The sequence below is a fragment of the Mya arenaria genome, chromosome 3 (assembly GCF_026914265.1).
Source record: "Mya arenaria isolate MELC-2E11 chromosome 3, ASM2691426v1".
In the NCBI taxonomy this organism is placed as follows: Eukaryota; Metazoa; Mollusca; class Bivalvia; order Myida; family Myidae; genus Mya; species Mya arenaria.
In genome coordinates this window covers 52,194,088-52,338,266 of record NC_069124.1, presented here as the reverse complement: position 1 = coordinate 52,338,266, position 144,179 = coordinate 52,194,088, and the positions used below count along the sequence as shown (strand labels likewise).

At 35.7% G+C, this 144,179-nt stretch overlaps 5 protein-coding genes across 11 annotated transcripts in view; 2 read left to right on the top strand and 3 right to left on the bottom strand.

Moving 5' to 3' along the window:
* LOC128226836 (uncharacterized) overlaps positions 1-14,721 on the top strand; it is a 53,185-nt gene extending 38,464 nt beyond the window's left edge. Inside the window, exons 16-23 of one of the 2 annotated variants that reach the window (XM_052936911.1) lie at positions 552-669; positions 1,349-1,464; positions 1,862-2,058; positions 2,778-2,883; positions 4,056-4,082; positions 8,322-8,378; positions 9,546-9,635; positions 13,407-14,721. In XM_052936911.1, coding sequence (XP_052792871.1) covers positions 552-669; positions 1,349-1,464; positions 1,862-2,058; positions 2,778-2,883; positions 4,056-4,082; positions 8,322-8,378; positions 9,546-9,635; positions 13,407-13,541 — 846 coding nt within the window. In that variant the 3' untranslated portion in view covers positions 13,542-14,721. The remainder of the gene's footprint in view (positions 1-551; positions 670-1,348; positions 1,465-1,861; positions 2,059-2,777; positions 2,884-4,055; positions 4,083-8,321; positions 8,379-9,545; positions 9,636-13,406) is intronic. The other variant, XM_052936912.1, reaches the window with a different exon arrangement.
* A 742-nt stretch (positions 14,722-15,463) lies between these two features.
* LOC128227514 (heat shock 70 kDa protein 12A-like) lies at positions 15,464-26,876 on the bottom strand. 3 transcript variants are annotated; one of them, XM_052938139.1, is made up of 6 exons: positions 26,769-26,876; positions 20,324-20,461; positions 18,779-18,959; positions 17,551-17,775; positions 17,096-17,252; positions 15,464-16,799 (listed from the first exon to the last, which is right to left on the bottom strand). In XM_052938139.1, exons 2-6 carry the CDS (start codon positions 20,437-20,439, stop codon positions 15,736-15,738), a joined length of 1,743 nt encoding a protein of 580 aa, XP_052794099.1. In that variant the 5' UTR covers positions 20,440-20,461; positions 26,769-26,876; the 3' UTR covers positions 15,464-15,735. The 3 variants fall into 3 exon arrangements, with proteins under 3 accessions (XP_052794099.1, XP_052794100.1, XP_052794098.1); XM_052938140.1 differs by having other exon boundaries at positions 26,720-26,808; XM_052938138.1 differs by lacking the exon at positions 26,769-26,876 and adding an exon at positions 25,745-25,900.
* Positions 26,811-35,046, top strand: LOC128227515 (heat shock 70 kDa protein 12B-like). The gene is made up of 5 exons (XM_052938141.1): positions 26,811-26,915; positions 29,682-30,001; positions 30,787-31,005; positions 31,492-31,648; positions 32,045-35,046. Exons 2-5 carry the CDS (start codon positions 29,696-29,698, stop codon positions 33,103-33,105), a joined length of 1,743 nt encoding a protein of 580 aa, XP_052794101.1. The 5' UTR covers positions 26,811-26,915; positions 29,682-29,695; the 3' UTR covers positions 33,106-35,046.
* Positions 35,047-59,271: 24,225 nt separating this feature from the next.
* Positions 59,272-66,284, bottom strand: LOC128228247 (uncharacterized). 3 transcript variants are annotated; one of them, XM_052939430.1, is made up of 6 exons: positions 65,539-66,284; positions 61,086-61,291; positions 60,792-60,892; positions 60,404-60,574; positions 60,056-60,265; positions 59,272-59,877 (listed from the first exon to the last, which is right to left on the bottom strand). In XM_052939430.1, exons 1-6 carry the CDS (start codon positions 65,722-65,724, stop codon positions 59,465-59,467), a joined length of 1,287 nt encoding a protein of 428 aa, XP_052795390.1. In that variant the 5' UTR covers positions 65,725-66,284; the 3' UTR covers positions 59,272-59,464. The 3 variants fall into 3 exon arrangements, with proteins under 3 accessions (XP_052795390.1, XP_052795389.1, XP_052795388.1); XM_052939429.1 differs by lacking the exon at positions 65,539-66,284 and adding an exon at positions 61,785-62,373; XM_052939428.1 differs by lacking the exons at positions 59,272-59,877; positions 60,056-60,265; positions 60,404-60,574; positions 60,792-60,892; positions 61,086-61,291 and adding exons at positions 62,630-63,322; positions 63,564-63,803; positions 64,036-64,170; positions 64,464-64,546; positions 64,742-64,947 and having other exon boundaries at positions 65,539-66,044.
* A 10,271-nt stretch (positions 66,285-76,555) lies between these two features.
* Positions 76,556-115,932, bottom strand: LOC128228884 (pancreas/duodenum homeobox protein 1-like). 2 transcript variants are annotated; one of them, XM_052940427.1, is made up of 3 exons: positions 115,077-115,932; positions 76,748-76,805; positions 76,556-76,609 (listed from the first exon to the last, which is right to left on the bottom strand). In XM_052940427.1, exons 1-3 carry the CDS (start codon positions 115,591-115,593, stop codon positions 76,582-76,584), a joined length of 603 nt encoding a protein of 200 aa, XP_052796387.1. In that variant the 5' UTR covers positions 115,594-115,932; the 3' UTR covers positions 76,556-76,581. The 2 variants fall into 2 exon arrangements, with proteins under 2 accessions (XP_052796387.1, XP_052796386.1); XM_052940426.1 differs by lacking the exons at positions 76,556-76,609; positions 76,748-76,805 and adding an exon at positions 90,261-90,815.
* Between the last annotated feature and the right edge of the window lie 28,247 nt (positions 115,933-144,179).

The following is a 144,179-nucleotide window of genomic DNA, read 5'->3' as shown; positions in this document are numbered from 1 at the left end:
CTATATAATACCCTAGGCAAATCAACTGTAAAAAATCTCGTACTCATGAATAATTAACAAGGTGAAATCCAGCCACTTGATTGGTCGCATGAGACACACCTCATGTGGTGCGGAAATGGCCGAGAAAGTACGGATGTAATCTCGGTTTGAAATAATCCAATGAGATCACGGCTTACAAATCGTTTTTGGCAGGACATCAACTATAGGTAACGATACACTGTGGTGCCAAGGTTGTTTTTTTTGTCATTGGATATGTTTGTATGAGGTTGTTGTGAGGATAAGGAAAATAGCACATCCTTAAGATCAAGTCTTAATTTGTAAAATGGTTTAATCTATTATCTTGTTGCATAGTGAAAATGAGATTCAAATCACAATATCATTTTCGTATTAACGTCTAATATGTGTATTTAATATTCATTAAACTCTGCTGTGTAACATCTTCGCAACGTATGATTACAATTAGTTTTATTAATTCACTTTGTAACGGTTGGTTGTTCAAATTCATTTCATGGACAAGAATTAATTAACATGTCTTTCTTTTTTCATTACAGCTTATACGTTTTCCCCGGACGTCTGTGATCAACTTTAAGAGCCACGACGGGTCCCAAACGGAGCTCTCGCCCCATGTTTCGGAATCTACGGCAGTGGATGAGGACCTTAACGGGCATGGTGCGCCTATCTATCACTTGACATTGAATATCAAGATAGCTGTCAAACAGACTGACAGACAATATTGTTTATTGTTGTAGACATGTTAATAACAGTTTCTTGGCAAAACATGATATGCATTAGAAAATATTTAAAAATGGTCGCAACGATAGATGTCATACTACAAGGAAACAATTAAAAACAAAGAGGAAAAATGTTTCAAAATACAAATGATAAATATCAAAATCAAAACGTAAATGGTACATATCTGAATTAAAAGAATACTAGGAATTTAGAAGGTCTATATCATATACTATTTTAAAGTCTAAATCATATTATAAATCATAGAATTTCTTGTTTCAAAAAGAAATGCTTGGTTTATATATTAAAACTTTCTTGTCATGGCGTTGTTTTGCAATGTCAACTTTTCAATATCAAACGTCTTATTAATATATTTGCATACAGACCCTTTAAGTAAACAATTGTAATTATGTATATGCTTGTTGGATAATCTGTCTTCTTAAACAGCACACAACGATAGGTAAATACACGCGACTAGAAAATGGAAGTAACATACATCACAAGACGATCTTGTTGACATGACTCTCTGAACTTATCTCTTTTAAATGTTTTGAATGCTATAAATATAATGCGTAACCCGTAGAAAAATTGCTGACCACCGTATCATTCATTTATTCAGTACACGAAACAAATGGCGAAGCTACACATCCAAATCCTGGGAAGTTAGAAAACATAAAAGAAGACCCAGAAAATGTAAGCAGTACCGGAAGTGCTGTCACAGACAAATCCAAACACGTAAGTTAAAACAATCCCGCCCCTTTTTAACGTTCAGTCATTATGGTGGTGATATTGCTAAAACAAGTCAAAAGATTAGGGCAATGATCATGATTCTAAATAAGTTTATATAGCTGGTGAGTTGAACAACAAACATCACAATACTCACCTTATATCTTATATCTTTTTATACGCACTCCTTCACACACAATACAAAATTATACTATAATAAGCATCGAGTTCAGTTCACTTTTGTTATGCGAAATCTCTTTTAAACTACAAATAGTGAAACACTTTCATGTAACAAGCTGGTCATTTTGCTTGCGTTTGATCTTACAGTCACTCACCAAGATCATAGACAAACTTTGACGACTCGGTTTGTTTATGAAGTTCCTATTGCATTTTTGCAATGTTTCAGTTAAAGACCCCACATACCCCTAAGCTAGTTATAACTGCACCTACGCTGAAGCCCTCCTCACCCAAGAAAGGTCAGCCATACAGCCCCAACTCCCGGCGGAGCTCAGTGTCCTTCCTGCCGGCCATCAGTAGTAACCGCCGAGATGGCAACAGCAGGCGCAATAGCGACATTGTCCCACATGGAACATACCTGACTAGGTAAATGGTTTACGTCTATATAGTTTACTTATAAAATGTCATAGCCATATATTTATTATATATAAAGTTGTTGGGAAAAGGTTTTAAATACATAATGAAAGGTAGTGACATTCTGCAAATTCTAATTCTAAGGTTATATCGACATCAAACAAAGGGACGCAATCATCTCATACAATATTGTATACGCGTGCGCCAGTAATGGGCATATTGAACCAATTCGGATTAGACTACTTAATCTTACATGACTGGCAGTGAATCAAAGCATGGCTATACCTTATAGGTTTTGAAGCTTTATGAGTTGTGATTTCAAAAACAGGCTGAATATGCTTGATTTACTTGATGTACGTTTTTGTTTACATTTTTACATTATAGAAACGTAACTATTTCTAACATTGTTTAATTATTAGAACACAATTGGATCTTTTCCCATATTCGCTGTTGTGGTCGCGTGCAAATTGATCAATTTGCTATAGAGTATATAGGACATTTAATTCGTGGTCTGTGATCTTTATAACGACGTTCGCATGATAATGTCTTTATAACAACGGTTTTTTTTAAGTATTTTAAAGACTATTCAACAACTTAAAACTAAAAAAAAATAAGTACGCGTGGTATCCCTCAGACACCACACACTATAACAAGCTCAACTGCGTTCATACCCCCATTATGAAACCAATCACGCAGTTCATTCCTTAAATAATAATTGTGAATTATTACAGGGAACAGACCGAGTTTGACCCAGTTTACAAAAAGAGGTCCAAGAAAGACGTAGTACAGCGCGAAACACACTTGCAACTTGATCTTCTCAAACCAGGGGATATCTTTGTGAGTTATCTATCTTTGTGTGCCCCTTATGTGTGCAGTGAATATATAGCTAGACACACCAATATAACCTGAAAGCTTCTTACTGTTAATGTTCCAATCATGTTTCATACCATACTTTGTATTGAATAAAGGAGTCCGTTTCAAAATCTAAATCGTAAAAAAATCTAAGTCGTAAATGGAAATTATCTATTAGGGGCGTGGTTTTATTATTTTACTATATATTTGTACTAATTGAGCTTTAGTCAAAATTGAAATTGAACACGGCGTTTGGAAATTAATTATACACATTCGACGTATTGCCATTTGAGACGTTTATTTACGTTTAAAGGGACTGTTTCACAGACTGGCACCAAAAATTTTTTTTTTTCTGTAACGAATCTCAGGACAATTATTTAATAGAATATGTTACGCTTTGATATCATAATTGTAAAAAAGTACCAAAATGTAAAAAAGAAATTGTGTCGAAGACTGGGTTCGAATCCGCGTCGCTAAAATTGAAGTCCAGCGTCTTACTCACTGAGCTACAAAGGCTTATACTAATCGGGTGACATAGTAAAGCTATAGACCTACCTCGGTAATAATATCACGTGATAACACCGACTAGCCAATCACGCATAAGGAATGAATTCTACCTGGTAGACATACCCAGTAATCCTTTTTAACGGAAAAATACGAAATAACTGCTAAACTTAAATAAATTGTAAACTATGTGGTACTTCAGTTAGTAAGTTCCAATGCATTGTACACATCGATGCCAAGTTTATGTCAGTTTTCGACAATTTTCTTTTTTTCCCGCTATTTTATCATATGTGAGACAGCCCCTTTAAGATAATTGAAGTGTTACAACTAAAATCATCCTTTATTGAACCATAGTCGTATTCATGAAACAAATAGTATCAAACCATAGGTAGCGATGTCCGGTTGGATGGTGAATTCATTTTTATATAATTATGAATATCAACTATTATATATGATGTATACTTATACCATTTTTTCATCATCCTGCCATATATGTATCAAACATTTGCTTAGCCAAATATTGTATTGCTTAATTAAATGAAATATTCAATAGGCATATAAACGTTATTTACTTTATGCTATTTTCCCTATTTCACAACATAGATGGAACCTTTAAAAAGTAAACTCATGTGTATGTTTTAAATATTACTAAGGTTGGACAGGCTTATCTATGGGCAAAGGTACCCTTTCTGATTCTAGGTTGAGGTGCTTTACATACATGTAAAAGTTGTTTTTAATATAGCAACTAGTATATGTTAAATGTTAATATAGCATGGGTTTAGTCTTGTGTAGATCAATTAGTGGTGTAGTACCATTCATGCAATCATAATTTGTTGTTGTTTTATCATTTGAACTGTTAACAATACTTCTAATGAAATTAATATGTTAACTATTGTTCGAGGATACAAAACGTTATGTAATATGGTGAATAACATTCACTCAACAATAGATATACGGACTCGTTTTGTTTTAACACTATTTGCAATCAATCGAAACACCTTGGTCATTATCCCGAAGCTTGACGGAATTGGCCGAGTTGATCCGATTAGTTTGCAATGTAACTAGTCATTGTCTTAAAGCGTTAAAGTGGTTGGCCCTTGTTATATGATATGGCACTGATATATTTGGCTCCAAATAACATTTTAAATGCTTTATCTCACCCTCGAAAGCACAATTTTAAACTGTGACTATGAAAAAGTAACCAATACCTAATGCTTGAAGAAAGATATGACTTTCATGCATATTTTCGCTCGGTTGGTATGGAAATAACACAACCACTTGAAATTTATTGACTGTTAACTTGTCAAATAACAGGATAATGCCTTTCTAAGACCGAGTATCTAAGTAAGAATGGTTTATAACTCCATTCGGAAACCTTAACTCTATATCTAATATCATTTACCGTTTTTTCCACCATCTCCTCCAAGTCAGTATTCCACCATCTCATTCACGTTAGCATTTCACCATATCCAAGGTGTCAGCATTCCAACATATCTTTGGCGTCAGCATTCCAACATATCCTTCGCGTCAGCATTCCAACATATCCTTGACGTCAGCAGTCCAACGTATCCTTGGCGTCAGCATTCCAACGTATCCTTGGCGTCAGCATTCCAACGTATCCTTGGCGTCAGCATTCCAACATATCCTTGGCGTCAGCATTCCAACATATCCTTGGCGTCAGCATTCCAACGTATCCTTGGCGTCAGCATTCCAACGTATCCTTGGCGTCAGCATTCCACCATATCCCTGACGTTAGCATTCCACCATAGCCCTGACGTTAGCATTCCAATATCTCCTTTACGTCTGCATTCGATCATCGTCCTCACGTCAGCATTCCACCATCACCTTCACGTCTGCATTTCAACATCTCCGTCGCGTCAGCATTCCACCATCTCCTTTGCGTCAGCATTCCATCATATTCCTCACGTCAGTGTTCCACCATTTCATTCAAGTCAGCATTCAAACATCTCCTACATGTCAGCATTAAACCATCTGCTACACGACAGCATTACACCATTTCCTACAGGTTTACATTCCACCATATCATATGTGTCAAAATGCCATCTCCTTCACATCAGCATTCCAACATCTCCTTCACGTCAGCATTCAATCATCTCCTTGGCGTCAGCATTCCAACATCACCTTCACGTTAGCATTCCGCCATCTCCTTGGCGTAAGCATTCCAACATCTCATTCACGTCAGCATTTCACCATATTCTGTACGTCAACATTCCACCATTTCTTTCCTGTCATCATTCCACCATTTCCTTCACGTCAACATTTCAACATTACCTCCAAGTACACAATCCACTATACCACCGTCTCCTACACGTCAGCATTTCACCATTTCCTACACGTCAACATTTTACCATGTCATTCACGTCTGCATTCCAGCATCTTATCCACGTCAGCATTACACCATCTCCTTCACGTCAGCATTACACCATCTCCTTCACGTCAGCATTACACCATCTCCATAACGTCAGCCTTCCATTATCTCCTTCGCGTCAGCATTCCACCATCCCTTTCAAGCCAGCAATTTGATTTACAGTCTAAGATGATAATAAATGACAGCACATGTACAGTGTATATAAGATATACTACTTTCAAATTGCTTAGTAAAATTGGGAATTAATGTATGAAGTTTCATTTAAATAGAACTTAAAGTACTCTCGAGTTTGTTTACAAGTTAACAATTTAAATCTGTTTCATGATACTTCGGGATATCACACTTTATGTTCTATTTTGAGGAAACCCATATCTGTTTTTATTTCATTACTGTTAACTTTTCGTCTAGAGTATTGCATGAAGCAAATATAGAATATGGCAACAGGAAAAAAGTCTGTTCATTATGCATCAGTCAATTGTAACCACGGTCCCCCCAGGTCCGGGGAATAGCGGGGACTTTGACTTTCGGTCCATCCAACCCCGGGTAAAATCCCGCCCTGCGGGAATGAACTGATGGTAAAATCCCCGCAAAATGCCCCCGAACCCCAGGGACCCAACGTTAGGCCCATTCACCGCTGTATTTTGCGTGAAGACAAAACTACGGCATTCACCCGGCACTGCGGGGCCACCTGATAGGTAAAAACACGGCGCTTTTCCCCGTTATCCCTGGTATACCCCCGGACCTGGCGGGGGGCGTGGTTACAATTGACTGGTGCATTTTGTTTTCTGACTCCGTATCACTTGCTTGCGTAAAGATACAGTCCACTCAACCTTCGGTCTCGTGAGATATGGACTTAAGGGAAGCAACTCGAGAGATACAGCCCCACAGATCAACCGACCAACATATTACAATACATATATCCTAATGAAAGCACTAAAATAGTTGAAAGGCTTAAGGTTCGACAAGCGTGTTTTACTTTTTACAATTCTGATCACAAGTAATAACTCATCAATCCAAAACAACTTTTGAGTGGCCCAAAACTCTAGCTGGTAAGTGCATGTCATCACTTAAGCATAGGTAATATTAAATTATATTTTTTAAACATATACCTAGTTTCATAACAGTAAGTGATAAAAGTAATAAACTGAAACCCGATATTGGCTAAGGACGTTTTGACTATTTGTAATGGATAAAGTAAGGCAGGGTCTTTTAGGCAACGCATTTCCATTTTCTGCGTTATTGTCTATTTACCTCGTTTCCTCGCTAAGATTTAATTAAGATTCTTCGGCTTGCTTTCAAATTCACATAAACGTTGCAATCGTATCTAAATAAAATGGTCTTTTAATTCGAACTATTTTCAACCGTCCCATTTTGTCACCCCGGCGCAATAATTCTTTTAACTTGTTTGGTAAAACAAAATCTGACAATACCTGATTTTGATTTGGGATTCTAAAGTCTGTAGGCTTGGAGCTTCAACCTAACACAGTAGTTTAGCTTTTTTCCTGTTTCTTTAGACACATTAAACGGATTTTTTTTGCTCCTTTGATTTAGACTTCAAACATAACCTAGTAATGTTCTCTATTCTTATCATATCTTTCAATATTGGTTTCCTCGCTATCTTTATTGTCATTTTCTGTTCATTTTGCACCGTTATATTCTAACATGTATTAACAACTTCACTAACATACCGCCGATTCAGGGTTTAGCAGGCGTGTCGGCAATGTTTCGTACTATGTACCCATTAAGAGACAGACACGGTGTAAGTGGTTTCATTGTAGGAATGTTTCACTCCCAAATTGTTACCGTACCTTTGCTTGCACACGTGGTCCTACATAGCTTACAGCTGCACTCTCAAATATTGACAGTTTTAACATTTTTGTAGAGTTTGTTTCGGTCATATAAGATAGCTCACAATGGAACAGATCTCAATTGTAAAAAAAAATTTTTTTCAGCAGTCTTGTATCACTAATTTTCAGACATTTACACAAAAATTGGCTCATTCCAAGACAAAAAATAAAAAGATATAAACGGTCAATTCGTGAGAGTGCTGCTTTAAATTCCAAATTCATGTATTCATGTATTATTAAAAGAAAGCGTATGCGTTTCAGATACGAAAAGGCATGCCAATGTAAAAACAAAGATGTACATTTGCTCTCTCATATAGTATTACATTTGCACGTGTATTTTGCACACAACTCTTTATACACACTGCACGGGCTTCTTATTTCGTAAAAATGCATTTACAAGCATTTTAGAAATAACTTATTATCTGGATACTCATGCGAACAGTTTCCGAATTTAAGTAATTTTTTATTTTACTTTTTACACACAAAGGATTATTAATCACAACATTTTAACGTGGCTAAAAGTGTTCTATATTATTGAGAAAACAGCTTGGTATTAGGATAAATATTGCTGGCGAGTTACTATGTTGAAAATATCAGTGTAATGTTTCATGATATAAATATAGTCATAATAATGTTGGTTCAGGTTTAATTCGCAGGGCTAACTATAGTTTTGTCATCAACAGGGTTTGGAGCACATGGAGCCCCAGGCCCTAGCATCCGAAGCCCATGGAGTGTCTTTGGTAAGTAGCTCACTTCCTGTTTGTCAGAACATGGTCAAATATGGGTTTGTGCATAATACATGTTTTACAATTTTATAAATCATAGGTCAAGCCATATGTGCACGCTTTCTACATTGTTAGTGTTTAAAGGGACTCGCTCGTGATTTAATTACGAAATCTAGTGTCGCACATCATTCGGAAGTCTGAAATTAAGATACCAAAAGCTGGAACTCTTCAGCAAATGTTGATTTTAGTTCAAATATCATCTTTGAAGACCACAATTTTCATTAGCGTTAAAGGCGGCTTTTTTGTTGCGTGATTGGTTGATTGGTATTATCTCGTGGTGTTATCAATGTATTGTTAAACGGTCACAATATCCATTACATTTGGCTTTGTGACCTAGTGGTAAAGGCGTCGGTTTATCTTTTTTTCTTAACTATACTGGCGTAGGTTCGTACCCCTTAAAAACAAAATAACTTTTTATACTATTATTAGATTCTTTCTGTAATTTCGATATCATAGAGTATAATGATTATAAACTAAATGTTTTCAGATGCATTTACGGGGAAATTCATTTTTGGTCCAAAACATGAGCGAGTTCCTTTAATATACAACAATAGCTATAGCCTTTTCTATAAACAAACCATTCACTGTCACAAAATACAACTTAATACTTTTAAAATGTACGTCAACTGAATTACAGTCACAAATTTATAACAATGTGCGTTTGTTGTGTGTATGAAGCAAAGCTGTATATACTATGTAGGGTGTTTTTGTTGGCAAAAAACTAGTTTTGGTTTTATACTGGATTCACGAACTGGGTATTTGTTGTTTCAATCTCAAATAAAATAAAAACCAGTGTTATCGCTGAAAAAACACACACAACAACATGGCGGACAGTGATCCAAGACCTGTGTTGAAAAACAACTTAGGTAAAACAGGCATGCGACCATCTGCTGTATCATTGGGTTGAATAAATTAAGAAATAACGGCTAAATGCAGAGGCTCCATCATGTTGTTGAAGCTGTACACAAAACCATGCATGTGTTACTTCGAGCAAAACTTTCGAATTAGGTTACCAAAACTGCACCTAGTTTGGCATCAACATAAACGCCCTGAGTATGTTTTAAAACACAAACACACGGGATTTGGGGGTGGTATTTATATTTGGATATCGATATTTTTCAGATAAGCGATGGTGCTGAAATCATCAAAATCAGCAAACGGTTCTTTCTACAGCATGCGAAAAACAACACGATGTTGAAAGTAGAGACAATGGTATGAGGCAGTAATAAACATAGCGAAACCCCGAAAACCACGGAAAACCCGAAAAACCCGTTTAAAAATGAAAGGTGTTACGGCATACAATCCACGAAAACAATGAAGTATTAAATCCAGGCGAACTAACCACCCCGAATACTCTATTGTATGTAATAATGAACATTTACGGGTTTTTAGGGGTGTCCGTGATTTTCAGGTTTTCTGTGATTCAACCGACCGAGTAATAACCATGTTTTAGTGTATGCTTTATGTTATGAGGATTTGACTCAGATATGCATTAGGAGTTGTATCCCTTTCATTGCATAAAAATTATAGCTTCGTATTGATTTCGCCAAAAATATGTTGAATTAGTTATTGTTATACAACCTTAACTAAATAACTTATGTACTTACTAATCACAATAATTATGTTTGTGAGTGTTACTTAGAAAAAGCAATGGTTCTAATACTAATCTCGTTATATTAAGAGCCTGGCGCCGGTATAACTTAGTTCTTCCCACGTAACTTTACAACTTGCACTCGTGAATAAGGATAGTGTCCTTGTATGTTTAACATTAGCATACGAAGTATTAAATGTTTCCTCTTGCTTCAAGATGTGCCGTTACGATATGTAAACCACAGTGGCTTGATGACAAAGGCTCATTAAAGTCATAATGAATCAGTTCAACTAGCCAAAGTTATATTTACACATTATATACCTGGCTCATAGATGCAGTGGCCGGACGGGAACCACCAGAACACTCAACCTTTTCCGATGGTTCCCGTTCTACGGCCGCTTTCGCTTATCGATGAAGGCGATCCGGGTACTACGTCATTTTGACAGAACAATGCCTAGGAAGCGGTTGTAATAATTCGCATTTTGAAGCCGTTTACTGATTCTCTCGACAAGGATACTGGTGTTAACATGTAAATAACCGGCCACTGCATCTATGAGCCTGGTATAATGTTTGTATCTTACGAAGAAGTTATAATTTTCAGCGAGAATTGGTCTTTGTTTACATTTTCGCCGGGCAAACATTTTATACTTGTTTCATATTACAGTATAGGGAACTTTTAAAATTTGTCAAATCTCATTTTATGTTTAATGCAATGTACTACATTGATGATATACATGTTCAAGTATGTGTAAAATATAATTTTGGCTAGTTGAACTGATTTATTATAACTTTAATGAGCCTTTGTCATTAAGCAACTGTGTTGTAAACATCCTGAAGCAACATTTGTCAGTGCAACACACATTCAACGAATCAAACACACGTCCAGTATTTGGGCGTAGTGTCAGTGCTACACAAATGTAGCAAACCCCTCATACGTCCAGTATTTGGGCATATTGTCAGTGCTACACAAATATAGTAAATCCCACACACGTCCAGTATTTGGGCATATTGTCAGTGCTACACAAATGTAGCAAACCCCTCATACGTCCAGTATTTGGGCATATTGTCAGTGCTACACAAATGTAGCAAATCCCACACACGACCAGTATTTGGGCATATTGTCAGTGCTACACAAATGTAGCAAATCCCACACACGACCAGTATTTGGGCATATTGTCAGTGCAAAACAAATGTAGCAAATCCTACACACGTCCTGACTTTTGGGCATATTGTCAGTGCTTCACAAATGTAGCAAATCCCACACACGACCAGTATTTGGGCATATTGTCAGTGCAAAACAAATGTAGCAAATCCTACACACGTCCTGACTTATTGGCATATTGTCAGTGCTACACAAATGTAGCAAATACCACACATGTCCTGACTTTTGGGCATATTGTCAGTGCAAAACAAATGTAGCAAATCCTACACACGTCCTGACTTTTGGGCATATTGTCAGTGCAAAACAAATGTAGCAAATCCTACACACGTCCTAACTTTTGGGCATATTGTCAGTGCAAAACGAATGTAGCAAATCCTACACACGTCCTGACTTTTGGGCATATTGTCAGTGCAAAACAAATGTAGCAAATCCTACACACGTCCTGACTTTTGGGCATATTGTCAGTGCTTCACAAATGTAGCAAATACCACACACGTCCTGACTTATTGGCATATTGTCAGTGCTACACAAATGTAGCAAATACCACACACGTCCTGACTTATTGGCATATTGTCAGTGCTACACAAATGTAGCAAATCACACACACGTCCTGACTTTTGGGCATATTGTCAGTGCTTCACAAATGTAGCAAATCACACTCACGTCCTGACTTTTGGGCATATTGTCAGTGCATCACAAATGTAGCAAATCACACACACGTCCTAACTTTTTGGCATATTGTCAGTGCTTCACAAATGTAGCAAATCACACACACGTCCTGACTTTTGAGATAGTGTCAGTGCTACACAAATGTAGCAAATACCACACACGTCCTGACTTTTGGGCATATTGTCAGTGCTTCACAAATGTAGCAAATACCACACACGTCCAGTATTTGGGCATAGTGTCAGTGCTACACAAATGTAGCAAATACCACACATGTCCTGACTTTTGGGCATATTGTCAGTGCAAAACAAATGTAGCAAATCCTACACACGTCCTGACTTTTGGGCATATTGTCAGTGCAAAACAAATGTAGCAAATCCTACACACGTCCTGACTTTTGGGCATATTGTCAGTGCAAAACGAATGTAGCAAATCCTACACACGTCCTGACTTTTGGGCATATTGTCAGTGCAAAACGAATGTAGCAAATCCCACATACGACCAGTATTTGGGCATATTGTCAGTGCAAAACAAATGTAGCAAATCCTACACACGTCCTGACTTTTGGGCATATTGTCAGTGCTTCACAAATGTAGCAAACGCCACACACGTCCAGTATTTGGGCATATTGTCAGTGCTACACAAATGTAGCTAATCCCACACACGTCCGGCATATGGGCATAGTGTCAGTGCTACACAAATGTAGCAAATCCCACACACGTCCAGTATATGGGCATAGTGTCAGTGCTTCTGAAATGTAGCAAACGCCACACACGTCCAGTGTTTGGACATATTATCAGCGCTACACAAAGCAGGCAATCCCTCACTCGGTCAATATTTGGGCATAATGTCAGTGCTACACAAAGCAGCAAATACCACACACGTCCAGTATTTGGGCATATTGTCAGTGCTACACAAATGTTGCAAATCCAACACACGTCCAGTATTTGAGCATATTATCAGTGCTACACAAATGTTGCAAATCCCTCACACGTCCAGTATTTGGGCATATTGTCAGCGCTTCACAAATGTTGCAAATTCTTCACATGTCCAGTATTTGGGCATATTGTCAGTGCTTCACAAATGTTGCAAATCCCACACACGTCCAGTATTTGGGCATATTGTCAGCGCTTCACAAATGTTGCAAATCCCTCACATGTCCAGTATTTGGGCATATTGTCAGTGCTTCACAAATGTTGCAAATCCCACACACGTCCAGTATTTGGGCATATTGTCAGTGCTTCACAAATGTTGCAAATCCCACACACGTCCAGTATTTGGGCATATTGTCAGTGCTACACAACTGTAGCAAATCCCTCACATGTCCAGTATTTGGGCATATTGTCAGCGCTTCACAAATGTTGCAAATCCCTCACATGTCTAGTATTTGGGCATATTGTCAGTGCTTCACAAATGTTGCAAATCCCACACACGTCCAGTATTTGGGCATATTGTCAGTGCTACACAACTGTAGCAAATCCCACACACGTCCAGTATTTGGGCATATTATCATTGCTAAACAAAGCAGCTTATCTCTCACATGTTATACTTTGCCATATTGCAGCAACGCGAGTACATGAGCGCAGACGAGGCGAAAACTGTGATGTACAACAAGGAGACATGGCGACAATACAAGAACGTGTTGTTACAGCGGACTGTGAGTAGTCTGACCAGAAATCAAACCGAGAGGGTCCCTTGACGACAGGGTGTGCTTTACAGGACTCGTGATATAGATTGCACGGTCATACATCTCGTTTGTTGTCCTACGTTGAGCCAATTTTGATGTTATGTCTGTGTTGCAATGCTATTAAACAAATATGCAGAACATTCTGTTGTATCGGGACTGTGATAATCTTTTCATTGTGATAATCGTGTTTTGTTGTGATATTTTTGTTGTTTTTTACTTGGAATTGTTGCAATTTATCACCATTTTGATTATACACAATGAATTTTGAAATCAACAAATATCAGAGAATATTGCAATGAAATTGCTGTTTAAGTTTGTGTAATTATTTCAAAACGCGATTTGGTTTTTTATATGTGCAATAAAATATAAATGTATGTCGTATAAATGGACCGGCGTTATTAAAGCCAATGAAATGTTACCCACTCGTCTGCCAAAATGGAGTTTATGCAACAAATATGTGGTATATGCTGCCATAGTAAATGCCGATAGAAATAAAAGAAATACAATCATTACAATTTATGTGTTATCATTATCGTCGAATTCGGATTTCTACGTCGTATAAAACAACTTTGTAATAACGTTTGGTAAAATGTACGAGTTATGTGCTGTTTTTTCGATAAGCACTTTTAATATATTCACTTTTATGTTTTTATCTGATATGCACTTCTTTTTTCGCAACTCATTAAAGCTGCACTCTCACAGATTGAACTTTTTGTTATTTTTTGTATTGGAACGAGCCAATTTTTGCGAAAATTCATTGAAACCAGTTAAATAAGACTGCTGACAAAAATAAGATCGCAGAGTTTTTGTATTCAAGTTCAAAAATTGATGTTTTATGCATTTTTTTAAACCGTTGGTTTATGACATAACACATTAATTTTCGAACGGAAATATGAAAATCCACGATCTGATTTTTTGTCAGCAATCTTTTATCATTGGTTTGCAGATATTTACGCCAAGATTTGCTCTTTCCAAGAAAAAAAAGGTGTAAAATGGTAAATCTGTGAGAGTGCAGCTTTAAGACTGATAATCTGCATAATATATGTGTATATATCTGTACGATCTTGTATAAAATTAGGTATGTAAATTTGCTTTTACGCATACAGATCTTGTTGGTACTTGTGTAGTACCTTTCGAACTGCATAATAATATGCGTTTCATCTTGTGATTTTAGCTAATAAAAATGTTAATACCATGAAATCGTGTTTAGTTACACAAAACATGCATTTCCCTGTTTCGAGTTACATAGGGCATAACTTTTCCCGTTTCGAGTTGTCTAGGGCATTACTTTTCCTTAAAATTGTCATGCATGCCCTTGTTTCTTTGACATTTAATTTCCCCATCATCCAGACTTTGGAAAATAAACATTCCCAATTTTAAAAGATATTTACCACTGCATACTAAATAAGGCAAGCTGACTTATTACTCCATTAATCAGAATAGGGATATTTATGAACAGTGATGGAATACCCAGTTATCTGCCTTCGCTATGCAAAGAAAAATGTCGACAGTAACAAAGACGGTGTAACAATTATAATTGAAATCTTGCCTTGTAATGACAATGCACTCACTATTTAAACATAAGTAACTGCCGAGGCAATATACAAACGAACTTTGTGAATCTTTAATTGATAGGAATTTAAAATTAGTTTTTTCTCTCTCTCACGCACGCACGCACGCACGAACGCACGCACGCACACACACTGAATATTCCATTTGAAACAGAATATTCATTAAAATAAGCTGCTTGAGCGCTCTTAAGATTTTGAACCATGGAAACAAAATAATTTTGGTACAGCTGTACCATAGTCATGACCTAACCTTATCCCTGCGAATCAGACGTAAGAGTTGTGATAATTATATGAAAGCATGTAAGCATGTAATTAAAAACACTTCTACTGTAATCGGGTGCGGGAAAAATTAGTAATAAATCATTCAAGATATACACTCTTATTTATTCTCCATACAGTAGTTGAGTTCAACACCAAATGTTGAGCATTTTGTTAAAAAATATAAACAAAAAAATATTCGGATAAAACGCTTATTATTCATGTCTCTGCTTGTTCAGTCAATGTCATAACATATGCGCAAAGTCTTGATAATTCATAATTTTTAAGTATCGGTAACTGTCTTAATCATTTTCAACTTGATGATCTTCTGATGTAAACAATCTTCTGTATACCTTTCTTTTCATTTACATATAATGCTACCCAAGAAAATTTGCCTTTGATTTCGTAATTTTACCAGTGTGCTTTTCTTTAGCAATCACTTCTATTTCAGTCCCACTGAAAGTGAGAGTTACGTCCAAGGTTCTTTGTGATAGAGGAACGCTCATATCTCGCACGTCGACTGTAACCTTCCCTATCTGTTGGCATCCTTTATCTGAGACATACTTTGGAGATGCTTCATCAGACGCATATACGACAATGTCTACAGAGTCCTGGGTATTGGTAAGCGGTGCATATGTTCGTTCCGATTGCGGTTCTCCGTATTTGATACACTGTCCGATCTCAACATGCTTATCAAATATTTCTTTGCAAAAACAACGTCCATTGGACTCGAATCGTTTCGAAACGTCATGCTCTTTGTCGTCAAAAAGGGTATTAAGCTCTATTCCATAGGTATGCTTGCAGACACGCTTTGCGATAGCATTGGGGCCGTGGCCAAAAACAACGGCTCCTTTCAATACGACTAATCCCGCTTCTTCGGGAATAATAACTGTCATTTTTGGAAATGTGTTTTTGATAGCTGTTTGCAGCAATGGTGACTCCGAGAAACCGCCTACCATCAAAATGGATGTGGTGCCTCTGGTTACTGGGTCTCTGACTAGCCCTGATATATGTTCAATAATGCCTTCTAAAGCGTCATCAAACAAATGTTTGTACACCGATACATCGGCTCTCATTTTGTCGCCTGTAAACTTTATTTTCCCGGCGTAAGGGGACTGGTCAATGGCGTCTTGTATTCCCTCCTCAGTTTCTTTTTCAAAAACCTCTGCAAGTGCTGAAGGAATCTTAAGAGTAATCTTAGTATCACTTGCAGGTTTGATATCACGCTTTTTGATTTCAAATTCCCGCAACAGGTCTAGATAGTCATCGGTATGATCAAGTTGGAATTTTCGAAGCACAGGCAGGGAGAAGATTTTGATCAACATCTGTCTAAATGCATTATCAATCATAGTTCCTCCCCAGTCCCCGCCACTGGCTTTATGGAGCTCTTTCAATTTTCCATCAGGAAGAACCTCATGAACAGTTATATCAACTGTTCCACCTAAAATGGAATTTGCGGCTTTTTATTAATTTAAACATATTTTGTTCAACATATCTATTAAACATCAGATAACAACATTACTTATATTGAAACGGATAAAAACGAAAGCAGAGCTTAGAATGTTAATCTCCAATTTTAAAGCAATTGTCGAAAAAATAAAAATGGCACATTGTACAACTTCTTCCAACATGTCAAGGTTTTGTATCTTAAACCATAAACCAATCTAATATTATCTAATAATCTTATCGTTAACCATCAACCCCCGCCAAAAGAAGGAGTACGAATATGTATTTTACCTCCAGCGTCGAGCACCATATATTTTGAACCAACGTCAAATGTTTTGAGAGACTTCCCACAATTTCCTGAGAACTGCTGAATTGGAAGATGGCGGCAAAACAATGAGGCTGCTTCCGGTTCAAGTGCAATGCTAAGATTATCAGACGCAATTCCTGCCTAAAACAGAACAGATACAGAAAAGTATAATTAGATTTGTTTGCAGAGATGTTCGTAACGAAATTTAGTCTTCGCTGAGTATACTTATCAAGCAATGTGCGAATTGTCCCTGCCACCTTGCATATACATTTGTACTTGAATAACTGGTTTCAAGTTATGATCAAGGTTAAAGTTTTTTCCCAACGACGCCGTCGCCGACACGGACAGAAAGGCTTTCACAGTACCTCAACTTTCACTCCGAAAAACTACCGAGCTATTATAACAAAGTATGTGATGCTTTTATAGCTATATATAAAACCTTTTGTGCAGCCTCCCTCATAAACTGTTTAGCAGCGTCATTCCAGATAGCGGGGACAGTGAGCACCCAATGTATATCCCCATCCGTAAGCTTGTTCTTCTTCAAGCGATCGTTGCATGTCTTCAGCAGGTCCTGGCGTAGATGGCCAATGGCAAGAGAGAAAACTGTCAACGCAGGTAGCTTTTGATCCTTGTCGTCCTCCAGCATGATATCTCTGGTTAAACCCTGGATTAAAATATATGATGATGCCATAAAAAGAAATTAATATTTGGCAACATTTTCTGGTTCAAAAGTGATCTGTTTAGTTTTGAACAATGGGAAGTAACTACAATGGATTTTAAAAGTAGTTCTTAAAGTTGTTTTTTTCACCTCTTAGTTTGCAGTGAAAATACCAAATTGATATTTTTGCTGTTGTTATTTCAATGATAAAACTCATATGTTTATGGGTATACATGTAGCCTAACATCCTACTTAGGTCTCGCCCTTACATGTAGTATTTGTAAATATAAAAAGAAGAAAATGAAAACATCATCATATCTACATGAAATATATCAAAACAGATATTATATGACAGGAAATAATGTTATAACAATGTATTACAGATTATTCATATGGAGCCAAATTAGTGTTATTTCTATTAAGCTGTATGTTTATTGTCATATTTTGTTATCATTATTCAAACAGTATAATTGCTTTTAACAGACTACAAAAGAAATGAAAAACTTTACCAGGCCCCATTATGACAAAAATGTTATAGTCAAATCTCAGTCTCAATATCTTCTAATATAATCACATGATATCAAAATTATTAAAACTCGTATTTGTAGAACAGCAAAAAGTCATTGAGTACAGCTTCTTTTTTTAATACTTACTTAAATATGTTTTTGCTTTAAAACAGTTTTTATTGAAATATCGATCAAAAGTTTTTATGAACACATTCTCTGAGAAAACAAGTTTTACCAAATTTAGAATGAGTTAGCTAGTATTAATAAAACAGAACACAGTGTTGAGGAAATAAAAATAATCATAATGTATTACGATTTGAGATGTTTATACAGATTAAAGATCATTCAAGTTGATATGATTAAAACCCTAATTGAAAGGTTTTCAAGAGCTATACTTATCATTCAATAAGGACAAGTAAGTGGAACACTTAAACATCAACTTGAATAATGACGGTATCTAGTACTGCTGTAAATTGTATAGATAATGAATAAAGATTACTTACAATTTTGCCATACAGCATCATCTTAAACAGTTTAAAGTAATAGTGAGTTCTATGTTTGTTGTCGTCTGCAAGTTTGGCGTATTTGTCCTCTGCTTCATAGCCAAATGCTTCAAGCGTCTTGCCGTCTGGTTTAATCAAAACAGTGGTTGGTGCCTTCAACGATACGTGGTGACCACCAGACCTGAAATTGAAATTTTAGTTATTTAATGCAAAACATTCATGCGTTACAACAATTGTTCTACAAAACGTGCATATACCAGAACTATACTTCCTTTGGTAAATGTTTAATATCAATATACCTCCTTTGGTAAGTGTTGAATATCTAGCAAGGAATACAACAATAAATGCGGGTCTCTTTAAGGAAACTTGGTTATTGTTAACGCCAAACATGTAGATATTATATGATGTTTTTGCATATTTATATTTTCTTAGAACTATTTTATTATATTTCTAGTAAATTGATCATTATATCTTAACTTCTAAACATGTATAAGCTGAGCATTTTACAAAGCCTATTGTCCAATCTTCTGAACATCTAAATGATTATAAGCTTTTGTAAGGTGCAAAATATATAGAAAACAATGGCATTAATCAGGCGCGTAGGAGCTGGGGCCGCAGGGGCCTCGGCCGCGGCCCCAATATTCTGACAAGTAACGGCAATGGGGCCGCGAATATTTGATACCGATTTTCTTAATAATCTTTTAAAAACAAAGCTACGCTCATATAGATCAATACCAGTCAGACACGTTATTGAGTAAACAGGTCACCATGTCATTATTAAACCTGTGAGCATCTAGCTGTTTGTCCTGTGACACCATGCCGTGAAAACAGTCGGCGGATTATCAAAGACGGGTAAGTGGAAGAAGAGGCAATAAGACAATTGTTATTTCTATCGTTTTTGACCTTTCAAAAACTGTAGTTCATTGTGAGGATTGCAATTACTCGTTAAAATAGAAATGTCATTAATTAGTCAGCAATATGTTACAATGTAATTTCAAACTCGCCACATTAAAGTTTGATTTTAAAATGGACTCTCCAAATGACCCTAAAGTTTTTAATTTTCAAAGAGATCTTTTGTCACTAGAAAAAATGAACACATTTCAACTCGAAATGGTTCAAAAGTCACTCGTGGTTTCACGATAAACAGGTTAACTGTGCTAATTTGTTATTTAGCATACATTGTGAGACTGCAAATATGAACACATGCTACTAAACGATTATAGTTTTATATCCATCAACTATTTTAACCGAAAAAGGTTTAGATAAAAGCATTAAAATAAAACCTGAACTCACTGGAAATCGAGTCTTTCAATGTTTAAAATTAAAAAAAAAACATCCCGAAGGTAGGGGATCCCTCCCGTGCCAACCCCTTCCGCGGCCCCAGAGTCAAGTTCCTTCCTACGCGCCTGCATTTTAAGAAATATTTGCAGATGCATCCATTAGGAACAACATGTGTTTCACTTAATAAATTACTAGTAATATATGTTTACAAAACAACGCAAGTAGTATTCACAATATTGCAAGATGTCTTTACATAATCCATACCACTGTTTAGCTTGAATTTTGGTAGGGTCTGCCTCGAAGTCGTGCCGAAATGAGAAAGCCCAACCACTGTATGTAGTGCCAAAGTCGATGGCAGCAACAAGTAGGCGTTCCGTCATAGTTATACACTTATTCGGCTTGCTGGAAACGATAATGCGATGCACTTAAATACATTTAAAACATTAGCAATATATGAATAATAAATGCATACGTGTGGTACCGTCTTATTAAATCGAGTGAGCATCCAAAGTCATATTGTCATCAGTAGTAATTGAAAATCGGACTCCATTTGCTATCGATAATCGAATCGAATCGGACCAAGTATTTCGATTTACTATCGAATAATAATCGAAAGTTCATTAAATCAGTAAGGTAAAATTCTTTATATATAGAATCATCATGACCATTTTAATGGTTAAACCTGGAATCAGTTCGTGTGATGCTATAGTCATGCTTTTTGCAACAGTAAGTAAATTTCCATTACCTTTTTCTGTCTTTAATAACTTAACGAAAAAGCATAACAACAAAACACATACTTAATATTGCACATCAATTGCAAAATGACGCACACCATTCAAGTAAGTTATCTTAGCATTTTATCCATGTAAAAGCATATTTAATATTTGTGAACTAGCTTTACATTCACTAACCTGTTATATTGCAAATTTCATTAGAATATCATAATTTCAAATAACTGTCGCTTAAAAGTAAATTAATAAATTATAAGCGATATCAAAAAAAGGTTTCAAAAACGGAATGCATCGAGCCAGGATCCCCGGTATTAACAGGTAAGACCGGACCCACTACACCATAGAGACAGGTTATTGAAGAAGGTTATGAAATGTATATACAATTAAAAAAAATATTTACATTCACCGCATTTTTGTAAAAGAGTGACCTCCCTTGTTAAAATGAACTCGACGAATTTACTGGAAAGAAAAATTGTTATTTACTCGACTTATACCAAAAATCTAAAACAATATTTAGTTACCCGAAGTATTATTAGCGACATCGATTTTGGTTCACTACTATCGATTGTCGCCGAAATAGCATTGTCAGCGATGATTAATCGATTGTACTCGATAATCGTTTTATCACTAGTCATGAGTGATCAAGCCGTTATGTTCAAAGCACTCAGCGAAGGTTCACAGGATATAGTTTCTACAGTGTGTGTATACCACGTGATAAATTACGTCATAAATGCTACGTCGGAAGGCAACATTATGCTTCGAATTCAATCTTAAAACAATAATAACTTTTCTTTCTCTTAAATATTTTAAATGAAACAAAATTCAGTCTATGCCGCTACAGCCCCGCCTTTGTTTTAACCGGAGTTTAATTAGGTAATTAGTTTCCTCAAACACTTAGATAAACCTGTTTTCGAAATAATTGCTCGATCAGACGGCGGTTTTGTGGAAGTGTTTTCTGAAACTAAACTCTTTAACAAACTTTGGTTAAAGACCAAAGCCGGGGCTCTGTATTCGGCGAAGAATGCGCTATGTTTCATTTAAAATGGTGAAGAAATAGTAAAGTTATCTTAAATGTTACTTAACACCTTTTCGCGTTCACTATTCCAGTGAATGTTACAATGAGATATCTACGGTGACACAGAGGTGACATCCGCAATACTTGATATATAGTGTGGCCCCAACTGAGTAACTTGTGGCCACAACTTAGTAACTCAATCCATTCGCCAAAGATCGTTGACGCAGAACTCTTTTACCTTGAGTACGTCTACACTCCTCGATCGCGCTGACAACAAAGTCACAACCAGAACGAGCGTCGCTGTAGTCTCTTCGTATTAACGTCAACGACGTTAACTAATTCGAATTATATAACCCTTTCATAAAACGGTTACATTATTAGCATAAGAAAGGCCTTTTTTAGTAGTGGCCTCAAGTAACTCAAGTTGTGGCCACAAGTTTCTAAGCTGTGGCCTCAAGTTACTTAGTTGTGGCCTCAATTTACTAAGTTGTGGCCTTAAGCTACTAAGTTGTGGACGCAAGTTACTAAGTCGTGGCCTCAAATTACTAGGTTGTGGACGCAATTTACTAAGTCGTGGCCTCAAATTACTATGTTGTGGCCTCAAGTTACTCAAGTTCCTATGTTGTGGCCTCAAGTTACTAAGTTGTGGCCACAAGTAACTAAGTTGTGGCCACAAGTTACTATGTTGTGGCCTCAAGTTACTTAGTTGTGGCCTCAAGTCTCTAAGTTGTGGCCTTAAGCTACTAAATTGTGGCCACAAGTTACTTAGTTGTGGCCTCAAGTTACTAAGTTGTTGCCTCAGGTTACTAAGTTGTGGCCTCAAGTCTCTAAGTTGTTGCCTCAAGTTACTAAGTCGTGGCCTCAAGTTACTAAGTTGTTGCCTCAAGTTACTAAGTTGTTGCCTCAAGTCTTTAAGTTGTGGCCTCAAGTCTCTAAGTTGTTGCCTCAAGTTACTAAGTCGTGGCCTCAAGTTACTAAGTTGTTGCCTCAAGTTACTAAGTTGTGGCCTCAAGTCTCTAAGTTGTGCCCTTAAGTTACTAAGTTGTGGCCTCAAGTTACTAAGTTGTGGCCTCAAGCCTCAAAGTTGTGGCCTCAAGTTACTAAGTTGTTTTCTCCAGTCTCAAAGTTGTGGCCTCAAGTTACTAAGTTGTGGCCTCAAGTCTCAAAATTGTGGCCTTCAGTTACTAAGTTGTGGCCTCAAGTTACTAAGTTGTGGCCTCAAGACTCTTAGTTGTGGACTCAAGTCTCTAAAGTGTGGCCTCAAGTTACTAAGTAGTGGCCTCAAGTCTCTAAGTTGTGGCCTCAAGTTATTAAGTTGTGTTCTCCAGTCTCTAAGTTGTGGCCTCAAGTTACTAAGTTGTGTTCTCCAGTCTCAAAGTTGTGGCCTCAAGTTACTAAGTTGTGGCCTCAAGTCTCTAAAGTGTGGCCTCAAGTTACTAAGTAGTGGCCTCAAGTCTCTAAGTTGTGGCCTCAAGTAACGAAGTTTTGGCCTCAAGTCTCTTAGTTGTGGCCTCAAGTCTCTTAGTTGTGGCCTCAAGTTACGAAGATTTGGCCTCAAGTCTCTAGGTTGTGGCCTCAAGTTACGAAGTTTTGGCCTCAAGATACTAAGTTGTGGCCTCAAGTCTCCAAGTTGTGGCCTCATGTTATTAAGTTGTGGCCTCAAGTTACGAAGTTTTGGCCTCAAGTTACTAAGTAGTGGCCTCAAGTCTCTAAGTTGTGGCCTCAAGTCTCTTAGTTGTGGCCTCAAGTCTCTTAGTTGTGGCCTCAAGTCTCGAAGTTTTGGCCTCAAGTCTCTTAGTTGTGGCCTCAAGTCTCTAAGTTGTGGCCTCAAGTCTCTTAGTTGTGGCCTCAAGACTCTTAAGTGTGGCCTCAAGTCTCGAAGTTTTGGCCTCAAGTCTCTTAGTTGTGGCCTCAAGTCTCTTAGTTGTGGCCTCAAGTTACGAAGATTTGGCCTCAAGTCTCTAGGTTGTGGCCTCAAGTTACGAAGTTTTGGCCTCAAGATACTAAGTTGTGGCCTCAAGTCTCCAAGTTGTGGCCTCATGTTATTAAGTTGTGGCCTCAAGTTACGAAGTTGTGGTCTCAAGTTACTTAGTTGTGGCCACAAGTTACTAAGTTGTGGCCACAAGTTACTAAGTTATGGCCTCAAGGTACTTAGTTCTGGCCTCAATGTATTAAGTTGTGGCCTTAAGCTTCTAAGTTGTGGCCTCAAGTTACTAAGTTGTGGCCACAAGTTACTTAGTTATGGCCTCAAGGTACTTAGTTCTTGCCTCAATGTATTAAGTTGTGGCCTTAAGCTTCTAATTTATGGCCTCAAGTTACAAAGTTGTGGCCACAAGTTACTTAGTTATGGCCTCAAGGTACTTAGTTTTGGCCTCAATGTATTAAGTTGTGGCCTTAAGCTTCTAAGTTGTGGCCTCAAGTTACTTAGTTATGGCCTCAAGTTACTAAGTTGTGGCCACAAGTTACTTAGTTATGGCCTCAAGGTACTTAGTTCTGGCCTCAATGTTTTAAGTTGTGGCCTTAAGCTTCTAAGTTATGGCCTCAAGTTACTAAGTTGTGGCCACAAGTTACTTAGTAATGGCCTCAAGGTACTTAGTTCTGGCCTCAATGTATTAAGTTGTGGCCTTAAGCTTCTAAGTTGTGGCCTCAAGTTACTTAGTTATGGCCTCAAGTTACTAAGTTGTGGCCACAAGTTACTAAGTTATGGCCTCAAGGTACTTAGTTCTGGCCTCAATGTATTAAGTTGTGGCCTTAAGCTTCTAAGTTGTGGCCTCAAGTTACTAAGTTGTGGCCACAAGTTACTTAGTTATGGCCTCAAGGTACTTAGTTCTGGCCTCAATGTATTAAGTTGTGGCCTTAAGCTTCTAAGTTGTGGCCTCAAGTTACTTAGTTATGGCCTCAAGTTACTAAGTTGTGGCCACAAGTTACTTAGTTATGGCCTCAAGGTACTTAGTTCTGGCCTCAATTTATTAAGTTGTGGCCTTAAGCTTCTAAGTTGTGGCCTCAAGTTTCTTAGTTGTGGCCTCAAGTTACTCAAGTTCCTAAGCTGTTGCCTCAAGTTTTTAAGTTGTGTTCACAAAGTGCTAAGTTGTGGCCTCAAGTTACTAAATTGTGGCCTTAAGTTCCTTAGTTGTGGCCACAAAGTGCTAAGTTGTGGCCTCATGTTACTAAGTTGTGGCCACAAGTTACTAAGCTGTGGCCACAAGTTACTAAGTTGTGGCCTCAATTTACTTAGTTGTGGCCTCAAGTTATTTAGATGTGGCCTCAAGTTTCTCAAGTTGTGGCCACAATTTACTAAGTTACTTACTAGGCCTCAAGTTACCAAGTTGTGGCCTCAAGTAACTCAATTGTTGCCTCAAGTTACCAAGTTGTGGCCTCAATTTACCTAGTGTTGCCGATGTCACCCCTGTGTCACCGTAGATATGAAGTATATCTCACTTCTAAAATTCAATGAACAACCAGAAAGCATTTTATAAAAAGTGTTATTTCTATCAAGCTGTAATATTACAATGGAATCTGTATAAACTAGCCAAATATTAAGAATGAGCTTGTTGAGGGCACAAAGCATACACTCAACAAAAGACACACATCGTCACTATACAACAAAGATAGATGACATGTTCATTAAAATATATTTATTTATAAATGACAAAAGCCTTAAGATTAACTCAATCGCACATAAACCACCGAAGAAAATGTCTTCTGTCGATTGATAATAAGGGTTATATTTCAACAAGTATACATAAACCGCTGACAGTCATGAACACTCAAAAAGAGACAAAAATAGAATGCAAGCTTAAAATAGTGAAGTTAAATATCAGTCATTATACTAAGCATAGGTTGTTTATATACTAAGAATAGGTTGTTTATCAATAAGTTTTTGCAAACAAATTAATCAGTTTATTTTCAATTATGAAGAGTTAATCTGGTTAAAATTACCTGCGTGAAATACACGTCCTCCTTTTTACCAATATGATAATTCACAGAGAATTAATGCACATCGTGTGTTGATATATTTAGTAGTATTTAAATCCTGTTACAATGTATTATTAATATGTTGAGTGGACTGTTATCAACGACAAACAGATAGTATTCATCACAACTACAGGAAACGCAATCTTATTTATGAGTCTGAATTCGTGACAAATAAGCAGTTTATCAAGCTTGCATTTTCTATTTTTTACACAGTTGCACTAATACAATCTCGAGACATTCAATGTCATGGAAAAGATCGAAATGAGAAAAGATAATATCTTAAAGTTATTTCGTTTTTATATTATTACGTTTAAAGAAACAGTGGCGGGTCTAGCGGGGGGGGGGGGCACAGAGCCCCATACGTCCCCAGTTGGCCGGCAAATGAGCTCTTAAATCACTTAATTTTAACCTTAAATTGATACCTTAACAATTGAAAAAGTCACATATATACATACACAGAGAGGTTTAGTTTAAAAGTATGTCCACTGTATAAAATGTATACAAGTTTTATTGAATGAAGGGTTGAAATGCATCAACGAGTTTATACATGACATTTCAATACCATAGTAACATAAAGTTTTAAAGGGGGTCTGGCGGCTGTACCCCCCCCCCCCCACCCCTTCATCACCCCGTTATGAATTCCTGGTACCGCCACTGAGAAAGGACATGTCACACTCCGCTATGTGGAATTACATTGGCAGATTACTAATAATTTATCGATGCCAAATTTGATTTCAGCCTGTCAGTGTCAATGTTCCAGAATGTAATGACAAACAATGCATTGAGAAACCGGCCTTTTCCGTTGCATTTATAGACACAAATACAGCCAACTTGTCGTATTCCGTTCAACATTGGCAAACAGAAAATATTCGATAACAATTTGACATTTGACATATATATACTCATATTAAAATATACATGTAGAATGGAAATAAATACCTGTAATTCCCTTTGTATTTCAAACAATTAATTTTATTGTTACTTTTACCTTCCTTTTCTGGATGTATCCCTTTTTTCAAACCCCACCGTCTTTCATGGAATTCAGCATTTGCTCATGTGACCAATATACGTAAAGCGAAAGAGGAAGTAAATAAATTACATTGACGCTTTCTGATATTGCATAGACGAGGCTCAGGTAAAATTGAAATTTTCTTGTCAGCTAATGATTTTAAATGATTTGTATAAATATTGTTAACAATATTAATCTTATGTTTTAATCCTTATTTCTAGTCATAATTACAGTGCGCAGGCATCTGTCCTTGACGTATAAACAAAAGGAATTTTGATTTCGAAAATAATTTATCCCTTTGCAAATGAATGCCCTTTCCTATTACTAATATTGTTACTGCTACTTCTATTACTACTGCTGCAGCGGCTACTGTTGTTGCTACTACTACTACTACTACTACTACTACTACTACTACTACTACTACTACTACTACTACTACTACTACTACTACTACTACTACCACTACCACTACCACTACCATTACTACTACTACTACTACTACTACTACTACTACTACTACTACTACTACTACTACTACTACTACTTCTACTACTACTACTACTATTACCACCACCACTACTACCACCACCACCACTACTTCTACTTCTAAAAGCCTGACATTACCAGCACACCATCATTACACCAACCACTTCATTTACCCCCACCACCACCATTACCACCACCACCATCATTACACCAACCACTTCATTTACCCCCACCACCACCATTACCACCATCACCACCATTAACCCCACCAATACTATTAAACCCATCACTACAATAACCACCACCACCACACCACCACCATTTCCACTACCACCACCACCACCACCACCACCACCAACTCTACCATTACCGCCCCCAACACCATTACACCCACCACTATAATTACCCCCACCTCCACCATTACCCCCACCACTTCATTTACCCCCACCACCACCATTACCACCACCACCATCATTACACCAACCACTTCATTTACCCCCACCACCACCATTACCACCATCACCACCATTAACCCCACCAATACTATTAAACCCATCACTACAATAACCACCACCAACACACCACCACCATTTCCACTACCACCACCACCACCACCACCACCACCAACTCTACCATTACCGCCCCTAACACCATTACACCCACCACTATAATTACCCCCACCTCCACCATTACCCCCACCACTTCATTTACCCCTACCACCACCATTACACCCACCACTATAAATTCCCCACCCACCACCATTACCCCCACCACTTCATTTACCTCCACCACCACCATTACCACCATAACCCCGACCACTACTATTACAACCATCACTACAATTACCACCACCACCACCACCACCATTACCCCAACCACTTCATTTACCCCCACCACCACCATTACCACCATTACCACCACCACCACCACCACCATCATGACCCCTACCTCTAACAGTACCACCCCCACCACCAGTACACCAACCACTATAATAACCGCGACCACCATAACAACAACCACTATAATTACCACCACCACCACCACCACCATTACCCCCACCACTTCATTTACCCCCACCACCACCATTACCACCATAACCCCCACCACTACTATTACAACCATCACTACAATTACCACCACCACCACCACCACCATTACCCCCACCACTTCATTTACCCCCACCACCACCATTACCACCATAACCCCCACCACTACTATTACAACCATCACTACAATTACCAACACCACCACCACCATTAATCCAACCACTTCATTAACCCCAACCACCACCATTACCACCACCATAACCCCAACCACTACCATTACCCACACCACTACCTGAACCCCAACCTCTACCATTACCCCCACCACCATTACCCCCAACACAACCATTACCACCACCACCACCATTACCACCATTACCACCCACAACCACCACCATAACCTCTACCACTACCATTACCCCAACCACCACCATTACCCCCTACAAAACCATTAGCCTCACAACTACCATTACCCCAACCATAATTCTTCTTCTTCATCATTTGTTCTTGCTGCTTATGCTACCACGGGTACAGCTGCTACTGTTGTTACTGTTGCTAGCTAATAACTTATTATACACGTAGTATTACTACATCTACTTCTTGGCAGCTGTTGATGTTGCTAAGGTGCGCATGAAATACGCATCGGTGACCAGAGATCTCCGAAGATCGGAGAACGTAAATAGAACAATCGATGCAATTCATCATAACAAAATCAATAAACAAAACATATACAATATATAAATGCACCAACGACTGCATATAAATATGCGATTTTTAATATGAATCCAAATCATTGAATAAACATACTGCATTACAAACACATATCTATAAACATAGAATACAAATATAAATATTAAATATATACATACATATTGAAGTATACAATACGTACATGAACCCTTGAAATATTGAACATAAATATGACACTTGCCACAGAAATATAAAATATCGAATAATGTATAGTCTGGCACGCCATAAACATATTAAATGGTTTCTAAATATATTTGGTATATAAATCTTAGGTTAATTCAATTTGCAATATCTTTGTGCCTTTTCTTTCATGGTGCCATATTGATTAGATTGTGAATTATGTCCACTTAATCAAGGTGCCTTTATAGGCATTTTGTCATAGAGATCCATCTGAAAGAAGTTTGATTTGGAAATTATTATTATGACATAAACATGTAAATAATAATGATTAGTCACTCAGAGAGAAATTTCCATAATGAGGTTATCTCCCTTTTGCCATAAACACTCATCAACTTCTACTTTCGAACAATCGCCATTATAAAAACATTTTGTACTGATAAGAAATACTTATATTTCACTTACCCTTCTAAAGATGACACTTAATGATTCACAGATTGGTTCCTAGCCATGTCGGGGAAAAGTTATTTGCTGTGTGCGGCGATAGATTTTGGGACAACGTTTAGCGGCTATGCTTTTTCATCAAAACATGAGTTCGAACAAGATCCTTTGAAAGTTTGCGCCAGCTCTTGGATGGGGGGATCAAGGATGACCATCTCGCTAAAGACATCATCGACAGTTCTTTTCCGACCAGACAAGAGTTTTGACTCGTTCGGATTCGAGGCAGAAGATCGGTACAGCGATTTGTGTTGTGAAGAAAACCACAAAGACTGGTACTATTTTCGAAGATTCAAAATGATGCTGTATAACTCAAAGGTAAACACTTTATACTTATGTATTGAAGGAATATGATTGAGAAGGTTCTAAGCTATTTAAGATAGAGAACTATTTACCTCATGTGTGCGTTCATCCCTTCTTAATCTTAAGACAAACTTGAACTGAGACGATGGCAAATCCCATAAGTACAATGATATTAACAAAATGCAGTTTATATTTTTAACATAAAAAAAGAAGATTATTGTTACAAAACATTAAGTTATTTTTTACGTTAAAGGCGGTTGCTGCGTAACTTAATTGCAGATGCTGCGTACGTTTAATGCGGCTGCCTTCTTAATCAACAGTTCTTTATTTCCTTGTCCTTTGCACTGCTTGAGTCAGTGTGTACCATATACAAGTGGAGCGGTACAGAAGGGAGACAATCAAATTGAACTAATTATGTGCTGTATATATGAGTTCCCTCCCCTGTAGTACCTAATTTTTGGAATTATAATGCAATCTTATCTGAATGAGGTCAAACCCAGAACTGCCAGGAGTTTCCAGCTTATAGCAGTTTCCCCTTTCATATCCATGTTTTATAAGTGTGTTAAGTGTGAATATACGCACTATATTACACACTCTTCCTTTTAACTAAACTTGAAAATCAAACATTATTCCAGTTTTATTGAAATCTGGTTCATTCTAGTATGATTTTCAACTCCAGATGGACTCCGTTGAATTTTTGTGGTCTTTTACAAAAGTCCAAAATCAGATCATCATTTATTATAGTCACTATTTAATTAAATAGGGCCCGATATTTATCCCCGTATTATTCCAAATTACAGGATGTGCACCGATCAAACATGTTGAAGGATGAAACTGGAAAAGAGATGCCAGCCATCGTCGTGTTTGCTGCTTCCATTAAGTATATGAAGGAACATCTGATGCGAAAATTAGAAGAGACACATCTCGGGATAACCACGGACGACATGAAATGGGTTCTAACGGTTCCTGCCATTTGGGACGATGCGGCAAAGCAGTTTATGAGAGAAGCAGCTGTAAAGGTGTGATATGAGTTTAATTCGTTGAGCATCAGAACAATAGATATTCTCAACAATGATGATATTCTGAATAAGCTAAATATAAAAATAATATTCACCGAAGACTTGAAACAGAATTGTTATTATATTGCGTACTATTCGCACGGAGTTAAACTAGTAAATAAAAAAGCAAACTTACTGGATACGTAAAGATATGAGATAAGATAAAAAAATCTTGTCATGTTATATGACATGTTAGTCAAGGTTTACATGATGCAGAAAACAAATTGAAACAATAATGTAACATATTAAGTGAATGTTGATAAGGATTTTTTTGGATTTTTTAAATACAAATAACATAAGCTCATTTGGAAACGATATTACATTCTTCATTATTGAAACATATTTATAAATATAAAAAACACATTCTTGTCGCTTTTCAACCTTACAAAATCTACCTTTGTGGTACATTTCTATTAAAGTATACACCTTAGCATTTTTACCTTTCAGGCTGGAATTGAGGGGCATCGGCTGAGCTTAGCACTTGAACCAGAGGCGGCTTCGATGTTCTGCAAACACTTACCGGTTGCACGTTATGAAGGCAAAGGTCAAAGAGAAATATCATGCTTTAAGCCAGGATCGAAGTATCTCGTTCTAGATGCAGGAGGTGAGCTTAAAAATGCAGTATATTTTCACCTTAATTTCCATTCCATAAATGAACGGCCTTTCGGTAATTGCGATTATGTTCAAATCTTCAGATATGTTCGAATTGTTTATCTTGTTATTGTTTGTATTGTGTCAGCAGGTCAAAACAATGTCCACATGTCCAACATGTCTAAAAATGTTATTTTATGGTTTGTTATATGCTGTCACTAGCATTTTAAATTATGTTAAAAAATTGATTTATCGGATTAAAAATAAAATGATTTAATTGTTAGTATGACGTCCAGTGATGAACTGTTTCCGGTTACGGTCTGGTCGATCTATTTAAAGAATGGGTGAGAAAGAATAACTGAATGTTTATCTAAATAAAATTTAGTATTTTTGACGTGTTTTAACTTAGGGGGAACTATTGATATCACTGTACACGAGGTGAACCGGAATGGCACGTTACGAGAGCTGTACAAAGCAAACGGTGGCACTTGGGGTGGAACTACCATTGATAAGGCGTTCATAGATTTCATCAGTTCTATAACCGGCCCTGAAGTAATGGACCGTTTTCGATCTGAAAACCAAGAGGACTACATGGATCTATTGAGAGAGTTTGAAGTGAAAAAGAGAGCCATTGGACAAAGTCTTGATTCAAGGACAACATTCAAAATTCCCATCACTCTTTACGAAACCTTTCGAGATGTAACTGGGAGAGAAATCAGAGATGAGGTGAAGGAAAATAAGCTTCTTTCGGGTAAGGTTGCATTCGCTGGAGATAAAATGCGAGTAGAGCCTGGAGCTGTTAAAGAGCTATTTAGTGAAACTACCAAACACATAATTGATCATCTGAAAGGTATTTTTGCTGATCCAACGGCATCAGGCGCGGATACAGTATTGATGGTTGGAGGGTTTTCAGAATCCCCCATGCTTCGTGAGACCGTTCAGGAAGCCTTTCCTGATAAAAGGGTTATAGTTCCCCACGAGGCCGGTCTTGCTGTTTTGAAAGGTGCCGTGATCTTTGGGCACAACGACAAAGAAATTACTGCAAGGATCGCAAAATACACTTATGGGCTGAAAACGTACAAAGATTTTGATCCAAAAAAGCACCCTAAAGACAAAATGTTTCTAAATGAAAACAAACGTCCAACAGTAAGGGGTTGCTTTTCAAGGTTAGTCGAGATCGGACAGACTGTTTCACCAAATGAACCAACACCATCCAAACCTTACTTTCCTACTGGGAATACGTCTGGCTTCACTATCAAACTGTATGCTTCCTCAGACAAAAAACCTATGTTTGTAGATGATCCGGGATGTTTTCCTATTGGAGAGGTTTATGTCCATTGTGTTGACAAGTACGGAAAGGTTGGATCCGCTGATGTAAGTCTTATCTTTGGAGGAACAGAGCTAAAGGTTCGTGCCGTTGATTCAAAGACCAAAGAAGAAAGGATTGCTTCATTTGACTTTCTTGCGTAGGAGAGACCATGCGTAGAGTTGGAGTGGCTAGTTTAAACGCTGAATAAGGTAATGGATAACATGTAATAAGACGGAAAATGGAACAAAAAAGCATACATATGAAAATGAAAAAAACAGCAACTGGTTATATAAATATATAGAAATATTTAAGTAAAAGTGATGCACTCAAGCTGCTTGTGAATTGCGATGTTAAAATGTGTTGACAATGTAACTCGATCACTTCTGTAAGGAATGTGTACACGTGTTGTGTACTCATGTATGTTTTATCTATATGATTTTATCTATATGATGATGTTTGAGTATGTTACTTATGACATTACATTTTAGATCAAATGGTTTCAGAATTATCATTGATAGATTATTTTTCATTATATTGAAAAAAATATACATTAGCAGGTTATAGCCCCTTGAACAAACAGTGATTCAATTTTTGATTGGGTTAGGAGTATCACTGGTTATGAATTTTAAGTGGATGATATATAGATATGAAATCGAATTTGTAGTAACCTGCCTTTATTAAGGTTCTTCAGTTGTCAAAGTGTGGTACATGGTCGCATCATAGTGTCTCTTTTCCACACGGTACCACTGTGGTTTATTTTCTTTTACTCAAGTTCTTATCGGAAACACCTGAATCAACCAAATCGAAAGTCTTCAGATTTTTTTAATCGTCACTTTTCATTCATTATTTCATAAAAAATATTTATAAAAATGGTTATGTGTACAAAAACACATTTAAACATTGGAACGTTCTGAAAAAAGACAACACCTAATAGTGTATACATGTATGTGTTCTTTAGTTCTAACATATTTGTGTCTCATCGTTGAGTGCATTGGCCTTATATATGGTTATTCTGTTATTCGTTTAAACAATGACATGCATTTCCAAGCAATAGCTTTTTAAATTATGTACATACATGTTAAGATTAATTTGTGATGCTTTTAAGATATTGAATTGTATGCTCGCATTGCAAATTGCACTTTTATCATATTTGTTATATTTGAAAAGCAACTTTGCTTGGTTATTTGATAGTATTTATGATATTCTATTGTGTAGCACCAAGGTATATAAGTTCATAACCATTGTAGTTCCCTAGGCAGAATGATTCATTGTTAGCATGATAGCAGATATTAACTTGACTCTTTGTTTGTTGCTGTATCCGGGGTGGTGTGTATGGTACGTACATGAACAACATTTAGATTTGTTTCCATGGTCCTGTTATGGTGTTTATTTAGGTAGCGGAAGCACGAACTCTGGGTGCCACTTTTTAATGAGAGCTGTTGGCAAAAATTGAATTGCAAGGCAAGTTTGTTATCCTCCGATTTTTATATGTTATTTATTATAAGGACGATTACGAATGTTATTGCATTTTTTATCTAAGGATTGGTTCGTTAAATCCACAGTTATTGTTATTGTCTCGCATTTTCTCAGCGACACTGACTTTCTAGTCTCCCTTTATGGCCTGACATTGACCTTTTATTCTTGAATAGTGCACTTTTTATATTTCGAACCGAGCAATCATTCGAAATTGAATAAATTTATGTCTTTAGAACGCACACTTCCACGTCTTTCCTAAACGGTGAGGTCATTTTTCAGATTAGCCGCCAAATGGTCAAAATGACATTCAGTAAAAGAGTTATTCATACAAAGGAAGAATAAAGAAAATTATTGTAAGAAAATAGTGTTAATGTCGTGATATATGGCTCCAAACCTCTATCCGAAAAACAGGTTTTAGGCGCTGTAAATACCTAATGATAAACACTTATCTTGTAACAGTTGATAGCCTTAGACTATATACATATGTACTGGTGACATGCATGCACACCAGTTTAGATGAAAGGCTGATAGTAGAGCTTCTATAATCACTTTCGGATCTATTTTGTGTTTCTGTTTGATGTTTATTCAGAATGTATCACATTTGTATAATAAAAAAAAATTGAGAACCTTTTGTTCATTATTAAATGTCACTGCATTAACAATTCATATTTCGATAATTTGTTGTACTACTAGTATATCGCTTTCTGTCTGCAAAGAGAATACAATCTAGTTCTTCCTTATCCATATGACACTTCATATACCCAACTATCTTTACGACTCATTCAATTTTGTGACAAACGTGTTTGTCAAAATCATTTAGAGTCATATCTTAAGCAAAACAATATGACCTTTTGGTTTGTTTTAAGATCAGGTTTTGACTCCAAGCGAAATTGCGTTATAAACCGATGATATTTCAGAATGGTTCATTAGGCCAAAGCTTATGTAATAACCTTCCTGCATGACATACAGTAGTACGTTTTGCTGTCTTAAGAAGCATGGCATTTCAACAACTCTACTTTCTGTTTGTTGCCACTTTATTTAATAACTGGTATTTGATCAACAAAAAAAAAACATCCAGCAAACTAAATGGTATGAACAAATGTCAAAAAGTTGTCTCCAAATGCCGTCATCGATCGACTTTGCTTCACTGGATCAGAACGTTATTATTCTTTGTCATATGTTTATTGACACGGTAAATTGCATCATTTCAAAATCACCTACACTACCTACATGTACGAAATCGTCATGCCCTTGAATTAACCTTACATAAGGTCAAGGTCCTAAAGTACCGAGGGAAATTACTGAATCGGCATTGTACATATATATATATACATTCGATGTTATTTTCTGAAGAAATGTTTTGTTAAATACAGCTTCAGAAGTAGTCACACAAAATGTTTAATTACTGGTGCAACAAGTGAAAATATAAATACAACTTGACGTCTTCATAATACTTCATTCCGCTTGGTCAGAAAATACGATGTCCGGCATGTTTGTTCGGTTATTACAATTGGAAAACTCATATGCATCTACATTGAACGAAATAGTATTGTTCGTCATCACGTTTGTGACATATAGTTTAGATATTGTTCAAATATAGCAACAGTATTTCTTTTACATTAAATATCAATGGCAACAAAGTTAACACAAACTCATTTGTACTTAACCTTTGTAAACTTAACCTTAAACACGAGGTATTTATTTATTTATTTATTGTCACATTTTCTAATATCTATGAACAGAACGTTGATCTGCCTTTCAATTTCAACTGTATAAATTTAAACTTAATGTTGTTAGTATTTTTTCAAAAGCACTACATTAAAACTTGAGATGTTCAAGGTGAGATAGTCCCTATCAACACATTCATTTAAAATATCGCATAATGGAAATATTCTACTAGTACACATACAATGATCAGTGGGCATGGCTTATAACATTTTGGAAAATTATTGCATTACTTATGTGAAAAACTACAGAAACAAGCTCAGTAGCAAAAAGTTTAAACATAAACCCGGTTTAATGGCACTGGGTAAACGCCAAAGACGTAGAACCCAAAAACAAAAGATCACAAACAAGAAACATGGAAGAACAGCACAAAACTCCCCCACAAACAGTAAAGTGCATACACACTCTATATTTAAAAATCTAGGTATGTTTATCAAGGATTGTTAGGTACCACATTGGAACGGTCAGTAAAATGTAAATTTCCTGGGGGTTTAAAATGATAATGTGTGAGCTAGCATGTCGCAAATCGAAATGGGTAAGCATATCAAGTGCTTCATGGTTTAGATTTTGTTGGGAAAATGTACTGAATACACCCAATACCTGATAGATACGACAGAGAACAAAACTATACACAGCGGAGATAAAACACCACAAAGTTATTAATGCGTTATTTAATTCCTGTTTTATTGTCTTGATTTCTTTCCATGGCCATGGAGTGTACAGCAAAGTAACTGGTTCTTATAAATGATATGTATATATGGAGACGGGTGGAAGTTGACATAGCGGCTCGTCCAATATGACTTTCCAAGCTGTATACTCGTCCAAATATATATCCGTATAGTACAGAATAATGTTAAATAACCTATAATTATTAAACATACTGTAATCAAATATTGAGTGAGAGGTCATTTGAGACCAATTGGGTATGGTTTTATTTAATATACGAATCATGCAAGAATTTATGAATTGCAACATTATTTTCAGAATTAACTAAGAAGGTCCCGTTTTTCCCTCGTGTTTTCCTTATAACATGATCAAGCTATTATAAGTTCACGCTTTCTGGAATAAATTGTCTAGTGTTTACAATTGAACAATGTAATTAGCTTGAATATAATCAAGATAAAATACTTCTGATTTGTTCAATTAAATTAAACTAAGTAACTTTTAACCTTTCGACATGATATAAGATACTTAAACCATTTATGATTTAAGAATATTTCGAGGAATAAGGGCTAGCACATCCAAATAAGATACTTCAAGTAGGACTTCGTATTTCAAAAACATATATACAGCCGAAAAATCAAATGCTTAGTATGTGTCCTTATTTAAGACCAATGTACTTCCTGTATGTAATACATTAGTAGTACGTTTTGCTGGATAAAGTAGGAACACAAATCGGCTACTTTCCTTTGTCACTTTATTAACGACACAGTTCATGCCTTTTTGTGTCAATAACTAGAACAGAAACCAAACAAATCGTTAACACAATATCATCTCATGCTGATTTGATACCTTTTTGTTATTGTTAAGCATATCGACGGGGAGCTCAAGGTAGTTCACAAAGGACAATTTCATATCCAACTACAATATACAAATACAATAAGGAAAACTTCAAACTCAAGTGGATGCCAATTTTGAATCAGATATCGGCGGTATTCGTTACTTTCGTAATGCCATTCTAAAGATATTCATAATTTTGTGTCGGGGTGGTGGATGTATTTAAAAGAATAAAATTCGATCGTTTAAGGCAGTAAAATGTACCCTTTGTGTGCTTAATGTATTTTCAACATTTATATACACTGTATAGAAAGTGATGCACTTTATAGTTATTAAGATATCATAATGAATAATATGAATACAGTTTGAAATTAATTATAATGTCGAAACTGATTTAGCACCGGAGTATGAAGACAAATCAAACCAAAGCAAAGTCGTGAAAGTAAAGTCCGAAACAACCCTTTTTAATTTTCGAAAGACTCGACTTCCTACAAGAAGATGAGGTCATATTCAAAGTTATACATGAGAACCTCCCTGTTTATTCGTGTTGGTATCAATCTTACAAAAAGTTATTGCACCATGGCTATACATTTTAACTGACAGCAAAGCAAGCGGTACCATGTGACCATTTTGCTAATATGCAGTAATGCAACAGTCAATTGTAACCACGCCCCCCCCCCCCCAGGTCCGGGGGTATACCGGGGATAGCCGGGAAAATGGGCCGTGTTTTTACCTTTCAGATGGCCCCGCAGTGCCGGGTGAATGCGGTGATTTTGCTTCGCTTTAAATATAGCGGGGACTGGGTCTAGGGTCCCTGTGGTGCGGGGGCATTTGACGGGGATTTTACCATCTGTTCGTGCCCGCATGGCTGGGATTTTAGCCGGGGTTGGCTGGACCGATCTGGGGGGGGGGCGTGGTTACAATTGACTGGTGCATAATGTATTACACATACTAACAAAATGTTGTATCTTCAACACATTTCAACAGAATAATAATTTGAAACTAATATTTAGTAAGCCTCTCTAAATGATCGTGCGATAAATGCCCGATATTTGTACAAATGTCAAGGTTTATTCCCAATTGACGTCATCGTTCTACTTTGCTCCACTGGATCAGAAAATATTCGTTTTCATATTGTTATTGACACCGTAGATTGTATCATTAAAGAAAAACCGAAACCTAGACTTACTGAATCATCATGCCCTCTAAGTAACCAAGGTCAAGGCCTTGGTGAAATGTTACTGCTCTTTCTTCAGCTTGCAGCTGTAAAATAACATGTATTGCTAATCAACAGCCATTTGATCATCCTACCTAGTTAACTGACAAATGTGACTTTTCTGTGAGTTTGACGTATTAGAAGAATAGTAATAAATTGAAGCATAATAGTGCTACTTACATACAATGCTTATTCTTTGTGTATTTATAGCTGCACTCTCACAGATTGAATGTTTTTGACAGAATTTTGTTTTATTTTTTGTCTTTGAATCAGCCAACTTTTGTGAAAATTCATAGACACGAGTGATACAAGACTGCTTAGATAATCGTAACGCAGGTTTTAATATCTATGTTAAAAATTGATGTTTAATGCATTTTTATTTAAGCGTAAGTAACGTTTTTGGCCATAAAACATCATTTTTTTTGCACGGAAATATGAAAAAAATGCGATCTGATCTTTTGTAAGGAGTCTTATATCACTGGTTTTCAGAAACTTACGCAAAACTTGACTCATTCCAAGACAAAAATAGAGTTGTCAAAACAGTTAATCTGTGAGAGTGCAGCTTTAAAGAATTGCCTGTTGTTTATACCGTGTGTTGTTGGGGTTGTGCTCGTTTCTTTTAATTATGATGTCTTATTATTGTAGACAGAATGGCCCTGATGATCACATGATGTAATTCACTATTCAATAAAGAGCTTTAGTTACATACTAAAACATGACATTGAATACGTGTCCATTTTACTAACCGCACTCTATTTCCAATCCAAGAGGCATGCTACGTGACATTTAATATCAATACAAAAGTACTTAAAGTTTATCAAATAATGTCAAAAATAATGTCAAGGCATATTTGAACCTGTAAGTCATTTTAAGATCAAGTTTCGACTAATCACTAATCAAGTACGACTGTGATATTTCAAAATGCTCAGTCTTGTCCTTATATTGGTTCAAATCTTATGTAATAACCTTCCTGTTTAACATACAGTTGTTATCAATAAGAAACGTGTTCTTTCAAATACGTTACTTCCTTATGTCACATGTACCAATGTCAGACATTCGATCGAAAGTGTTTTTATGGTGCGGTCAAATACTAGGAAGTAAACTCAACCACATGATTTTTATAATATCGTCCTGGTTAAATAACTTTGCTAAAAAGACGTGCCTATAAATGTGTTGTAAAACATCTTAGTTAGATAAAAATTATCTAAGATAAAAAAAGCTTTGCATACCCAGTCATAATACTAGGAAAAACTTGTGTTCAAGAGGTTGCATACCTTTAACATTGCATAATTTTATTCCCACTTGCTATTTCAAAGAAATCATAACTTTTGCTTTACTATTCCATTCAACCCAGAATATTCGGTTATGTAGGCCGTTTAATTTCAAGACATTTTTGTTTATTCACTGCTTTTAACAAGAGAGCCGCTGAGCGAACGCAAAAAGCTTGTCTGTTACTTTGCCATACTTTGCCGACAAAGGGGCGTAACTGGATTTGTTTTCTGTGGTGTGGGCCTTGCTGATCATGTACCTATTGTAACAGGCAACACGTTTACCAAGTTTCGGTTGCACTGATCTTGATCTTGATCTTGAACAGATATGGGTCATGGCGAAGGGTCAAGTTTTGGGTCAACGCCGACGACGACTTCTACGAAAACGAAGATCACAATACCTCATCTTGTTTTCTTCGAAAAATAGACTAGCTAGCAACGTTTTATCTTTATAAAAACCACTGTGCAGATTTTAATATCGCTAAGTTACATGGAAAATCTACTGTGTGAAATTAGTAAAACATAGGACATTAGACATTGGACATTCAAAATTGAACATAGTGCTGGTTTTACATTGGACATTCAGAAAATGAATTTCTTGCTAGCATGACAAAGGACATAGGACATTCAAAATTAAATGTCTTTCTGGTACGATATTCGACATTAAAAACTCAAAACATTCAAAAGTGAATGTCCTTTAACGGGTAAGTTATTATGAAATAAGCATTCACATTTACTCTATGAGCTGGAATAAATGATAAGTACAAATGTCAAGGGTTGTCTCCAATTGACTTCATCATTTGACTATGCACTATTGAGTCAGAACATTTCATTGTTCATATGGTTATTGACACCGTAAATTGCATCATTAAACAACCACCTTATGCATCAGTCAATTGTAGCCACGGCCCGCCCAGGTCCGGGGAATAGCGGGGACTATGACTTTCGGTCCAGCCAAGCCCGGGTAAATTCCCCGCCCTGCGGGTACGAACTGCTGGTAAAATCCCCGCCAAATGCCCCCCCCCCACCCCAGTGACCCCCAGCTATTTTTGGCTCGGAGAAAAAAAACACCGCATTCACCTGGCACTGCGGGGCCACCTTGAAAATAAAAACATGGCCCATTTCGCCGGCTATCCCCGGTATACCCCCGGACATGGTGGGGCCGTGGCTTCAATGGACTGGTACATTAACCTACATTTACGAAATAATCACGCTATAGTAGTAATCTTCCGCAAGGTTCTAAAGTACCGAGGTATGGTTTACTAACTGGTGCAAACAGTGAACAGATTAAGTCATTGAGCATGTGACCTTAATAAATGAATCAGAAAGAGTACATACAGTATCACATTAGTTGTTAACATTTGTCATTATTATTTACCCTTCAAAATTGCAAGTAATAACCTTGTTCGACTATCGTATTACATGCTCCGTTTGTAAAAAATTCGAACAAGTAAGTACAATACCTGTTTCCCTTTGACGTCATCTAGTACTTCGCTCCGCTAGATCAGAAAATAGTATGTCTGATATGTATGTTCGGTAAAACCAAGAAAACGCGAAAACATATGCATGTGGCGAAATAATATTTATAACTCAATTTCCATTCCTTAAATTAACTGCCTTTCGGCAATTGCGGTTAAAATCAATCGTTGAACGCAACATCTTCAGATATGTTCGGATTGCAATTGATTGCATAACAATATACATGTACATGAAAACTATTGATCTTGTGTCAGCAGGTCCCGTAAAATATAAATCAACATTTGAGAAAGTGTTAATTTATTATATTGTAAATGTATTGTTGTCATTAGTGTTTCATTTTTAAGTTTAAAAGTGATTTCAAGTGGTTTTCCCGCGTTATTGTGACGTCATTTGAAAAAACCCTTTGGTCTCCACACACTTTGACCAGCCCACCTGCGTTTATACCCCGATAATGACATCGACCCCGCAATTCATTCGTTAAGTAAAGACCACCATCATTTTGGTGACGTTTTATTTAACATGTGGTTTAATAATACTATTGTATTATTGATTAGAATTAAATACCAAAATATGGCAACAAACATAATTTCAATCCTAAACTCGAGGTGTCTTATGTTATATTTTCAATTATTATTTATGAACAGTAGATTTGATCTACCTTTCAATTTCGGCAATGAAAAACTGTATGTGGTAAGTATTTATTTCATGATCACAAAATTATAATTTTAGATGGCCAAGGTGAGAGGGTTACTTACAGTAACTAACACACGAATTAAAATATCATATAATGGGAATACTTTCTGAACAATAATTTACTTGTTATATACAATATTCAGTGAGCATGTTGTTTTATCACATCATTTTTTCATGAGATTTAGGTTAATGTTTGCATGACGTAAATCGAAACGGGTAAAGATATCAACTTACTAGCAAGTACGTCAGAGTTGCCCAATATAATTTAGCATTAGTAGCAAAAACTAAATACACCGCTATTTGAATTATACGACAAGAGGTCAATACTATAGAAAGAGGAGATAAAATACCACGAAGTCGTTTATGCTTAATTTGAAGCCTGCATGCAATGTTTATGATTAGAGGAAAGTAATGCAGTTTGACTCATTGTCAAGGCCAAAAATAATGGTTTGGTTAGTGTTGCATCCTTTTCAAAAAACAGATAGGGTAGGTAGGCTTTATTTATTAGGCTTTATATAAGAACGTTGTTGTCATCGTTGGAGAACCGTGTTAAAGGAATATTCCGTGTAAAGCTCTGAAGATTTTAAACTACATATTAAAACACACACTTAGATGTTTTTATTTATTTATTTATTTATTCATTTTTACCAACGGACTATAAAATCGGTCGAGTATTTTTCGTAGGTAGGGTCGGATAACCTGATCCAAATGTATATTGTTAATGTTTAAGGCTCTATTATATCATTTGAGTAGTGTTGTTTTGTTGTTGCTACTAAGTAAAGGCAAACCGAAACACTTAACCAGGGGCGGTTCCAGGAATTGACGTTAGAGGGGTCGTACGTAACGCGCACAACCTTTTGACATTCGCCGTTGCGTGATAACCGGTATTACATGGGTTAAAATGTAGGCTCAACCAAGTAAAATATAACAATTTCTAGTTCGAAATAGGGCATTTTGGGCGTTTTTGTTTTGTTTTTTTATCTCCGATACTGAAAATAAAAAATACTTGTGTGATTTAAGGTGTGGGTTGGGGGGGGGGGCGGGTGTGTCCCCCTCCACCATAAAATAGATAATTATCTAGTGTAAACATCCTGTGGTAATATAATACTTATGCGAAAAACTACAGAAACAAGTTCAGTAGCCAAAAATTTAAACATCAACCCCATTTAATGACACAGGGTAAACACCAAAGACATAGAACATAAAAACAAAAAATCACAAACAAGAAACATGGAACAACAGCACAAAACTCCACAAACAGCACAGTGCATATATGCAATATAAAGAATAGGTATGTTTACTAGGACCTGTTTTAGTTGCACTCATCTTCGGTGATTCTGCAAGCCAAGTTTCAATCAAATGTTCTATCTGATCATACATGTGTTGTATATACACGCACCAGAGCTATGAGGTTATTGACTAAAAGATAACGTGCCTAAACGATGCTTCACTAAATATAAAAAAAAAAAACATATTTATAAAAAGGTGTTAATCAAAACAGTGAATAATCAAAAGTATGCTGCTATTCATATTGAATTTACTCTGAATAGAATCTTAATACACCCTTATTCAATTCAAATAATAACTCAAATAATTTCCTCATTCCCAATTTGATCTAGCAGTTCATTCAACCAAAAGCTGTATACCTTCATGCAATAAACTTAAGTAAAGAGACGAAAAAAGGATTGTTATACCACTTCCCAGATTCAGGAAAAAAAACAAATATAGAACAATACATCTCACTGCAGGAGGTGATAGTGAACCAGGTGCTTACTATTTTTATGCGCAAAGGAAGGGTGGCTTGAAACAATAAAGTAATAACGCCAATTCTTAATGGTTACTATAAGTTATCCACGTACAATGGTAATACGATATTTTTCCATTTGTTTCTTACCATTGACAGACTGACATTCTGTACGAATTAATAGACGGATTGTAATCAAGTATCTTGTGAGAAGTAAGGCGCGTACACTTTAATATGGTTTGACCGAGGATGGGTACCTTTGCTATTCAACAGACAGTATACCCTGCCTTTCAATATCCTGAAGTAGCTTCTTTAAATACATTTAAGTAAGAGAGTAGTCGAAAAATATAATTGTATATAAATAATGTTTAACCACCAATACATTTCTCTGCGAGTTTGGTTTGTGGTCACCTAGCTGGACAAGTGGGTTTCCCTACGGTTACTTCAATTTCCCGCACAAAAGAAGACCAAACTCTCGCGTAACACCGTGCCGAGCGATTAATGTAATGCTGCAATGACTCATGTCATAACTGGTGTTAAATAGATACATTTAAAGTCATACTTTTCTGACGTATTTGACATGAACATTGAAGCCTTGATCGTCAGATTACATTTTTCCTCCTCTTGATATCCCATTACGTATTGTGTGCTTACGCATATTTTGCATATCATGTAAAAAATAAACAATATTGCAAACATTTTATGACTTGTATCATTTCATTTCAATCACGCACTCTTTTATTCACAAGCTACCTTTTAACCTGCGCAGTCAATTGAAAAACATGAAGGGAACTACCCTGTGTGCGATAAAACCTTACTTACAGTATACGCCCATAGACAGGCATGGCTTACTTCGCTCATGTTAATACAGGATAATATATCACAACCGTATTCAGATTCAGTATGAAGGAGTGCTGTAGTTTCAGGCTTGTTATCATGAGGGGCTTTTTAAAGAGATAATGTAAAGTTTTTACATTATATAAATCAGAGTTACAAAATGCTTGTGTTGTACGCGCAGTATCACGTCCTCTTCTTTCACTTCCTTACATCGAACGAAGCACTTTTATTGACCTCATATTGGTTTTTGCTTGATTGATCTCGATCCCTTCCAATCTTATTCATATTGGTATGCGGTACTTTAAGACGGTTATGCAGTAAGAATCAACAATCATATTACAGACCACCCAGTGTGTGTCCATATACTATTATAATAACCTTCCTTTATGTAATGCAGTAAGAACATTTCAATGAATGAAGAAGTAAGCGAAGTAAGCCATGCCAAGCAATTGATATTTTTTAAAGACTCAACCACCAAAATTTTTTCATGATTATAGGGTTATATTTAAAATTATAAATTGGACGCACCTAGTTAGTTCGTATTGATAGCAATCTTAAAAGTTTACCATTACTTAAGTTGAGCTGACAAATCATATGACATCTTTGCTAAATTATATAAAACCAACAGAATGCAAAATAATAACACGTAACAAAAACGGGTATACAATACAATATAGTAAGTATTGCAAAACATTCTTTATTGACAATTTAAACAGATAAATAACTCTGAAACAAAAATGAACTCAACCATTCTAAACGTTTGTTCGATAAATTCCCCACATTTTTACAAATGTCAAGTTTTATGACCAATTGACGTCATCATTCGACTTTGCGCCATTGGAGCAGAAAATATTCTTTTTTTATATTGTTATTAACATCGTAAATGAGATTATTACAAAACCACCTAAGCCTCCGTTTACGTAACTATAGAAGTAACCTTACCTAAGGTAACAGCCCTAAAGTACCGTGGTACTTGGTATGAGTTATGAGACAACCCGCCAAAATGTTCTGCGAAGGAAAAGGATCTATTTTATATTCTGAAGAAAACCTTTGTTAAATACTGTATACTAGATGGTTTACTAACCGTTGCAAAAAGTGATGAGATTGAGTTCCCTTTCTTTTAACATGTAACTTTATTCAATAAATCAGAAATTAATTAAATAATCATATGTGTTGTTGACTTTGGTATTGCACAAAGTAATTCTTAAACTGATGTAAAAAGAAATGTTTATACTGGGTGAACTATACTACAATAGGCAATACATCTCATTGATATTATCATTTACCCTTCAAAGTATGACCTTGTACGAGTATCATATTACATGATCTCTTAGTATAAAGAAGGACTACAAAAAGTACAACTATTTACAATCAATTGACGTCATCATACTTCTTCGCTCCGCTTTATTAGGAAGTACTATGTCTGGCATGTTTAGTTGGTAATAACAATAAAAAACAAACTTATATACATCTGTAAGTTACAGAATAGTAATGTCCACAACCATGTTGGCGATATATTATTTATAATTTGCTGAAATTTAGCCAAAGTATCATTTTTTAACATTGAATATCAATGGCAAGATGCAGAAAATCATTTGTACTTAACCTTTGTAAACTGAAGCCTAGACTCGAGGTATTTTCAACCACATATTTAAATATTTTTGAACAGAATATTCATCTTTCTTTCAATTTCAACTGATTAAAACTTTATTTTGCTAGTATTAATTTCATATGCAAACACAAAGTTATAATTTTTAGATGTCCAAAATGAGATATTCCTTTAAAGATTTTAAAAGCTTAAAGAATGTTATGTCATTGAATGCTTTCTGAATACATTCTACAATGTTCAGTGTGCATGCTGTTTTATCACAGTAAATATTTTATTATTTTTGATTGAAGTTTGCATGACATAAATCGAAATGGGTAAGCAAAATACGCATATCAAACTACTTGCAACTGTGTCACGGCTGCCGCAATGGTAATTTAGCATTTGTAGCAAAGGCAAACCCTTGACATCCTACTTCAGGTTACACACCACCATTGTCACCTCTATAATTCAATGTGAAATGATTATTTTTAGACAACATTTAAAGGCATTTCGAGCGAATGCAGACTATGATAAACATATATATTCTTAAAGTACAAGCTTAAATTACCTTTTAAGCCAATATAAAATGGGGGGGTCAAGTTATTCTTAAGAAAAATCACTCCACTTGAAAAACGAACTCTAAAAATTGCACAGTCCGCCATGACAGTTCTTCCAAAATGACCTTTCAACTATAGGGCAGCAGTTTATGCTTAAATCTCTATTCTAAATGATAAATCAAGCAATAATAGAAACTCAAGGTATAACAGTTTCAGGAATAATTATATTTTTGATTTACAGTGTATTCAGTATGTGAAAACATGTCTATCAGTCATGAAAACATTATTTTTTTATTGAGAATTTTCCACACAACGGAAGTACATATGACGCAATGGTGACGTCATACCTTCAAAAGATACGGCAGCGAACGCAACTATGCACAGACGAGATAACTTACACTAAGTATTACGGAATGCCGTTAGGGTCATCGCCTGTGAATGTGTTGATCTGAAACGCGATAATCGATAGTACGATTATGAAAATGCGAAATCACGAAACTACGCTAATAAAAATGCGAAAGTACGATGATGAAAACGCGATAAAAGTCGTTAAAGCGTCAATTTTTGTTTTTGATTTTTTTTCCGCGATCATGATGTGCTCAGTAAATACAATAGTGATTAAAAATGATGATTATCTGTGGACATATGGTGACACAGTTTAATGCTGTTATTATAAGCATACACGTACCAGCTACATAGCACAAAAAACGAAACACTTAACAACCTTTATCGAGATGTCGTGAACACCAGAACTGTTCTGGGCACCATCATAATTTCGCATCTAACATTTACATGAATTTTCTGATCATGGTTACATGTTAATATTGACTTCGAGATAGAGTGCCTAATTTAAACGACCATGTAGTTTACAATGGCCACATATTCATGGCGGCAGCTTTTGTTTCAAAGCTGCACTCTCACAGATCGAACGTTTTGACAACTTTTTTATTTTTTGTCTTAGAACGAGCCAATTTTTGCGAAAATCCATGGAAACCAGTTATGTAAGACTGCTGACAAAAATAAGTTCGCAGATTTATATATTTAAGTTCCAAAATTGATGCTTTATGCATTTTTCGTAACGGTTTAATCCATAAAACATTAATTTTCGAACGGAAATATGAAAATCTACGATTTGATTTTTCGTCAGCAATCTTATATCATTGGTTAGCAAATATCTACGCAAAAAATGCTCTTTTCAAGACAAAAAATAAAAAAAAGTTGTAAAAACGGTAAATCTGTGAGAGTGTAGCTTTAAATTCATAATGATAAACACTTGAAATAAATTACGAACACACATTTTGTTAAGGTGTTAATCGCTGTGAATAAGTATGCTACTAAGTTTATTTATATTAAATAGTACTTTGAATCGCATCTGAAGAAGTGCCTTATCCATTTAAACAACAAACCAATGATTGCGCCATCACCAGAATGATCCAACAGTTTATTGAAAAGAGCTGTACTTAGAGGACATCAACCTAGAAATAAAGACGAACATCTAAAGAGGAATCTTAGACCAATTTCGATATTTTGGACAATGCATATTACAAAATGTTTCACTGCAGGGGAGCATGTAGCTGCTTTTTTAAACGAATTGGAAAATTGTAGTATATGATTGGCTAGGAATACCAAGTGATCAATACTACGTGGTTAAGTTAAATAGGTTGGTGCAGTAGTAATACGATATTTTGTACCCATTCCCTCACTTTATTTAGACTATCTGCTGTCTTATGTCCTTAAACGTGAGAGGTTATGCAGTCCAATTGGGTACGGTGTTCTTAGGATTGGTACATCTGTTTTCAATACACTTTGGACTTTATACTTATCAGGAAGAAATTTCCTCAAGTACATTTGTAATATTTAGAGAAACATTGAAAATAAAACATTGTTTAATAAACGTAATGCTGCCAATACATTCTCTGTGAGTTTGGTTTGTGGTCACCAAGCCGGACTAGTGGATTTCCCCTGAATACTGTGGTTTCACCCGCAACACAAGACCACAATTTCGCGTGACATCGTGCCCACAAGAGTGGTTAATATATCGTTGTTATAACTTGTTTCACAATTATTGTAAAGTTGATAACTTTAAACTACTTCTCTTCCTTTTCTCGCGTATTTGACAAAGACCTTGAAGACCTTGAAGACCTTGAAGACGTATTAGAATCTTTTATTTATATCCCATTACGATTTGACTGCTTGTGCAAAACATTCATTCATGAAATAAAAAGAAACTAAATAGCAAACATTTCATAACGATTTACATCGTATACACCAGCTACCCTTTAACCTGCTAAATCAATTTAAATTCATGATATACATGAAGGACACTCCCATGTATGCGATAAAAACTTATTTTCAACGTAATCGTTTAAATGCATGCTTACTTCAAGAATGGTAGTACATAATATGATCTAATAATCGGACTTCAAAAAGGAGTGCCGTAGTTTCAGAGTTGTTATTATAAGAGGCTTTTTAAGTTAACAAAGGTATTTACATTATAAAAAATAGATTGACATAATGCTCGTGTAGTATCACGACTTGTTCTTTCACTTCCTGACATCTAACGAAACTCTTATATCGACAACATGTCGGTCAATGCTTGGTGGATCTCGTTCTTTTCCATTTCTTTCAATATCATACTCGTCTGCGTCACTTTCAGACGTGCGATGGTATTACAGAATGCTCAGTGCATGTCCCTATAAGGCTATATTATTACGATAACCTTAAACGATGAAATACAGTTAGAACGTTTTGCTAAATGGAGTTGAATTAAGCCCTCTCAAATTCGTCGTTACCTGCTGACAATATATTAATGATTGATTTTCGATCCAAAACACTCTTTTTGTGAAATAAATAGGAAGGAAACAAAAACATATAGTTCAAACGATACAATTGCATGTTAACTTGATAACTTTTAAGTGCTTTTTAGTATAACGTAGTTAACAGAGGCTCATTGTATGTCCACTTACAATATAAAAACTAAAATCAGGAAGAGTTTTTGTTCAAGTTGATGAAATTTTTTAACAAGATTTCGCCGATATAAGTGACTTCCTTGTGAGTTTCAAACGCTTTTGTGGTGCTGTTGGGTTCATTTTAAAGACGAGTTTATGGTCGTGTAGGGCAGTTAATGTATCCCTTGTGTACTAAGTGCACTCTTAATATTCATGTGCACATTAAGTAATTTAATAAACAAAATGAATACAGTTTGATACTAATGTTTCAGAAAACGAAGACAACCTGAAATAAAGAAAAGCCGTAAAAGAAGATTCAGAAACAGTGGTGTTTGTTCTTGAGACTCGACTTCATATAATGACGATTCATTTATCATGATAATTGGGTCTTAAACTCTTATCAGCCGACAGAAAACCAAGCGCTATCGTGTGACTATTTTGATAATGTATATTAAAAGACAAACAATTATGTACTCGATAATAACAGGGCATGCAAAACCTGGTAAAACTTGTTCAACAGGTGAGTAATTTTAAAACACATATTAAGTAAACATCTTTAAACGGTCGTGCGAACAATGCCCGATATATGTACAGATAACAAGGTTTATTCCCAATTGACGTCATCAGTCGCATTTGCTCCACTGGATCAGAAAATATTCTTTTCATATGGTAATTAACACTGTAAATGAGACTATTACAAAACCACCTAAACATACATTTACGAACTCCTTAAGTACCGTGGTATGAGTTAGTCAACTCGTCCACGTATTCTGCAAAGGAAAGGGTTTGATGTTAAGTTCTGAAGAATTTTTTTGTTAAATAATACTAAAGTGGACATCACACTAGATGGTCATCACGTTCTCGAATTAACCTTACGCGAGGTCAATGCCTTAAAGCTGCACTCTCACAGATTAACGATTTTTACAACTTTTTTATTTTTTGTCTTATGATTTATTGATTAACGTTACTAACGGTTTAAGAAAAATGCGTAAAATATCAATTTTGGAACTTAAATATGAAAATCTGCGATCAGATTTTTTGTCAGCAGTCTTATATATACAATGTAACTGGTTTCCATGGATTTTCGCAAAAAATGGCTCGTTCCAAGACATAAATAAAAAAGTTGTCAAAACGTTCACTCTGTGAGCGTGCAGCTTTAAAGTACTAAGTTATAGGGTGTATATTAAAAGAGAAATACTGACAAGTCGCCAATATACTTTTAGATGGAAAAGGTTTGATGTCTTATTCAGAGAAAACCTTTGTAAATCACTACTTTAAAAAAAATGTCAGACTAGATGATTTACTAACTGGTTCAAGAAGTTCAGAGATTGGGTTTGCGACTTAGAACATGGAAATTTATAAATGTTAACACACTTATATTATCGCGTTTGTTGTCAACATGACATAAAGCTTTTCATTAACTTACTATAAAAGATATCAGTTTTTGATGGGTGTGCAATATGAATAAAGCAAAACAACTCATCCATATCATTATACTCCTTTCAAAGTAAGAAGAAACCACCTAGCTTGCAAAATTTCCATATTGCACGTTCCCATGTCGTGTAGAACGGTAAAAAGAACAAATATTTGTAACCCATTGACGTCATCTTACTTTTCGCTCCGATAGGTCAGAAAATAGTATGTCTTGCATGTTTTTTCGGTTATAACAAAAATCATTAACATGTAAATGTTACGAAATCGCTATGCCCAGCATCATGTTGGCGACAATTTAGAATTTGTTCAAGTACCTCCAAATGTTTTATTGATTTACATTAGATACCAATGACAACATTCGGATGCCTTTTGTACTTAACCTTTGAAAACTGAGGCTTCAACTCTTGGGATTTTCACATTTTTATCACATTTTCATTTTTTATGAACAGTGGATTTGATCTATTTTTCTTTTTTGCCTGATGAAAATATTATTTTGCTAGTATTAATCTCATATTTCAACACAAATTTACAATTTTATCACATTTATTTTTCACCTTTTTTATTAAAGATTATTTGCTGTCGTGTTGTTCTTAATCTTTGAACGCCAATCATTTGAACGCATTTTTAAACTGATTGTAATCATTGCGTGAGAGATTATAGGATTGCAATTGAATATTGTAAAACGTAGTTATTCAGTAGAGTGTATACTGCATTTTTTGCAATCCTGAAGATGTTTATTTAAGTATATTTCCGCAAGAGATAGGTTAACCTTTAACCTGCATTATCAATTTAAGTGCATAATAAACATCAAGGTCACTCCCCTGTGAGCGATGAAAACTTGCTTACTATTTATAAAAAATGCCTACTTTACGCATTGAAGTACATGATATGAAATCATGACTGAACTTAGATTTAGTATGTGCTATTTCAACATCTTTACGTCTACCCCTCACGTCATCGTTTTTAATCCCGTCGGTGAACATAAGTCTTCTATCGCCGTTGTCAACACTTCTGTCGTCATTGCTACACTAATCATCGTCACTGCTAACAGTCTTGTTGAAATTACTACCATTCGCTTCGCAAAACGTTGTCCTCCCGTTATCTTTGCCACTTGTTGTGCCGTAAATACCAATCTTTTCTCTTTCACTGCCCCCCCCCACCCCTGTCCCCATTGTCGTTTATTATAATTCCTATCGTCGTCATAACATTTTTTTTTATCCAGGGTCGGGCGTATTTTTTACGTTCTGCTTATCAATTTTTTTATCTAGGTTCGGCCGTAATATGTTCGGGTCATCATACTTGTTTTTTATGCTTAGAACATATTTTGTTAAATTCGTATACCTTTTTTTCCATTTAAGGAGTAGTATTCAAGCCACGTAATGCAGCGTTATACCACTTAATCAACACTGCAATACGTATTTGTAAAAGTCCATTCGAAATTGTTAATTCAGTTAAAGATTTCACCATACCTTAGAGTGGACTAAATCTTATTTCTTGTTATAGCACGCATCATCTGAAAAAGATAAGCAAAGAGATTTGCAATCTTCGGGTTGCTTTTACAAAACTGCATTGGCAAGTCTAGTAAATTTTTATTAATTACTGCTTTTTCTTCTTCTGGCATTTGTGAAGAGTCAATGCACCACTCCTCATTATTATTATGACATTTTTTTTTATGGAATGCTCTTGTGATTTGTTGCTACTGTAAACTTCCTTGTCTAAAAGTTGACTGCAAGAACTCATCTTCCTGATTGAATTCTACATTTAAACGTCCTGAATTCTTTGTCTACGTGACAACCCCAAATATTCATAAAATATGAGCAAATATATGCGATTGAAAACTAAAATTTTACGAGTTGGCATTTTCAGCACTCGGGAGTTCATTTTGAACCGCTTCTACAATTAGACTACCCTACCTTGTGAGAATTAGTTGTATTGAAATGAACAGTTTCGTTGCCCAAATTATTGCTCAAACTATAACAGGGTACAATCATCTTCAATTACCCATTTGACATGCCATTCACGTTTATTCAATAACAAGTTCAAATGTTGCTATCAAAATACCAATGCACTTAAGATAAGATATATCAGGATACGTATTACAAAATGCTTATTTTTTTTCCGTATATTAGTCTAAACCTTTATCAATAACTCTTCGGTAATTAGGTACGCTTTTCTGAATAAATGAGATAAATTGTAACTTCCTTATATTACTTTATGAGTCACAGCTATTCAATTAAAAAGTTCTTTAGGTAAACATATTTTGAAGGAACCATACACATATAGTTTACACAAACTTAATATAATCTTATTTTGGTTTTGATAGCGTTAACTATTTGTGAGATATATCGGGGAGCTCAACACGTGAAATGCACTTCCACAAACAAAAGGACGATTTTGAGTTTAAGTGGATGCTTCATTCATTACATTCCTTATCTTATTTTACAGGGACTCGCTCATGTTTTGTAAAATGAACTTGTTATGACGATATGAGATGTGGCAGTAGAATTGTTTAAAATAAGTTACTATTCATATACCCGGTAATTACAGAAAAAAATGAAACTTTTATTCTTGTGCTTTTGTTTAGTAACACATTATACCCTGTTCTGGGGAAAATAGAGCAGAATTAATTATTATCTGCGATGTTGTTTTTTGAAGATGATTAACAACTGTGTTTGCTTGATAACTGAATGTTGTTCAATCACTCCTTCCGGTTGTTTCCAATACAAATATATTATACACTATAAATAGATCAGTCGACAGGCGTTTACGACCATCTCGGGAGGTTGTGGGTTCGATCACTGGCCGCGTCATACCGAAAGACGTTAAAAGCTGGTACAAGTAGCTCCTTTGCCTGGCGGTTGGCATTCAAAGGGTAGTGCTTGGAAAAGTGGTGTACTCAGTACTGGTTCTACCCAAGAAACTTGTAGCCCGTGTACCGGTGCTTTACACCGAGCACGTTAAAGAACCAAGAGGTCTCTTCGCAAAGAGCTAGGGTATCGCACCCGGATCACTTGTATCTCACTCTGTTTCTTCCAATGTCTGGATTTGACTGCAAATCGCTGTCACTTCTATCTCATGTCACTTATGGCATTTAAACACAATTTAAGTCGTGATTGCGTCACGGCGGGGTCAAGCCATAATGCAGCAAATGGGCGGGCAGAATAAACAAGCAAACACTTACGACTTGAATATATTAAGTTTATAACATACATGGTATATTTTCATAAGTATCATTATTTTTTGTATGCCATAGTTGAAACAAAAACAGAGGGTTTACTGTGGTTAAATATAATACGTGGGAAATAGAGAAGTGATAGGCACAAAACTACACTGAAAATCGCTTCTTAGTAGCATAATCTATGTCTCGCTTCTACCACAAATTTGCCAAAGAGCATGCAGTAAGTCCTAAAACAGATATCAAAATAAACTTTTGACCCTTCATAAAAGAAAGCAATGTTAAAACCGAAAAATTGTATCTAATATAAAGATGTATGGTTGTATAATAAAACGTGATATTGCGATGCATCGCTTTGCAAAAAAAATCATATCTGTTTCCAAATTGAATTCGCTCCACTGGATCATGTTACTATGCTGATACCGTTTATACGGCAATTGCCAAAACAACCCCACCTAAATCAATAATTTACGAAGTTTTTATGCTCAACAGTCTGCCACAGAAACGGAGCCTCAGACTTTTTTATGAAAAGGTATAATATTGTTATATTGCGTTAAGAGACACTCTCAGTGATTTCATTTTGGTTAAGTCATTTAGTTTTAACAATATGTATTCTAATAAAACATAGCTTGATTGGAGTATACTTGCGCAGAAATAGGTGGAAAAAAGTGATATATACAAAAATTAAATAATATTGACAGAATTGAGGAAGCATTGACACCATGTCACGATTTTGTGATAGTCATTTAATAAAAATATTGAACGACAACTTTATCATTTCGTCAAATAAGTATGCTCTCATGTCCTCTTGATTTCAATCTATTTGAACATAATAAAGATTGCGAAATGTTAATGTTACTTGTATTTTGAACATTAAACACACAATTACACTCTTCGATGCTTAATCATATAAAAAATAAAAATCTCTTTCAATATTTTCGAGATATGATAGTGAGTATTGATAATTGACACGCAAAGAGTGGTTTATCCAATTAATCTGTTGAAACGATTAATTGATCGGGTTGCATGTTTTTGTGACACAGCAAATAGTTATTACAAAATTGTGGTAGGTTTTAGTAAGACACGATTCAGGTACGCATATCAAATTACTTGCAAGCGCGTCACAGGATCTTATCTTTATTACAATATAGTGTCAAAATACATAACGCTTCCACTTGTGTTAACGATCCTGGTATGTTGATTGCTGGTAGAATTAGAGAAAAGTGTTTGTATGGTTATTAATTTTTTAAGTTATTTCCGGTATTGTTTGCTCAACAGATTCTCGTTAAAAGCTTCACATCCTTATGCGCGTTTCGACTAACTCAAATTGCTCCAAAATACCTCTTTCAAAGCCTCCGAAACGGACTTTCGACGGTTTTTCCAATCCGAACGCCGCATTCGCCATTTTGCAATCGTTTCGCCCAATCAAAAAGACGCGGGGAAATTCAATCCTTGTTGTGAGTCCGAATTGCAAGGAATATTTCCAAGACATCATCGTATTAATGCGCTTAAGTTTAAACAACATACATTGGTATTGATATAATTAATCATAATATATCATAACCCTGCGTATTACAGAAAACAGAAACATGATGATTCTTCGACCAAGTAACCGGAGAAACGAACCGTCAAAATGAATAACTACTATATCCATGATGATACCTTTAGTGTAACAGAGTGTTCTGTTACATTCTTCAAATGTTATTTCAGTGATATATGCATTTAACCTTATTTATTTTATTATTAAAATGCAAAAGTCATATTATTTCGTGACCTGTCAAAGCCGTCAGGGTAAGAGAGCACTAAACAATTTCCTATATATTCAATCGACCAAGTTGCATGCTAAATAACATTCATTGTTAGTCCTTCACGACCCCAAACACCAGATTTGGGTAAATTTTTCACTTATTTGTACTAAAAATGAAACAACATTGGACAAAAAGTTACGTTTCTTAAAAAAGAAAGTGTGGTATCGATTGTCGAACTTCAAACGAGTTCATATTATTCCTCAATAATGAATCAAATGACTTCATTAACAAATGACAAGAGCAGCAGCAGCAGCAGCAACAACAACGACGACGAAAACAACAACAGCACCAAGAAACACTTTCTTTAGCTTCATAGCTCCACTAACAACAAGTTAATGCAGTATTATTTAAATAACCCGACTTATGTTTTTTGATTCGATCATCACTAAGTAAGTTCAAGAATATCTGAAACTACTGTCCGACCAACTGAGTTTTAGGGCAATGCAAAAAACAATCACTGCAGGTGGGAATTACGATCTTTGGACCAACAATTTTTGCGACCAGGAGGGTTGAGGTTATAATGTAAATGTCATGAAGGTATAGCTCGTAAAAAACACACACAAGCAAATTCGTTGAATTGATATCCCCCGCCTGATTGGGCTTAGTCAAGGAATGGAAATCAATTGTTGGTGAAATATACATATATGAGTTTGAGTTTGATTGCAACTATTTGAAATAAAAGAAATATTGTATATAATGTAGCATTTAGAATTGACCAAGAAACCTAGTTTATGACTCCATGTTACTCAGTTCCAAACTAATCTAAGATTTCATCAAGGCAAACATTCTGATCAAGTTTCTTGAAGATTGATCCAGATATATTGCAAAAAATATAGCATCTAGAGTGTCCACAAGTTTTTTTTAAAGATTTGACCCAATGACCTCATTTTTGACCCCATATGACCTACTAGTTTCAAACTATTCCAAGATTACATCGAGGCAAACATTCTGATTAAGTTTCATGGAAGTTAGAGCAGATGTATTGCCTCTAGAGTGTTCCCAAGCTTTCTGTAAGATATGACCTAGTGACCTAGTTTTTAACCCCATGTGACCAATTTTAACTCTCTTATAATATTTCATTAAGGCACGCATTCTGACCAAATTTGAACACAACTGACTATTCAATACCAATGTATGGTTCGGGACACAATTTTTCAAAGATTTCACCTGGTTTCTGACCCCCAGTTTCGAGCTGTTCAACAACAATCGAGGAAAACAGTCTGATTAAGTTTCATGTATATTAGATTGCCTCTAGTGTGTTCCCAATATATTTTTCCTAAGATTTGACCTATTGACCTTGTTTATGACCCATATGACCCACTTTTAAAACACAGTCGAAATTTAACCCAAAAGAACATTCTGACCATGTTTGAACATAATCCGACCAATCATTTCCATTCCGGACAAAAATCATTGTGCCCCAGTTTTATAAAAGTCCAAGATTTCATCAAGAAAAACATTCTGATTAAGTTTTATGAATATTTGACTTTGTATAATGTCTCTAGCATGTTCCAAAGATTTTTCTAAGATTTGACCTAGTGACCTAGTTTTAGACCCCATGTGACCCAATTATTTGAAGTGGTCCATATTTTATCAAGGGGTACATCAAGACCAATTTTGAACATAACTTGTCCAATCATTACCAGGATATGGTTCCGAACAAGATTTTTCTAAGATTTGACCTAGTGACCTAATTTTCGATCATATGTGACCAAGTTTTATTGACGACCAAGAGTTCATCAAGGAAAACATTCTGATTAAGTTTTATCAATATTTGACCATGTATAATGCCTCTAGTATATTCCAAAGATTTTTCTAAGATTTTACCTAGTGACTTAGTTTTTGACCCCATGTGACCCAGTTTCGAACTGTTAAACAACAATCAAGGAAAGCAGTCTGATTAAGTTTCATGAATATTAGATTGTCTATAGTGTGTTCCTAATATTCGAGAATTGATCAAGGGGAACATTCTGACCAAGTTTGAACATTTTCTTATCAATGCCTACCAAAATATGGTACCGGACGGACGGACGAACTGACGGACGGACGAACTGAAGGACGGATGGAATGACGGACGGACAACGCCAAAACAATATCCCCCTCCCGAAATCTTCAAATTCGGCGGGGGATAATTAAACGTCCTGTTTAACATGTCGATACTATTTGACCCCGTTTTTATAAGCTGAACTCATGTTTTTTTAAGTTGAAAATGCCAGTATTTAGTATTTACGTGTTTTAAACTTAACCGATAGCCATGAGAAGTTATGACTTACACTGCTTTTATGTTTAAGAAACGTTTTGCTCAAATCGCTTTGCAATTACAAACGTCGGAACATTAATACCTTTAAATTATCGTTTTCGTTTCACACATTTAATAAGGATGAGTATATAAGGTACATGCATATCAAATCGCAATTTTAACTGCTGAGCAGGAAAAAATCCCCTTTCGTCAACCCATTGTGTGCACGATACACCAAGTTACAATAAAAATACATACAAAAAAAAATGTCAAAATTCTTGATTTAACTTCATTCAAACTTTATCACGACTTCTTTTATTTATAAGCGACCTGAAAACTGTTATATCAATAACATTTGCATATGGGCAATCCCCTGAGAAGCTTATACATTTGAACAATCCTCAACCATGATATAATGTCACAGCAGGGATTGGCAAGGATTTGTTTGAGACCATTGAAATTGGGTGGAGACGAATTATGTGTTGGATTAATTCCAAAGTGTATCTAAACCTTATATAAGTAAATGTCGCTTAATGCCTTCTGCATCACCCAATGTAAGGTGTAGTGTCTGAAACAAGAGCCGTGCAACAATGATAACAGTTGTATTTGAGTAAAATAAACTTACAAAACAAACCACAAAAGAAACTTTTCATATTTCATTCTACATATTTATAGAACACCAACAGACACAAAAGGCATCTTGTTTTATAATCTGCGTCTAACATTAGTTAAAAACCACACGATTATTTAAAATATTTTCGGGGAAAACTTTACCGAAAATAATATACATTTATTAAGATATTTGTATTCTAATAATGCCTGACACAATGTCATGTCTACTGTGATTGCGAGTCGGGGCCCACTGCACCAAGGTTTATTTCACAGTAGTTATCATGAGGGGCCATATCAGAGGAGATAAAGTCGTTTACTTTATGGAAGTCAGATCTACATAAGGCACGCGTTAAATCATGAAGCCTCGCGTCTACTCCTTTAATTTGTAACCACCGAGCGAAACACTTATATATAACATCTGATTGGGGAATGTTTTGTGGATCCCTGGTCCTGTCGTTGTCGATATTGTAAACGTCTGCGTCACTGACGCCAAGTTCTTTAAAGACGTTTATGCAGTCATGACATATTTCCCTAGATATTTTCAGAATCATCTCTCCGGTTACGACCACATTCTTACTGGATAATAAATCACCGCAGTTTTTGCAATCACTGGCGGTGCAACCGCACAATCGTTTAACTACAAAATAGAACATTTTATCTAGCTTTAATATCTATATATGTATATACCTAACTCATAAACAATGTATATATTTAACGAATTATCTTATAAACTTGTAAATATGTATGCAAACTATCATTTGTAAATGACTTTCTAAAAGATAATTGCTTTATCAAATGCTTAAATTTTGAAATACCAAAGTTGTTTATCGGTGAACTAGGAAGGTGCGCCCGTCCTCGCTCAATATTTGATCGAGTGTAAGATGTATGTATATTGGGTAATCTACGAAGGGATGGTCCCTCGGGTTCATTTAATTGCCCGACATTTAAATGGTTATCATTCCTCCTTTCCAATGGGCCGTCGGTCTCGATTCCAGAATTTATTTGCGAATAGTCTGGCATGGTTCCTAAAAAAACAAAACATGGTTTGTCAAAGAGCATAGGTATGAGCCATTCGACCAGATCGTTTCCTCATTAAAAATAAGATAAAGATAAATTTATTTACCGCAGTGATTGTGGAAAGTCAAAAAGGTAAGATATATTACGTGCTCTGGAGTGCCTGTTCGTCTTACGTCTATGGATGACTATTATGGATATCACAAGCATTATGACCAAGCATGATATAACAATGGCGAAGTAAAGCCCGACATGTGGTGTCTCTTTCATAGTACTCTTCGCTTGGGCGCTCATGGCAAGGTCAGATCGTCGGACGGATTCTGTAAATAAATGTTGCAAACAATTAATCATTTTCATTATCATTAATATACTTGTACTTTGAAACGCTTACAATCAGTTTTTGATATATGGCAACCTAATAGTATTTGCATGAATTAATTTACATCTTTTATGTTTTGCTCAAAAAGACACTTTACAAAACACGGTATAATGAACTATATTTATAATTAACGAAGGCAACTCGCTTTTTGTCTTTACCTATAGTGGATTTTTTAAAAGGAAATTTAGTAACTTCTTCAATTTTCGTGTTTGGTGGCTTCAAGCATGGAATGTCGGTATTTCCTGATTCATCGGCGTATCTGGAATAAAACAAAAACTTTTGTCATTGTTTCGCTATATATTTTTCTGTATATACTTGATGACCACGTTTTGGCATTTCTTCTGAACTGAAATGTTGGTTTTCATTGAACTTATTTATGCAAAAAGCTACAGAAACAAGCTCAGTAGCAAAAAACTTACACGATGGTCGATTCTCAATGTTATGTATCTTACCCAAGTAAACACCCGCCGCACTTCCAGTTGTGACGAGTATTACACGTCTCTTCCGTATATCTGTGTCGTGAAGCACAGTCTGTTGAGCATAAAGTGCACGCTGCAGGGATATTGCCGTACTCTGGCTTGTGGACATAGTAACCATTCGTACACTTCCGACAAGGTAAACATTGTTCGTCTCCATGTGGTCCAGTGGGACCCGTATACTGTGAACGAGAAAACCACACGCATTGATCTATACTTATATGATTGTGTTTAATTGTACTTAGCCACATAACGTTATTGGAGCAAATTACCGCGTTCCCAGATTTATAGACTTTAATACCCGTTCATTACCGTAACCCGTCAGCTTCGGTATTTGAAATGAATTGGAGTAAAAATACAAATACAATCTGTTACAATGAACTGAAAGTGTTTACCGATAACGAGTTGACAAGATTACATAATGATATCATTACTCATAAGTATTCATTTTTGCGATAAACGCTTCTCAAGAAACCAGCCGGTCGATTTAATTTAGTAATTCATAATTTCCACACTTACACCGATTGATGTCATATCAGTGATTCCCATGCCTTTTCACGAATAAGCAAATAAGGCCTTCATTTGTTTTTGTTACGTGATGATATTTCTTTTGAATTGTTTTGTCTGGAGGTCCGAATAAAAAATAACCAGAAAAGTAAATAACATCTTACTAACCTTGGCGTTAACATTTCTTGCAGTTCCATAAGAACAAGGTCCACATGATAAACATTTCTGTTTGCTTTCTTCCCAGAAAGTATTATCGATGGTTCTACAAATATCCACACTATTCACTTTGAGTACCAATTCAACAACCAGGAGTACTAAACACCACATCTTATAACCCAAGTTGTTGTGGCGCGAATGTTTTCATTTAATAATGTGGCGTGACATGTGGTTTCCCAACAATTGCAGGTACACTAGAATAATTCCAAATCTAGAACAATCCATTTTAATCTATATTAATATACCGTGATGTAACGTACGGTTTATTTCCGACTATAAGTCAATATCACATAAAACGGTTTTACAAACGTCAAATGTATGGAAACATGTTATCACTTCAGTGGCATGAATAAGTTTAAGCCTCGGGATATAACACTAAAATGACTACAAACAGCACCATCGAAAATACATTACTCTCAAACAACATCCCCGGACATATTACTCTTGTCACAGCAATATGATTATCTCATTTCTCGACAGTTTGGCAGTATTTAACGAATAGCTTAAATTGCACGTAGTATTAAATGTACTTTGAGTCAGCTGTTCATGAATGCATGTATCGACTCGTTATTTAAAGCGTTTTATCAATCGACGGAGTTTTCTTTATAGTTATTTATGAATTAAATATTCCTTTTGAAACATAATGGACGTTTTATATTTACTTACAGAAACCTCTATACACAACAATTTATGTATTATTTTGAATTGATAGTCTTGCCTCGGTAAACGACAGCATATCGATACGACAGTGGTGTAGTACTTATCATAGTGCACGTCCTCAAGATTCAAACAAGGAATTTTATTTTTTTACGTTTTATTCAGAGAAAACAGTAACAAAACACCTGAAGTGGGGTTTCACCATAGACACATATTGTGTCGAATAAAACAGTTAAAAAAGGGCACATAGCTATTTTGTCAAGCCAGCTTTATCACATAATGACAAATGACGAAATATGCACACACTAATAATAATATATGAGCAAGTAAAATATCACATGTGTTTAAACAGTACATTCTAATTATTGTTTAACAGTTTGAAGGAAATGAGTCCTGAAGTGTAATATAATTATAACGATCATCTTCAAACATGTTTTCGTTGATTGTATGAAACCTTCCTTTACATAGTGCTTTAATTAAATCATGTAATCTAGCATTTCCCGCGTTAACCTCGACCCATTTTTTTAATACCCTATAAATAAATTCACTTTGAGGTATTTGATCGACATTGCGATTTCTGTCATCATCTAAACTGTAAATGTCAGAGTCTTTTACGCCCAATGCTTTAAAAAGGTCTAAAGGGTCGTGACAAATTTCACCAGATATGTCTTTGAGCAAAACTCCCTTATCCATGAGAGAAACGTCTTCCACATAGTGTAAAAGCTGTTCACACTTCTCACAAGACGTGTCTAGGATACATTCACAAACTTGTTGTCTTTTTCTCGTTGAACTCCAATATTCTGATAGCTGTTTGCATACTTTGTGAAGATTGTCTGTAAAATAGTACAAACATAGACATAAATGAGCAATACGTGATATTTAATGAAGTGAAACATAAAGTGGTTGTTGTTTTACAGATGAAACATACCGTAATGAAAAGAGCTGTATCAAATAATAGCAACGGCTTGAATCTTCAGGAAAACTAAAAAGCAATAGGACTAAACATCAATACTACATTTTAAATCTATCAAACATGTAAGACATGTGCATTATCGCGTTCGAATGAAATCGTACCAAAGGTTTCTGTCCCCGATAATGGATTCGACAGCTCCTGTCCCCTTTGTCCTCTATTGGATAACAACTCGGCTCGAACCCTCTCGTCGGAATTTTCGTAATGTGCTAATTTAAAACCAATTCTTCCAGAATCGACATCTCCTGCACAGTCACACTCAATGTCGTTGTCGTGTTGATGAATTTGAATGTATTTGTCTTGGTTCCTAACTTCCAAGTCATTTACAGGCGTAGTTAGTTTACCTGCAATTTATGTATATAATTATATCAATATATAGTAGGCTTAATGTTATGTTTTCATTTGATACTACCATGACCATTTGCAGTTACATAGTAGCATACTGATTGATAATGACCAATGTAAGTACATCGACTTGGCCAAATTTAGTGTTTCTAAATTAGCTATTAGGAAATGCATCGACACATTGTACCATAAGGTCATATCATGCTAAAGGACTGAGAATTTACAACCTACTTCTTCTCATATGTCGGACACAGAGAACGCTTAAGACAGCAAATATGAAAATAGTCATTCCGACACAGGCAAGAAGTACCATCACAGCGTTCGTGTCGTTTTCTGGTGGAACTTTTGTTGAGCTGTTATTAGATTCTGAAAGTCAACGAAAATCGGTTCAGAAAAAAAATAATATCAAACACTCACTTAACTACATATAAATAAATTTATGTATTGTTATTGATTTAATAACATTATATAATTACGACGAACTGTGAGATCAGCTCTCGTATATATTGACGTCAGATTCTAATACGTCATCACAAGAATCTCAGAATATAAAGATAATACAAAACAGATGTTAATTAAAAAATAAACCTCACTTTAAAAAAACAATGGGCATTGAATGTCGTTGAAAAAAACAACAACATAGAACTGTAGAACTTTACCAGGTAAATTTGTGGTTGATTGGGTATATTCCTTTCGAATATAGCAAGGGAGGTCTGTATTAGATGCACCGTAATCTGTATACCTAAAATATAAATGCACCAAACATTATATATACAATATTCGTATATTGTTCAATAAGCAACCAAATGAATTTTACTTGAATTCAAGCGTTTAAGTTTAAATACAACTATTTTGACAAGATTACATGCCATGTTTTGATCAGAAGAGATTCGTGAATGAGACTAACTTCAGTTTCAGTGACTAAGTTTTTTTTTACCTAAATATGCATCCTCCGCAGCGCCAGTTACTATCTTTGCCGCACTCTTGTTCCATGAGGCGGTTCCTGTCTGCGCAGCTTGATGAGCATGTAACGCATGTACCCGGAATACCTCCAAATTCCGGTATGTGAACATAATAGCCATCACCACACTTGTGGCACTTTAAACACTCTTCATCACCATGCAGACCCCTTTTGCCGGTGTACTAAAACGAAATTGTCCAAATTGTCATTTTTCTTCATGGAATAACCTTTATATGACAAGGAAAATTATACATTGGACTACTACTACGATTAGTATTACTACTACCACCACTACTACAAAACAACCACAAGAACCACAACAACAATGATGGACAGTATCATCGTAGTGATGAAAAAATAACCTGATTCTTATAACTAAAGTTACCGTGCTTTAAAAGGTGATGCACATTCCTATTATGTTAAAATATAATTGGCAATAATGCACCAGTCAATTGTAACCACGGCCCCCAGGTCCGGGGAATAGCGGATACTTTGACTTTCGGTCCATTCAAGCCCGGGCGGGAACAAACTGATGTTGAAACCCCTACCAAATGCCCCGCACCCCAGGGACTCTAGGTAAAGCCCATTCCCCGCTATATTTGGCGCGAAGACAAAACCACCGCATTCACCCGGCACTGCGGGGTCACCTGGAAGGTAAAACCACGGCCCATTTCCCCGGGTATACCCCCGAACCTGGGGACCGTGGTTACAATTGACTGGTGCATACTGGTAATAAATAATTGATAAAAATAAACATCAAGTATATAGTTTACCTCTTCTGTAAAGTTACGAGCCTTTCCTGATGGGCAGTCTCTACACCTAACACATTTTTTCAATTTACTTTTCCAGCGGTAATTATCTTGAGCATTACACTGTATTTCGTTCGATTTTGTTTCCTCAATTAAAATAAAACAAATAACTGAAACGGAAAATATTATATCCCTTTTATTCCAATACATGGTGAATTTCTTCCATTCAATAATAAATGTTATTTTGAAATGTCCATGGAGCGACTATCGATGTGACTAATATCGTAACACGTGCAATGACGTAGAATTAGAGCGCTTTCATAGGATTGGCCTGCTGAACAGTATCAATGAAGATAGTCAAGTGAGTTTAAATAGAGTCGATATGAGGATTATCACACACTCTATACTTTATATTAAATGCGCGAGACACTCACTGTAGAGTTAAATCACAAATAGTATTAAACAGCCTGAGACAAAATATCTTTCAATGAAGTTTACTCTAGTGCGAACTGATCATCATCGCTATAAATAGAAACCAGTATGCGTTGTAGTAGAGGTTTAAAGCGGATCGGGTAACAGTCTACCTTAACTTTACATTAAGAAGATTTTGCACCAATTGACCAAATCGAACGAAACCCGTCTGATAAATTTACGATAAGTAGTTTATTCTTAATAGTATAACAAAAGTGCACAGGGTCTGATCCAGGAATTGACCTAAGAGGGGGCGTAACTTAGGGACATAACCACTTGACATTCGCCCCTCCCTCAGAGTTTGGTGAAAATTTGAACAATTTATATTCTAAAATGGTGCACTTGTAGCGTATTTTATTACTTTTATTCTCTGATATTAACATAGAAATAGATCCGCTAGTGGTATACGTAGTTAATTTAAACTCAAAAGATATATCTATTCAAAATTCCATTTAGGGAATTCCCTGCTCTTCCTTCAACGAAATCCCCAAGTGAGATAAAGGTTTACTTCTGTTTGCATATTGCACCTTATGCAAATAAATGCACACACGTATAAAGTGGTCTGATCACTTTGTTGATTGTGTTATTGTAAATTAAATCCTTGTATTTTTTAAACAAGTAAACATAAAATTTAAATTATTTTTGAAAGCGTGCGAATTAACTCCCTCAAACTATATCATGACTGATTGAGGCAGATCCATCTATAGCACGAACTGCATCCAACCTATGGGCTTAATTCGGTAACCATTATGTCTTTTAGTTACAGTCGGACTATTAAGAATCTTTCAAGAATTGTATTATTGCTTTGACACCAAGTTCTGATTCTCTTACTGTCGTTGCTTCTTGGTTTGATGTGATCTTATGCTTATTTGATATATATTGCAGCTACTACTTATCATTGTAAGAATTAAATTGTTTATTTTATTTCATTTTGTGTGGCCATCATGGTGTATATTATGACTTTTCTGTTTGATCAAATGTATATTGCTGATATTGCAAAAAAACAACACCTAAGATTGTTGAAAAGGGTACTATTGTCGATGCAAGTGCTGATTTAACAATCATCATTATTAACAATTATCAATTAAAAACTAATTTACCCCTTTTTGCAGGACTTATATTATTAACTTAATATTTTAGATGTTGTAAAGGAAAAATCGGTGCACAAGTATTAATGTGATATTTTGTAGGCGACTTGTTTGAAGGTTAAACATGAGAAGTCATTGCTACGCTCGTACGTACAGATTCCTACAAATTATACGGGATCAGAATCAAAAAGCCGCAGCTCTGTTCCGTTCGCAATAGTAAATTCGATAACACGAACAGCTGATTATCACTTAAATCATCAGAAATTAACTTATACCTGAAAACATGACAATATGACACATGCTTCATCCGTCAACGCTTAATATACTTAGATGTGTGGTCGGCTACAATAATGACAATGAGTTTGTGTGGGTTTTTAATTACTACACCGCGAAGAATTGTAATTAGCTTATTCAGCAATATACTCGTTACAACACTTTTTTTCTATAATAAACTCAACACTTTAAAACAAACAGTAAGTATTGTTTAGACAACAGTTAGTTATTTACTAAATGGTGTGCATTAGTGAACGAGATTTTTATATATACTACTTTTATTCAAAGCCCATCTCTCAAATGGCGAAAAGCGGCAGCTAAAAATCATTGATCAAAATGTTCATTGTTTACGGTAAACCAGAGCGGAACGACCGAGATGTATTAACTGTTTACTAGGACATTTACATCATCTTCACAGGAGTGGTTCCTCGATCACGATAAACATGTTTAAGTCAGGCGAAAACATATTTGTAAACTATCTGCTGACAACGGCTGGATCAGTGCCATGTTTTCCTTTGTCATATCCGCTATATGTCTAGTTCAGTCATTGATAAAGTATTTCATTCAGAAAAAAATGTACTAGAATTCAGTGTAGTTCAAACTAAAAGCTTCAGAAAGAAAACACCTTGAAATCATTACATTATTAGTTTGAAAATACGTTATGTAACGATAAATTGCTACTGTAGCATTGGTTACCAAATTATGAAAAATATATTCTTAAATCTTCTTTTGCGTAGATAATTACAAACCAACTTACTACATAACGTCATGAAATATTACACGTTACATGCACGTATTTTCCCATTTTGACGGGACATATAATAGTGGTCTGATCGATATGGCGTGATAAGTAGCAATACGTATCTAGATCACCTCATTCTCATATGCTTGGATATGATTTCATCAAACGCAGATTAGTAGGAAAGTTCAGTTGTACGTGCTATATATACACTCTTATCAAAGTTGGAAGGTGAAATAAACAAAGAAAGATAACCTACGAAATAATGTCCGCCGAATGTTCGTGCTTGCATGATCCCCCCTTGAATAATATAAAATGTTTATTGCGAAACCTTGACACCCTAATTAATGACCCTACAAATGACATTCGTGATTGTGTTACCTCCCTTCCCTTTAGCGTAGTGACAATTTTGGAACATCTAACTGAGACGTACATACAGATAAGTGTCAACGCATGCAGTTTGCACATACAATAAGTAAGGAACACACTCCTGACTATCGAACTGGTGTTTTAGAAGTGTTACTTTCAGTATCGACCCGCCACCTAAGCTCTCATAGCCTTGCCTCGTAGCGTACACCTCCAGAAAAGCCTCTACGTATTTTAAACTTCATTAATTTGTAAGGTTTCGTTTAAAGTATATATGTGCATGCATCTTCATTCATAAATTTTAACAAGATACGTTCATTACTAATTTGCTTAAGGAAACAGTTACATAATCTATAAGCATTTGCCAGGCCCTTTGATGACTGAACTCAAGTGTTGATTTTGCACCTTCATGAACCAAATACTTATGCCGATTATTTTTAGATAAAGTTACAGCTCCAACACGGGGTCTTTATATACATGAGTTTATGCAGCGATCCATCATAGTTCGACCTTGGACCGTTAATGAGGGTCATGTTTAATGCACACGACATGTCGTATGTATGTAACGGATGCATATGTTTATTTATTTTAAAATTCCTCTGTGCATGACAGAATTTAAAGCTCGGACACGACTAACTAAAATCTATCTTCGCAACAATTCATAATGAGTAAGCTCTGAGTGTGGCCTTGCATTTTGAGAAAGCCTTGTCGGTATTTTACGCGACCAAAACGCCTGTATGTACCGAAAACATGTGCCAAGTATTTTTACAATCCCTTCGAAGATGATAAAGTTATCACCACACACACGCGCACACACGCGCACACACGCGCACACAGGCGCACGCGCACGCGCACGCACACACACACACACACATATATATTTATATATATATATAAGACCACAGATCGTCATATATCATATATTGTTCTAACCAAGGGACTCGGTGAAAAGGGAAAAAAGTGATCTAGTCTAGACAACCCTGAGCTTTGAATGAGCCGAACAGAAAGGTTTGACCTATGTTGATAAATACAATTCTAGAGAACCTTCAGGAACTGTTGTCTTTTGGTGTCATCAGGCCTGGCAACAGTCCATTTAGCTTTAAGGTCGTCATCGTGCAAATTGTGGGTGGGACGACTCACTTTTTCATCGACTTACATAAGCCCAATTATCGGTTTTATAGAGATGTATTTGCCCTCCCACGCATAGAATCTTCATCTTCACGAAGGCTCTAAGTGTTGCACTACGTTGAATGTGAAGGCCGACTACTGACAGGTCATCGTCGGCATCTAGATTTTGTAATTTTAGCCTAAACCATTTACAAATAAAATGGCTGCCAACAAAACTTACAAGAAAAATAAACGAAAAAGCTTGGAACAATGGCGGCACCCATAAATCCAGATAATCACAGATACAGTCTTAAAGTGTTTAATTTAAAAAAAGTTACCAGCAAGACTGTATAATAGTGAAATACAAACAACTGCAAGTAGCTTTCAGTGCTTGGAATGGATATGTGAGAACAACGATTTGATTGAGGTATTTATGTATTCGCACGACTCAGTGGAATGTAAGTGACCTGTCAACGATAAATATAAAAAAAATTAGATAGTCAATTTAATCTTGAGTACAGAGTAGAAAATATTTATCAGTATCGTTTGATTATCGAAAAAACGTTGTGTTTTTATGCTATCAGGTACACAATAGTTGAGCTATATTAAATTGTACATAGTAACGATGTACTGTGGCAAGATGAATGCATAAAAAACTTCATTATACACACTGACAAACAGATGTCTAAACAAAATTCCCACAGGCTTGAAGGTAAATGAAATAACCTGGTACAAATGATTTCGGGCGTGTATCACATTGTTTGGCATAACATTTGATTACAAACAGCCATTTTCAGTGTGCTGTTTGTAGGGATTTTCAGGGTAAAGGGGATTGCAGTAGGTATAATAAGTGTGAAGTGGTGCACTGAATTTCATTGATACTTGGTATGTAGTATCATGATAGCATGGTTTAGATGATAGAAAGGATTAGGCTTCCAATAACAAATATGCATGTACTAGAATCAATCGGACAAAAACAATTGATGTTCACGCATGTTCTTTCGCCTTGTGGTGAAGGGTCTGCTTCTGAAGCGTTGGATCCCCGGTTTAATCATTGGCTAAGTCGTACCCAATATATTACACATTGTTCCCGGTTTAATACACTTTTTTATGATATGCTGGTTTATTTAAATCGCCGATAAACGAATGATTTCCATAATGAAGGTGCATAGTTTCTCTAGGTGCTGCTTGCTACAACGGAAAGAATTCAATCATCCGATGTTGACCGAACTCTTTGTTGGAAACTGTGGCAAATAGCAGGAAAGTCGACGATGCCCATCCCCAGCTGTGGAGATTCTCAATAGACAGCGATCGACGGCTTCATCCAGTAACATCGGCGCTGTCCTTTATTAATAGAATAAGGGTGTTGACAGGGCTGTTGCATTCGCAAGCAGCCGTCGTTTGAAGCCCTCCGACCGGTAATATCATTCAAGTGAGCTTCAAATTTGGCTCTTAACTTGGCTATCACTGACAAGTGTCATACATACTTGTATGCTGCTCAGTTTCAGTATCTGCTGATAATAATTAATCCGCTCACGAATGTTTAGAGCAACACTTATTTTACGTGTGGTCAACAATTGGTTGCAACTCTGGCGACCCAAGACTTCCAAGAAAAAACAACTGCTCGGGGAAATAAAACTCTCAAGCTGATCCCCCTTTGTGACATTGTCCCGCGACGCATTCTGAGTTTAATGAGTCCCATTTTGAGAGTCCATTCACAGTCTACCAGGATGTAGTACCGGCTTTTCTGCACACTGTCACAGCACCTCCACATGAAACATCACAAGGCACCGAGCAGGAAAGTATATCAGTCGTCTTTACAACTTATCAAGTCCCGAGGGCCAAGAAACAGACGCTACACTATCGTAGGATAGGTTGCCTGTTGCTCTCAGTAGAATATTAGATAGGGATATTGACCTGGCGGAGACGCATGAAGTAAAAGAGTATGACTGCGTACTCAATGATAATGGTATTTGGTACCATAAAGCGGTTCTGAACAACCAGTCTGTCATCAAAATGGTCATATCATAGTCTGCACGGCTAACTATATTCAATGCACTGCACGATGATCTTGGTCACTAGGGCCGGGTGTATCCTACCACTTGAGACCGAATAAGTCAACATGATTGAATCTTTCTCCATTAAGTTTGTCTGCATTAATTTTTAGTCGTTTGAACTGTCTTAAGAAGTGTATACGATAATGTTTTAGTCATTACAGACCACTACACGTTTAGCACAGGCCATTTCGACTAGCAACCGGACCTCTAAAACCCATACACTTGTCTTTTTCGACCAAACGTTTGTCCACTATGGCTTCCTCAAGAACAAGCTGCACAGGGATCGCCGACATTATTAAATAAAACAGAGGCTCAGGACAGCTTGCAATTCCCCCTCAAGGATCGGACTATGATATTTGGCTTGATTTGTAGTTTTTAACATTTCCACATCTACTTCAATGCTGTTTTATATTTTTTGTTGTCACTAAGTACATGTTTATTCCAAATTTAAGCAACATACAGTGTGTGTAGTTTATTGCATAGTTGTTGAGCATTAAATTTGCTGATACATTCAATTGATGCATTCGGGAGTATTTAGTGTTAAATTTAGTTTTCTATGCGTATTTTTAAGGCAAGATTTTGCTATTTGGTTTTTAAGTACAAGTTATAAACAACGAAGAGCTTTATGTAAGATGTGACATAAAATATGTCTCTGAAAAAAATATATGTATGTTTGTATTTTATTTCACGAGTGGTTCTATGATCAAGAGCAGGATGAAATACGATCTGACTCTGATACCTTTTATTGCAACCGTAGGACACCCTTTACGAACAGTTTTTAATACACTTAAACATTTTTTTTGTGTTCAATATATATATATTAAATATATAACTCTTACAATTAAACATGCAATTGTATCCAAAAAATCATGCCCGTGCACTTGAAATGTTTTGCGGTTGATCAATCGTAGCTAGAGATAAACACACTGCCATTATTATCTTGACCATCGCTCAAAAACCATTCATTTACAATATAATGAATATATAGTATACATATATACCGGAGGTATAATTACATGCTATCATCAATTTCCGTACCATTTCATCATTTAATATTTGTATTGAACCAATTTATGTCTTATATTATTTTGTACTGTCGTCGAAAGAATTTCATCATTTATCTACTAGATCACTAATGGTATATATAGTATACACTTATATTCCCGTTCTTCCTGATCAATATACGCTCCCAACCCCTCGGCAGCATATAAGCGCCACAACGTTTAATTGCACTCGATAGGAGTACATCCATGTTAAGCTATACGTTCATAAAAGTAAACTGCATTTATCTGAATAATTAAAAGAAAAATTGCAGAAAATTATTTGTTTTTATGGGATAATTTTTATAAATTTGCAGATTATTTTTGGCACGTTTATATACTTAAATGTTTTATTTTGTCAGTGTTTACATCAGTCTTCAGAGAGATTAAAACCTGCTCGGCCTTTCAAAGGGCAGTAAAAAACTTAATGCAAGTAGAATGGCAATTTCTGTGTTACCTTTCTTACTATAAATGCATAATTATTTTATAGATTTGCCCCTTGACTAAATAATAATTGCAAGTTAAAAGTACAGGTTCATGCATACAAGCGGAGATTGGTGTTATGTGACTAGCTTTTAATGTATTTGAACAATAAAACAATTTCATGTGTTGTTATTGTTTTATTTGTTGTTAACGAAGAATACAAGGTATTGGTGTCTAGTCCTTAATCACTAATATGGGATTAACGATGTAGTAAGTAAGCAAATTGTTTATTATTGTGACATGTGCAATTCAAACAAAGTAGTAATAACATATATACAAACATTTGCACCCGACCCGTTGGGTTTATAGGTCACCATATGTAAAGTGTAATGTAAGTAACATAAGGTATATAACATAAATTGACTAGTAACATAACAAAGTTGGTTATACAGATCCGATGTGAGTTCCAGGAGCGATAGTTAAATGATCAAATATCACATTAAGCGTACATAATAGTTCGTCTTTTCATGTAGTAACGCGCCGCCACCAATATTCAATTATTTGAACATCAATTAATGTTTCAATCGGCTAGTGGTTCTACATTCCCTGCGCCGGGAATAGCCAGATAGTTTGCTGGTTCTTGGGAGGCCACTGGCTGCATTAAGAATTATGGGTTGTTCACGAATGGAACAACGAAGATACTAAATGACCGTCATGATTTTTAGCTTCCTAAGATTGGTCTTCGCATTAGGGGCAAATGGTGGCCTGCCGGGCAGGTTTAAAGTGACAGTTTTGGCTACTGCCAATGCGAGCAAGTTACTACACGTGGCACACGCATCAAGTTATGATTGCAAACTACTTGACAGACATTGTTCCAAACATTCCAAATAAAGTAAAGATGGAGAACTTCCCGACGGTGACCTCTCGATTCATTCCCGTTCAAGACTCGGCTTTTGATTTGTTAAATACATGCCCTATAAATACACAGAAAACCCCGCGGAGGATACATTAACATCAAGCTCCGATACAGCTAATAATGTGGAGAAGTCTGGGACGGATCCCGTTCCATGAAGCCCTTATAAAAAGACAAGAACATTCCCAACTCAAATCAAAAGGCACATACTCAAATACAGAACAGGGCTGATGGAAAGAAAGAAAGAGACGAAGAGAGACACATCAACTCAATATCAGAATGAAAGAAAGGCACTGAGAAAAGATGCTTCAAAAACAGAAAAGGTACAATATCAGCATAATGGTACATGTATGTTGACTGTCAGAAGTAGAGGTAGATACTATGATATTTTCAGCAAATGTATTGGTCAAAAATACAAATAAAATTGGGGAAAGACCTTTTATTGCAAGTCATATATGACAAGAAAAGGTTTAATGCCACTAAATCTATAGACGGAAAGAAATCAGGGCAAAGTTTGATTAATGATGAGTGAAAATCAAAGAACTTCAGTCACTTTTTTTTTAATCTGCCTTTTTTATCAGCGCTAGCTATTCCAATACCTAATGAAAGATGTCAAGCGTAAGTAAAATTCAGTTTTATCTTTATCGAAGTTCCGGCTATATATACTTAAGTGCATTCTTAGTGTTCTTGTCATTAAAAAACTACCTTATTCTGGCATTCAATACAATCATACTGTTGGGAATTGCATGTATCTCAAATCTGCAATGTTTTGAAGAATGAAAAAAAGTCCGACTTCATTACATAAGATTTCAAGAAAATGAAAATACGGACATCGTAGAGGCAATTTGACATTGTTGTTTGAACATGTCGTTACTCAAATAAAACAAATCTGGTTTAAGCAATTTCTGCGAATAAAAACCGGATTATTGATTTAACATAGGAACGTTCTATTTTATAACCTATTTTACTAAAATTATACACAACAATTTTGCATACTAGAACTATTTATACATGAAATAGACTATTTATAATTTATATTTATTGTTAACCCAGCCAGTTGATGTATATGTAAGTGGTATATGGCCACATATAGTTAAACCCGTCAAATTTTAGGAAAACCAGTATTGTATAATTTGAAATTTAAATTATTGTTTAACACGAAATAAACAAGTACTACAAACGCCAATAATTGTATTTATTATGTGTTCTCGGTCATTCATTTCAGTAATCGGCAACCAATACAATATACAAATTATACCCAAATCACCAGGCATCAACAGTGATCTTTATAACCAATGGCTCGATGCTATGGCAAGCTCATTTGTAGACATTATTTCTGAAAGGCTACAATCCGCTTTTGCAAAAACGACATAATGATTATCGCGCATAGATAGTGAGCTAGTCCAAATAATTGTACGTGGACGGATTCTTTTTACGATTTTTATGACAAATCCTTCACGTACTAATTGTTTTGACGCCAGTTTCGACCAGTAAATTATTTCTGCAAATAATCATATAGTGTTGTGCATAAGTCATACGGTTGATAGATATACAGTTAAGTTATAACTCATAATCGATAAAGACAATTATATTAAATTATATGAATATAGTTGTTAAATCTGCGAATATATAAATAGAGTCAATCAATCTGTTCCGCCATACATGTATATATAAGTCATTGTATTACATTGATTTGATCACGGGTCATGTTGGCCTATTTCAGATATGTATTGTGTGATATATTTCTTTGAATAAACTTTCTGCTTTCTTCTATAAACAAGCTTAATTACCTTTAACTATTATGTCATGTCAGTTCCTTGCACAAAAAGTAAAAATCTAACGAACAAAAATGAGTTTTTTTCATTCTCTATTGTCAGATACTTGTGCAATTACATGATTAAATATGGATACACATGTATAACCTAAAATAATCTCAAGCATCAACAACTCATCTAAATACAATTTTAATATTGTCGGTCCCCACCCAAGCCCCCAAGGATTTGACAAGGTTTAGACGTTTAGGGATTAGAAGAATACCGTTTTGAACGTCTATTATATAGTTTTAGACCTGATAATGTCATTTCTTAGTGTGGGTCTTGCATTCTACCACAGCTGTGCTGGAAAGGATAAAACGATATATTTCTTAGCGCAAAAAGAACCAGTTGCATGCATCTTAAGTGTTAAACGTTTACTTTGGTATTTTAGGACAATAGTTCTTCCACTTGCTGCAGATCGAGACACGACATTAAAAGCTGTGGGCCAGCCTTCCATAATGGAGATACTTATAAAGGTAAATGGTAAGGTTTTGCACCTTTTAAAGTATAAGTTAACGTTTTGTGTTTGGTTTTGGTTTCTGGGCTCGACCTTGTCAAATATCCGTAATTTTACAATAACGTATAAAAGTCGCTAAAACACAAGCTTCCTTATTCTTTATTTGCATTGGCACGCATGAAAAATTACACCAAATTATTTCCTTAATTTATTCTGAGCTGCTCACTGTCTAGCAACCCGCTCGAATATGTACCAAACCCACCATGCATGACTTTCGGGGCGTGCATGGCCTACACTCTGTATCATGGAGCGGGTAACTCTAGTAACTCTGCGATTGTTGTTTTGCCCTGAAGGAAACATACATTTATTAAATCATTAACAATACATAGTATGTTCATACGATTAGATATAGCAATATGAAGTTTAAAGAATATAACTTTCATAACGCGCTCCTCTTTATCGGATCGGCTAGTATAAATATTTACTTTTTTTCACTTATGGTGTCGGCCCGCAACGAAATGCTTCCGGGTCGTTCAAGTTGTTCTGAAAAACAATGTTTCGCCCCATTTAGATAGCATTTGATGATGATGTACATTGTATTCCAGTATGTATTTTCAAGTTTAAACATGATTTATATGGTATTTGAATACATTAATGTGGTTTTGGATGATATTTTGCAGGACCTCTTTCTTGAGTAAATGGATCCAAAGATGACCCCAGAGATGCGGCCATGATTGTGTTACATGCACGTATAGATAGTGACTGTAAAGAAATGATGATAGCAGGAAATCTTGATATAGTTTTCTGTTGTTAAATCAACAGACAAAGTGTTCATAGTTTGTGGGAAAATAGTGTTAAAGCTGAAATCTTTTCTGCAAATTCAAAATTAAGTGGTGAACTGGAGAAATTTTACATACTACAAAGAACAATACCTCATTTGTGAGCCGACCCCTTAATGCACTAATGGCGTACGACATTTAGAACCTGATCTCGCAGATAGGGTGTGTGGCGGACGACACGGCAACTTCAAACTATTATCATATTTTCCCGTGTTTAATACATGTACATCGTATTGATCAAATAATTTATTAAATAATGGTGTATAACTAACACAAGGTGTATTAAGAATGCTAAAGAAAGTTGTTCCCCTTTCCTTTGGACGAACTACGTTTCAAATTGTATATAATTTGTATTACAGGATAAAAGTCTTTAAAGTGCGTAAACGAGCAAAACTCGATCGTAAACGGTTAAAAACATGTATAAATCAGTAAATTAACAACCGGATTTTTTTTTTGCATTACACATTATATCCGAGCCAATTATCTGACATCGGATGACACGTTTTCAACAGTACACTCAATTTTAGAACAGTCTGTCCAATATGAAAATATACTTTAAAACAAAATTTTCAATAAATAAACGCAATTGTGACGAACAGATGACCGGTCTTAAATCAAATGTTTTGCGATCTGGAGTTTAATATTCTTTTCGTAGTTTGCCACATACAAGGTTTTTGTGTAAGTCGGATCCTGATGGTACCGGGCCGTTAGTACTCGGTTTTAGCGTTACAAATCATGTCATACAAATCATATCACGCCCAGCTGTTAACGAGCTTGCCGAAGAGTGTTTACGCTTGCCTCAATATATGTGTATTGTTTAATTTGAAGATGGCGATGTTGTAATTTGTAATTTTATTAGCAGCACAGTTCAGTTAATATTTGTAAAATGGGATTTCTTTATATTTTCATTAGCAATATCATTGAAGAAATCACAACTGAAATGATATTGTGTTAGATCATTTTGTATGAATACACCCTGGGACCAATACTATTATCATACTTCTAGATACACCCTAAGACTTGAATATGTTCTCAAAACTTTCAAAGACAGCCAAAAAATGGAAAAGGCACAATTTTCTTAAAGGTAATAGTGTTAATAATTTGTTACAATTTGTTTATCTTTCATCAAAAGTTATTGCATGCAATTATGTTTAATAACTGTTTTGTGAAATAAAATCATGTTTTATTTTCGACAATGTTTTCATGGCAAAGGACAAACGCAATATATTTTAATTTGATTTTAAGCTCAGACAAAAATCTAGACGGCAAACATAAGTTAAGATAAGTCAAAATGACTTGATGCTCTGATATTAAATCTACAATATTTGTAATATGAAATCTGAAATAAATTAGACTCATATCATGAGTTTTGACTACGCAAGATGGAGTATTTGCAAACACTCTAAACTATACCTGTAAGCATATTACATTTAAGGAAATAACGGATGACTTAAGATATTTATACCTCAACAATGTTACTTAAAATAACGGAATTAAAATGCAATTTTATTTTTGGGGTATACCTTGACTTTGGACCACACTAGATCCTTAAATATGAATTCACATTCAAACATAAATCAATAAAAAGGTTGTTCATATCATGAACCACAAGCAGCTTAGTTAAATATGTTTATACTTAAAATATTTTCTTCATAAAACAATATAACAGAAGTGAATTGTTTTGTTCAAGGTAAGTATGTTAAAGCTCATTCCCATGGCATCCAAAATAGATAAACAGATATATGTACATATCATTCGTACTTACGAGTATGATTTTTTTTATTGTACTATTAACACATCAGCCAGCTTATATTTATTTTATCTTACCGAAGCAATTTTAGGTCACAACATATGTTTATTGTTACATTTTCATCTGTTTTTTTCGTTTAATAAATGACAACATTTAAAACCAAGAAAAACGTTTAATTATAAATTCATAACAGTAATCAAAATTTCTAAATTTACATAAATCACATTTTTAAACAAAATATACAAACAATGAGAATTATTTTATCGTTAAAAAATAAATAATAGCAATTTATTACATTGAACTAGATATTTCGAAGAAATTATCAACAGTAATAGTTGAATTTTATAGCCAAAAAAAAAAGCACAAAAACAAACGCTTACAAATTCGAAAACAAAACAAAGTTGGTATTTTAAATGAACTTAAAAAATATCAGCATTAAATAGCCCATTCGTTACATTTACCCTACAATTAGTTTAATTTTAATGATATCAAAATGTACTTCGCAGTTGCTGAGCTTGAAAGATGAAGGTGAACCTGTGGACAACATTAATTTTCAAAAATTATAGCAATGGTATTGGATATTGTAGAAATTTATTCGTTTCTGGTTTTTGCAGTTTCAATTTAACTATTAACTTATTGCACTATTTTTAAAATGTTTATTGAATATCTTTTTTATTTGGAAATATATCACCAAGAACCAACAAGACATTCTTGATGAGGTAGTCTAGGATATTTTGACAAAAACACATCGACAGACTTTCCCCGGAAAAAAAGGAAATACTTTTTTTAAATTTCCTTTCGTAAAATTTGATCAACGTCTTATTATCCCAAAACTTGTCGTAGTTGATGTTTGTTTAGTCCCGAAAGAGATTGTTGTTTAAACTAAATAAAACATGAATTTTTAAAACATTTTCATTTTCGGCCTTTTCCCACCCACTTTGCTCGGTGAAATGTCCTTAGGACAGTCCATTTTTTATTTAAGCCATCATTTAGATGAGCTGTGACGGCAGATACTGTATACTTAGTCAGACATCAGCTGTTGCTGCTCTTCCACTAGTCTTGCAGAGAAGTAACATATAAATGCTTCGGACATGTGTCAAGAGGCGAGTTTCAAATGATAATAATATCATTAAAATACAGGGACAGGAACAGTAGCCAAACAATTTACGATGGTCGTGTTAAAGATTCAATGCCAAAGCCCATAAAAACAGAACGCACAAATAGCACATACAAAATACCACATTTTCACCGAAAGATATTTATTCATAAATCAGGTACCGCTTTGGAACTTCTGTGCAACAACCACTATTATTCGAACACTTTTATTCGAATTTGCAGTAGCTTGTAATCAGTGATTAGTATATAGTTTTGACAGTTAGGCTTGTATTGATGTTTTGCGCATCATTGCAGCAAGAACAATATTTAGCGGGGAACGGGAAACCACACATCATTTTTTCCACAAATAATTCAAGGGGTTGTTGCAATAGCGCATCAATCGTGGAGCTCAGCTTCCAGAGATACTTTCAAAAACAATATCACAGTTTACAACGGACTGTCTGTTTGCTAATGAATTGTCCCTTTTCAAGCAGTCCCATCAAGGCGATAATCAAAATAAATCATGATTGCCCTTTCAGTTATTTTTATGTTGTTGTTTTTTGGAAATCCAATTTTTGTCAGAAGAAACACAATGTACAATAGTCAACATGTGGCCAAGGGAAAAATGAGATTTGTGGTCGCTAAGCCATTGACCTGAATAACGAACTTCCTCCTAGTGAAACCTAACAGCTAATGTTGACCTGGTCATGCAAAGGAGGTTCTCCGGACCTCTCATGAAGAGGATTTATATATAGGCTCAAACCTGACGTTGTTTTGTAGTCCACATGGCGCGCTTCCATTGAAAACATTCAGTCCTGATGCAGTTTTCCACATATCTGTTCAAGATTACGGGGTTGTGATCAAAATCTCCAAAATCAGATATATTTAATTGTTATTCTTTTGATTTGTATGGGCCGTTGCTAGATAAGAATATATTGTCACTTTTGTAATTGTTTGTTCATCAGATGTTTTGATCTCCCATAGTTCAGACTGTTTTGATTGTTTTAATAAGTTCTCACCATTAGTGTGCCTAACAGACATAGAGAAATCGCAAGTTATATCAACACTTCAAACCGACTGATTCCCATCCAATTACATTCGTTGAAAAGTTTGGACCGCTATATATCACACGTTTCGTGTTCATATGGGTTTCTTCTTTATAAAGTTATATTAAACTTCTTCCTTTATCTTCAAATTCATTACTAGAGAATAACACAGGGAGTTTATGAAATATCGATGGATGCGCACCTCCGTTTATTTCCGAAACGGTCTATTGTAAGTATTCAGGGAGTAAAACTTCTCCCGCTGGTCGACAAGAAATGTTGACAGTACTAATATCTACTGCTTTTCGACATCCCTTTTTAAAACCTTGTTCTCTCTGTACATGTATATATATATTAATATGATTGCGACATAAAAAGAACATATTGTTTATTTACGTTCACTTCAATTTCAATATTCCGAAATAGAGATCCAACTCGGACTTAGTATGGCTATCAAACACCATAATGTAGGCGATTATGAAGTCCTGTTAATATTGAAAATGACAAAATTGAATTCATACTATTGACAATTCAACTGTTTTAACATCTTCATTGACAAATATTTTAATGTTGTTTTTTTTCAAAATAATCCTTTCTGACAATCAATTACATTGAAAAAACTAGATATGCCAATCAAACATTACACCGAGGGCTTAAAATGTATTGAGCAAAAAAATAACCTTCTATCATAAGATTCCACGAGGCGTACCAAAAATATGCATGGCAAAAACACTTATCAATGTAGAAGTCGGCAGTCTCTTCTCCTGGACCATTATGGTCCAGCTATTGGTTCTCTTAGCTGATCCCCTTTTTCTCGTACATGTCAATATAAATTTTTATGTTTACCTCATTTAACTTCAATGATCATAGCAAAAACAATTTGTGAGTTTCAAGCGTAGCATGAACGCTATGGTGTGAATAGAAACAAGCAAACAACAACAAAAACAAAGCAGAAAACTAACAACCATGTACAGTGTAATGTCTAGTTGGCATTGACGAGTATCATTTTAATTTATAAGAAATATTCTTATTATTTTTTATAATTCATAATGTGTAAATTCCCTGCTTTCTTGTAAAAAATATATGTTCAGGAACAAAGCGGAGGGCTTTTAAGTATGCCTTACTTTCCTTTTTTCCTAAGATTGTTTTTAACACAACTTTTTTCTTCAACAACACTGTTAATACTCCTTATTTTATGTAAAAATAGTTAGCGGAATATTTAAAAAAAAATCAATAAATTGATTGAAATGATGTCAATCTTGATCTACTTAGGATGCAGTTCTTGTCGTTTGGTAAGACTTTGATGCAAAAGAAGAGTTCTCAACAAGAACCGGTTGTCGGCGGAAATGGACCATGCAAATTTGTAAAAACAATTACCTTTGTTTATGTAGTTGTTGTCATTTAGTTTAATCAATGTGTCTCTTGTGCTAAGCCACATAATTATTGAAACGGTTACATTGATGCATTTGCGGTCTGTTTGTATCTCTTGTTCAGTGTATATTCGGCCTTACCAATGTGCATCTAAACAACGGGTTTTCCTTAAAAACTCGGATAATGCAGTTGTCCCAGTATTTCTCATTGTATTGTTAACGAAAGATTTAAATGTTATTCCTGTTCTGTCTATTTTATTATTTTACTTATCCGGTAAAACATATTATGATATAAATAAACAAAACCATTATCTTTCAAGTTATCAGTTAATGCCGCAACACGGGCATTTTTGATAATAATCACAATTAAGCACCGCAAATCTTGAGCACATGCTATAGTAACATCATTGCACGGAAAACATGGCCGAAAGATCAGAGACTGCATCACGTACGTTGCAGACTTTAGCGAAAAGTTTGCCTTTTATGAATGCAAAAATTGCTGCGAATAGACATTTAATTAAATACGAAAAACGCAAATTATTTCAGGGTAAAAGAAACCTGCAGCGCTGGCCAAAACGAAACGTGATTCAAATAAAAAAGTTACGGATAGCATCAGGAAGATGGGAAAGCTCGACCCCTCCAAATGGAACTAGATAGGGTACTTTCAATGTTTCTTATCATTTAAAAGAGCAGGAATGCTCCTGTAATTTTATAAATTGTATTCATATGTTCCTAGAAAAATGTTACTACAATAGTAGAAATGCTCATGCTTTTTCTTAACTCGGCCAAGGTTTTTGAACGACATTGTGAATTCAAAAAATACTCTTAGATTTAATCAGATCATTTTTTTTAAACTTGGAATGCTTATGCGATTTTTTTATGTACTGACTTAAAATTTGAAAAAAAGGAATTGCTATGTTTTATTGCCTTTAGAAATAACAAAATCATTATTTTTTTTGTTATTGTGATATACATATGCTGAGAGGTTCTTCATAAATAACTATGTTTTTGTTGCACTATGTTACCAAAACCAATAAAAAGTAGATCATTCAAGATATTGAAAGTTTTGGAAGAGATTTCAAATTGTCTAGTGCTGGTGTACTTACATAACTATAAAATAATGAAACGTATACTGATCTATGGATAATTGACTCATCTCTCGGAAGGAACACACTGGGTTCGCTTGTCAATAAACAAGCGACGATGCTAAATTTATTTCAATAATACATTGAAGACTGCAGGGAGAAGCCCAATAGTCAAGTATTCAAGACACGTTTACCACTCTGGGCTTAAAACATAAATTTCCTTAATTTAGCTTTTTTACACATGTCATTACCACATTGTAAATAATACTAAATATTGATGAACAGAAATATATGTCAAACATATCACATCTTCATGAGGTTGATGAAGAGTCAAACAATGACTTGATTCTAGCTTCATAGGAGATCGAAAATGCTCTCTCATAAGACATGACTCATTCTTCACATGAACAGAGTGAAGACCATGATCATTCGTATACCAATTAGACAAAGGCCTGGATGTTCCCTTCATATTAAAAAATATGTTGATGTAGAAGGTTCAGCTATAAATTCAATGCACCACTCAACATTGTTTTTAAACAGTGAGTCTCATTATAGGTGAACAATGTACTGTAGGTAATTGCATTGGAATTGGAATTGGAACTGTTGAAAATGAAGTAAATGAGAGAAAGGTTGTTGTTGTTGTTGTTTTCTATTTTTATTTGGTTCATACTGTAAAATATCAAAAGCAGCAAATGTGGGTGGTTGTCTTTCTTGATAAAAAATAAACTGTTTCAAATTCTGGTGATAATGATTTAAGCATTTTGAGGCCGGTTATTGGCTCACCTTAAACGGTAGGGCACAGGCAATCTCGTCCTAATTTTACTGCAAAATACAACATATTAGATTTGCCTTAATGATATCCATTGTTTTTATGTGCCGTATCATTATAACGAGAGGTAACTGGCTTGGCAAAAAATAAAAAATAATGCTCTCTTCATTGAATTGAGTATAACACCCCTTTTGGTCCTTCGCTAGTTTTAAAAAAAACACTATGGGGTAGGGAACGCGGTATTAATAGACTAAGTTACCGAAATGAAGTCAGGAAATGCCTTTATTGTCCAACTATATGTTGTAACGGCTTTGATTTTGTTTTGTTGGCTTACAAATCTGGGCCAAATAGGATGAGTTGTTATTCGCAAGGTCAAGGATGATCAAGTAATGAGGTGACATGCACATGGTTCTGATTGCAACATACTCGGGTACATGGTAAGAATTGTTCAAAAACAATTGAGAGAGAAATCTTGTAATTAATTATACAAAATGGCCGTGAAATTACAAATGTTTGGGATTGGGCGCCTTTCATACTAGCAAACATTTGAAACTCTTATATTCAGCATCCTGTTTTGGTGAAATGGTGATGGGTATCTTAACCTGAATCAATCTTTTAACATTAATTACAGATTTGTACCCACTACGTCTAGTACTTACAGTCATCCCATTATGCATCGTGCAAATATTTTATGATAGTCTATTACAAAACAGATTGATACTCCTGCTGTAGTTGTTTTTTTTTATTTGGTGTAGTTATTTCATTTTTAAATTGATATATTCGTATTTTTTTTAGCTACTGCACTGTATTTTTTGTCAGATATTAATATGTTTAACGATCTTTTTTGTTGACACCTGTGAACGTATAATGTTGTTTGTGTTTGGCCAAAGACATGTACTTGCTGATATTGCTAATAAACTGAAATTATTAAATGATAACACTTAAGCTCAAAAATATTTTCTTTTATCCAAATCGTTTTCAAATGCTATGGAGCTCACAGTATACGTAAGATGGACTTAAAAATGTAATGAATGACCTCTTATACCAATTGAGATAAATTAGTTTCTTTATGTGGTCTTTAACTAAATCTGAGTACAATATTTGACAAGGACTTACAACAAACGTTGGCGATAAGTTTCAAATCTGATAAAACAACAATTAGTTCACAGCTTTTCATCTTTTCTCCACACACCTGGCAATTAATGATAAGAAAAAATATACTTGAAATGTGGCACCTAGGTCGAGATCGTTGGAAAGTTTCAAGAATCAAGTGTAGAAAATATTTTATTTTAAACTTCTTTATCAACAAATAAAAAAAAACACTAAAAAATCCGTTCAAAAATAAATCGGTTATATAATGCAGAAACAGTCCTATCAGCTATAGTCATAAAAGAGCACAACCTCAATTGATATGTACTCCGTTCGGAAGCCATTTGTAAACAAACATGCACGGTAATAAAAAGTAACGCGAAGAAAACAGAAACAATCCGCATATGTGTATTTAATAGGTCAATAAGTAGAGGACGCGATGCCAGATTTGGATAATAGCGAAATTTGAAACAAAAAGTAAACAAACAATCTATTTTTGAAAAATGAAACAGACATAGAGTCCACAGTCTGTTGTATAATGTGTAAGTCCAATGATAATACTAAAAACAATAATACTATTATTTACATTTATAATCCTCTGAACGACATTATAGAGAACTACCTCAAGATTATTCGCATTTTGTAAACAAAGGTCAACACTAATTTATGGGGAGCGTTAATCTATAGGGGTATTTCTTTTGATTTAATATTACTACTACTACTACTACTACTACTTCTACTACTACTACTACTACTACTACTACTACTACTCCTACTACTACTACTACTACTACTACTACTACTACTACTACTACTACTACTACTACTACTAATAATAATAATAATAATTAAACCTGTATTTACCGAAAGTTACACATTTGGACATATGAGAACATATATTTTAATTTTCAATATGGCCTTCAAAGTAAAGAAACAGAAGAAAAAACATTATTCTTAAAAATAAGTCACCTGTCAATCTTAAAACTAGAAATATACATTTACACATAAGACTATTCAACAGTCTGTTAATAAATGCATTCATATTAAACATTCACTGACAGGCACTCAAAAAACATAACTATAAATTAAACATATACATACTTTAAAGAAATTGTAAAATAACTTATCATTCACACAATAAATGAAGTTAAAAATTTCCTTCGAACGTTTTAAGGGTTTTCAAGGTACGTATACTTAGTGGAATGCCATTCCATATATTTTTCCTATACCTGTTTTTTCGTAACGTTTGCCAAAACCGTGGTATTTTCGCGACATAGGAACCTTTAAAAACAAAATTGGGATACGCCAGCATATCAGGTATCAAAATTACCAGTTATAGTCTTAATATCACCACCATAAAATAAAGAGAGTCGTTCATGGCAAAAAAGTTCGAATATAATTTTGTGTGGAATGTTAGCAAAGTGCCTGTTACAAGGATAACAAATGATTAAAATTAGAGCTCTAGTGTCAATAACTATTTTAAAATATCGAAAAAGGGCCCGATTGTGCAAAAAAGTTTTTGTTTTCAGAGTATAAACATTTCACAAGATTCAATATTTTATCAAAAATAAAATAAGAACTCTGACTATTTTGTTTAGTCCTTGGTTTATTCAACATTCCATTCAAACTAGCAAGGTCGACAGTGAATTTCTGGTGTTCAATGATTTCTTTAAACGTTAGAAAACATATATCATTGTGGCATATCATGAAACAACAATTGAAAGGGCAATTTTCATCACGCGGTTTAGTAACACTGGTCCGAAAAAGTGTTTTTACAATGCAATAAAAACGTTGTGGATTTACCCGAAAAAATGCTTTCTCTACAAAATACTATGTAAATGTTTTGTTATTTTCTCTGCTCATTATATGATCAAAGATAAAATATTTTAGAAAAGGTTTAAAGCATTACTAATATGTATGATTTACCTTCAAGATATCGATGGTTCTATGCAGATTCTATATTATAATGTCGCGACCCACACACTGTTATCCATGGCTGTAAGTCACAAACAATGTTACACGAAATAGAGGACTTGCCATTGTGGCCACTGATTGGCTGCAGAGCGATTGACGAACTACACAGTATAAGTACAAATGTACCTGCAACTTATAAATGTATAGATATGTGTTCCTTTTTGTAAAGATAAAGTGTGTAAACTTTTGTTAAGTCAATCTTAATATATTTATTTTGCTGTGTCATATATTAAATATTCGCTTCTGAAATTGTAGCGATATCAAACTAAAATTTTGAGCGACAAAGTCAAATAAATTTGTACACATCATACCCATGTATGTAGATCCGATGACCGGGAATTCGCAATATAAAATATAAATATATGGATAATGTAAGCTCGTCTGTTCGGTTCAAAAATGAAAAAAAATAAAGGTTTTGTCAAGGTATTTGTTTCATTGTGATAGTCGTCAAAAACACCTTGAAACCATTTTTCAACAACCATTTAAGATATTGAACTGACACTTGGTATACACGCTGCCAGAGACAAAACGCACATATAATACTAGCTTAAAGAATTGCCAAGCTATGCCAAGTTCGACTAAAAAGCATGTTTATATTTTGAAAACTACCATTTATAACTCGTGGCGTTATCACAAATGACCGCAAGTAAGCAAATATTAACGTGTTTGCTGAGCTTATTACACTGTTTGTGTAATTAATAAGCATACATTAGCCGGAGGAAAAAGTTATTTAATTTATTTAATGTGTAATACATTATCTGTAACTTGCTTATAGTTTATCGTTTATAATGATATTTTAAGCAGATCGTATATTATGATGCACCAATAACTGAGTACCGGCGATTGCACGGAACACAGGATATGCAACTCTGCGAGCTTATTGGCTGCAGAGCGACAGGTGAACTTTACAGTATTGGAATTCCAAACAGGACTACAAGTCAGATATAAAGGCCTATGAACAGTCAGAATGTAGCCTTACGCTGGTGTCCAATCAACCTTATACCGTATCCAAGCGCGTTGACCAGCCATATCGCGAAAGCCACCCTAAGTTATGACCCCTTTTTGTCAATAGTCAACTAAAAAGAACAACCCTGTTGACTGTCTTAAGCAATCTTTACGAAACTCGATTACAGCGTACATTGCCATGAATTCTCGCGGAACTGTTGTTGCTGTCTATCTAAAACTGTACAAGACAAGCCTTGAAAAATAGGCCCCTGTTTTCTCGAAAATGTTTAATTTCTTACTCAACTGAGAACATTGTTCATTTTATAGTTCAATAGTCAACTAAAATTCTGTGTATTTTAAATTCAAAGGAAACACGTTCTGGTTATTTTATATTTTGATAAATTATGTTCGTGAACGTCTATATAAATCATAAAATATCTAAACTACATATTTGTGTATAGCTACCTAAGAATATATCTTGCTCTAAGATTTTTCACAAATATATGAATAAATAAATTATATATTAGAGAATATGATTTTTACATTGTAAAAACAATTACCAGCGTTTTTGTAGGTAATAAACTATTTTCGGTTTTACATCAGTTTCACGAACTGTGTATGTGTTGTAACAGTTTCAAATAAAATGTAGAATAGTGTTTTCGTTTGTTTTTTCGAAAACCAAAAATGTTTTTGAATCTATCAAAAACCTCTCCAGATGCGGTTTCGTCGGTCCGTTCAATCCGAAAACTAGTACAATTTGAAAATGAAAACATGGCGGAATGTGATCCAACATGTTTGTTGAATAACTATTAAGTAAAACAGGCAAACAACCATCTGCGGTATCATTGTTTTGAAGAATTTCAGAACAAAAGGCTACAAACAGAAGCTCTACGATGTTGTTCAAACTGTACACAAAACTATGCATGTGTGATTTCAAGTAAAACTTTCGAAACAGGTTTTTCAACCGCCGAAACCCATGAAAACAAAGTTTGGTATCAAGTAAAGATTTTAATCCGTGCTAGGATGTAGGTACAGCGGTTACATAAGTTATTGTCAAATAAACGAAAAAATGAAATAAGGAGTATACTAAATACAACATTAAGGCTTTATTGAATCAAATGATTGGCTCAGCAACAGCAACATTTTCATAAAAAGGCATGGATAATGAGGATGGAGGTGTTGGTGGTCGATCCGATTCATGGGACCTATCACAATAGTCTCTCGATATGAAATCAGTACTGGTTTATATTCGAATATCGGACTCGATTGTGTTTCTATAAGTTGTTGTCACATGTGTATTCGTCACATTCAACAATACATTATTATAAACTAAGATAAAGCGAAAAAACAGCAATAACTATCATGTAAGACAGAGTGACTGGTTGCTGCTCCCCAATATGCATAACGGGCTTGAAGGCGATTATCTTTTCAAATATGTATATCTCTGATTCAAGACGAACTTTACCTGAGACGTCCATTTAAGCTTTGTCAGTATGAACCAATTCAATATCAAATACAACGCTTCTCATGAACAGGAATGCAATTTTTTTTAAGCTTCACCGGAATAAAATAAAAACATGCGCTTCTATTACACTGGCTAAAAACTGGCGAGTAGACTTTTCGGGTTAAGGTCAGGGTTTAAGATTTACGCAGAAATATGAATCTGATAGAAACTCATTTTCTTGTAGATATGTATTTCAAAGATGCTTTAGTTACGAAATGATGTATTCTGTAATCTAAGATTTCGTTTACAATTTTACGAATTAATCAATTTCGTAAGTCTGAAAGAAAAAAGAACCAGACACTATCCTGTGCCCCCTGAATTTACTTAAAAAATCAACGTAAATAAAAACATTATTTTCACGAATAATTGTTAGCTTATATTTTATTTGATCTACAATTCTGATTAAAACAGCAATTTAACATTATACTTTCACTTACATATCAATTCAATTAATATCAAGGAAAGAAAACGAATAAAGCAAAGCGAAGATGGCGACGAGTTACTCAAAATGTAAAGGGGAATAAACAAGGCATTTTTATATTTTATTTGTTTGTAATCAACGCATTCAATTTCATTTACAAAAATAGGCAAGAATGACTAGCAAGGCAGCATACAATTTAACACATGGCGCATACACAACGTTATAGCGTAACTGGTCTCGATTTGAAAGTGTCTTCATCCATGCTATCTTCTAAACTTTCGCTTGATTTAATTGGTTCGTCCGATTTGACCGTCTTTGAGATTGTCTTATCCGTTCCAAATTTCTCCGATATGTTGTTATTGTCTGTTTCACTCTCACAAGGAGACCCCGGCAGTGACGAAATACTGGGACTCGGGGGCGATCCCGAACTTCCGACCGAAAGAGGGCGTGGGCGTCGTTTTGCCTCGTCCTTTTTCCATTTCATACGGCGGTTTTGAAACCAGATTTTTATATGTCTTTCAGTAAGATTTAGCATCGCTGCCAGTTCTATACGTCTTGGTCGAGATATATATTTGTTGAAATGAAATTCTTTCTCTAGTTCTAGGAGCTGACCTCTAGTGTATGCTGTTCGCGTTCGTTTGTTTTCATCCTCCATTGAAAATTGGGCTCCTGAAAATAGACCAACAAAAGGTTTTACAAATGTACTGATGGAGGTGATTCAATTTACTGCGTATCTAGAGTCCTTATCCAACATCATCTAGATTCTGAGTTTTGGATTCCGACTCACAAAAGCAAAATATATACTTTTTGTTGTAAAAATGCTATTACAGAATTAGAGATGGTAGCAGTTGCTATATCTGTAACGAATTGCCTCTCTATCAATCAGGCATACTGCTTTTGTCAAAATTAGCAATATCAAAGATATTTTGAACATTTAAGAATTCAAGGACCATGTTCACCCATATTCTCAACATCGAGTAAAGACTCAGACCCAGAAAAGCACTTTTACTAAATTACAAAAAAGAAATTGATTCTATTTATGTAAAAAATAGCATATAATTGTACAATTTCAAATAACGTTGACATTCATCAAATAACATCATCAAACTCAACACTGGAAGAAATGTTACAATGTATAAAGATTTGCAATTTTGAGTCTTGAGTTTGAACTAAGATTTGAGACTGTTCGTAATCACTGCCCCAGTTTTATAAGCCTGAGCCTCAATCTCAGGTTCAAGACGATAGTTAATATGGGTCGTGTACTAAATATTTCTCATGACGACCCGTTATCAAACATGTGTATCAACAAGATGTATTGAGTAATATATGTGCACATAATCTATATAATGTTCGGGACTCTCACATTGCTGATGAGGGCACATTGTCGTCAAGAGAAACATGCAGACAGATTTGAAAATGAATGTAATAGTAATTAAAACGTTAGAAAATAAAGGACTCTTACTGGCGTCTTTGTAAAGATAATTTAAAGCAAAGCAACGTAATTGCTGAAATAAAAAGGAAATAACAATTAAAAGTTAATAATGATAAAAACTGATATAAAACAATTTGTTAATATTTAAATGAATGAATTCAAGTAAGTTTAGAATGTATCAACGGAAAACTGTTCTTTATAGTAAGTAATGATTTTATTTATATTTTAAAAATAAATAAAATTATTAAAACGATGATGATCGATGCTATCCATGTGGTTTCTATTTAACGATTATTTGAAAGAAAATTGACCTGTTGATTTTGTTTGAAATTTTCAAACGTTTACCTAGTTTCGCATTTTGAAAGAAGATTTTTCTTTAAAATTGCTATTATACAAACAAAATAATTTAAAGTTTTGAGTTTTGTTTATCATAAAAAGATATAGTTAATAGATTAAAACAATATTCCAAGGGGGCGACTGCATAAATAGGTTCGTTTAATGTGTAATACGTTCAATGCATGTTGGACAGATTCAAAGTTTATCAAAGAAAAATTATTATAACAGATCACTTAGAAAAAACGTCGACTTTTTATAACGTGTTATAACTTATTAAGATCTTCTCATAATATTTGGTGAGAATATAAACTAGTTTTTGTGACTAAATGTACGATTACATATTGGTTAATTAAAAAACAAATCTTAAACAAACTATGAGAATCATACTTTTATATCCGAAGTAAGTGGTTAGAAAGTGTATGGCGGCAAAGTATAGATGTAACATGACTGTTTTTGTATCTGTCCTAAACATCTCATTTCTGTAAGGTTTCTGTTAAAGTGATATTAAATTACATACTGGTGCAGAAATACCTTGTTGAAATACGTTTAATGTTTGATAATTTGAATTTATTACCGATATTTCCTAGGTTTTTTTACATCATGAGAACTACACCACCAAGTGCAAAATAAAAAACATGACATAGCGACGTTATCTAAGCGTGCCATGCTTGATATGCAATTATGCTAAAAACGTTAGAAGGAACTTTACCATTGGTTTAATTTTGCAACGGTATTGATGTCTTTTGCTCAGTAGTCAAAGTATTACTTAAAAATACAGAAACTACCTAAATAAATTTTGAAGCGAAATGATGTTTTGCATAATTATATGAAAGGATTTGACATCATTTGGTTTCGCCGTCGTGTTCTTGTTCAAATGTTTCAGATATAAGAACATCCAGCAGAAACAACGTTCCTAAATACAATTTTGCCCATTAAGAAGACAGATTCTTCTTCAGATACTTCTTTTAATATGTATTTCAAATATTAAATAAATAATGATTTTTACAACAAATGTATGGTCGAGTACCAATAAACTACTTTAAACATGTTTCGTTAATTGTTTAAGGGCGGTAACCCCGCCTATTATCGATACACATTTATTTCATAAACATTTTATGTTTTGATACCGATTTTGCAAAAAACAATACCCTTAAAGTATGAAAAGTATTCTGATTTTAGTCGAATGCGAACCCACGCCGGAACAGTCAAGGGAAAAAATAGACAATCTGACAACAAAACCTCACGCCCAAAAGAACTTCTCCACAAACAGAACGATAACTAAACCGTTAAGACTTTCGTTGCATCGCGTTAATAACATTATTCAAAATTTTGGACTTCAAAGACTCACATAAACACAAGTCTTTCCTAATCTATGAGCCCTAAATGAAAAGCATGCTGATGCCGTATTGTATATGAGAACGCTTGGCTTCTTTTTAATACAATTTAGAAACTACTAGGGCGACCAGTGAGTGACCATCCATAGCACCACTGTTTAAAGATTTCTTGGAACGTTTGTCGGAAGGAACAGAAAAGAGATGGACAAAATTACTTGCGACTATCTCAAAATGGGAATGCGAATAACAGTAATATTTGTACGATTATTAATATTTCACGACACTGGTTCCGAGAATTCTACGAAGACAGTTATTGTCCCGAAAATACTCGAAAACATGACTACTCAATGCCCATTATCATAAAATAATTCTAACATTGTCATATGCTGTAACACGGGCTAATAGATCGTAATGCGGATCGGCGTGGCAGTAGTAAGTATTCTTTGACGTTGGTGTTCTCCTCGAAGAACGATCGGCATTACTGTAATGACCAATTGTAACCACTCTCACTGTCACGATTGGGGCAACTGACTAAAACGTTACAAATTGCGAACACATAATTTACGATACCTGCATAAGTCTTGACCACTCTCGCATAATCATTAATACTCGAAAAAGCAATAAAATGTTGGATACTTCTTCTGATTCTTTGTCAGTACAGTATAAATAATTAAGAATAAACTGTGTTTTGATACGTATTGCTACACACATATGTGGATCCATTTAACGCAGCCTGGCGAATTGGGTAAATTTGTCAATTGTGGCCAATTTTGACCGAAACTGTTCGAAAAATTGTTATATAATTTGTAATATAACAACAGGTAAACGTAGGGGAGCTGTTTGTTGCGAAAGATTTACGAAGTGTGACGAACGGTTACTGTAATTCGCTTAAATGCGTTGGGTCGCGCAAACAATCTTTGCTATTTCCGTTAGCGATTAGAAACGCAAACATGCGAACCGAAGCGCAAATTTGCACATGCTTTCGAAGCCATCCGAATATTTCCGAAAGGGTATTTCCACAGTACTTGAGGCCTGGATCCAAGGGCTCCCTGTAACATGTGTGTTGTTTTAGAGGCTATGACGAACCCTCTCGAATATTTCAGCATACATTTTAATTGGAATGCAGAGGAATTCCTACAGAGGTTCTATGATATTTTCTTGAGTTGATTATAGATGCCAAATTGGCGCCGTCTCTCGGGATACAGCCATGGTCTCCAGATGCGACGCGCTATGGCTCTCCAGCCTACTCCTTTTTTAATGAAATTTAGAACTACACAAAACTGTTGAGATACTCAAAACTACTCAAGAAGTTTAGATGCATGATGATTTGCGTGGATTTGTACGGCGTAGTTTCCCTTCGTAATGATTCTGTTGTAAGCGCATGCCGTTTGTTTTCTGAACGTCAACAAATCGTTTCAATTTGCTTTCATACATCATGAAATTTCGGAGTCAATTAGTTATAATACGTAATTATTCGCTACATTTCGTACTAGTTCGCAATTCAATGCAAGGATTCGTCATGGGATCGTCCTCGACCGCTTGATATGCCAATAAGCTGATCACGACCTTATATGAAGACTTGACGAACGCTATGCGTAGACTATCCGACTGGTTAACGCATTGAAACGAGTTTGAACGAATGATAGACGAAACTTTTAATCCTCACAATTTTTTCAACAAAATGTTTTGACTAACAAGACCAATCGCAACGAACACATAAACGCACCTATACTAACACCACCAACGATGTTCAACGTACATATACTGCTGGGATCGAATTTTACTCAGGTCCAATTCGCCAGTACACGCAAGTTGATGTCGGTGTGCTTTTGCCTATGTGTGCGGAGGTTTATAGCAATGGTTAAGTTGCATCTCCAGTTCAATCTACAACGACACCTATATTGACTAGACCAACAGCATAGAACCAACTAGGCTTATTTTTATGATCGTTAATGTTGCTTGCACGGCTGAACAGAAGCGCTACACCAGAAACGTATTGCTCTAACGATAGTGTCCGATTTATAAATATGTTACAGGATCTAGAAAGCGTAGTGAATCGTACAAATTCTTACGACTTAACGTTTGTATGGTACGTAATTGCTACCATTATGCCTTGTTATACCGCGTGTGCAACACTATCGATAATCGTGTAGTTTTAATTTGTCGTGTAATGTTGGGCAAGTCTTGAAAATGCCTTAGTTGATTTTCAAAACTGTTTTCTTATGCACTGCGACAATTTCGACAGCCATCTTTGACATTATCATGTACGCCATTTCTAGCGTGCTTTTTTCTTTAAAAGTTTAGTTTTAATGAACGCAATATTGGCTTTAGTTTGAAACTATGTTGTTTGTGAGTAGATTTTGATATAGTGTATCAATAATGAATTACTGATAACAATTTAAAATGGAGAACGTCTCATTCAATATCAAAGAATGAATATAAAATATTATATAAGTCTTAAATCGGTTTTTTGTTTCATTGAAATCAGGCATATTTATAAAAAACCTGTATGTTTTGCCCTTTGAGGGCCTCCTTTTACACCATGGTAAACCTGGTATGGTCAAAGTTTTTATAGTATGTATACATGTTAAATGTAAATAATAACATTATAATTATTCCTGACAAATTATCACAACCAATGCAGTGAAAACACACATTGTAAAAAAATCCATCATTATGGGATATTTTGGAAGCCTTCTTGGACTCTATCTTAGACGCCATTTCGAGCGTGATTGTTTTATAATTAAAGGGATACTTTTTATTCAAATCAAAATCACTAAGACAGTTCCTGACAAACCATCAACGCAAATGGAGAAGTTTATAACATTTGTGTACATTGGCAGTCATCTTGAACGTTATTTTGAATGTTCTTGTACGTATTTACATTGTATTCAATTACACATTTCCTTCGTTTAAAGAAGAAACGACAATATATCGAGGTTCTTCACATAGTTTTAACTATTTTTTACACATGAATCCATTAGCGGCCATCTTGGACACCATCTTGAATAAATCGTTTTCTCCAAAGTTGGAGTGGGGCAATCAATCGGATTCATGTATTCGAGAGTCTAGACAATCGAAATATGCATTGGCATTTTGTGTATACTGTCATACAAGGTTTGGCTAAAATTTACCATTTAGCTGCTGTACTAATAAACTTAAGAAACCAATTAAGAAGTAGTAACAAGAAGTGATGGTTACCATCTGTCTGTTTTGCAAGAGAACACCAAATGTTACTACAGCATAGAATGTATGAATGAAAAAAAGGGTATTGTAACTCAATTTACTACACAGTAACAAATTTCAAATTTATGTGACATTTTCTATGTATTTCTGTGCAAAAGGTTTTTAAACTAAACACACACAACATGAAACAAATAAAAATGTTATTTTGTAAACCTTCCGAATATTTTTGTCGTATAACATTACATATCAAACACTTCCCGTTTATGAAGTAGCAACAAAAACTCGGACTTAACAGTAAAAACCAGTTTATTATATTATCCGATGAAACATTGCATTCAAATTGAATGTGCATTCATTAATTTTGAGTTTGATATCATTACAAAAATATTTAAATTTTCGTGCTAGCATTCACACAATTGACAAAATAGATTATATTCAGAACATATAAAATACTGGTACTAACATTTATCAAGAGATTTAAGGCGGATTTCATAGCTGATGCATTTTAAACCAAATTGAAGAAGTGTTTTAACGTCCGTTTTGAAAAACAAACAAATGCAAAAAAACAGGAAAGAAATGCCGGTAACGGAGATCAGGAAACCGCCAAGAAATGACAAGAGCTTAGTGAAAAGATTGAAAGATTTATATGCGATATCATATTGACAGTTAAAAGTGATAAAAGTTACGTAATCCCCACCCGAAGCATATCTAAGACCGGTTGAATAGCCCTTAAACCCGGAGGATAATTCTTCCATTCCCGGTCTAGTAACAGACATGATACCGCAGATGGAATCGAACACGACCTAGTTAGGAGACCAAGACTTACAATCCTATAATAAAAATGTTGCTATCAAAACGCCTGGCAAAAGTCACTGCGTACAAACAAAAATCATGAACTATCTATTTACAGCATTGTTGAATATTGAGCAGTCATTCATTACATTCACTACTAATGATTTAACAAATTGATACAAAGTAGCATTTTATATGATGAGGATGTTTAAGAATTGGATGTTTTGTATTCGGTTCATTATGATTAGTGATCAGTTCGTGTAATTTAATAGAATGAAAAAAAAAAACAGGCTAATATACACTACATAAGGTGAATTGGATATATAGCTATTATGCAACATTGGTTTTGATACAAAATGAAATATGAGTGCCGAAACAATTGGTTGCAAATTTAGTGAAAAATATTTCAAATTAAAAATTATGTTAACTGCGCATGCGCTGAGACAAATTAAAAGTTTTTGTCTAAAGGGTAATTGTATGTTTCATTGTAAGATATCAAATATGAAGAGTACCTTTGCCACGAGTAAAATATTTACTCTTGGTACTCACGAGGTGAAATATTTTGCAATCTTACACTGAAACAAACATCTCTTTTATTTCATACTTATTTATTTATTACAAACAACAATAATTTGAACTTTAATTGGAATTTTAGCAAAATGACGTCATACTTGAAATGACGCCATTGACTTTTCATACCAGTATTGCGTACGTTTATCTTGTTGTTGTTTTGAAAATGAAACGCGCTTAGTTGAAAGAAACATACATGAAAAAGCATTGAGATTTTATTTCGATAAAATCACTGTTTTAAATGATGTTAAGCAGAATATAATTACGTTTATTGCTTTTCAAAATTCCACCGAGAAGCAGCAAGTTTTTTTGTAGTTATCTTGTTTCCGTTTCTATCATATAACCCTTTGATATTGGTTTCTTAAAACGAATTGCTATTACAAAAGACGCCGTGTTTAGGAAAGTGTAATTACAGTTAATGCCTTCATTTTTGACATGTGAATAATAAAGTTTTTCATCAAAATAATATACACAAAATGTGTTTGGAGAAGGGTAAAACGATCCTTGATCAAACATTTCAACATAATTCAATGCATATAACACAAAGACGAACAGACATATACATAACATTTTTAAATTGGTTTATATATTTGACTTGTGATATATTCTAGATCAATGGCATAACAAGAGTGAACAAAATAATTACTAGTAAACCTATTATCCCGTACTGTATCCTCCTTTTAAATAGAGTAGACGGAAGGGTAATTATCTCTTGGGAATTAGTAGCTATTTTAAAATTATTTACGATATTACAAGAAAAAATAGTATTGAATGAGTGAAACATTCAATGTATAAATTTCCCAATTTCTGAGGGCTATGTGTCCCTTCCACCAACCTAAAGTCGAAAATGAAAACACTGTAAGGACGTCTCGCAAGTCTGTTTAAGAAGACATGGTAACAACATGGCATGACAAAACGACCGAGTAAAATGTCTTAAGGTACCTAGAACATCTGGTGATTATATTTGTTTGTACCTTTAACCGACGGCAAATTTAATATGTAAACTATGGTGGATATATATATATAAGTCAAAACTATCTTTCGATTGAACAACTATTTTTTGTAGTAGCAACCATTAGAAGAAAACTATTCGACGAATTTAAGATGGCGTTCTTATCGGAAGTGGCATGTCACTTGAAAGTTTTCTATACGTATAAGAAAGTTAAGGACGAAAGAAAAAGACGGTGTTATTTTGAATGTGTTGCCAACTTCATTAATGAAGTACATTGAAAAACAGATCTGAAAAATATGAAAAAATAATACACGCATAATATGTAAGATGTATGCATATATTTTGTTAGTTAGGGTCTTTTATATCAAAACAATCATGTTTTGAATCTCCATACAATTATGTATCCCTGTATTTGCCCTTTTGGCGCCAAATACGAATTGTCATATTAAACTTGGCAGTTTTTCTTTCATGGTAATAGTGCATGTATCTAACATATAACTGTTTCTTGCACATTACAATTTGAGATGGAATGATTTGTTGTACGATTAACATTAAAACTCAAAATGCTGTTTGTTTACCTTCCCCACCCACTTTTTGCACTGTGGAAGGTCCTTAACTGTTGTGGCCAGTATCATAGCCTGTGGATTAAAACTGCGTTTTACTCTGAAATTCTTCTTGATTATGAAGGCGCACAAGTTGATGCAAAAACATTTTTTTTTTCTTTTTTTTAAATTTATATTATATTATTATGATCAAGCATAAAAATAGTGCCAAAATATCGCTAGCAGTTTTTTTTGTACACAAATGTTTTTTTTTTTTTTTAGTTTTGATCAATAAACCAAATGATTAAAACATAATAATGCAATAAATTAATTCCATGTCTTTTGTATCAACCCTTGTGCGCCATTAAGCAGACGCTGCTGTTAGAGACTGATAAAGTATGAACGTTTTGTTGTCGCTCTATTAAAGCATGATTTGTTGCACTCGAATCATAGCAATGAAACTGTATGTGGTGTTATGATCGACAATGATGTATTTCAGCCACTTGACTACTGCCTAAAGAAAGTTATTGGTAGCTCGTTAGACATAACACATGATATAAGACAGGATAAACCTGAAATTGAATTTGCCAACGCAAATGTTTATTATTTGTTCATTTGTGTATTTAGTTGTTGTAATTTCGTGAAACATGTTTCTTTTTTTATAAAATAACGAAATTGGCGCTTATCGTTAATTGTATATCGATGTTTATTTGAAATATGTCACATATCCTTCTAGCAAGATAAGCGATTTATCATGTAGGCACTATAAAACGGACCGGCAGTTTCTCTATCCGTCTGTCAATATGAGGGCATTCAAGTCACTCCGCAGGTGTCGCTATGAAAGTTATAACTCCGCTGGTTAGAAGAAAACTTTCATGTAAATACTTTTGCAGCCAGGGTTTGCTAATATCTTTCTGGATTTAGATCAATATCTTTTGTCACAATTTGATATGTTTTGGCGGTGCGTGTTTAAATCTGCATTTCAAGATGAATAAAAAGACAGCTTTCATAAACTTGCGGGCAAAATAACTTGTCTATTTTTCACACAATTTACGTTTCGAGAGGCACTGCATTTTTGACAGGCAAACTTTGGGATATTATATCCTGTCAATTGGTTTCACATAGTTTGTTGAAGAGGCCAAATTAGCAATATCCAATATTCCAGAAGCGGTAATAACAAATAAAATAAAATAAAACGTCTCCAGCAATGAATTATTTTTTTCTTCATATATTAGTCGTTTACACCGAAGTTAACTTTCGGTACTGTTGATTTTTTCGTTATCGGTTCTTTAGTCTGGCATTGAGCTGTGTATTATACAAATTATCTAATCTTCTTTGTTTAATCCTTGTCCACGGATTGATCTGATGACATTGTTTATATGGATAGAAGAATTCCATATGAAAGACGTTAAAGCCATGTTTTAGATTAAAAACTAACGCGCACTGTCTTGCGTTAATGGAATGTTCGCGTAAACAGGTCGATTGAAGTTTTCAAATACAGTATACCCTATTGGTCAGGCAGGTGTGAAAACGGCGTTGTTCAAACATGGAAAAAAGTATGTTTTAATAGTTGTTTATCTTACTGGTTTTTGTACTTTGCTACATCTTATAACAGAGCCAAAACAGCATTAAGGAACTGATATACAGAATCGAGCCAAACAAGGCTTAATGCATGAGGATGCATATTAAATGCTAGTTGTATTTAAATATAAACAATGTTTTGTACGCAATTATTTCATTGGCATTCAAACATAAACAGGGTAGCGAAAACACATACACTATAAAAAATAATATTAGAATTTTTTGACCTAATAATGTTAGGGCGTATTGCAAATAAATTTGCGAACAAATTTGTTACCATATTTATACGAGTTATTGTTATCAATGAACACACTTTAACTTACAAAAGAGCATAAAGTAATTGTATAAATATAATCTTGTCACGCGTCTTAGCAAATATAATAATTTAAAATTAATAATATATAATAATGGCATGTGCTTAATCTTTAGACTAATAAAAAGAAACGTCATTATTATTGTTTTGTTAACAAAGGCAAAGAGAAATATCAGCATAAATTTGTTACATTAAACTTTGTTATTAATCGCTGAATTAGGTAGAAGGAACGTTTCTTTCAGATGACTACAAATATTTATAATTTCGTGTGTTTTTTTAACCGAAATAAGTACTTAAGAAAACATAAAAAGAGATGGATTAACATATAAATGACGTTTGCTATTTTTTAAAGCGAAAGTAGCATTAGCAAATACATTTGAAGTGATTTTAATTCTCAATGTCCCTTACATTACAATGAGTCATATAGTTGAATTAAGTTTAAACTTAAATGTTTAAACAAGTTATTACAACATTATATTAATCACTTTTGTTGGCATGATTTTACGCAAGAGTGTGGTCTTGTGTTGTGGGGGAATGCGGAGTTTCCGGATGAAACCGACATGTCCGGCTTGGTGACCACAAACCATACTGAGTTATATGGATACGTGCGTATGGTCATGTTTGTATTCTCAGCGGTTGAGACGGAAGATTTACACCAGATTAGGAGTACTTAATAACTCACATTAAACCAGCAATTATTTGTAAACGAAAGCAACGCAAACAATGACGGCACTAGACAATATAATCATAGCAAAAACATAATAAATCACAAAGTTTGAAATTAAAGTGTATATGAACATAACTGTAAAAAGGAAAAGATTTGAATTAAAAGTATTCCAGCTCGTGTTTACTATGGTTTAATCAAACCAATATATATTTAATTTATTTGCATCAACCTGTCGACCTCCAAATCAATACAAATAATCAAATTGCCAACAAACTTTGATAATTATGACCAAATATATATTACTATAAAGCTATAAACACTAAACTATAACTAAGTTTTATCATTGAAAAGGTAAAACCGTTACTACAACACATTTTATATATATATTGACATTGATTCAACTATCACATCCATTTGACAGCCTTTTGGCAAATGCAACGTTTGCCTTCGTAAACAAGATGCAAGGGAAATCATTTTTACAATGCATATCAAAGTCAGGAAGATAGGGGCGTTACTGACCTACTTTTAATGTCTAGGTCCCTTGGAATTTACGATTCGGTAATGTATTTCATTTTCATTGTTAAGTGCCTTGCAAAAAGTATTGTGTTTTACTTTTACGCAAAAAAAAAAATCATTAACAGGGAATCACACACTGATTTTATGTTGACAAAGATTTGCTAAAACTTGGTTCAAATTGAGTAATATGAGCAATCAAATACTTTTCAAATAGGTAAAAATGTATGCTGGGCCTCTATGAATCACAATTTAACATTCAAAAATGGAGAAATCAAAGAACTGGCTTATATTTGGGTCGATTTCCTTAACATGAATAAACAAACGACCATAAAGGAAATGACAACAAGCTAGTTGATACATGCATGGTAATGTATTGAGTATTACAATGAGGACAACGCCACGCCGCCTCGGTTGAATCATCGTTTTATTCGATACACTTTCAAAGTATACTTGTCCTGTAAACATTAACAAACATGTAAACTATTTCATTTATCTTTTTTATATTCCCGGCAACAATAGCTTAGCTCTTCTACTTAGTCTTGCAAAAGGACATTATTCTTATCCTAGAAACGGAAAGTATCGCTGTGTCTGTTTATTTGCATTATCAAGTAGTCTTCGGCAGTAAACATAGGCGCAAGTGAATCCATGAATATTTATTTGACATGTTCTATTTACAAAGCTTGACATTACAAAATCACTGTTTAAGTGGCCACCATGCGGTTGTCAATGTTTGACATGAGCTAAATAAATATCCTGCAATTAATTAAAGCCCCATTGATTAATTTCCTTGTAATAACGAAACTAGTCACTCGCCTTATTGTGTCTGGCGGTGTGTATTCTGTAACGCCGTGATGTCTAGAACCGATATTTGATATCAGCAAACCCCTGGACCCAGAAATGGTATGTCCGAATTATTGCTTTATGTAATCAACAGCGGCCATTTGGCAGTAACCTCATGAATAGTTATTAGTTCTGGCACGTCTCCTTCGGAGTCTATTACAAAAACGTTCTTGATGAAAGAACCTCTAAACAAGCTTCATCCATTTTATGACAATTTAGCCTCTTAGTGATTTAGAAAGTTCAATGAAAATTGGCACCGCTTCGATCCCTGAACAATATTTAAGTTAAAGGTATCCCTAAAACTGAAACAATAATGTCTTCCGTGATCGTGAAGGACATCAATGACTTGCATTGCTGTTTTGTCTTTTATTATTTTGTCCAGCCCATTTGTAGTGCAAACCTTATCAAGACTATTGTCTTTTATTCAATTAAAACAGGGGACTGTCGGAGTATTGAGTTTCGGTTTAAGGTATCCGGAGTACAATTATATGGTTTGTAATTCCTGGTGACTCTTTAACATTTTGATTATTTGGAAAATTTCCGTGAGCTAAAAAGTACCTTTGTTTCAGGCAACCTGACACTACCTGGCACACTCATCAACCCTACAGTTCTTTACGACCAAACTTTTATTTGTTGTTGTCCATTTGTGCTGATTACAATTAAAACATTAATTACTTAATTCCACAAAATATACAAAATATACCGAAACGTCATGGTAAGCGTTTGCGACTTGCTTTGCTATACTGTGTCTACCCTACCACGTTCCCCTCTCCTCAAATATTTCTGAGTAGGAAATAATGTGTAAATATATACCGAATTTGTTATTACAAACAAGCGTTTTTGGCATTAAAAGAGAAATAAAGAGAAAATATTCGAACTGAAATAACTTTATGAATTATATTACAAGGACACTTATTTTACATAATATGTAATCAGTATGCATTATCCTCTCAAACCTGACGGACTGACTAGGCATTGAAATTTAACATTAATTTATTATAATATTGATTGGCTCAATAAAATGACAAGCTTTTATGTAAATGGGGTACATTAATGATCTATTGTTTAAACAATTCGAAATATATTTTACTCATAAAACATTCGGATAGTCAGGTAAAATATAAAAACACACGATATTTTTCGTATATCATTTTTTCCATTTCAATATTCAAATGATAGTTTTTGGCGGGGTTCGGATGGAAGTAATGTATATATTTAAAAGAAATCAAACCACAAACCTTAATAGCGTTTCAATGTAAAACAATTTACATAAAATTTCGTCAGATATGAATCTGCAATATAAATTAGCTTAGAATTAGAATAATGTCTTAATCATGATGATGCGACATAATTTCAAATACAATATAAACCACAACTCGCTTTACCAAAATATTATCATATTTGGCATACACGAATAAATACACGATTTATTACTTTTGACGATGTCTGCGGGAACCCTGAATTGGGTTTAACGCAAAAATGGCAAGTCAGTCCAACGTTTAAAAACGCAATTTCAGGAAATACCGGAAAAAAGGGTTAATTTTCAGAAAACAAGCAAGTGCCATTTGAAATTCCTACATTTTCTTACAGCTTACAGATTTACTTCAGATAGCTAGTCTTGTTTTTAATTTTGATGTGGGTTATAAAATTATAACTTTGCTCCTTCCGACTTTTCCATGACCATACAACCATCTAACAAGAGACATATAAGATTCTGTGTTTGTTTTAAAAAAGTAGACGTTATTCACGTATATGATGAAAGAAACAACAACATCTTAAACGCTGCAAACTTCTTGAATAAGAATAACCATGCTAAATTTGTATTAAAGTAGTTTATGTTACACTATTATAGGATATTGTATATTTGTTGTGGAAATTAAACGTTCAAGCCGGACGATCAATTTTCATGGAGATTTCCAAATATAAATGACAACGTAACTATATACTAATAATTGTTTAAACTAGTTTTATCTTATTGACAGAGCACGCATCACTATACAATAGTTTTTTCCCCAAACGCGTATGAAATTAAAAAGTGTACATATTTCGAGGTCTAAGCGCAAGACTGTTGTCATGCCCGCTATTTGTAATTTGAGTTACAACCATTTTGCACTTAGTCCGCAAATGTTCTTTAACTTTAGTCATGAACATGTTGTTTTCTTCTTTGTATATTTAGATGAAATATGTAGTCATAGAATAAAGTTTGGATTTTAATTAACTGTACCATATTTAAAACTGCACTGTTGTTTAATTTTGCTTTGTTTTCTTCAATAACATTTTCCAATATTGTCGAAGCGTCATAAATACATCTTTTATTATACGTATGATGAATATTCGTTAAACACTGTAAATGACGACACATTATCTGAATACGAATTCTAAAGACTAACAATAACATTTGATAAAAAGTTATATATGTTGACTTGTGCTCCCTGACTATCGGACGAGCGTTGTCATCTTCATACAACTCCCTTGTTATGTATACTGTTAAACAATAGTTTCAGAAGAAAAAAAAAATGTTTTGTTTTGAGTAAATTAGGCAGAATCGCATTATCACAAATTCCCGCGTACTTCTCACAGCACTGTTTCGCTTTCGTACTATATTTACAAGCGGACAATATATTGGCGATTCAACTGATGAACACGGAAAAAATCGTTCAATATGGTATTTTAAAAATAGATGTTTTTTTAATTAATGCAGTCCCATTGGTTCAAAAAGTGATTTCAGCCATTATGTTATAATGCTTGATTAAAGACACGATCACGTGTTTTCACGCTTTTAGATAATACTGTTGGAGACCATGTATATGGTCAAGTACATCTCGTTTTAACAAAGCTTCCATTATTTGATTGCAAGACGATGTGTCGAATAGCCTCTAAATATGGTGTTTACGTCAACAATCATGAAGCGTTTTAAAGCTAAGGGACAAAAAGACAATAATCTTTAATAATGGAAATAGTTCAGTACCTATGACATTGTTTTAAACTGAATCGTAATTTTCATTACCCGTTTTGGTTCTTTCGAGAAGCAGCAGCAAAAAAAGCAAAAAATCCCACCCCCTTCCCCGTCCAGAAAATTATGATGGTGCCTGTCTTGACAGGATTCAAAATTAATCCCAAACATAACATAGTTACGTTGTTATTCATTTGGAGGTCTTTATGAAAATTAAAACATTCACCCATCTGCATTGGGCGTGAATGTTTAATTTCCATGAATACCTCCAAATAAACAATAAGCTATGCTCAATAACTACGTCTCACGTAGTGTTTTGTCAATGGAAATGAATAATCCTTGGGTGGTCGTATTTCAAAGATGTTCGAATATGTTTGTATTCAATGAAGAATGTTTGTAATGGCGACGCAAAGGAACACAAACGCCTTTGCCAGATAACGATGGTCCGATTTTCACATCATTGCATAGAAATATGTTTTTGGTCACATACAAAGTTGTTAAAACAAATTAGTTCTTCTCTTCACGATGTTTCAGAAATGAACAGCAGCTACCAGATGCTTGTATTGCTAATTTGAATAATTCAAGATATGTTTCAGATTTTGATTTTATTTCACTTTTTTTCTATTCTACAATAGTTTTTTTTAAGTCGTAAGTAAAAAGCCAGAGCCACTTCGCTACGGAAAGAACAAATAATGCGTTAAATGTAATACGTAAACACGTTATTCTATTTTTTTAGCTACCTTTTGAAAGCAAATTAGGCTCCCAGATGAAAAGAGTTTATGCCGCATAAGACAAATTCATTCCATGTTAACAGTGACTTGGCTCGTATGTTTAGGACCAAAACAGTTTAAAAAAAATAAAAGTACTACACAAAACTGGCTTTCCGAAACTGTTATTTAGTTATATCAAGAACAATATTCTATACTATAAAGACGAGAAAGCTCTATTAGTAACCTACGATCATGCAAAAAATCTCGTGTGGTATTCAACTTAAGTCAATTTTATTGCTATACGTTATTGACTTCATTCAGTTGGTCAGTTATAAATGAAACAGTAGTCCGATTAGCTACATCGTTCTTTGATCCATTTAAGATCAATATTGAATACTAGCCTAATCCATAACAATTATAAAGCTTGAGCAATATATGAATTATTGTACTATCCCTAAGTTTTGCATTACTGGGTAGCTTTTCCAAAATCTTAATAAGTTTGGATAGAGATACCTATACTTGTTTTGTTTTTCTAAACAGTGTTTTCATGCCTTGTAAGTAGGTGGAGAAAATGCAACTTGACGCTAAATATACTTTCAACTTGGTATGGTCTAGCCTGGTGTGTAAATCAATTTGATATGGTCTAGGATGGTGTGTTCATCAATTTGGTATAGTCTAACCTGGTATGTACATCAATTTGGTATGGTCTAACCTGGTGTGTTCATCAATTTGGTATAGTCTAACCTGGTATGTACATCATTTTGTTATAGTCTAACCTGGTGTGTAAATCAATTTGGTATAGTCTAACCTGGTATGTTCATCAATTTGGTATAGTCCATCCTGGTATGTACATCATTTTGGTATAGTCTAACCTGGTGTGTACATCAAATTGGTATAGTCTAACCTGGTATGTACATCAATTTGGTATAGTCTAACCTGGTGTGTAAATCAATTTGGTATAATCTCACCTGGTGTGTTCATCAATTTGGTATAGTCTAACGTGGTATGTACATCAATTTGGTATGGTCTAACCTGGTGTGTACATCAATTTGGTATAGTCTAACCTGGTATGTTAATCAATTTGGTATAGTCTAACCTGGTATGTACATCAATTTGGTATGGTCTAACCTGGTATGTACATCAATTTAGTATGGTCTAACCTGGTATGTACATCAATTTAGTATGGTCTAACCTGGTATGTTAATCAATTTGGTATAGTCTAACCTGGTATGTACATCAATTTGGTATGGTCTAACCTGGTATGTACATTAATTTAGTATGGTCTAACCTGGTATGTATATTAATTTGGTATTGTCTTACCGGGTATAAATGTTGCGGTTCACATTTAAGAAATGTTACACACCACTAAGGGTCATGTGACATGATAAAGACAGGTCAGTCAGCCTCCAAGGGATATATGGACCGAGGCGATGATCGAAATACTCCTCAAGATACGATTGCATACACCCCAAGATACGCTTGCATAATGCGTCAAACTACGCCTGCATTACTCCTCAAGTATCTTGAGGCGTAATTCAGGCGTATCTTGACGCATAATGCATGCTTTACCACTTAAGATACGCCCCCATAACGCTTCAAGATATGCATGCATTACGCCTCAAGATACGCCTGCATAACGCCTCAAGATAAGCCTGCATTACGCTTCGAGACACGCCTTAATAACGCCACAAGATATGCATACATAACGCCTCAAGATACGCCTGCATAACGTCTCAGGAAACGTCTGGATTACGCCTCCAGTTCCGAAAAACAGAAACAATATTCCAAAAGTCCATGTTAATATAAGACAGTATGGGCTTTGCAACAAATTTCTCCAGATATTCACGAAAACAATATTGTCTGAAAAGAAATAAAGTGTCTTAGCGAGATGTCACAATGAAGCAAACGGATGCATATTACGCACATCCCGGTCTGTATGTGTTTCTACATTCTGGTAAAACAAATACTATTGTTTGTGTACGCTAAAAGGCAGGTTTTCTTAGGACGCACGATGTGTGATAGGCACCCATTTGCGTATTACGTGCATTTATTGAAAAGCAGTTTATTATTATGAAAATAAATGCCGATTATATTTCGACGCAATATGATGTTGTTTTTTGAAAATATAAGAATGTGAATCTCGTATTATATAGTTATAAAAACTTAACTGAACACTGTAAAAGAACACAAGATTTACGTTTATATCAAGGAAACATTTAATAAAAATGTTTCTATGAATCTCATACACACGATACCGATAAATATATTGTGGAATATTTCGCAAAATAGTCTGAATTGAATGTGATTTATCATTTGGCTACATATAAATGTCCGTTTTCTGATTATAATCAAACACGAGATATATACGAGATTCAACACGGAATATAAAGCATTTAAGATATAGCAACACACCTACGTAGACGCAACGCACCCCCCCCCCCCCCGTCTGATATTCATAATTTAGCGATACTTGACGTCACGCACACGGAACGGACTACGGAAGCGTATAACGCATCACGCGTGATAAAAGAATCATGTCAGAACAATTTTCTGATTATGTTATTTAGTAATTACTCTTCGTTTAAGTATTTCTTACCTAAGACAGCATAGACGCTTTATGTGTATTTACCCAACGTGACATGATAAAGTCGCTTATGTGTGCTTATGTGTGTTATGGACGTGCTCTTATAGGATGCAAATGTTTTATTCAAATGGTCAAAACCAGATTTTCTCTTTCAAGACGCGGTATCAGTACTGCATATATCATTAATTATTGTTTAACTAGCCTTAGGGCGTTTTTTGTCGATACCAAACTAGTTTCAGTTTTGGTTTCATGAGTTTCGGCAGTTTGGAAACCAGTTTCGAGAGTTTGGCGTGAAGTAACAAATGCATGGTTTTGTATACAGCTTCAAGAACATGGTGGAGCTACTGCATGTAGCCATTAACTCTAAATTTCTTCCAAACAATGATACCGAAATGGGTAGTATGCCTGTTTTAACTAAATGGCGTTTCAGCACGTGTTGGATCACTGTCCGCCATGTTTTTTTTTTTTTTCAAACTGAATTGGTTTTCGGAAGGAACGTACCGACGAAACCGATTCCGGAAGGGGTTTCGAAAGTTTTTAAATCCAGTTTCGGTTTTCGTTAATCAAACGATAAAAATGATTTTATATTATTTGGAACTGTCAAAAAAATGTTCGTGAAACCAATACAAAATCATATCTAGTGTATTACCAAGAAAAACGCCCTTAGTCTGTCGCCATTCTTTCCTTGTATTCACGAAATATGAAAATATATTTGTAACCAAAGAATTCACAAACATTTGAATGAGTTTCGTATCAAATTCATTTCCTTGCCTTCTGGTGATCATGCATGCGAATACAATGAGTATACGAGCAAATGAAATCTTATGATATGCATGAGCATATTGATATTAATAGTATATGAATTGTAACAATATAAACGTATTAATTGAATTTGTAATGGGAAGTGCATATACATAAAAGTATGTTTAGAACATAGCATTAAGAGCTAATCACGTATAAAATGAGGTTATACCGGCATCGGACATTCGTGTATTATTCGCCCAGTCTGCCAACTCCTTGGCCAAACTAATTTTAATTTTATTTTAAAACTTATGAAAGCAATGGTGAATGTAAGACGCATGTTCTAAATAAACTATAAAAAAAATAAGTTATCTTATTTACAAAAATAATGACTTTTAAACGTTATAATTTTAGAAGTTGCTTATCCTATCCTCTGCCCTAAATCTAAAGTTGTGTGGGCAACTGATGATAAATTATTTATCACAGTTTTATTATTAAAACATTTAAAGAAAGATTTATATAGCTTAGCGTTTGTGTAGCCTTATCATTTTTGGCAATTTGATTAAATGGCAATTATCCAGTCTAAACGAAGAATTCAGATGTCAGGAAAATAGGTCGTTTTCTTTCTTTAGGTTTAGTTTTTATTCCTTGACGAATTGCTTACAATTATAATCTAATAGGGAGTGTCGTTTCATCATATCATATTCATGTTTTCACATTTTATATGGAAATTGCTTAAGTGATCTCCTTATTGTATTATTTCTAGATTTGTTTTTTAATACTGCCTGATAAAATATACACCATCATAAAACTAGTGATAAATTATTCGCAAGTTAGCATTCAATGCACCTGCGAAAGAAAGTGCATACATAAATTATAATAATAATAAAAATAATAATAATAATAATGATTATTATAATAATATTAATAATAGTAATAATAATAACAATGATAATAATAATAATAATGAATAATAATAATTGTTTCTAAGGGAGGTAATTTGAAAAAGAAATGAAAAGTTTGCAAAATCTCAAACAATCTTGTTTAAATTGTTAATAATAAAAACACTAAAAAACTAGTAAATAGTAAAACAATATAGGGTACAATGTTCTAGACCTAATAGACATGTTACAAGAGTCACACAACATCCTAACATTGCACACCTGTTCTGAGATGAGTGCTTGTTCAGGGGGAAGGGGGCGGGGGTTAGCTTATCTACACTCGCCATCGGGAAATGCCCAGTCGGAAAGCACTATATTTTATCGGAGTTGATATAAAAGCAATGCTTGTTCAGTATACATTCACTGCTTTTAAACGAGATGCCTGTATCTTGTACAATGTTTGAGAGCGTCTCCTTTTGATTTCGTCATTATCGGAACGTTTACAAATAGGCGGAGCTTAACCGTTCAATAACAACCGTGCAGACCTATTACAACGCTCTTCTGGATACCTCACGCTAGTTATTGAACCTCGTTTCCACAAAACACCCTACGCTCGGGTTAGGATGAACCTTTTTAACACTCTCAGCCATGGAAGATACCTATATTCAATACATGAGACTGAATATTCATATACTGTATTGTTAAATTATTATTAACAATTATATAGAAATAGTTCCCGATTCAACTGCAAATAGAATTTCAAATCCTTCGAGCACGCGCCACGTAACATTGAATAAACCGTTTCATGAACGGATTTTTCTATTTTACCTTACACTTACATAATTAAAATATACAACTAAAAATGTAAAACGTCATGCCAATTGCTAATGAACGATAGTACTTCTACGCCATTTATATTCCGTTAAGTCCAACAAAATTATTTTTAAATACATTAAGCGGGTTTTTTTTATTTGTACCGCAGTACCGGGTAACCCTATAATATACGAGTTCCATTGAATACAGTCGCGCGCTGTCTTCTACGGTTTGTGTTTGTTTGGCTGAAGGAAGAATGATTGCGGTGCAGTTTGATGTGAGTTTCCTGTGTTGGTATTGTTTGTATCTTTCCAGCAGGCCATATATACCCCAGTGTCGTAAAACTAGACTTGGACAAATTCCGTTACTAGGTTGAGCCCTGTAGTTAGATAATATATGATTTTGATTCGATAGATAAATATTTGTATGAATTAGTATATATGATTACAAATCTTTTGGTATGATTGTGACGAAAAAGAAGAGTTTAAGTCTACAATTTTAACACATGATCTGTTTAGTACATTTAAAATTCATTGACGTATACGCGTAAATTGAGTTGCCACTAAAGGATATATTCAATTGATTAAGTTTTTATAACAAGGAAAATGTTAAGAAACAAGGAATCGAAACAAAGATTAGACTGAATATTGTGCAAAGAAAACTTGAAGGACGGTTTGAATGCAAAACAAATTATATACATGAACTTAAAATTAGTCCAAATGTCATCTCGTAGGATCAACGCGTTGCAAAGGTACTATATTTTATGCCAGCAGTTCCACCAGAAATGCGTATAAACGAACTATTTTAGAATACTAATCTATTTAAGAATGCTAATAATTTAAAACAAATCACAAACAAAACTATACCGGACTCATTTAGCAAAAAATATCATCCTTTACATTTTATTTTTATGAATTTCCCAACATTAAATTTTCACAATCGTGATAGCATTATGTCTATAGATGCAAACATGCCATTACAAAATGGGGGTGGATTGGGTGACATTACCTTCATTACCTTCAATATATTGTTAAAGGAGTATTATACATTCTAGTGCATGAATGTATAAATCACCCCTAAAGACCTCCTCACATTCACTACTGCTAAATAATATTTTTAAGTTTGCTTTTTTTCTCGCGGTATTGTTTAACTTGACTGTAAATTATAGAATGCAAAATTATTCATTTTGTTCTTTCATGCATGCAATAGTTAATATGTGTATTTATTTTTGTGTTTATAACGATGAGCAATATATGCTTAAGTTGAATAAAGATTCTGTTCTGTTCTGTTCTGTTCTGTTATTCACGCACAAGGGCAGTACGCGATACTCGAAACGTTTAAACTGCATTAAATGGATTTTTATCTTTATACGCAAGATTTATGTGGAAATGCTTCGTATAGGGGGACAATGTTGTTATAGTTGGATAATTAAATATGTATATAATTGTTATATTTTATTAAAGTGTATGTTAAATATTATAGTCATCTATAATTAAAAGTGATCATCAAGACAAATATTAGACAATAATTACATCGAAAATAAATTAATAAATTAACTGAACTAGTGCCTATTTAAAATAAAATATTAATAAAAATATAACACTTTATTTCTTTTTTTACATAATTTCGCTTGCGACTTTTCCATTTTAAAATTACACTCACAAACATTTTTACACAATTGAATTTATATCAAACGGGGGCTAAAAGATAACTTAAGCGACAAAGAATAGTTAAATTCGCGACTCTTTTATACCCGTGAGTGTTGTAAACAGGTACAAAGTATGTAAAAAACACACATTTACATTTTATGACCATCATTTCTTCTCAGATGAATGCATGCTATATATTAGCACTTAAAAACCTAATCCTTTTCATATGTTTATGTACAATTTCATTTCCACCTGTATGACAAATATCATTTAAAACGTTTATTTGTCCAGGACAAGTTACTCTTAAATTACATTATTCAAGTTGAATAAATAATACAATGTCGTTAATTGTTTGAATAATTGTACAAATACACATAATAGATGTTATTGTTAGGTAAGATATATTGCCGGGTATCAAACTGTCTATACATTACGTAAATAGTATATTGGTGTTGATATAAAAGCAATGTAGTGCATTCTCAAACATTTCACCCTAAGTATTACCATGCAAAAAACATAAATAATGATATAAAATTGTATTTTTATATTTAAATATATTATTATATTGACATTTGATGATTGTTTAGATACTTTCTCCAAGAGCGGATACTATTTTTTATTTGATTTATTCCATTAATTTAATTCAGTTTCAAATAGTAAAGCGTATAAGTCGGTAAATATTTGCGTTTTAAGTAAAATTCTTCCTTAAAACCCGGTAAATATTTATTTTAATTTGACAAGTAAGAAACGAACAAAAAAATATGATAGAAAAGTTAAAGCCGATCGGAATCAGATAGCTGAATAAAAAACGCTGCGTGTAAATTTCCCCCTAAAAAATCATATAAAAAATATACTTCATGCAAATAGATGAAAGTCGTTAAAAAATATTAGAGAAATGGCTTTCTCCCAGATGCGAACATTTGAATTCTACTGACACGGTGCAGTGTAATGTTGTTCCATTCTATAGCATATCTTTAACTTGGTTTGTTCAAGTGGTGACCAAATAAATTATTACATAAGACGACCAAAGATATGTCATGGGCACTTTTAAATGGCGTTTAAGGAGATTTTAAGATGAAACAATAAATCAAATCCCTTAAGAAAGTGTATATTGCTGTTGTTAAGTGAGCGTTAAGATATCTTAGTCTGCCGTTCAAACACTCCTTTTCTAATGGTAAATGTAAACACACGGATTCCCTAATCAGCTTAATGTAGATAATTCAAACAGGAAAGTTTTGGAAATAAATCTTTAACATTTTAAGTGGCCAAAATTCAACATCGGTAGCACAAAGAATAAACAATTGATCAAATATAATTAAAGCCCTTGTAGGTTGTTTGATGTACCTCACAATGACTGGCAGCTGTACTTAACAGTTATTGTATTTTCAGTAATACACAAGTAACAAATCAATTGAATACTTCATTCATTTTAAGACTTCAAACAACAGGTTCATACCGAGTGGATTACTTTTGACAAGAGTGAATCATAGCCTGAAAGAAAAAAAAGAGATCCCAACCCATTTCGTTTATTTCCTTACCGGGCCATTGCGCCTTCCATTGTGCGGCGTGCGACTTTGTTGTTTTCATCCACGGGAACTGAAGATTCGAGCTCTGGTTCTTTTCTGAATTATGAACGCTGCTGTCCTCTATGCCCGGGGACATTGGTGAAGCCACCTGAGGTTGGTGAGCAGGCGGTGGTGTCGCCATTTGGATCTGTCCCATCCCCGCTGCCATCTGTTGATGAGGACTTTGCATGTGCGCCGGGGTCGTGTTGGCCATTGATGACTGAGAACTCGGACTCATATGTTGCATATTTGCTTGGTGGAGCCCTTGGGCGTGTTGTATATGCATGTTGGAATTGTTTGCAAGTCCCTGTAGACCCTGTTCCACAACGGACATATTTTGTCCCCCATAACCTCCAACCCCGTTGTTCCTCGCGTAGACACATGCAGGCTGCTGGTTCATCGGATATCCGGTGGTGGAAACATTGTAACCCTCGCCGCCATATGTCAAAGTCTGATTGTAGTAGGCGCTGGTTCCTTCCATCTGTATCATTTATAACTTTATTGGCACTTTGGCGTTCCTTCAGTTGTTAACAATATTAATTAGCACATTATATTTTCGTTTGTAACAGCATGCATTTGATAAATACTAGAACAAGACAGGCAGCCAAGTTCGATCACTATGTATCAACACATTACATCCCGCTGGGTGATGATGTCAAATGAACATTTGTGATGAATTTTCTCATATTATAATGCGAAAACAGTATTTAAATTCCGACACCAGCTTAATCTTGTCCCGTCTTCTGCCTATTGATCTTAAACAAAATAATTCTTAAACGAAACGTATCATGAAGAGATTTATCCAATCAAGGATTTGCCGACAGACAGATATTAAATTCCTGCGGACCCTATCTTGGTGTTGATTGCATAAAACACTAGATCCACTCCGAATGAGCCTTCCCCTCGATGTCACCTATGACCTCACTGTTTATATATGTGACTCACGCAGAATATTTAAATCTGAGACAAGCCAGAGATACGACTGCGCCATTCAGTGCTACCGACACGGTAGGATTTGTTTAATCTGTCCTCATTTGGTGCGGGCAGCGCTGGTTAGGTTATCAGCGGACGGCAGCGCACGCCCCTGCGACGGGGAGGCTGCGTTGGTATGACAGGACCTGTTAGACGACTTCAAGAGGTTCATGCGGGAGTTGCATGCGTCCGCATCTCCGGAAACGGACTTCAATACATGACATGTGCTACCAATCGACTTAGAAAATGTTGGTAAAATAATTTCGTTGGTAACCCTTGACTGGTTGTTGTTAGTCTTAGCAAATTCAAGGGGCAGTGATTATGTATTTTTATTAATTCATTGGTATGTCGGATGATGGCTTAGTTCAAATAGATTCAATTTTGGCAACAAACAACTACGTCAGCTGTTTAACCCTGTGATCAGCTAATTAAACACTTGCACCGATACACAAGATTGTAAGTGTGTATGCTTTTAACTGTATTGCTTATTTCAGTTGTTTCTTTCTTTGCGTTAAGCTAAAGTCACACCGAAACCGGACCCAACACAGAGCACCCACGTATAAACACGGAACACCCCGCATTAAGAGCTATCTAGATCCGGGTTGATCCTGGGTGAAATTGAGTCGAAAGTCCCTCGACGGTCGCCAAACATATCCACCAGTTCAGAACGAACACGGCACCACAACAAAAAACAGGGTTGAACACGGAGCCAACATGGAACAAACATGGATTACCACGGTACCACCACAGTATTCAATCGAGATTTGTCCAGCATGAACCGTGTATACTCCGTTGTGCCCCCCGGGGGAGCCTTATCCGTGTCAAACACATCAAGCCGGATCGCCCAGTATCAACACGGTGCAACTATGAACCGTTCCGTAGCCAACATACTCTTTCACGAACCGTAGTCCAACTAGGACTGAAAGTTCCTCCCGGCGGTCCCGAACGACCACGGCAATTACAAACAATTGAAAACTATCGGGTTGGTGTCCCGGGCCATAACGGAGCATCCAAGCTGAACCCGAACCCAACGTGGATCCGCTCCGGGTCAGTCCGGGAGGTTGGTGTGACTGGGGCTTAAATTAAAGAAGCGTCTTTTTGGATATTGTTGATTCTAAAAGGGTTGAAGGACTAATCTTAAGTTCATGTGTGTACAGTAACTGGTCATGTAAACAAGCAGTTTCTCCAGCATCTATTAACAGAAGGGTTTGATTAAGTATTGTTTTTAAACATACTCTCTTCTCTTGCATAATATATTTGCAAAGGATCTTTAGACTATGAGTATGGCCCTTTTCATTGTTAGAGCAGCACCGCGTTGATGATGGTTTGCGTACAAGGTTAAATGCTTCATCCCAGACTTATTATTTCAAAAATAAGTTGAGCTTTTACCGTTGAGTTTGTTTAACTATTTAAGCAAACAAGGAGAACATATCAAATTAACATCTGATGTTAAATCCAATAAAACGAACCCATTTCATTAAAAACATTGAGAAGCCATAAAATGTATTTATTCACAATATTTTATATTACTTTTCGAGTAAAATAAGTTTATAATATGCATCAGTACTGTCTTGGATTAAATACGAGATAAATATTGAGTATTTTGTGATTTTAAAGAGTCAAGATATTATTACAATGATTGCAATAGCCAGTGAGCTTTTATAATGAATGTATAACTTCTCATGTTTTGGCAATTGAAAACCTTAGTATTATGTTGTGAAGAATACCCAAAAAGGTTTTTTTTTATAAAAATGCGATTATTTATATACATATTAAAATATATAATTATAAAGTTCTTATCACACTTATCGTTCGAAAAGAAGAAACTTAGAGTTTGAAATATACAGGTTATTTAAATGAAAACATTTCTTTAGGAGCCTTTTGTACCAGAAAACAAGACACTGTGAGTTAAACACTGAACACTGTGAGTTAAACAAGTAGGCGACACTGTCGGTAAAACTAGTTAGCGACACTGTCGGTAAAACAAGTAGCGACACTGTCGGTAAAACAAGTAGGCGACACTGTCAGTTAAAGGAGTAGGCGACACTCTCGGTTAAAGAAGTAGGCGACACGGTCGGTTAAAGAAGCAGGCGACACTGTCGGTTAAAGAAGTAGGCGACACTGTCAGTTGAACAAGTAGGCGACACTGTCGGTTAAAGAAATAGGCGACACTGTCGGTTAAAGAAGAAGGCGACACTGTCGGTAAAACTAGGAGGGACACTGTCGGTAAAACTAGTTAGCGACACTGTCGGTAAAACAAGTAGGTGACACTGTCGGTTAAAGAAGTAGGCGACACTGTCGGTTAAACAAGTAGGCGACACTGTCAATTGCACAAATAGGCGATACTGTCGGTTAAAGAAGTAGGCGACACTGTCGGCAAAACAGGAAGGCGACACTGTCGGTTAAAGAAGTAGGCGACACTGTCGGTAAAACTAGTAGGCGACATTGTCGGTTAAACAAGAAGGCGACACTGTCGGTTAAAGAAGTAGGCGTCACTGTAGGTTAAACAAGTAGGCGACATTGTCGGTTAAACAAGAAGGCGACATTGTCGGTAAAACTAGTAGGCGACACTGTTGGTTAAACAAGTAGGCGACACTGTCGGTTAAACAAGAAGGCGACATTATCGATAAAACAAGTAGGCGACACTGTCGGTAAATTTAGGAGGGGACACTGTCGGTAAAACTAGGATGTGAGAATGTCGGTTAAACAAGTAGGTGACACTTTCAGTAAAATAAGTAGCGAAACTGTCGTTAAGCAAGTAGTTGACACAGTCGGTAATCAAGTAGGAGACACTGTCGGTAAAACAGGAGGTGACATCGTCGGTAAACAAGTAGCGACACTGTCGGTTAACAAGTAGCGACACTGTCGGTTAACAAGTAGCGACACTGTCGGTAAACAAGTAGCGACACTGTCGGTAAACGAGTAGCGACACTGTCGGTAAATAAGTAGCGACACTGTCGGTAAACAAGTAGCGACACTGTCGGTAAAACAAGTATTTGACACTGTCGGTAAAACAGGAGGCGACATCGTCAGTAAACAAGTAGCGACACTGTCGGTATATAAGTAGCGACACTGTCGGTAAATAAGTAGCGACACTGTCGGTAAACAAGTAGCGACACTGTCGGTAAACAAGTAGCGACACTGTCGGTAAACAAGTAACGACACTGTAGGTAAACAAGTAGCGACACTGTCGGTAAAACAAGTAGTTGACACTGTCGGTAAAACAGGAGGCGACATCGTCGGTAAACAAGTTGGCGACACATTCGGTAAAACGTGCAGGTGACATTGTCGGTAAACAAGTGGGCGATACTTTCAGTAAAACAAGTAGACGGCACTGTCGGTAAAATAAGTTGACAACTCTGTCGGTATACAAGAAGGCGACATTGTCGGTAAAACAAGTAAACGACACTGTCGTTAAACAAGTAGGCGACACTGTCGGTAAAACAAATAAACGACACTGTCGGTAAACAAGTAGGCGACACTGTCGGCAAAACAAGTACACGACTATGTCGGTAAAACAAGTGGGCGACACCTTCGGTTAAACAAATATGCGACACTGTCGGTTCGGTAAAACAAGTAGACAACACTGTCGGTAAAATTAGTAGGCGACAAGTAGGCGACACTGTCGGTAAAACAAGTAGGCAACACTGTCGGTAAAACATACATCGTTAAATCTGTATTTAAACGACATTCCGTGAAGTGATTACTGAAAATGAGGCTAGGAAAATAGGACTGTTTCTAAATTGTCACTGTTGAATAATTGTACACATTATTTGAATCGAACAAAATCGGAAAATACATTGACATACTATATATTGGTATGAAAGTATTATTTGTATTGAGTTCAACAATTTCAATGTCATATATATTTCAATATTGGCCCAATATATTGGATGACGGAAGAAAAAAGGAAACAAATAATGATTTTGAAAATGTGATCGTATATCTCAAAAATATTGTAAGCGTATTTAAGGGTTGAAAATATAATAATTCATAACGGTGAAAATCAACTGTAAATTATAAATGATAATATTATCGTAACTGTTGTTTTTGTTGCCTACCGGTGATCATTCGATGATATTCGATCATTGCGCCGTCACTTTAAATAAATAGCAATACTTTTTTATATTATTTTTCATTAAGTAATTATTTGACCTTTAAAATATTGTATGTGAAACAACATATGAACCCACTTCACGATTTTCTTTTCAGTATTTCGTTTCAATGAACGTATCATAGATTGCTGTGTTTGCATGCACGCGTAATATAATCGGGCGGATGATAAAGATGTCGCAGGAAAAATGCAATATCTTTAACGCTTCCTTTTTGTATTTACTTTTCAAATTCAAAATTAAAACTTTTTAGTCTCCAAATCCGAAACATACCAAATGTTTCAGGCAGGCAAATTAAAACTATCAGCTACGATGTCAGTATATATCGTATACAAACATGGGCATAATAGCCCAGTAAGCCCGCGTGTCAAAATATCTTCTCTTATCGTGGGCTTCTATTCAAACCTTTAAGGCCCACAATGCCAGAGCAATATTGATTAAACTCGGGTAGTGTTTATACACCAGTCAAATACTAGAATAACCAGGGTAGTACTGTTAACGTAGATAAGCCCTTTACCGTCCGGATGGTTACAAAAATGGTATGTCCTTAAACAACGCAAAATCCCGTGCGATGTCAAAGATCTAAAGCGAGACCCGGGGTAAAATTGGTGTTGGCAAAAGACAAACATGACACTAATCGCAATACCTGGTCCGTATTTTTGACAATGTGATCTTAAATTCGCATTTATCATTTTCAATAAATTGTCTTTTGACCGCAGCATGCAGTGTCGATTTCTTCAAGGGAGGACTTTCGTTTTATTTGTATTGATATCTATGTAATCAACTATAATACTTGCTCCTTTTTGTTCGATAATCATAATCATGCTATACGTAACTTTTCTTTTTCAAAACACATCTTTGCGCTTTTTAAAGCTAAGTTTTCGAGTGTTTGTATTATGTAATGTATCTTAAGTTCTTTTTTGCTGTACTAAAAGTACTATTCCTGAGCTAAGCTTTCGAGTATTTGTATCATGTAATGTATCTTAAGTTCCTTTTTGCTGTACTAGAAGTACTATTCCTGATTTGCGTAAAAATTTTGGGGATTTCGACGAGAGCAAAAACTCTTACAGACAGCTGCGAAAGCAGTTTAAATAGCAATTTGTTAAAGATTTCAAACGTTTAAATTAAATACCTTATAAGTAGTATGGAAAGACAAATGGTCCGTCTGCTAATTCATAATGTAAAATATAAAAACCGCCCTAATCTTATGTAATCTCGAAATTTACTCGTCTTCTTTGTACATTTACAAGTGTTTATCTTAACAGCCTCAAACAATTCCGTGTTTGTCCCCAAGTGCTGGTCCAACATTCGTTATATCAAAAGGATGAAAATTTTATCGTCTGACCTTTGGGTCATGTTTCTATAAACACGTGACGTCGTTTATTACAGAACTTTTGATTTAGTCAACAATTAATTTAGATGCTTCTGAAAGCGTATCAATCCGAGTAAAACAAATACCTGTATTACGAGTGAGTTGCAGTTTAGTTAGCGATTTCGGTATTAACATTTTTACGGATTTTGTTACCGCATTTCTCTGCGTGACTTTGCGAGATTATAATTTACTTTGATATTTTTATGTGAAAAAAATGTGTTTTGTTCTCATCCCCTACATTTTAAAAATGTTGTTCGCAATTAAATATTTGCCGCATGCATTTATCAGCCAGAATCATGATGATACAGTTATATTTTGTGGTTGAATATATCGGAAATGTACATAGAATGTGGATTCTTTACCATTATCAGGCAAAACAGTCCGTCGTTTATAGTTGAGATTGCTTATGCAGAACTGTTGGTACGGGGATATGGTATTTTGACAGTGTTTCCAGTTCTTTCCAGTTGTCAAACTGCGTATGCCGTATTTATAAAGCATTGAAGTGATCATTTTTAACTTTGTGACAATAACTCGAATGTTCAACAACCAACTTTTTAAATACCCTTTTTTCCCGCCCCATATAAGGAGATCCAAATAATTGGCTATGATGAAAATCCTTACCTTGCCTACGGGTAAAGATGAAAAAGTACCCCTATGGAACTACTTTTTTCACTACGCACTAGAGAGTTCCAGCAAATAAATATTATTTACTTTATTTTGTTTAATGGAGGTGGGCGAAAAAACTTATACCCTGGCCGCTCGAGTAAGGTAGGTTTATCCCAGCCCTAACTAAAGGTGTTCTGCGGAATCTTGGTCAACTTCCGCAAAAACCCTCCGCTCGGGTCGGTGTGAATTTAACCCATCTTACAGTCTAGGCCATTGAAAATACTTATATTCATCAAATCAATTCATATGCAAATATTATTCAATTTTTTTCCAACTTATTTTCACTTTGGGGTAAAAACTCTTTTATTTGTATTTAAATTTAAATTTAACTTAGAAATAAAGCCTGTTTTCACTAAACTGAAAAATCACAAAGATGCTTTTTGAATACGGACCCTGTTTGTTCGCGGACGATAAAATTTTGAATCTGTCAGACTTTCTTTCATGCCACATATTAATTCTAGCATATTTTTGATTAAATACGATTTGTATAATCTATGTTCAACCTGAAGTTAACTAGGCACAGTGATCTCGACATAAATCCAACATTTCAGACGAGTAATCCATCACGAAGTTACTCTACAATGTCAATGTATGAATATAGTAGTTGTGATTTTATTTAAAAAGACAAGATACAACCGAAGTACGAAGTCTCGGATGGGTTGAATGTGTTCATGGCAGAAATGCAAAGTGTAACATTTGTTGCGTTTATATGCTAATATGTGAATTCAAATACAAAGCATTAGCTTTTAATAAAACGCATTTAAAGGTTTAGCACTATATTTTGATATCATATGGGACACAAAAAATCATTAATTGTCTTTTATTTGTCGACTATGTACTGTAATACCCTGCAGGAATCGAAATACCTACGTGGGGCGGATGTTGGGGAAATAAATTGTTGCGTTTATATGACGTGAAACACCCACGGGGTCAAATTAACCCCATCTCTAGACTTTGGAAACATTTGTTCCCGAATGATACTTCAAACCCGTATTTTCGTTTACATGCGCAAATTAGCCCCCACCCCCACCCCAGTCCCCGAGGGTAACTCTTGTCATATAAACGGCGTAATTGCCGACGCCTTAAATCACCGACTTAAGCAGAATTATCTCTTCAAGAAACACTGTGACATTGCTTCCGGTTAATCATCAATATGTTGTGTTTTTAATATTTTATTTGAGTGCAGTTGGCAAAGGATTTTCCTTGACAAACATGGTAAGTACATCACTGTCAACAACTCCTAGTATCGACTCTTACGGTGTTCTGCATTCTAGAATCACTGGATTAATCCAACATATATTGTGGTTTTGACAAACAACATTGCCACCTCCTTGGGTAGGGGAGTCTACGCACATGAAATGTCAACTCGAAATTTCTTATGAATTGATATCTTAGATGCAAGAAGAACGAGGATGATCGCGATACGACATGGTCCTTTCCAAGAAACCAAAGATAGTCGCCAAGATGGCCATCAAATTTTATTAAACATACAGGGTTAAATTTAAAAGCATTATGCCAGTTATTGAATACATCTGTCATATAAGTAAGGTATGTTTACTTTTTAATTAATAGCTACGTGGCCACACATTCCAAAGTTAAAAGAGCGCCAAAACATCTACAATTTCTTTTAACCTTAATTATGTGCCTTTGAATAAGATTATCAAAACTGTATTGCGATGAACGCAAAATATTTCTACGTTCAGAATATAGGAACAAGAGAAATAGCCAATACTTATTTCTGCTTGCTTGAACGGCATCAAAATTATACTATAGACAAGCAGACATTGACGAAACGAACAAAAATTATACAATATAGATGATAAACGTATAAAGAGAGGGAATATGCTTCGTTCAATTGGCTACTTTTTCCAAGCCAAAATATCAGGTGTTTATGATGAGGACAAAAGAAGATAAATAATGATGTCCCTTCTTCCAGTGTCGGTCATTCATATCAGTTTACACACATACCTCAGTCCGTGCTCGGCTACTCAGATACTTATCCTTCTCAAAGAAAAATGTTGATCCGAGAGGATCAAACCCCCAAAGAGTCTTTACAGAGAAGCGCCAACATAAATCTGGGTGGTTAAATAGATTGACTCTGGCATTCCCGCATAATCTTTCCTGAATTTGGGTACGTCGCGCACAATAAAGAACCCATTAATTTAAGCCAAATCCCGGTTTGAAGTTTACATATCGTTTAACGGCATTTTCTACGGATAATGTGTTAAAATATCAAAATAATCGGACTAGTGAATGTGTTTAATACTTGATTTAAGTGTTTGTATTGATGTTTCGCTAAAAGTGATAGTTGAGTCATTTCGTACACATGCAAATGATTTGTTAATTACAGTTGTTTTACTTTTGTTTCTATGATACTTTCCACCTTTGGTGATAGCAAGTTAGCAACTATTCTGTCTAAAACCGTTTGTAAACCTGACTGTGTGAAATGTCTACAACACAAATGATACAAGTTAATTTTAATATGGCTTTCACTTCTTGGCTTATTTTTTGATGAAGGGAATAATGGTCAAATTGATTTGTTTATATGGTTCATTGTTGTGACCAAGGTTATTTTTGCACGCAGTATGTCATCTCATATCCAAATTGAGTTATATGTTTGCAACAAACAAACGGCGCCAGCTATAGAGATGGTAATTGGGCTGGAACTTTTTTCTGCAAAAAAAAGTCGCGGAGGTATACAATGGTCCTTTTACATAGAAAGTGAAGTTTTACTGGTATTAAACTTCCTCAGACAGTTGGCCCATTAATCAGTCGATTGCAATAAATGACCGTCATCCATGCTGATCATAGCCCGCATGCTTATTTATTCACAATTAATCTCCACTCCAAAGAAATTAATCTCGACCACTTGAAAACGACGGCGAAATTTTAAATTTACATTCTGCGACTGGCATAAATAACCGTAGAATGACAAGAAATCTTTATGTGTGTTTGGCTTATTTACTCGTCGTGAACGCGAATGAACAAACTTCCATTAAATCATTGCAATGAATAGCTGACTGACAGAGTTTACGTGCCCTGCAACAAATGAAGGAAAAAAGAGAGAAACAAATGAATGAGTTTCTGTTTCGGTGTATTATTTTAACTTTACGTACGAACATTTAGTTTCAGGCCAATTATAGTGTTACAAAATAAATGTGTTTCTTTTTCGATGTATTATTTTAACCTTTACCTTAATTTTCATGTCAATTATTTATATATATCATTACAAGAACTGACCAATCAAGAACAGGAGAAGAAGACCTAAAAATTTGAAAGAAACGGAAACGACTGGGAATTAATGACCGGTAGAATGGATTGCTGTTTGATTGAAACTGTACACAATTTATAACAGTTGTAGCTTTCTATTACAAAAAAATCCCATTCTTAAGCTTTAAATTCATTTACTGATTTAAAACAAAAATTGTACTGTATCGCAGTTGCTTCCCCTTTGTCATTCCGAGCCGTAAAGGACAAACGTGTCAGCCGTTTGCTTCGATAGCAGTCGATGCCACTAAAACGCCATTCAAATGCATTGACTTGGCAATCATAGCAACTATTCTAAACCTGTATGGGGTCAGAAAAAGAACTGACACATAATAACAAAGCCAAATTCGTGCACAATCAGAACATATCAATAAACGATTTAAAAGTCCATAGCCACGTGTCTATTGTCATAAATCTTTTTAAACTTACGCGGTGCCCTCACAGCTACAAACAAAACACTGCAATCAAAAAACTGCATATTTTTGCCATTCCTCTTTTCGTAATTGCTGTACAAAATGTGCAATTGTATTTGTATGATTATTTTGCAATGAATATGGCGTAGTGATATCTTTTTTTCAATGACAAGTCATAAAAATACCCTGATATTTTATCAATCGCAGAAAAAATCCATTTGCGCAAGTGGTGTTAAACGATATTAAACAAAAGCGTAAAAAGACAAACACGCTTTAGGAAAATAAAAAAAATAAATGACATAATTTGCCTTTGCGTTTGCGATAATCACCAAATCATTCATTACGTAAAACATGAAACACTTTCGAACAAATAAGGGCATTATACTACTAATAGCAAGCGGTTACTTGAGAAAGAAAAAGTCGCAAAATGAATAATGAACGCGTGATTAATGACAAGAAAAAACGATGTCATCTAAAGGCACGAGTTCCTTAAAAATGATACAATGGACAACAAAGATCAACAAACATTTTTTCAATACATGATGTAACAGGAGACAATCGTAACACATGATAGGGCAATCTTGTTTACATAACAGCCAATCAAAATGGGCGTTACCACGTGACCTTGTTGACCCCAACAGAGCAGAACGTATGTTCGTTGATTACGGCAGGGTATATGTTTCACGTTTCGCTATTATTATCATCAATTTGGTTCAATTAAAATATTTGAGGAGTTGACACGCTGAACACGGGCCTTTGCTACAATAATTGAGAAGGAATGAATATCAATTATGTCATTTATCATCCTATCATCTCCGTTAGTTCATCATCATATCGTTTTATTTGCAAATTACGTCTTCAAGATTCTCTAATATATGCGATGTTTAAGGATGTGAAAATCGTTGTCTGAATTTCAGTTAAAATCAATATCATGTTGCAATCATGTTTTATAGAAAATGAAAATGAAAACTCAGCAAAGATATGTTTAAATTAGTAAAAAAAACCTAATTCATCCCGTCATATCCCTTTTACGAATTAAGACACAAATCGGTATATTCGGTTGTCATCGTCAATATGATGTATTTTACAGATTTAATATCACATACACTGATCACTCTTCAGTATGAGCTTTTAGCGTATATGATATTACACAAAATCTTAAATTACTAAAGGGAATAGTACATAAAAAGTAACAAAGCTGCTTATGTACTTCTTATGTACTATTCCCTGTAGTGATTTATCAATTTGGACTTAAATTCGATAAATATTAGGCGATCTCCGACGTCACTCTTTCCCCATAATTCTTTAATAGGAGGCGATGGTTTTGAGCATTCATTGTTAAGCGCGCTTCCAGGCGAGAGGTCATAGTTTAGAGACAAGGGCCGATTCCTGCGACACTGAACGAGACACACAACAACATATGACAATATTAATATAAAAAATCAATACATGCTGGGGTCACCGCCGTCGGAAGGTCCAGTGCAAGTTGATGTTGGCTCGGATAAGGTTCAGGTTCTATTACGCTTCCTTGACAGCCTTCATTCATCACTTGATAGCTGATTAAACACCTCTCATTGTGATAGCAATTTGATATAAAAATATATGTGTTGTCTTGTAGTAATCCATTAGATCTATTTACAAATAAACCTGGCATATGAACGTTTTGTGTTCAACTCTTGTGATTGAGGGACAGAGTGTATTCAATAATATTATAATGATAAATAGAACGCAGTGTTAAGCTTGCCATCTTTTCCCATTGGAATCTAAATCTACCCAATTTAATTGCGGTTTATAGCGTATCCGGACTTGGCAGTCGAACATAAGATATGATATGTCAGATGGTTCTGTTACAACTACTTTGTCGCACCATTAATCGGTTTTCATTAGAGACCTTGAAAAAAACTTTTCTGCCTACATCGTATAAAACCTAGGAAGACTCGAATGCAGATAAACAGATATATTTATTAGACATACATGTAATTTCGTTTTCCTGCAAAATTAAAAATCAAGTTTAGGAGCATGTCACTCACAAATTGTGGGATGCAGAATTGTTGAATTCATTGCTGTTCATCCACAATGAAAAAAAAATACAGGAACAAAAGCCGTTCATAACTACCTGTTGTAATCGCCATGGAGTAAGGGGAACAAGAGGCATTCATTACTACCCGTTGTACTAAATATTCAGATGAAGTAACCATTAGGTATTCAAGGGGCTTTCATCCCTACATGTTGAACAATGTAAACAGGAAAGGAACAGGAAGCGTTCAACCCTACTTATTGTACTACGTACAGACAGAAGAACAAGAGGCTTTTATCCCTTCAAGGTGTACTACACACACAGACAGAGGAACAAGAGGCGTTCATGCCTACCAGGTGTACTATACATACAGATAGAAGAACAAGAGGTGTTTATCCCTTCCCGGTGTACTAAAGTCACAGACAGAGGAACAAGAGGAGTTCATGCATATCTGATGTACTATATATACAGATAGAGGAAAAAGGGGCCTTCATTCCTACCTGGTGTACTATACAGTCAGATATAGGAACAAGAGGCGTTCATCAATACCTGGTGTACCATATATACAGTAAGAGGAACAAGAGGCGTTCTTCCCTAATTGGTGTGCTATACACACAGATAGAGGAACAAGAGGCGTTCATCCCTAGCTGGTGTACTATACACACAGATAAAATAAAAAGAGGCGTTCATCCGTTCCTTGTGTGCTATATAAACAGATAGAATAACAAGAAGCGTTTATCCGTACCTGGTGTTCTATACAAACAGATTGGTTAACAAGAAGAGTTCATCCCTACCTGCTGTGCTATAAAACCTGTTAAATTAACAAGAAGCGTTCATCCCTACCTGGTGTACTGTATATACAGATAGAGGAACAAGATGCGTTCATTCCTACCTTGTGTACTATATACACACAGATAGTGGAACAAGATGTGTTCATCATGATCTGGTGTACTATATACACAGATTGTGGAACAAGATGCGTTCATACCTACCTGGTGTACTATACACACAGATAGTGGAACAAGAGGTGTTCAGCCCTACCTGGTGTACTATACATACAGATAGAGGAACAATATGCGTTCATACCTACCCGGTGTATTATACACACCGATAGTGGAATAAGATGCGTTCATATCTACCTGGTGTACAATATACACACAGATAGGGGAACATGATGCGTTCATCCCTACCCGGTGTACTATACATACAGATAGAGGAAAAAAAGATGCGTTCATCCCTACCTGGTGTACAATATACACAGATAGTGGAACAAGAGACGTTCATCCCTACCTTTTGTACTATATACACAGATAGAGGAACAAGAGGCGTTCATTCCTACCTTGTGTACCATACCAACAGAGAGAGGAACAAGAGGCGTTCATCCCTTCCTGGTCTACCATACCAACAGATAGAGGAACAAGAGGCGTTCATCCCTTCCTGGTGTACCATACCAACAGATAGAGGAACAAGAGGCGTTCATTCCTACCTTGTGTACCATACCAACAGATAGAGGATCAAGAGGCGTTCATTCCTACCTTGTCTACCATACCAACAGAGAGAGGAACAAGAGGCGTTCATCCCTTCCTAGTGTACCATACTAACAGATAGAGGAACAAGAGGCGTTCATTCCTACCTGGTGTACCATACATACATATAGTGGAACAAGAGGCGTTCATTCCTACCTGGTGTACAATACATACAGATAGAGGAACAAGAGGCGTTCATTCCTAACTTGTGAACTATACACAGAGATAGTGGAACAAGATGCGTTTATCCCTACATTGTCTACCATACCATCAGATAGAGGATCAAGAGGCGTCCATTCCTACCTTGTCTACCATACCAAAAGATAGAGGAACAAAAGGCGTTCATTCCTACATTGTGTACTATATACACATATAGTGGAACAAGAGACGTTCATCCCTACCTTGTGTAGCATACCGACAGATAGAGGAACAAAAGGCGTTCATTCTTACCTTGTGTACTATATACACAGATAGTACAACAAGATGCGTTCATCCCTACCTGGTGTACTATACACACAGATAGAGGAACAAGAGGCGTTCATCCCTACCTTGTGTACCATACCAACAGATAGAGGAACAAGAGGCGTTCATCCCTTCCTGGTGTACCATACCAACAGATAGAGGATCAAGAGGCGTTCATTCCTACCTTGTGTACCATACACACAGATAGTGGAACAAGATGCGTTCATCCCTACCTTGTCTACCATACCAACAGATAGAGGATCAAGAGGCGTTCATTCCTACCTTGTCTACCATACCAAAAGATAGTGGAACAAGAGGCGTTCATTCCTACATTGTGTACTATATACACATATAGTGGAACAAGAGACGTTAATCCCTACCTTGTGTAGCATTCCGACAGATAGAGGAACAAAAGGCGTTCATTCTTACCTTGTGTACTGTATACACAGATAGTGGAACAAGATGCGTTCATCCCTACGTGATGTACTATACACACAGATAGAGGAACAAGAGGCGTTCATCCCTACCTTGTGTACCATACCAACAGATAGAGGAACAAGAGGCGTTCATTCCTACCTTGTGTACTATATACACAGATAGTGGAACAAGATGCGTTCATTCCCTACCTGGTGTACTATACACACAGGTAGAGGAACAAGAGGCGTTCATTCCTACCTTGTGTACCATACCAACAGATAGAGGAACAAGAGGCGTTCATTCCTACCATGTGTACTACACACGCAGATAGTGGAACAAGATGCGTTCATCCCTACCTTGTGTACTTTACACACAGATAGTGGAACAAGATGCGTTCATCCCTACCTTGTGTACTATACACACAGATAGAGGAAAAAGATGCGTTCATCCCTACCTGATGTACTTACTATACACACAGATAGTGGAACAAGATGCATTCATCCCTACCTGGTGTACAATATACACAGATAGAGGAACAAGATGCGTTCATTTCTACCTTGTGTACCATACCAACAGATAGAGGAACAACGCGTTTATCCCTACCTTTTGTACTATACATACAGATAGAGGATCAAGAGGCGTTCATTCCTACCTGGTGTACAATATACACAGGTAGTGGAACAAGAGGCGTTCATTCCTACCTTGTGTACTGTACACACAAAGAGAGGAACAAGAGGCGTTCATTCCTACCTTGTGTACTGTACACACAGAGAGAGGAACAAGAGGCGTACATTCCTACCTTGTGTACTGTACACACAGATAGAGGAACAAGAGGCGTTCATTCCTACCTTGTGTACTGTACACACAGAGAGAAGAACAAGAGGCGTTCATTCCTACCTTGTGTACCGTACACACAGAGAGAGGAACAAGAGGCGTTCATTCCTACCTTGTGTACTGTACACACAGAGAGAGGAACAAGATGCGTTCACCCCTACCTGGTGTACTTACTATACACACAGATAGTGGAACAAGATGCATTCATCCCTACATGGTGTACAATATACACAGATAGTGACACAAGAGGCGTTCATTCCTAACTTGTGTACTATACACACAGATAGAGGAACAAGATGCGTTCATCCCTACCTGATGTACTTACTATACACACAGATAGTGGAACAAGATGCATTCATCCCTATCTGGTGTACAATATACACAGATAGTGACACAAGAGGCGTACATTCCTAACTTTTGTACTATACACACAGATAGAAGAACAAGAGGCGTTCATTTCTACCTTGTTTACCATACCAACAGATAGAGGAACAAGATGCGTTCATCCCTACCTTTTGTACTATATATGCAGATAGAGGAACAAGAGGCGTTCATTCCTACCTTGTGTACTGTACACACAGAGAGAGGAACAAGAGGCGTTCATCCCTACCTGGTGTACAATATACACAGGTAGTTGAACAAGAGGCGTTTATCCCTACCTTGTGTACTGTACACACAGAGAGAGGAACAAGATGCGTTCATCCCTACCTGGTGTACAATATACACAGGTAGTGGAACAAGAGGCGTTCATCCCTACCTTGTGTACTGTACACACAGAGAGAGGAAAAAGATGCGTTCATCCCTACCTGGTGTACAATATACACAGGTAGTGGAACAAGAGGCGTTCATTCCTACCTTGTGTACTATACACAGAGAGAGAGGAACAAGATTCGTTCATCCCTACCTGGTGTACAATATAAACAGGTAGTGGAACAAGAGGCGTTCATCCCAACCTTTTGTACTATACATACAAATAGATGAACAAGAGGCGTTAATTCCGTTCCTTGTGTACAATATACACAGGTAGTGGAACAAGAGGCGTTCATTCCTACCTTGTGTACTGTACACACAAAGAGAGGAACAAGAGGCGTTCATTCCTACCTTGTGTACTGTACACACAGAGAGAGGAACAAGAGGCGTTCATTCCTACATTGTGTACTGTACACACAGATAGAGGAATAAGAGGCGTTCATTCCTACCTTGTGTACTGTACACACATAGAGAAGAACAAGAGGCGTTCATTCCTACCTTGTGTACTGTACACACAGAGAGAGGAACAAGAGGCGTTCATTCCTACCTTGTGTACTGTACACACAGAGAGAGGAACAAGATGCGTTCATCCCTACCTGGTGTACTTACTATACACACAGATAGTGGAACAAGATGCATTCATCCCTACCTGGTGTACAATATACACAGATAGTGACAAAAGAGGCGTTCATTCCTAACTTGTGTACTATACACACAGATAGAGGAACAAGATGCGTTCATCCCTACCTGATGTACTTACTATACACACAGATAGTGGAACAAGATGCATTCATCCCTACCTTGTGTACTGTACACACATAGAGAAGAACAAGAGGCGTTCATTCCTACCTTGTGTACTGTACACACAGAGAGAGGAACAAGAGGCGTTCATTCCTACCTTGTGTACTGTACACACAGAGAGAGGAACAAGATGCGTTCATCCCTACCTGGTGTACTTACTATACACACAGATAGTGGAACAAGATGCATTCATCCCTACCTGGTGTACAATATACACAGATAGTGACAAAAGAGGCGTTCATTCCTAACTTGTGTACTATACACACAGATAGAGGAACAAGATGCGTTCATCCCTACCTGATGTACTTACTATACACACAGATAGTGGAACAAGATGCATTCATCCCTACCTGGTGTACAATATACACAGATAGTGACACAAGAGGCGTTCATTCCTAACTTTTGTTCTATACACACAGATAGAAGAACAAGAGGCGTTCATTTCTACCTTGTTTACCATACCAACAGATAGAGGAACAAGATGCGTTCATCCCTACCTTTTGTACTATATATACAGATAGAGGAACAAGAGGCGTTCATTCCTACCTTGTGTACTGTACACACAGAGAGAGGAACAAGATGCGTTCATCCCTACCTGGTGTACAATATACACAGGTAGTGGAACAAGAGGCGTTTATCCCTACCTTGTGTACTGTACACACAGAGAGAGGAACAAGATGCGTTCATCCCTACCTGGTGTACAATATACACAGGTAGTGGAACAAGAGGCGTTCATCCCTACCTTGTGTACTGTACACACAGAGAGAGGAAAAAGATGCGTTCATCCCTACCTGGTGTACAATATACACAGGTAGTGGAACAAGAGGCGTTCATTCCTACCTTGTGTACTATACACCGAGAGAGAGGAACAAGATTCGTTCATCCCTACCTGGTGTACAATATAAACAGGTAGTGGAACAAGAGGCGTTCATCCCAACCTTTTGTACTATACATACAAATAGATGAACAAGAGGCGTTAATTCCGTTCCTTGTGTACAATATACACAGATAGAGGAACAAGAATCGTTCATCCCTACCTGGTGAACTATACATACAGATAGAGGAACAAGAGGCGTTCACCCCTACCTTGTGTACCATACCAACAGATAGATGAACAAGAGGCGTTCATTCCTACCTTGTGTACTTTATACACAGATAGTGAAACAAGATGCGTTCATCCCTACCTGGTGTACTATACACACAGAGAGAGGAACAAGATGCGTTCATTCCTACATGGTGTACTATACAAACAGATAGAGGAACAAGATGCGTTCATTCCTACATGGTGTACTATACAAACCGATAGAGGAACAAGATGAGTTCATTCTTACCTGGTGTACTATACACACAGATAGAGGAACAAGATGCGTTCATTCTTACCTGGTGTACTATACACACAGATAGAGGAACAAGAGGCGTTCATCCCTACCTGATGTACTGTATATACAGATAGAGAAACAAGATGCGTTCATTCCTACCTTGTGTACTATACACACAGACAGGGGAACAAGAGGCGTTCATCCCTACCTGGTGTACCATACATACAGATAGAGGAACAAGATGCGTTCATTCCTACCTGGCGTACTATACACACAGATAGAGGAAAAAGAATCGTTCATCCCTACCTGGTGAACTATTTATACAGACAGAGGAACAAGATGCGTTCATTCCTATCTTGTGTACTGTATATACAGATAGAAAAACAAGATGCGTTCATTCCTACCTTGTGTACTATACACACAGATTGAGGAACAAGAGGCGTCCATCCCTACCTAACGTGTGTACTATATATACTGATAGAGGAAGAAGATGCGTTCATACCTACCTGGTGTACTATACACACAGATAGAGGAACAAGATGCGTCCATTCCTACCTGGTGTACTATACACACAGATAGAGGAAAAAGAATCGTTCATCCCTACATGTTGTACTATATGTACAGATAGAGGAACAAGATGCGTCCATCCCTATCTTGTGTACTGTATATACAGATAGAGAAACAAGATGCGTTCATTCCTACCTTGTGTACTATAAACACAGATTGAGGAACAAGAGGCGTCCATCCCTACCTAACGTGTGTACTATATATACAGATAGAGGAAGAAGATGCGTTCAAACATACCTGGTGTACTATTCACACAGATAGTGGAACAAGATGCGTTCATCCCAACCTGATGTACAATATACACACAGATATAGGAACAAGAGGCGTTCATTCCTACCTTGTGTACCATATAAACAGATAGTGGAACAAGATGCGTTCATCCCTACCTGGTGAACTATATACACAGATAGAGGAACAAGGGGTGTTCATCCCTACCTGGTGTACTATATACACAGATAGAGGAACAAGAGGCGTTCATTCCTACCTTGTGTACCATATAAACAGATAGAGGAACAAGATGCGTTCATCCCTACCTGGTGTACTATATACACAGATAGAGGAACAAGGGGTGTTCATCCCTACCTGGTGTACTATATGTACAGATAGAGGAACAAGATGCGTTCATCCCTACCAGTTGTACTATATGTACAGATAGTGGAACAAGATGCGTTCATCCCTACCTGGTGTACTATATGTACAGATAGTGGAACAAGATGCGTTCATCCCTACCTGGAGTACTATATACACACAGATAGAGGAACAAGATGCGTTCATCCCTACCTGTTGTACTATATGTACAGATAGAGGAACAAGATGCGTTCATCCCTACCTGGTGTACTATATACACAGATAGAGGAACAAGATGCGTTCATCCCTACCTGGTGTACTATATGTACAGATAAAGGAACAAGATGCGTTCATCCCTACCTGGTGTACTATATATACACAGATAGAGGAACAAGATGCGTTCATCCCTACCTGGTTCACTATATACAAGGTAGAGGAACAAGATGCGTTCATCCCTACCTGGTGTACTATATGTACAGATAGAGGAACAAGATGCGTTCATCCCTACCTGGTGTACTATATGTACAGATAGAGGAACAAGAGGCGTTCATCCCTACCTGGTGTACTATATGTACAGATAGAGGAACAAGATGCGTTCATCCCTACCTGGTGTACTATATACACAGATAGAGGAACAAGATGCGTACATCCCTACCTGGTGTACTATATGTACAGATAGTGGAACAAGATGCGTTCATCCCTACCTGGTGTACTATATACACACAGATAGAGGAACAAGATGCGTTCATCCCTACCTGGTGTTCTATATACACACAGATAGAGGAACAAGATGCGTTCATCCCTACCTGGTGTTCTATATACACACAGATAGAGGAACAAGATGCGTTCATCCCTACCTGTTGTACTATATGTACAGATAGTGGAACAAGATGCGTTCATCCCTACCTGGTGTACTATATACACACAGATAGAGGAACAAGATGCGTTCATCCCTACCTGGTGTACTATATGTACAGATAGTGGAACAAGATGCGTTCATCCCTACCTGGTGTACTATATACACACAGATAGAGGAACAAGATGCGTTCATCCCTACCTTGTGTACTATATGTACAGATAGTGGAACAAGATGCGTTCATCCCTACCTGGTGTACTATACACACAGATAGAGGAACAAGATGCGTTCATTCTTACCTGGTGTACTATACACACAGATAGAGGAACAAGAGGCGTTCATCCCTACCTGATGTACTGTATATACAGATAGAGAAACAAGATGCGTTCATTCCTACCTTGTGTACTATACACACAGACAGGGGAACAAGAGGCGTTCATCCCTACCTGGTGTACCATACATACAGATAGAGGAACAAGATGCGTTCATTCCTACCTGGCGTACTATACACACAGATAGAGGAAAAAGAATCGTTCATCCCTACCTGGTGAACTATTTATACAGACAGAGGAACAAGATGCGTTCATTCCTATCTTGTGTACTGTATATACAGATAGAAAAACAAGATGCGTTCATTCCTACCTTGTGTACTATACACACAGATTGAGGAACAAGAGGCGTCCATCCCTACCTAACGTGTGTACTATATATACTGATAGAGGAAGAAGATGCGTTCATACCTACCTGGTGTACTATACACACAGATAGAGGAACAAGATGCGTCCATTCCTACCTGGTGTACTATACACACAGATAGAGGAAAAAGAATCGTTCATCCCTACATGTTGTACTATATGTACAGATAGAGGAACAAGATGCGTCCATCCCTATCTTGTGTACTGTATATACAGATAGAGAAACAAGATGCGTTCATTCCTACCTTGTGTACTATAAACACAGATTGAGGAACAAGAGGCGTCCATCCCTACCTAACGTGTGTACTATATATACAGATAGAGGAAGAAGATGCGTTCAAACATACCTGGTGTACTATTCACACAGATAGTGGAACAAGATGCGTTCATCCCAACCTGATGTACAATATACACACAGATATAGGAACAAGAGGCGTTCATTCCTACCTTGTGTACCATATAAACAGATAGTGGAACAAGATGCGTTCATCCCTACCTGGTGAACTATATACACAGATAGAGGAACAAGGGGTGTTCATCCCTACCTGGTGTACTATATACACAGATAGAGGAACAAGAGGCGTTCATTCCTACCTTGTGTACCATATAAACAGATAGAGGAACAAGATGCGTTCATCCCTACCTGGTGTACTATATACACAGATAGAGGAACAAGGGGTGTTCATCCCTACCTGGTGTACTATATGTACAGATAGAGGAACAAGATGCGTTCATCCCTACCAGTTGTACTATATGTACAGATAGTGGAACAAGATGCGTTCATCCCTACCTGGTGTACTATATGTACAGATAGTGGAACAAGATGCGTTCATCCCTACCTGGAGTACTATATACACACAGATAGAGGAACAAGATGCGTTCATCCCTACCTGTTGTACTATATGTACAGATAGAGGAACAAGATGCGTTCATCCCTACCTGGTGTACTATATACACAGATAGAGGAACAAGATGCGTTCATCCCTACCTGGTGTACTATATGTACAGATAGAGGAACAAGATGCGTTCATCCCTACCTGGTGTACTATATATACACAGATAGAGGAACAAGATGCGTTCATCCCTACCTTGTGTACTATATACAAGGTAGAGGAACAAGATGCGTTCATCCCTACCTGGTGTACTATATGTACAGATAGAGGAACAAGATGCGTTCATCCCTACCTGTTGTACTATATGTACAGATAGAGGAACAAGATGCGTTCATCCCTACCTGGTGTACTATATATACACAGATAGAGGAACAAGATGCGTTCATCCCTACCTGGTGTACTATATGTACAGATAGAGGAACAAGATGCGTTCATCCCTACCTGGTGTACTATATATACACAGATAGAGGAACAAGATGCGTTCATCCCTACCTGGTGTACTATATATACACAGATAGAGGAACAAGATGCGTTCATCCCTACCTGGTGTACTATATATACACAGATAGAGGAACAAGATGCGTTCATCCCTACCTGGTGTACTATATGTACAGATAGAGGAACACGATGCGTTCATCCCTACCTGGTGTACTATATATACACAGATAGAGGAACAAGATGCGTTAATCCCTACCTGGTGTACTATATGTACAGATAGAGGAACAAGATGCGTTCATCCCTACCTGGTGTACTATATATACACAGATAGAGGAACAAGATGCGTTCATCCCTACCTGGTGTACTATATACACAGATAGAGGAACAAGAGGCGTTCATCCCTACCTGTTGTACTATATGTACAGATAGAGGAACAAGAGGCGTTCATCCCTACCTGGTGTACTATATGTACAGATAGAGGAACACGATGCGTTCATCCCTACCTGGTGTACTATATGTACAGATAGAGGAACAAGATGCGTTCATCCCTACCTGGTGTACTATATGTACAGATAGAGGAACAAGAGGCGTTCATCCCTACCTGGTGTACTATATGTACAGATAGAGGAACAAGAGGCGTTCATCCCTACCTGGTGTACTATATGTACAGATAGAGGAACAAGAGGCGTTCATCCCTACCTGGTGTACTAAATGTACAGATAGAGGAACAAGAGGCGTTCATCCCTACCTGGTGTACTATATGTACAGATAGAGGAACAAGAGGCGTTCATCCCTACCTGGTGTACTATATGTACAGATAGAGGAACAAGATGCGTTCATCCCTACCTGGTGTACTATATATACACAGATAGAGGAACAAGATGCGTTCATCCCTACAGGGTGTACTATATACACAGATAGAGGAACAAGAGGCGTTCATCCCTACCTGTTGTACTATATGTACAGATAGAGGAACAAGAGGCGTTCATCCCTACCTGGTGTACTATATGTACAGATAGAGGAACAAGAGGCGTTCATCCCTACCTGGTGTACTATATGTACAGATAGAGGAACAAGATGCGTTCATCCCTACCTGGTGTACTATATATACACAGATAGAGGAACAAGATGCGTTCATCCCTACAGGGTGTACTATATACACAGATAGAGGAACAAGAGGCGTTCATCCCTACCTGTTGTACTATATGTACAGATAGAGGAACAAGAGGCGTTCATCCCTACCTGGTGTACTATATGTACAGATAGAGGAACACGATGCGTTCATCCCTACCTGGTGTACTATATGTACAGATAGAGGAACAAGATGCGTTCATCCCTACTTGGTGTACTATATTTACAGATAGAGGAACAAGAGGCGTTCATCCCTACCTTGTGTACTATATGTACAGATAGAGGAACAAGAGGCGTTCATCCCTACCTGGTGTACTATATGTACAGATAGAGGAACAAGAGGCGTTCATCCCTACCTGGTGTACTATATGTACAGATAGAGGAACAAGGGGCGTTCATCCCTACCTGTTGTACTATATGTACAGATAGAGGAACAAGATGCGTTCATCCCTACCTGGTGTACTATATGTACAGATAGAGGAACAAGATGCGTTCATCCCTACCTGGTGTACTATATGTACAGATAGAGGAACAAGAGGCGTTCATCCCTACCTGGTGTACTATATACACAGATAGAGGAACAAGAGGCGTTCATCCCTACCTGTTGTACTATATGTACAGATAGAGGAACAAGATGCGTTCATCCCTACCTGGTGTACTATATACACACAGATAGAGGAACAAGATGCGTTCATCCCTACCTGGTGTACTATATACACACAGATAGAGGAACAAGATGCGTTCATCCCTACCTTGTGTACTATATGTACAGATAGAGGAACAAGATGCGTTCATCCCTACCTTGTGTACTATATGTACAGATAGAGGAACAAGATGCGTTCATCCCTACCTTGTGTACTATATGTACAGATAGAGGAACACGATGCGTTCATCCCTACAGGGTGTACTATATACACTCAGATAGAGTAACAAGAGGCGTTCATCCCTACCTTGTGTACTATATGTACAGATAGAGGAACACGATGCGTTCATCCCTACCTGGTGTACTATATACACACAGATAGAGGAACAAGAGGCGTTCATCCCTACCTGGTGTTCTTTATACACACAGATAGAGGAACAAGATGCGTTCATCCCTACCTGGTGTACTATATGTACAGATAAAGGAACAAGATGCGTTCATCCCTACCTGGTGTACTATATGTACAGATAGAGGAACAAGATGCGTTCATCCCTACCTGGTACTATATACACAGATAGAGGAACAAGATGCGTTCATCCCTACCTGGTGTACTATATACACACAGATAGAGGAACAAGATGCGTTCATCCCTACCTGTTGTACTATATGTACAGATAGAGGAACAAGATGCGTTCATCCCTACCTGGTGTACTATATACACATATAGAGGAACAAGATGCGTTCATCCCTACCTGGTGTACTATATACACAGAAAGAGGAAAAAGAGGCGTTCATCCCTACCTGGTGTACTATATACACAGATAGAGGAACAAGAGGCGTTCAACCCTACATGTTGTACTATATGTACAGATAGAGGAACAAGATGCGTTCATCCCTATCTTGTGTACTATATACACAGATAGAGGAACAAGATGCGTTCATCCCTACCTGGTGTACTATATACACAGATAGAGGAACAAGATGCGTTCATCCCTACCTGGTGTACTATATGTACAGATAGAGGAACAAACAGAAAGAGGAACAAGAGGCGTTCCTCCCTACCTTGTGTACGATACAAACCGATAAAGAACCTTGAGGCGTTTATCTGTACCTGCTGAACTATCTATAAATTGAGGAACAAGAGGCGTTCATGTCTATCTTTTGTACTATACAAGCATATTGAGGAACAAGAGGCGTTTTTCTCCCACCTCAGATAAGTAGATCCCATAATTTAACAATGCTAGAAATTCTTATCTTGCCCACGGGCGAAGATAAAATGCCCGTATGGAACTCCTTTTGTATGGTCGCCGCATAGTAATTACCTTCCTTGTTGAAAACTGTCCTCTGTAGCATCATGGAAACCTTGTCTTATGGCAATATTTAGAACGCTTATTAATTATTTCTCGCTTCAAATGTTACCATAAAACAGTTTTCACGCACCTTTCAAGAAATAATGCTTCACTCTCCTTAGAACTATTTGGCTATTAACATGTATCACTGTGCGCCTATCCATGACAACTACGAATAATTGCATATCCATACGCAATTATTTTCACTAAGCACAAAAGAGTTCCAGCAAAAAAATACATTTTTACTTAATTTTGTTTGACTGAGGTGGGAGAAAAAGCATCTACCATAGCCGCTCGTGTAAGATAGGTTCATTCCGACCCGAGCGTATGGTGTTTTGCGGAAACGAGGTTTACGCTTGGCCATGGAAGATACTTATAATCTCTACCTGCTTTACTATACATACATAAACAGGAACAAAAGGCGTTCATTCCTACATCATGTACTATTTCAATCAATGCAATGCATACAGACACCGGAACAAGAGGCTTTCATCCATTTTCTTACTATATTAACATAAACAAGATCAAAAGACGTTCGTCCGTATATGGTGAACTATACACATTTATTGAGGAACAAGAAGCGTTCATCCCTACCTGTCGTTGTATACAAACCGATTGTGGAAGAAGAGGCGTTCATTACATCCCGGTGTACTATATACACAGATAGAGGAACAAGAGGCGTCCAACCTCTCCTGGTGTCCTATATATACAGATAAATGTACAAGAGGCGTTCATCCCTACCTGATGTACTTTTTTACAGATGCAGGAACATGATTCGTTTATCCCTACCTGTTGCGGTATACAAACCGATTGAAGAAGAGGCGTTCATTACATCCCGGTTTATTATATATATGTAATACAGATATAGGAACAAGAGGCTTTTGTTCCGGCCAGGTTGACTATGCAACGCGATAGAGGAACAAGAGGGTTTCATCCCTACATGTTGTTCTATAAAAAGATAGAGGAACAAGAGGCTTTATCCCTTCCTGATTGACTATGTTAACATATAGGTTTTAGCTGATGTATTATTTAATTATACACATAGAGGATCAAAAGGCTTTCATACTTACCTGGATTTTTTCATAGCTCATAATGATGTGTCATTTCTACAAAAACCTCAACAGTTGCAGTCAACTGTAAATCTATAAATTTCAATATGACTGCATTTATTCATGCTTCAAATAACTTATTGACAAAATTTAGTTCCTTCCTGAAAAACATACCATAACAAATATCGAAGATAAGCCCGTTTCAGTGTTAAAATAAACTAAAGGAATCGTACAAAACGTATAATGCATTATCTTTTATTAACCACTAAATTCAAATTAAATATAAATTATAAGTGATTATCATAAGCATCAAATAAAAATAAAAACAAGCATTGTTTAATAGTTCGATTGCAACATATTTCGACTCTGTACCTCCTGGTATTGTTATATTACAAATGTAAATGACTACTTTAAAGTTTTTCTTTCAATAAAACTTTTTTTGCAGGACTATGTTCGATTTATCATTTTTTGGACGTAGTGTTCTTGTTTTGAACACCAAACACTAAATAGCCATGATGTATACTGATTGTTTTGATATTTAATGCTTGTATGTGGCCATGTGAAGTAATTACTATTATGTGATTTTATTCTATTTTCTAGATCCTTGAGATCTCATGATCTTGTTTCTACTTGTCTTGTCTACGTTGTGTGATTGTATGTCAACTGAATGTTATGTTCATAGAAATTGAATTCTAAATCTTAAGGCCATGGTATTAGTCGTATATCATTTCCCCAAAGACTAACATAATTTAATATTCAAGCAATCAATTATGTGACTAGAAGGCCCACTTTAAGTAACTTCATTTCATAAATCAGCGAAAGAAAAGACTAATTATGCTCAGAGCCTTGCTCAGTTTTAAACATCAAATTTCGGCAAGAAAAACGGCCATATGACCTAAAATTATAAAAGTTGTAAACATGTCAATGTGGTTAAGGTTTCTCTGAACTTAATTGAAATCAAGTCTTTGCATCTGTTCAACTGTCGCAGCTAACGGAACAGGCGTTGCCTGTGTCGCTCTAGACGTCAACATGATGGTAAATCAATCTGTAATTTTCTCTTTGCAAAATATTTTACGACTTAAGCAAAAGCTGTTTTTCACATCTTGTATTCAAGTCACTTCCTTATAGCTAAGATATATATAAAACGGCAGCTAATTATATAAAAGAAAAACATTTTTTTCAAAATATAAATCCAAATCACTCTAACAGTAGTCAAAATAGTAGTATTCTCTAATTTTAAATTTTCACCAACACTTTTCTGTGCATACACTTACAATCGAAAGGCTAAAATCAATCATTTCCGTCTCCAGTACGATCTCATAAACCAATCACTAAAAAAGCCTAATAACACAGGTTTGTTTTCAAAGTAAGCCAAAGTGTTTAATGATTGTTTGGTATTTATTAATCGATTACTACTAACCATTCAAATCAATTTAACGTGCACAGTGGCCAAAATATGCCCCAGACAGTTGGCTGTTGGTGACCATAGTATGGTCCACGTGCTGAGTCTACTTTAATATAAGTCATGAGCTTTGACATAATCGTTATCAACGAAACAAAATGATGTCTTTTTTCTTGTCAATCTTCGCTTTGTTTACGACGATTTGTAGAAAACCTTCCAGGGTACAGTCTACTTCTTAATATAAAATATATTTATTTCTGTACAGTTTTTCAGTTTCGTTTTCAAACAGTGCATAGTACAGCGACGTCGCATGCGCTAAAATGATAGTCATGCATGTAAGACACGTAAGCAGTTTTGGCGTATAGTCGAACCCCATTGGCTCGAACTCCCAGGAACCGGCGAAAATACACCGATCCTTGGGAATTTCGAGCCAAGCGATAATGATTACATATAGTTGAAAAAAATCGGTCCTTTACATCTAGCCAACGAAGAAATAGAGCGAAGCGACTTCGAGGCAACAGAGTTTGACTTTATATATAGTGTCCTGTGAGTTAATAC

Coding starts and splice junctions, on each gene's coding strand:
- LOC128227515 (XM_052938141.1), top strand. CDS start 29,696: ATGTCGGGGAAAAGTTATTTGCTGTGTGCGGCGATAGATTTTGGGACA. Junction 31,006..31,491: donor TGAGAGAAGCAGCTGTAAAG/GTGTGATATGAG, acceptor TTTACCTTTCAG/GCTGGAATTGAGGGGCATCG. Junction 31,649..32,044: donor TCTCGTTCTAGATGCAGGAG/GTGAGCTTAAAA, acceptor GTTTTAACTTAG/GGGGAACTATTGATATCACT.
- LOC128228884 (XM_052940426.1), bottom strand. CDS start 115,593: ATGATACAGATGGAAGGAACCAGCGCCTACTACAATCAGACTTTGACA. Junction 90,816..115,076: donor ATGGAAGGCGCAATGGCCCG/GTAAGGAAATAA, acceptor GTCTATTTTCAG/GAGCCCAATTTTCAATGGAG.
- LOC128227514 (XM_052938139.1), bottom strand. CDS start 20,439: ATGACGGAACGCCTACTTGTTGCTGCCATCGACTTTGGCACTACATAC. Junction 17,776..18,778: donor TGATGCTGTATGGCAAAATT/GTAAGTAATCTT, acceptor ATTTTAATCCAG/GGTTTAACCAGAGATATCAT. Junction 17,253..17,550: donor TGAGGGAGGCTGCACAAAAG/GTTTTATATATA, acceptor GTTCTGTTTTAG/GCAGGAATTGCGTCTGATAA.
- LOC128228247 (XM_052939428.1), bottom strand. CDS start 65,724: ATGTATTGGAATAAAAGGGATATAATATTTTCCGTTTCAGTTATTTGT. Junction 64,547..64,741: donor TGCGGAGGATGCATATTTAG/GTAAAAAAAAAC, acceptor TTTATATTTTAG/GTATACAGATTACGGTGCAT. Junction 63,323..63,563: donor ATCGGGGACAGAAACCTTTG/GTACGATTTCAT, acceptor ACTATTTTACAG/ACAATCTTCACAAAGTATGC.